The sequence below is a fragment of the Schistocerca nitens genome, chromosome 2, assembly GCF_023898315.1.
Source record: "Schistocerca nitens isolate TAMUIC-IGC-003100 chromosome 2, iqSchNite1.1, whole genome shotgun sequence".
Taxonomy (NCBI): Eukaryota; Metazoa; Arthropoda; class Insecta; order Orthoptera; family Acrididae; genus Schistocerca; species Schistocerca nitens.
Window position 1 is genome coordinate 413,714,095 of NC_064615.1, and position 144,179 is coordinate 413,858,273.

A 144,179-nucleotide genomic window follows, 5' to 3' on the forward strand; every position below is an offset into this window, starting at 1 on the left:
TCCAGGAGTGTATTTTAAGAAGCGGAGGACATTGACCATTGAACAACATTTACGGGAGAATGTAAATTATGAATGTAACCTAATTAATTGGAATGATAAAACATAATGTAAGTACTCGATTTCTGCCTTTCATTACTCAGATTATAGGCGTTTTATATTCTTGTAACAAATTGAATTAATTCTTCCAGTTTTAATAAGTGAAAGGGTTAAATTCAAATGGCTCTGAGCACTATGGGACTCAACATCTGTGGTCATAAGTCCCCTAGAACTTAGAACTACTTAAACCTAACTAACCTAAGGACATCACACACATCCATGCCCGAGGCAGGATTCGAACCTGCGACCGTAGCAGTCGCGCGGTTCCTGACTGAGCGCCTAGAACCGCTAGACCACCGCGGCCGGCGAAAGGGTTAAATGTAAGATAGTTTGCTGGTGACGCATGTAAGTTATTGTAAGTCGGTCACTCATTGCAATCACATGGGAACGATTGTATTTTAATTTTCAGAAAGAAGCGCAACATTACATCTAATTACCGTGTCGCTAACCTGGAAAGCCATTACACAACAGTATTTCACATTTCAGCACTTGGCGTAATGTTTTTTTCCTGTGCGGTTACGGCAACGAGTGAGTGTATAACTTGGATAATATTAATAAGACTTATTCAATCAACCTTTCGTATACAAATAGTAACTGTAGCCTCCCAGTGGATAACATGTGAAGTGAAGCAATGTTTCTTCAAGGAATTGGAAAACGTGTATTTATTTATACACACGAATTATAGCTTAGCACACTACAAAACCGCCAGTGCAATTGTGGAAACGAAATACCATATATCCACATAAATCGAAGCCTTAACGCCGGCCGCTGTGCCCGAGCGGTTCTCGGCGCTTCAGTCCGGAACCGCGTGACTGCCACGGTCACAGGTTCGAATCCCGCCTCGGGCATTGATGTATGTGATGCCCTTAGGTTAGTTAGGTTTAAGTAGTTCTAAGTTCTAGGGGACTGATGACCTCAGATGTTAAGTCCCATAGTGCCCAGAGCCATTTGAACCATTTGGTCTTAACTTTCTCTCACATTACTTAATAACAGCAAAACCTTTTTATTTACTTTGGATTCGGTTTGTGATCAGTATCCTGACGATCTAATTTGAATATACAATACTCAATACATTTCGTTCGCCTCACGGTCGAAGTCCGACATGCACGTTCATCTTGTGAACTAGCAGCCTCATAAAACACAACAACGCATTTACTTTGGCTCATCGGTTTCCGGTTGGCGCCTGCATCAGGCGGTTACAATATACCGTGAATTTGTTATTCGCAGCACGTCTTGCTCCCTGCCTCACACGGCCAGCTGTCTCAGCGCCGCTATCGCATTAGTGCTTGGCTAGTGAGCGCGGTCGGCGGGGTTTGCGGCTGCTGAGGGGGGCTACGCTTGGAGGTGCGCGCAGTGGAGCAGGAGATGCGGTGACAATGACCGGGGCTCCGCTGAAAGCCGTGTTACGTGCGGCTGACAAGTCGTGGCGAGGCGCCGGGCCAGTTTTGGGAGCTGCTAGCCCGCCTCGTCCTAAATCAGTGTAGCAGGCCGGAGCTGATGCGGTGGTCGCAGCTGCAGCTGCGGGGGCAAGAGGCGGACTACGGGAAGTCAGCTGACTCACGGCCGAGAGCGGGAAGCCTTCAAGCTAGTAGCCTACACCAAGGAGCTGTCTCCAGGGACGTGGCCGCTGTGAGGGTACAAACAACCCGGTGGGGTAGTTGGTGTCTCTTCCCCGACCAGAGGACGGCGGTTCTAGTGGCGGTGCAGAGAGCGGCTTCTGTATTTCAAGAAGAGCACTACCTGCTTGCTTTAGCAGCCGAAGCCTACATCTTAGTTGTCGAGTGATGCAATATAGTACAGTGTGCAATCGGCGCAGTGAGTGTATTGACTAACAAATAATATTACGCACAGGAGATTCGAGGTTATAGTGTTAGGTGTCGTGTTTGTTGTGTGATAGCTCACTGGAGTGTGAACGTTTTCTCGAAAGGCGAGAACTATTTTTTGTTTTTATTATTATGTTGTGAGCGTGGCTGATGTGGTTTATATCTTTTGTACAAAGAAACCTACCATATTATTTAACTCTGTGAGAGTGTTTCATTCTTATGTTTTATGCTACAGAAGATTGTATTGAGATACACGTGTGTGTAATCCTGTAGAAAGTTGACAGCAGCTTGTTGCAGTGACTACTTGTTGATGTGAGTAGTCCTAGACCAACGTTTACATGCATGCTGTGTGGGGGATCTGAAGTCTAGTATCCTAAGATTATTGCAGAAGCTATATTTGTCTTTCCCGACATGTGTCCAAGGGCTACATGTAGTAATTCTTACTGTTGCTTTCCAGTTCTGAGTCAAAGTTGATTTTAATTCTGTTTCCCTGAATGCTGTCCCATTGTGATGCAGCCGTTTTAAGTATTATTCTTTTGTTTGACCCCTGCTTACAAAACCTATTTTAGACTGAAAATTAAGGTCTCTTTAACTGTTAATGTTCTTTCTCAACAAGAATATTTTACAATCAATAAATTAGTTCTCCTACACAGCAATCAATGGCGTAAACTACCAACTAAGAGCTGTTTTTTTTCCCCTCTGATGTATATTTTGGAGATGTTCACGGCTGAGAGATCCCTGTCATTGATCCTCTGGATGCATCAAGCGATGTTTGCACCCCATACAATTATTGTGATCGTTATTCAGCATACTGCTGAAATCTCCGACAGTTCATTTAGGCCCAGCTCACACTTGTACTAAAGGACTTCCACTTAGGCTACGCACTTGTAGGTTACAACTTTAAAGATAAATGTATGTTGTGAACAGGATCTCCCGTTTGTCGCGACGGCACATGGCAATGATACAGCGTAACGGTACAACTTATTTGTGTTGCTGTGTGGTAAATATCTGAAGTGATGCGGGGCATTAATCCGAAGATTTCCCTCGTAGTATTCTTGAAAGTAATATCACCATCACATGGTGATTCTATGAAATTCGTGGTCGATACAACAATAAGTTACAGGCATGGATACAACAATTCGTTACAGGCATGAAATAAGACGAGTAACTTTCGTACTGCTTACAACTTCCGGCTTCAGCGCCCTTATTGTTGACAGATCATATGTTAGTGCCTCAAGATTGTAGCGAAAAAGCGATAATGGCCTTGTTGAAAGACGTTGAAAGAAAGAACTTAACATTCATCTGTAGCCGTTCAGGGAAACTGCCGGAAACTTAAGTCAGAACAACAGCACAGAATTTTGAAACAGACTCCTCTCGAAAGAAGTGAAGAAATTACATTTTAACATCTCGTCCGCGATAAAGTCAATGGAGACGGGATATGAGCACGACTTTCAGATGGATTGGGATGGATATAGACCATACCTTTTCCAAAGGAACCACCCCAGCATTTACTTGAAGTGGTTCAGGGAAACCACTGATAACCTAATGTATCTGCCTGGACGTACGAATATCTTATGCCTGCACTTCTATATCTCACTCATGTATTGAAAAATAGGACCACATCATTCAATCAGGGTTGCGAATGAAGCACTACTGCCTGCAGTACTTATAGAAGAAGATGAGAGTTGTGCATTGAACAATTCGTATCGACACATGTCGATATATAATTTCCTTCTTCTCGAACACAAAGAAGTATACGAAAAAAAAAACAACGTATTTGTTTCTGTGAAAGAAGAGCAAAAAGATCAAGATAAAAACATCTTTCTTCTGCAGAATGTTGTAAAATACAAAATTTGACAGAAATGTTCAGAGATTTACACGTGAGATATCTCATATAAAAGGAGCAGAACTGGAAATTTTATTCTTATACTGGCTCACAGTGAGTGTACTGGAGTGAAGTCCGGGTGTGGGGAAGGGGGGGGGGGGGTGGAGAGAGGCAGCAGCCAGGGATGAAGTTGGGGTTGATCTTCTAGCGGCTCATGGAGCACACGAGAGTGACCAGTGGGCTAGGAAGGGGGGGGGGGGGGGCAAGTAGAGGGAGCAGATGGTAGGCTGCTTGGGCCCAGGGAGTTTACTCAAGCGAAGGATGTGCTGGAAGGGTAGCTCCCATCTGCAAAGCTCAAAATAGCTGGTGGTGGTCAGGAGGATCCAGACGGCATGGGCTGAGAGACAGTCATTGAAATCTCTCATGTTGTGCCCTGCTGTATGTTGTGTAACAGTTTGACAATGGCCATTGAGGCTAGTTGACAGCTGGTTGGTTGTCATAGCAATGCAAAACGCTGTGCAGTGGTTGTGGCAGAGCTGGTATGTAACATGGCTACTTTCACAGGTGAGCCAGCATGTGATGGGGTAGGATATGCCTGTGATGGGACTGGAGTAGATGGTGCTTGGTGGGTGGATTGGGCAGGTCTAGCATCTGGGTCTTCGATAGGGGTCAGGAATTGGGTAAGGATGGACTAAGATGTTGTGGAGGTTGGGTTGCCAGCAGAACAACAATTTGGGAGGGGTTGGCAGTATTTTGGGTAGGATGTCCATCATTTCAGGGCATGATGATAGATAATCAAAGCACTGACAAAGGAAGTGGTTCAGTCAGTTCAGTCTGGGTTAGTATTGGATGACAAGGGGGCACTTCTTCGTGGTGGTCTTTGTGACATCTTCAGCATATTTGATGAGGGAGTTCTCATAACCGCAGATGCGTCTACCATGAGTGGCTATTCTGTATTGGAGGGATCTTTTGGTGTTGAAGAACACACACACACACACACACACACACACACACACACACACACACACACATACACACATGCACCAGTATAGTTGGTGATTGGTGGGTTTTATATGGAATGAGGTGTGGATGGAGCCATTTGAGAGGAGGAGATCGACATCTAAGAAGGTGGCACCAATAACCAACAGTAAATGCGCTGTGACAGCTGCCACCACTTCCACACCAAAAAACCCCTCCTATACAGCCTGTTCACCCATATTAGATGCATCTGCACTGATGAGAACTCACTCACCCAGTATGCTGAAAGTCTCACATAGGCCTTCACAGACAGGCAATACCCTCAATACCTAATTCACAAACAGAATTCCTGTGTCATATCCTCATACACACCTGATTCTCACATCCATCCCAAGAACCAATCACCGATAAGTGACCCTCTTATCATCCAGTACCACCTTAAACTGGAGCAACTGAACCACTGACGTAAATCCGTCGTCTTCCAGGGGAACAGCCCCTTGACACCTGTACTGCAGGGCAGTGACAAGCTGATGATGGCTCCATTATACTCTCGGCAAAATGCATGTGGGCATCCACAGGTCCAGTGGAGCTCGTGAAAGGTGTCATGACAGCCAATGAGTATCATAAACTGGTTGCGGACTTCATGCCGATCGTGTTTCCCAACAGCACTGGCATTTTTCAACAAGATAATGTGCCATGTCAAAAGACCAGGAGTGCTATGGAGTGGTTCGAGGAACACTGTGGCGAGTTCCAGTTGATGTACTGGCTCCCCTAATTCGCCAGATCTTACTTACTATGTACCTAAATGTTTAGTTTGACGTTGATACTACATCAGAATATTTTATGATCTGAAGATGGCAGTAGCCAAAACCGGTAATAATCACGTGTAAAAGTTTGTGTGATCAAGACGGACCTGTAAAATTAAGTGCCAAAATATGATCACGGACTCATCTTCAGACTTTGTGTCTTCAATTGACGAACACATCTGGGATGTGCTTGAAAGTTGTTTCAGTTCTCATCCTTCCTCTCCCTAGGGATTACGTAAATTAGGTGACGTGTGTGCAGATATGGTCACAGCTCCTTCCCGTCACCTACCAAGCCCTCACTGCTTCCATGCATTGCTGCTGTTATCCATGGCGAAGGTGGACGCACCGGCTATAATGAAGATGGTCATAATGTTCTGGCTGATGAGCGTATGTGTTAGAGGCTTCTGGTACTCAAGATTTTCTGGCGACATACCAGACGAACTTCAGGTATTGTCAGGAACCTCATTTGACAGTCATGCAATCTCGACTCCTTCACAGTGTGGGAAGTCTAGACAGCAGTTGCTGCATCAAGCGGTCTTAGATTCCAAAGTACTGCCCATGTTAGGCGAGTAGGTATCGTTTGCGTGTGAAACTGTTTACTGTTTGCCCAATTGCTCGAGAACAGTTTCATCATTATATCAGCAGAAGGTCGACTTCGTGGAATTAGATGTGTTATAAACAGGTCTACTGTGCACGAGTGTTTTATTTGCTACTTGGTAACATTTGGACTGAACTGTTCGTAGCACTATCATTAGTCACTGTTTCTGAATGTGCCAGTGGCTACTACTCGAATAGGAATGGTAAGTTAAAAATAGGTCGTAAAGTTCCAGTTGAGCGTATGATAAATGAAAGACGCCTTAAATTTATCTTTGTTTGAAGAAATAAATTTCGAAAAGATAGGGAAACGCAATGTGTTGTAAAGTGGAGTTTCATAGTAAAAACATATAAGTCACATATTTCCTTAAGCGATTCTTAAACCCTTAGTCTTTCGTTTGTTGCCTAACAAAACAACAGTTACGTACGAAAAGTATTAACTGAAATCGTAAATGCTTAAGACGATATGAAGATTAAGTTTCAACCATCAATCATTGTACCTGATTTCGTAATAACTTTAAGCTAAACAATTAGGTGTGGCCATTTTCATCAGTAGTAGGGTGTAGGCCTGGTGGAGAGAAATTCAGGCGGTAGGACTATCTTCCGAATGTAATTATAAAATCTCACAAAGGTATGTTGTTACGTTTGGTGTCTGGTTTGGTTTCTCTCCCTTATACGAAGTTTGGGAGTGCTTTTATTGAAATTTAATGAACGTTAAACCCGAAAGTAAAAATGTTCCGTGATCTGCTGATTACTTAAGAACGAACGTCATAGATTCAGAATGTGGGTTTCCGCACGAAATTTGGGCTTCCAGTACTATAAGTTCTGAAACAGCAATCAATGTTTATGAGGCATTTCACAAGGCTTTCGGCCTTAATTTTCAGAGTGCACGTCCACATAAAGTGTCGTTGTAATCAGACTTTCTCTACTTGAGCCAGGTACTGTATGGGTATCCACCTTTATTGGAATGATGTTCAGACTGTGCGCTGCAGGGTTTGCAGTGTTGGTAGTATTCACTAATAATGATTTGCCGTCAGGCGCCGGTGCTGGTAAGGCGACGTAGGGTTGTAACGCAAGCATCAGTGTGAATTATAGTTGCAGACGGCCAGTATGGGTCTGGACAAGGTGAGCAGAGATTTTACTCCTAAAGCTATTCTATCAAACCAACACCAATAGTGCTGTTGCTCTTCACAAGTATTGACGCATTAAAGGAATACCGAGAGGTCCTCTTCCCGCATCGAGGTTGAAGAACATGATGCGGAAGTTCAAATTAACCGGCGATTCGCGAATTGCTCCTGCGATAGGCCGAGGGCCAATTGCACCACAAATTGTTGAAGTTACTGTTGCCATGGTTGAGAATGCTGGACCCAATATGCGCTGTTCAAACAGTGCACGAGGTGTCATGGCAGCTGAAAATTCCCAGGTCCACCTTTCAAAAAGTGCTGTGAACATCTATGAAATGGTGTGTCTAATGTGGTTCCAGGCTGTCGTGAATGCAAATGAACGTTATAATGAGCAGTGTTTGTAACCTGCAACGTAAACATGGTACGAAATTAACAAATGTTACCCCTCTCCTGTGAAAATTAAATCGTGTTTCTTTCAATGGTTTATTCGTTATTTCTCTTCCATATGCTCTTAAAAATGTTTTCACAAAGTTTCATTGTCCTATGATCACTCGCTTTTCGTGGGAGGGGGGCTCAAGTAGCGGAAGTTTAATTATAACCATCCTGTGTATACCATTTTGTTGGCGCCAACGTTCAAACTCAGACAACCAAATACATTAAAATGTCTCACCGGTCTAACAGTAAAGATGAAAAACATGTTCAATACGTACAGGAATATATTTTAAAGTACATAAATGGAATTACGAAACGTATGAATTCTTTAAATAACGTTTCTTGTTACTATCGTAATGAATTGAAGTTATTTCGCATCTTATTAAATACCTTGACCAGTGCCCCATTATGGGCAAGAGCATTTTATGAAGCGTTTTTAACCATACCTATGATTTGTCCGACTTGGCAGTCGTAGAATGTCCTAAGTCTCTTTAAAGGGGAAGGAAAACGCTGTAGTTAGCCACTTAAAGTGTGTTCCTCTCGGCGCGTAGCTGACTCAAAAATTGACCGCCACGCGCAACTGACTTATTCCGGAAAGTGGCCGTGTTTGAAGGGCAGGTAAAATATTGGGTCTGCGCCCAACCAGGATCTCCTGTCTTATGGGACTTCAAACGTCATGTTTGGCAGGAAAAATGTCAAGTAACATGATATAATGTAAGCGGCTGTCAAAAGAAAGCCACATAGATGGAAAAAAATAAGTAATCGCCGTAACTGTTATTAAATTTATCCCATTGTGATATAAGACGGTTTATACCTTCATGGAAAAATGTTAGTGGTATTAACAGTTACGGCGATTACTTTTCAAATAAGTGATAGTTTACCTACTTCTTTTCCATCTGTCTCTGTTTCGTTTGACTGCCCCTTATAGGTCCCGACCCGACGCTCTGAATGATATGGTTCCAGTTAAGCCACAACTTATAATCGTGGGATTTTTCTCAAATTCACAGATAACGGGCAGGAGCGCTGTACAAGTGTTGCGCTTCACTCTGAAAGTTATGTGCTGTTTAAAGACTGACTGACAACTGAGGAAGGCCGCTACGTTCCCAGGACCCGACACACTTGTGAGATGAGCGGAGCTTATACGTTTTTCCGTTGCAGATTGACCTGCTATTAAGCTGCAGTCTTCTTGGCGACTCTGTAATGTAGAGAACTGCCATCTGAACATATTCACAATCGTTTCCTAAGAAAATCCAGCGTGTGGGTCGTTCGGGAACGGACATTTCTAATAATGGCAATTACACAAGTTGGAAAGAAAAACATAGGTACAAAGAAGGCAACTGCGAAGAAACCATGGGTAACAGAAGAAATACTTCAGCTGATCGATGAAAAAATGACGTACAAAAATATTCAGGAGGTTCAGGAATACAGAAATATGAGTCGCGAAGAAATGAAATAAATAGGAAGTGCAGCGAAGCTAAAACGAAATGGCTGCATGAAAAATGTGAAGGAAGCGAAAAAGAAATTATTGTCGGAAGAACTTACTCAGCCTATAGGAAAGTTAAAACAACCTTCGGTGAAATTAAAAGCAAGGTTGGTAACATTAAGAGCGTAACGGGAATTATACAGCTAAATGCAGAGGAGAGAGCCAATAGGTGGAAACGTTACATTGAAGGCCTCTATGAAGGGGAAGATTTGTTTGATGTGATAGAAGAAGCCCACCCATGAAATTGCCTCAGCGATACAGATGGCCGTACCGTAGGTGCAACCACAACGGAGGGATATCTGTTGAGAGGCCAGACAAATGTGTGATTCCTGGAGAGGGGCAGCAGCCTTTTCAGTAGTTGCAGGGCCAACAGTCTCGATGATTGACTGATCTGGCCTTGTAACACTAACCAAAACGGCCTTACTGTGCTGGTACTGCGAACGGCTGAAAGCAAGGGGAAACTAAGGTCGTAATTTTTCCCGAGGGCATGCAGCTTTACTGTATGGTTAAATGATGATGGCGTCCTCTTGGGTAAAATATTCCGGAGGTAAAATAGTCCCCCATTCGGATCTCCGGGCGGGGACTACTCAAGAGGACGTCGTTATCAGGAGAAAGAAAACTGGCGTTCTACGGATCGGAGCGTGGAATGTCAGATCCCTTAATCGGACAGGTAGGTTAGAAAATTTAAAAAGGGAAATGGATAGGTTAAAGTTAGATATACTGGGAATTAGTGAAGTTCGGTGGCAGGAGGAACAAGACTTTTGGTCAGGTGAATACAGGGTTATAAATACAAAATCAGATAGGGGTAATGCAGGAGTAGGTTTAATAATGAATAAAAAATAGAAGTGCGGGTAAACTACTACAAACAGCGTAGTGAATGCCTTATTGTGGCCAAGATAGACACGAAGCCCACGCCTACTACAGTAGCACAAGTTTATATGCCAACTAGCTCTGCAGATGATGAAGAAATTGATGAAATGTATGATGAGATAAAAGAAATTATTCAGATAGTGAAGGGAGACGAAAATTTAATAGTTATGGGTGACTGGAATTCGAGAGTAGGAAAAGGAAGAGAAGGAAACATAGTAGGTGAATATTGATTGGGGGTAAGAAATGAAAGAGGAAGCCATCTGGTAGAATTTTGCACACAGCATAACTTAATCATAGCTAACACTTGGTTCAAGAATCATAAAAGAAGGTTGTATACATGGAAGAATTCAGGAGATACTAGAAGGTATCAGATACATTATATAATGGTAAGACAGAGTTTTAGAAACCAGGTTTTAAATTGTAAGACATTTCCAGGGGCAGATGTGGACTCTGACCACAATCTATTGGTTATGAAATGTAGATTAAAACTGAAGAAACTGCAAAAAGGTGGGAATTTATGGAGATGGGACCTGGATAAACTGACTAAACCAGAGGTTGTACAGAGTTTCAGGGAGAGCATTAGGGAACAATTGACAGGAATGGGGGAAAGAAATACAGTAGAAGAAGAATGGGTAGCTCTAAGGGATGAAGTAGTGAAGGCAGCAGACGATCAAGTAGGTAGAAAGACGAGGGCTAATAGAAATCCTTGGGTAACAGAAGAAATATTGAATCTAATTGATGAAAGGAGAAAATATAAAAATGCAGTAAATGTAGCAGGCAAAAAGGAATACAATAGTCTCAAAAATGAGATCGACAGGAAGTGCAAAATGGCTGAGCAGGGATGGCTAGAGGACAAATGTAAGGATGTAGAGGCTTATCTCACTAGGGGTAAGATAGATACTGCCTACAGGAAAATTAAATAGACCTTTGGAGAAAAGAGAACAACTTGCATGAATATCAAGAGTTCAGATGGAAACCCAGTTCTAAGCAAAGAAGGGAAAGCAGAAAGGTGAAAGGAGTATATAGAGTGTAAATACAAGGGCGATGTACTTGAGGACAAAATTATGGAAATGGAATAGGATGTAGACGAAGATAAAATGGGAGACATTATACTGCGTGAAGAGTTTGACAGAGAACTGAAAGACCTGAGTCGAAACAAGGCCCCGAGAGTAGACAACATTCCATTAGAACTACTGACGGCCTTGGGAGAGCCATTCCTGACAAAACTCTACCATCTGGTGAGCAAGATATATGAGACAGGCGAAATACCCTCAGACTTCAAGAAGAATATAATAATTCCAATCCCAAAGAAAGCAGGTGTTGACAGATGTGAAAATTACCGAACTATCAGTTTAATAAGTCACAGCTGCAAAATTCTAACACGAATTCTTTACAGACGAATGGAAAAACTAGTAGAAGCCGACCTCGGGGAATATCAGTTTGGATTCCGAAGAAATATTGGAACACGTGAGGCAATACTGACCTTAAGACATATCTTAGAAGATAGATTAAGGAAAGGCAAACCTACGTTTCTAGCATTTGTAGACTTAGAGAAAGCTTTTGACAATGTTGACTGGAATACTCTCTTTCAAATTCTAAAGGTCGCAGGGGTAAAATACAGGGAGCGAAAGGCTATTTTCAATTTGTACAGAAACCAGATGGCAGTTATAAGAGTCGAGGGGCATGAAAAGGAAGCAGTGGTTGGGAAGGGAGTGAGACAGGGTTGTAGCCTCTCCCCGATGTTATTCAGTCTGTATATTGAGCAAGCAGTAAAGGAAACAAAAGAAAAATTCGGAGTAGGTATTATAATCCATGGATAAGAAATAAAAACTTTGAGGTTCGCCGATGACATTGTAATTCTGTCAGAGACAGCAAAGGACTTGGAAGAGCAGTTGAACGGAATGGACAGTGTCTTGAAAGGAGGATATAAGATGAACATCAACAAAAGAAAAACGAGGATAATGGAATGTAGTCGAATTAAGTCGGGTGATGCTGAGGGAATTAGATTAGGAAATGAGACACTTAAAGTAGTAAAGGAGTTTTGCTATTTGGGGAGCAAAATAACTGATGATGGTCGAAGTAGAGAGGATATAAAATGTAGACTGGCAATAGCAAGGAAAGCGTTTCTGAAGAAGAGAAATTTGTTGATATCGAGTATAGATTTAAGTGTCAGGAAGTCGTTTCTGAAAGTATTTGTATGAAGTGTAGCCATGTACGGAAGTGAAACATGGACGATAAATAGTTTGGACAAGAAGAGAATAGAATCTTTCGAAATGTGGTGCTACAGAAGAATGCTGAAGACTAGATGGGTAGGTCACGTAAATAATGAGGAGGTATTGAATAGAATTGGGGAGAAGAGGCGTTTGTGGCACAACTTGACAAGAAGAAGTGACCGGTTGGTACGACATGTTCTGAGGCGTCAAGGGATCACAAATTTAGCATTGGATGGCAGCGTGGAGGGTAAAAATCGTAGAAGACATGTTCATAGGATTTGTCGCCATGGAAAAGCGTTCGACTATGTAAAATGCTGCAAGATGTTCGAAATTCTGAGAAAAATAGAGTTAAGCTATAGGAAGAGACGTTTAATATGCAGTTCGTACAAGAGTCAAGTGGGAATAATAAGAGTGGGCGACCAAGAAGGAAGTACTCCGCTTACAAAGGGTGTAAGACAGGGATGTAGTCTTTTGCCCCTACTGTTCAATCTGTACATCGAAGAAGCAATGATGGAAATAAACGAAAGGTTCAGGAGTGGAATTGAAACTCAAGATGAAAAGATATCAATGATACGATTCGCTGATGACATTGCTATCCTGAGTGAAAGAGAAGAAGGATTATATGAGCTGCTGAGCGTAGTGGATAGGCTAATGAGTACAGAATATGGGTTGAAAGTAAATCTAAGAAAGATGAAAGTAATGAGAAGTAGTAGAAATGAGAACAGCGAGAAACTTAATCCCAGGATTGACGGTCACGAAGTAGATGAAGTTAAGGAATTCTGCAACAAAATAATCAGTGATGGTCGGAGGAAGGAAGATATGAAAAGCAGATTGGCACTGGCAAAAAGGACATTCCTGGCCAAGGGAAGTCTACTAGTATCAAACATACGCCTTAATTTGAAGAAGATATTTCTGAGAATGAACGTTTGAAGTAAAGCATTGTATGGTAGTGAGACATGGTCTGTGGGAAAATCGTAACAGAAGAGAATCGAAGCATTTGAGATGTGGTGTTACAGACGAATGTTGAAAATTAGGTGGACTGTTAAGGTAAGGAATGAGGAGGTTCTGCGCAGAATCGGAGAGGAAAGGAATGTGTGGAAAACACTGATAGGGAAACGGGACCGGATGGTAGGATATCTGTTAAGACACCAGGGAATGACTTCCACGGTATTAGAGGGAGCTGTGGACGGCAAAAGCTGTAGAGGAAGATAGAGACTGAAATACATCGAGCAGATAAGTGAGGACGTACGTTGCAAGTGCTACTCTGAGATAAAGAGGATGTCACAGGAGATGGATCCGTGGCAGGCTGCATCAAACCAGTCACAAGACTCATGACGCAAAAACAAAAACAAAAAAAAGCTTACGTCTGAACAAGGCTCTGCGGGCAGGTAGGTTCCCAGTCTTATAAACACAGTGATCTTGACGGGCCAGTGGCGACCAAAACATGAGGTCGAACTTGTACTAAATGCTGCCTCTAGAAGGTGTTCCTTAGATTTACTGATCCACTGCGAGACCAGTTACTGACTCGCGTCTATGTCCAGGCAATTTGCCACTGAAACATTTGTGTTTAAAATTTATACGTTACAAGCATACAATAAAAGTAATTATTTTTACACCCTTTCCCATATTTTAATATTTTATTTACCACATTTTGGGGACCCAGTGTAGCGCCATTTCATTCTCCTTGCATATTAATTTATTTGCTACATTCTGGCGCCCAACGTGCGGCCGTTTGAATCCATTCGCATACTCCATTACCTATTACAATGTCAACCCTTTTTTGAAACGTTGCAGGTACCACTGCTTCCATAGCCTGAAATCTCGCTTATCATGGCTTTTTGTGTAAGTATCTTGTCAATCGTTTGTTACAGTTCTGCAGCCATTAGTCTTGACAAATATTACTCTTGGCAGTTCCCAATCTTGTCTATGAGGTGTCCACCATTGCAACCCCAAAATATCTCATCCCCTATATTTATTTATTTTATTTATTAATCTTTTTGCTTCTTTCGAGAAATTTTGTTTAACAATAATCTGCAATCCACAGTTTAGCAAAAGAGGGCTATCAAATGTAGAATAATATAAAACCGAAAACGGAGGCATTTTCAGTCTTTTAACAAGTTGTTCTTTCACAGTTAGGTCCATTTGTTCGAGCCTACGTTGCACACTGTTGTTTGGAAGAGGTGGCTTGTCGATTTTTCGTTATCTTCTCCAAAAACAATTATTATTGCTTTAAGAATGAAAGATGTGATTAATGTCTCACCAATAGTATGAGGTTTTTTTTTTGCTTTTTACTATTCAGAGAGAAATTTCGTATGATACTTCAATAACTTCCTCATTTTCCTCCTGGTACAATTTCATGTGATTTAAATAATTTCTTTTTCCCGCAATAACTTCTTTCGGTTCATTTTTCATCGCTGTATGAGCTGTTGTCAAATGACGCACAGGGCACTCAACGTAATGATACAGAATGTACTGCGGCAGTTGTACATGGTCTTTTTCAACAAATGTGAGCTCTTACTTAATACTGCGTTCATTCTACAACCATGTTTTAGCAGATATTTTCACTCAAAGCACAAAACCAATAAAATTACTAATTACCTCTACAGAGCACAGAATGTTTAATGCTGAGTTAAAAATGCAGAACGTGTACTTAACAATTCATTGTGTCAGCAATAACATGTTGACGTGCGAGGAAAGGCTGAAACTTTACAAAAATTGAACGCGCTAACTGAAATAAGAATTTAAAATTTTTGGCTTGTCTGACAGTAAGTTTCTGCCTGTTTTCTTCTGAACGGCTTGCCCCCCTACCCACCCCCCACCTCCTGTAAATCTCTCACGACTCCCCCCCTCCTCCCCCCGCCTCAAAAGTTGGGAACCTCTGCATTATGGACGCGTTCCAAGAACATATTCAAGCTCTGGTAGCTTCTTCATATCATATTGAATCCCGAAAATGGAGACCGTAATGCGTTCTTTAATCCTTGTCATTTGCGTATCATGATACACCAAATCTGCTGTACACATGATGGAACGTGATAGTAAGGTGAGACTAGTGTGCGGGACATCGAATGGAGCAAAATTTTCCAGACAGCCATTATGGAGCTGCAGCTAATCAGCGACGAGTACACTGGAGTTTGTCCAGCAAGTGAACGCAGTTACGTGTATCTAGCAGAACGGTCTTGTCCATCTGAGCAACTGTTGTTTCATTAGCGACGTTGCTGCAGAAAATAATGTTTGAGAAAAAAGGAGCGTTTAATATTTTGTTTCTGTTTGCTTTTCCACCATTGTCTTAGTGAACACTTAGCGATCTACTGTATGTTAGAATAAAAGTTCATCGCATGCTCTCTGTACTTTAGCAAAAATTAAAGCATATCGCCCTTAAACTTCAACATTAACAGCATTGTACTTATATTATCACATCTCGAGCGTCGTACTGATTCTGCAGTACTGCTTTTATCTTAAAAAATCAGTCAGCGTACTCTACTTTTAGGGTAGCCGATTTAACAGTCGTGCTTTATCCAGTAAATATTACAGAACATTGGCTTCGAACGCAAACAACCGTGGATAGGAATTTAAGTTTGCTTAGCTTCGAGTTTTACTCAATTAGATATCCACCATCCTGTCCCGACATTATCAGGTGTTTTCCCTTCGCCCTGTATAGCTCAGTCCAGGAGTGTATCCTTTCCGGCATTTCACTTTTCACAAACGTTATTGTAATGTTTTAAAGCTCTTCATTGCTAGAAAGGGACAATGGTAATGAAACTTTGATTCCGGCGACCGCGCGAAGCAGTATTTTCAGTCGAGGTATCACTTTGGAATTACAAGTTTTGTAATATCAGCGCGCGGTTCTTATACAGCACGAAGTTTCGCCTGCAGTGAAGCGTCAGAAACGAGGGAGACAATATGAGGTTCTGGCGGGTTCTCTGGGGAAGGAACTGGCGCAGCAGTTTTGCCCCCTGACAGCCCCCTGTCGACAGCCCCTTAATCCGGCCGGGCAGCAGAGCGTCGGCCGGTTGCTTACACTCTTCCCTTTGTTCCAGGCACCTCCCTGTCTAGACGTCACTGGCTCTTGTGGTACAGCAATGACAACGTCAGACAAACAACTCATTTTTGCAGAAACAAAGTACGACGATATCTATCACCCGATAACGTTCCAAAAAGCCTATAGATTGAGCTGTAAATTTAAAATATTATTTAACAAGATATTTTCATCATACAATTCGATTTTTATTAAACCCTAATTACTTATTGTTCATATACAGCCCTAGAAGCTTGCCTTATTAAATTTTGCGTATACTGCTCCAGACCTCAAGTAATTCTGAGAGATGCTTTTTTATGTGTATATTCCATCAGACCTGGAACTGTAGTACATGACACAAACAGCTTACGAAAATAACCTCTCCACATTTAGTGCGTACAGAGAAAAACAACACTCGACAGTTTAAATTCTTCGAAGGGAAGGAGCGAGGAGCGGAGGGGGGGGGGGGGGGGGGGAAGACGTAGGTATGTGAAGTTCCTAGAGCACGTCGAGATCTACACGCATTCGACGAATTAATAAATTAACGGAACAAATAGAACTTCTACATAAAAAAATTGATGACATATACAAAATTTGTCTCAGTACATAAAAGAACAAAAGACACTAAATTTCACATTAAATAAAACACGATTTCATCAAAGATAGTGAAGTTTAATCATAGACAGTACCTCTGACATATAAAATGGACTGAGGATATTATGCTCACGCATTGCTTCGCTCGCGTGGGCTGCACGGGCTGCAGAGACTTTTTTGTTTTTATTTAATCGAATTTTTATGTTGTTCACAAACTGCAACACGTTATAAGCTATTCACGCTAATTAACGCCATATAAGTATGGTCTTTTCCGAGTGTACTCTTGACCAAAAAGCGATTCTGTTAGCCAGGGTCCAAAGTTTTTGTTAATCTTGCCTTTTCCGTTATTGTGTCGATACTTCCATAGCGACTTTAATCCCCTAACCAATATTTCTTTAGAAGAAGAGAAATGCCAATTTTCATAAATTTAGCTTTAAAATTTTTTAATATAAATAAATAATATCTTAAAAATTTTCATCCCCTATTGCAGTACCTTCGGGGTTGAATTTCCAAAAACACTGAAACATGTAATTTTTATTTCTAACCGAGAAGTCAAATACCACAACAGGACCTGGAGCCTTAGCCGAGCGGTCTAAGCCGCTGCGGTCATGGACTGTACGGCTGGTCCCGACGGAGGTTCGAGTCCTCTCTCGGGCATGGATGTGTGTGTTTGCCCTTAGGATAATTTAGGTTAAGTACTGTGTAAGCTTAGGGACTGATGACTTTAGCAGTTAAGTCCCATAAGATTTCACACACATTTGACGTTTTTTTTTTTTTTTTTTTTTGGGGGGGGGGGGGGGGTGGGTGGAAGTTACTACAGATGTGGACTCTGACCGAAATCTATTGGTTATGACCTGTAGATTAAAACTGAAGAAACTGCAAAAAGGTGGGAATTTAAGGAGATGGGACCTGGATAAACTGAAAGAACCAGAGCTTGTACAGAGTTTCAGGGAGAGCATAAGGAAACAATTGACAGGAATGGGGGAAAGAAATACAGTAGAAGAAGAATGGGTAGCTCTGAGGGATGAAGTAGTGAAGGCAGCAGAGGATCAAATAGGTAAAAAGACGAGGGCTAGTAGAAATCCTTGGGTAACAGAAGAAATATTGAATTTAATTGATGAAAGGAGAAAATATAAAAATGCAGTAAATGAAGCAGGCAAAAAGGAATACAAACGTCTCAAAAATGAGATCGACAGGAAGTGCAAAATGGCTAAGCAGGGATGGCTAGAGGACAAATGTAAGGATGTAGAGGCTTTTCTCACTAGGAGTAAGATAGATACTGCCTACAGGAAAATTAAATAGACCTTTGGAGATAAGAGAACCACTTGTATGAACATCAAGAGCTCAGATGGAAACCCAGTTCCAAGCAAAGAAGGGAAAGCAGAAAGGTGGAAGGAGTATATAGAGGGTCTATACAAGGGCGATGTACTTGAGGACAATATTATGGAAATGGAAGAGGATGTAGATGAAGATGAAATGGGAGATACGATACTGCGTGAAGAGTTTGCCAGAGCACTGAAAGACCTGAATCGAAACAAGGCCCCCGGAGTAGACAACATTCCATTGGAACTACTGACGGCCTTGGCAGAGCCAGTCCTGACAAAACTCTACCATCTGGTGAGCAAGATATATGAAACAGGTGAAATACCCTCAGACTTCAAGAAGAATATAATAATTCCAATCCCAAAGAAAGCAGGTGTTGACAGATGTGAAAATTACCGGACAATCAGTTTAATAAGCCACAGCTGCAAAATACTAACACGAATTCTTTACAGACGAATGGAAAAACTAGTAGAAGCCGGCCTCGGGGAAGATCAGTTTGGATTCCGTAGAAATACTGGAACACGTGAGGCAATACTGACCTTACGACTTACCTTAGAAGAAAGATTAAGGAAAGGCAAACCTACGTTTCTAGCATTTGTAGACTTAGAGAAAGCTTTTGACAATGTTGACTGGAATACTCTCTTTCAAATTCTAAAGGTGGCAGGGGTAAAATACAGGGAGCGAAAGGCTATTTACAATTTGTACAGAAACCAGATGGCAGTTATAAGAGTCGAGGGACATGAAAGGGAAGCAGCGGTTGGGAAGGGAGTGAGACAGGGTTGTAGCCTCTCCCCGATGTTATTCAATCTGTATATTGAGCAAGCAGTAAAGGAAACAAAAGAAAAATTCGGAGCAGGTATTAAAATCCATGGAGAAGAAATAAAAACTTTGAGGTTCGCCGATGACATTGTAATTCTGTCATAGACAGCAAAGGACTTGGAAGAGCAGTTGAACGGAATGGATGGTGTCTTGAAGGGAGGATATAAGATGAACATCAACAAAAGCAAAACGAGGATAATGGAATGTAGTCGAATTAAGTCGGGTGATGTTGAGGGTATTAGATTAGGAAATGAGACACTTAAAGTAGTAAAGGAGTTTTGCTATTTGGGGAGCAAAATAACCGATGATGGTCGAAGTAGAGAGGATATAAAATGTAGACTGGCAATGGCAAGGAAAGCGTTTCTGAAGAAGAGAAATTTGTTAACATCGAGTATAGATTTAAGTGTCAGGAAGTCGTTTCTGAAAGTATTTGTATGGAGTGTAGGCATGTATGGAAGTGAAACATGGACGGTAAATAGTTTGGACAAGAAGAGAATAGAATCTTTCGAAATGTGGTGCTACAGAAGAATGCTGAAGATTAGATGGGTAGATCACATAACTAATGAGGAGGTACTGAATAGGATTGGGGAGAAGAGGAGTTTGTGGCACAACTTGACCAGAAGAAGGGATCGGTTGGTAGGACATGTTCTGAGGCATCAAGGGATCACCAATTTAGTATTGGAGGGCATCGTGGAGGGTAAAAATCGTAGGGGGAGACCAAGAGATGAATACACTAAGCAGATTCAGAAGGATGTAGGTTGCAGTAGGTACTGGGAGATGAAGAAGCTTGCACAGGATAGAGTAGCATGGAGAGCTGCATCAAACCAGTCTCAGGACTGAAGACCACAACAACAACAACTACAACCGACCTGCTGCCGATTACACCGGACCCTGGCCATTGCCCTGTTACAGATGGTTTGAAGTGGTGCATCTGCCGTCACTTCCGCGTAATCAGTAGGGAGCAGGGACCAGCAGCATTTAAACTCGGACGAACCAGCCCGCCACCACCGAGCAGCTGGGCAATTACGTGACGTCGAGCCTGTGCTGCTCAGTGCCGTGGCAATGACGCGCCACACCTACCTGTGCCGGGATACGAATCCCCGCCAACGCCGAAGCATCGGGGCACCTTGGCCCGGTACTATTCCTCGGTCTCGGGAAATACAGTATAACGCGTGGAATCAGCCTCCCAGCCCTCGCCAAAGTATCAACAGAGGACCTCTGTGTTCCGGAAGTGGGAGCGTGACGCAGCCAGACGTCCCCACAGAAACAGCCATTGCCCGGCCGAGGAATATGAGAAATTTTGGAATTTGTGGTAAGGTCTTATGGGACCAAACTGCTGAGGTCATCGGTCCCTAAGCTTACACGCTATTTAATCTAACTTAAACTAACTTACGCTAAGGACGACACACACACCCATGCCCGTGGGAGGATTCGAACCTCGGACGGGAGGAAACGCGGGGACCGTGCAAGGCGCGCTAGACAGCGTGGCCGCAATGTGAGAATCATGTCACGCAGCAGTAGCAGTAGTGTCAGCAGGGGACATGGTCAGTAGCCGGACGCCGACGCACTGGGAAATGGCGTCGTATTCACCTCGCCCGTGACCATTACTTGCAGCTCTACACCAGTGATTGTAAAACAAGCCGCAGTAAAGACGCTATTGAAATCCTGATCGACCTTATTCGGATATGCCATCCTAGACAGCATATTATAATCTGGAGAATGAGTATATGTTGTTAATAATTCAGTTGCCATGGAGATCAACGAAGATTAAACGTACGGTACTGAAAACTAAAAATAGAGGAACTTTGCACTCAAAAAATATTTCATTGCGTTGTAAATCGCAAATTTGCTGCATGTTGTTACTCCAAATTCATGTTTTTTAAAGAACAATAACACTTTCGCTTGCTTGGTAGCTACTTCACAGTGCCACAGTAGTATAACTCATTAAAGGAGGAGAAGGAGGAGATTAGTGTTTAATGTCCCGTCGACATCAAGGTCGTTAGACACGGATAAAAAGTTTGGATTAGGGAAGGATGGAGAAGGAAAGAGGCCGAGCCCTTTCGAGGGAACTATCCTGGCATTTCCGTTAAGGGACTTCCGGAAATCAAGGAAAACTTAAATCTGGATGGCCTGGGAGCGGATTTGAACCGTCGTTCTCCTTATACTTTATTAAAAGAAAGCCGATCAAGAACAGAGCAAAACCTGTAAACAGCAGTAGCTATCTGTTCTTTCACTTAAAAATTACCCTTGCATTTATCACTTCGAAGTTTTATGTGAAGCTCTTTGCAGCTATCGAATGTAAATTAATAAGATAACCGAGAAATGCGTGCAGATAATCCGAGGTAACTTTGAACGAAATTTGTCTGTACTAGCGATGTAATAACATTCAAAATCTTCAGAAGGCTTACGGACGAAGTTACACCACATCACATTCACATAACTTTTGGATGCAATATACGTTGCCCACAAAAACTCTGTTTCGCGCATCTGAATGGCCGCTCTATAGATATTCCTAACAGTAGGAAGGTAAGGAGTATTGTACGACAGTTTCCTGCCATCTATGTCTGCGTCATGCGGGCCAGGGATAATCTGACGTCATCACTCTTACCAGTAACTTTATTGGTGTTATCAGTGAAGTCATCAAGCCACCACCATCTCCAGCCGAATTATTAAAATTATACGTAAAAATAATGACCAGTTACATTACTTCTGCGATATTTACGTAAAATTGCCTAGACAGACTTACCTCTGAAGTATTATCAAACTCATGTGTAAAAATGACTCCAAAATGAAAGACAAGCAGTATTTACGTAAAGATGTGTACACATACGAGGGACGTTCACAAAGTAATTCAACACTTTTTCTCGGCCAGTTTCGGTTGAAAAAAATGTGGAATTTGTTGTGGCACGTCGTGGAATATTTCCGCTTCAGCCCCTATAGTTACACGAAGTTCTGATAGGTGGCGGCGCTATACGTAGCCTTCAAAATGGCATCTGCGGCGGAGGTGCGTACCAAGCAGAGAGCTGTCACTGAGTTTGTTTTGGCTGAAAACCAGAGCATCGCAGGTATCCATAGGCGCTTGCAGAATGTGTACAGAGAGCTGACAGTGAGCAAAAGTGGTCTACAGTAAGTCGTTGGGTAAGGCGTCTTGTAACACCGAAAATGCAGATAAAATACCTTCTGACCATCCAAAAAATTTTTGCCGTTTAATGTCTGTTGATAACTTGTACTGTACCTCTGATTCTGAATATGTAAGCCTTAATACAGAAACTATGCTTAATAAATAATGCATGTAATAGTTTATTTTTGACTGTATATACTTTATTGTAATTATAACGTAAATATTGTAAACTGCTGGGTAAAAGCCAAGCGATAATGTATCGATAGCAACGACGAAATGGTGTAGTTGTCCCGATGTTCATTTTTTCGTAAGGAGAGTCCCTGTCGCGCTGCGAGCAGAGAGGAAGCAGAGCAGCTTGGGTGATGAAAGAGTGCGGATGTGTTTGTTGGGCGCTCCCGCAGATGTGATGTGCAACTATGATCGCGCCAGTGTATGCGCCAGTATTGAGAACACGGTCGGAGAGGACAGCCGGAGGAAGCTGAAATTCGAACTATGGCATGTCTCATAATTATCCGTGGCTCTGGAGACGATTCGGTGTTCTCATCCAGCTGCAGCAACAGCGGCAGTTCAGCATTGTCGTCGGCTACATTCTTCGTCGTCCGCATAGCTACAACACCGTAAGACTGTTAACTAACATTGTACAGGAATTACCCAGTGGCATTTCTTTCGCAAAGTTTAACTTTCTTGAATAATAACCTGCAATAATTAAAATTTTTAGGACACTTGTGTTGTCATTGCCCTTAGACATTATTAGCAGACAGGGTCTCTTAACTTTTCATGCAACGACCGAGTGTCGTAAAAATATGAAAATTGATTTGCTGCTTACTGCCAACTTTGTTTGTTTGCTAATGACCAGTTTCAATCTAAATTTTGCTGCCTCAGTAACTGTTCATTCTTGTGGTGCGTAACAGAGGGTTAACTAAATTGCAGTGTCGAGTATTAACTTCACTTAAAATAACGTAAAGTTTCTCTGAAGAAACTAATAACTAAAGATACAGCACAAATAAACAGTGTGCATTTTCATTTATTCTGTATTTATCTTAGAAAGTGACTTCTGCTGGCTTGGTATGGGCCTTATTGTTGTGTTAAAAGTAAGTCATTAGCTCATTTGCTTAAAGTAAATTCAATTCAATCTTCCAGTAGTTGTAAGTAAATTGCTTGTCTTTTCCAAATTATGTTATGATAAGGTTAATGAAAGACTTTTTTACGAGACAAGGTTTCAGTTACAGTCAGTCATTTATTTAACCAGCAACTTCACTGGACATTCTTCTCAAAAGATAGTATTTCATATTGAATTATTGCGAACTCAGTGCTTCCTGATTCATTTATTTCCTTGTGAGCTGTTGTGTAGTGGAAAAGGGTGGCAACCTTCAGCTTCCACGCAAGTGATCATTTGCTTCATTTTCTTTGCCATTACCTTTCTTAATATTCTGGATATTCATTGCCCTAGTGGGCTGGCGACCGTTTAATTATCCCTCTTTTGCTAATCATTATTTTTTGTATTATCAGTATTTATTGTATTAAAATATTACGTGGTAGTGTTTTCCCCCTGTGTGGTTCGTGAGCGATTGCACTAATTTCGCGCATTTCAAAATTATCAGTATTTAGAATAGATATGTCCTTGGGAAGGGTCTGTTGTACAGTTTCCTCCTCCCAACCCGTATTATTTTCCGTCGGTAACGATAGCCGTACTCATTGAAAAATTTCACTAGGCATACGCGATCACGGTCAATTATATCGCAATCTAGTAGGCCGATTAATGGCAACAAGGTCGCTCAAACCTGTCCGATCTGCCACGTGCCGGCGGGCCACACACAGCTGTGACTTTTGAAATGCTGGAATATGTGGACATTTTCATTCTAGGTGATAAACACCTCGCTGTACAACTGGAGGTCTCTGTTCGTAGTGCTGACACACTCGTCCACCAGTCTCGGTACTCACAGGTGTGTTCCTCGCCGCCTGGCACAAGACCATAAAGCGCAACGAAGGACCATCTGTGCGGAATTGCTTGCGCGTTACGAGGCTCATCGTGAAAACTTGATGCAGCAAGACGTTGGCTTCGACGTCGAGCAGCAGACTGGCACCATACGCGCGTACAGGCCCTCCCATGAAGGTGGCGTAAGGCCGTCGCTCTGCAAGGAAATTGTTTTGAAAAATGGGGTCTTGTAGCCAAAAGAGTGGAGAATAATATTGTGTATTGGAATCCGGAATAAAACCAACCTACTTTCAGAAACAAAATGTGTTGCATTCGCCGGCCGGGGTCGCCGAGCGGTTCTAGGCGCTACAGTCTGGAACCGCGCGACCGCTACGGTCGCAGGTTCGAATCGTGCCTCGGGCATGGATGTGTGTGACGTCCTTAGGTTAGTTAGGTTTAAGTAGTTCTAAGTTCTAGGGGACTGATGACCTTAGAAGTTAAGTCCCATACTGCTCAGAGCCATTTGAACCATTTTTTGTGTCGCATTGCTTACTGAACGCCCCTCATACTTACTTCTGGCGTAACAATAAAATGATGCATTAAAAGGCACCAAGTTGCATTGCTTCACTTGAAATTGATAGATATTATCGTACCTCTACACTGAATTAGCATGACATTAAAACTAATATTTGCATAAAACAGAGTTCACACACGGATTCAGAGACTAGATATCAGAGCCTCGAAATTTATAGATATTCGTAAGATGGGTTGGAGAAATCCGTTTCCGCTTTTCTTAATAATGCGAAAAATCCATCTAAAACACGTAACAATAAATAAGGCAAGAAAAGCAATAACGAGAATCTCTTCTGATGTGATAGGCAATGACGGTATCTGTATAACCATGATTAAGAATGTTGCCGATATGTTAGTACCTGTCTTAACTGACATCTCTAATTTTTCCCTCGCGAACGGAATATACACCAGTGCATGGAAAAGAAGCATAATTCTACCCATCTCTAAGATCGAAAACCCGCAACTGCCTAGTGATTACCGATCAATTAGCATACTGCCTACTGTTTCCAAAGCACTTGAATGTTTTGTTCATGATCAAATCACTGAACACCTGCATGAATTCAGCCTATACGACAAATTTCAATCCGGTTTCCGTAAACATCACAGCACAAACACTTATCTAATTAAAGTAACTGATGACCTGAAATATGCCATCGACAGCTGAAAGGTAACAATATTGACGCTACTGGACTTCAGCAAAGCTTTTGACACTGTTTGCTTTGACATACTGCTCAGAAAAATGCAACAGCTTAATTTCTCAGATAGTGCAATGAGATGGTTTGAAAGCTACTTAAAAGACAGACAGCAATGTGTTGACTGTGCAAATGAAAAATCTTCTTGGAAACATGGCTCCTCGGGAGTGCCACAAGGATCAGTCTTAGGACCACTTATGTTTTCTCTATATGTCAACGATATTTCGTCGGTTCTGTCCTCCTGTAAATATCATTTCCATGCCGACGACCTCCAGCTCTACCTAAGCGTCAGACCAGAAGATGTAAACACTGCAATCGCTCAGATGAATGATGATCTGTCTTCAGTAGTGACAATGGCGAAAAACCTGCAGCTTAAACTAAATGCAAAAAAGACACAAGTAATCGTAATAGCCCATCAGAAAGTAATAAGTTCAGATTTCTGCGAACGGCTGTCTCGTACTCTACTCGATGGTATTCCAATACCATATCAGAAAACAGTTAAGAACTTGGGTGTAACTTTGGATGAGCATCTCAGCTGGGCGGAGAATACAGTCGCAGCGTGCCGGAAGACGTCCGCTTGTCTCTATGCTCTCAAAAAGTTGCGGAACGTATTTCCACAGGACTTGAAACGCCAGCTCGTGCAAGCACTCGTTCTACCGAACCTCCACTACTGTGATGTAATTCAACAAGGCATGAGTAGTGAAAAAAAAAGACGGCTAGAACTAACCATGAATGCCTGTGTGCGTTACACCTACAACATTCGCCGATATTATCATGTTAGTGCTTCATACTCCCCGCTAGGGCGGCTGCGGCCGGACAAATTGCGTGACTACCACACTTTATATCTACTTCACCGACTCCTCGTCGCGCAAGCATCCCAGTATCTTGTTTCAGATATTAAACACCTTTCATGCCATCATAATCGAAACACGAGGTCACCCTTATTTGGTATCCTAACTGTGCCCATTCACAACACAAAAACTTTTGCAAACTCCTTCTCAGTTGCCGCTGTCCGCCTCTGGAACAAATTGCCCCTTACCTTGCGCAAAATTCAATCCCCTGCTGCTTTTAAGAAGAAGTTGAAGCATTTCCTACTATCATCCTCATAACGTTTTCCACAAAATTAATGTACAAGGCCAATCCTTTCCCCTGTCAAATAGCAAAGCTAATGTCTGCTATCTTGCTCCTTTCTCTTCTTCCTCTTCATCTATCTCTATTAGCCACGCAATCTTCTTTTCCTTTATATTTCCTTAACTATGTTTCACCATGTCTCTATTCTTCTCCTCCCTTCACCATCAGTCTCCCTCATACTCCCTGCTGCTAGCACTCCTATCTAAAATCTCTTTCATAATGTCTAATTATAACAGTACTTATCATCTACGAAAAAACTCTATATTTATGTATTATTCCCAGTTTTTACTTTGTAATTGTTTGCTTCGCTTTTTGTACTAGATGTAGTTTAACATGACTACTAAAACATATGAATGTAAAATAAGTAGAATGCCTGGTTAGATGTAAGAAAGGGCCTGATGGACCTAATCTTGCCAGAAATAAATAAAAGCACGTCGGTAGTGTTACATACGTGACTGAGGTCCTTCGAACACACACGAACTAGATACGTGAAATATACCACCTTTTAGACATTTATAAAACACTGTGCAGGTGTGCATCACATAGCAGGTATTAAACTAACTTTCATTCCATCCGCACGTCCGTCTTCAACATGAGTATGGACTGTGGTTCCCATGGTCACGAATACACTCTGGTGTTTGTTATGGCATGGAAGTAAACTGCCCTCGAATATCATGTTGAGGACTGATTGTCATACCTGAAAAGCATTCTGTGTCAGCTCATCAAGACTGGTGACTTGAGGCTGATGTGGAGGTGAACGTTTTCCCATTGCATCCTACACATGCTGTATGGCTGGCAAATAGGAGGGCTAGGACAGGCCAGTCAACAATCCACACAGTGCCCCAGATGGCTTTCGACCTATATTCTGTTATGGCAAAGCGTCAACGGTAAAAGACTCATGGCAACTTAAGAACTCAACCCAGCTTCTTGTAACTTTTTGCAACCCTCACTGTAATATATGTCCCGACATCATCTGTTACCATCTATCTGTTCGTCAGAGCTAGGCCACATTCCTACGTTCTCCTCATGTAGTCCTGGAATTTCCACTGTTGTCATGAATCCATCTCGTGACCACACATACTCCAGCCATTGAACTACAGCCAACTGGTGCGACGGAGGGTAAAAATTATATTGTTTGATTATTTAGTTTATAATCTGAACTCGAGTAGTGCATCCGTGGTCTAGGAATTCGTAAAGAGATAGACAGCGTTTTTGATTACTAATCAACTGTCCTCGGTTCCGGATTATAATCCGTCCTGCTTAAATTTTGGATAAAAATCATCAGCAATGGCATCTAAGGACTTCAGCATAAGAAGTCACCCTCATTCATCCAGCGGCCTTGTCAAACAGAGTGGAGGAGAGAAGACATATTCAGGGTACACTAGCATTGGAGTGGGAAACTGCCTCTAAAGGCGAAAAAATCACAAATGATCAACAGCAGAGGGATGCAGAAGGCAATGGAAACCACTGCATAAAAGACACATAATGTGTATCCACAGGACATGTGGCTTGTAATTAAAAAATTTCATGATGATCTCTCAACTGGCAAGTGTTTCCAGACTACACCCCCATTTGTATCTCAGGGAGGGGACTGCCAAAGATTGAACAACCAACGGAAAGATAAAGTTCTTGTCTACTGCAATAAATTGTTAGTACCGAATACTCTGTTCAAGAACCACGAGAGGAGGGGATATACCTGGAAAAGGCCAGCCGGCCGCGGTGGTCTTGCGGTTCTAGGCGCTACAGTCCGGAAACGCGGGACTCCTACGGTCGCAGGTTCGAATCCTGCCGGGGGCATGGATGTGTGTGATGTCCTTAGGTTAGTTAGGTTTAAGTAGTTCTAAGTTCTAGGGGACTGATGACCTAAGATGTTAAGTCCCATAGTGCTCAGAGCCATTTGAACCATTTGGAAAAGGCCGGGTGATACTGGAAGATTTCAGTTAGATTACATCATGGTCATGCAGAGATTCCAAATCAGATACTGGATTGTATGGCATACCCAGGAGCAGATATAGATGCAGATCACGATGAAGTAATGAGGAAGAATAGGCTGAAGTTTAAAAGACTAGTCAGGGAGAATCAATGCGGAAAGAAGTGGGATACAGGAATAGTAAGGGATGAGGAGAAATTCTCAGAAGCTATAAATACTGCGATAAGGAATAGCTCCGTCCGCAGTTCAGTTGAAGCGAAATGGACATTTCGAAATAGGGCAGTCACAGAAGTTGGAAAGAAAACCGTAGATAAAAAGTAGGTAACTGTGAAGAAACGATGGGTAACGAAAGAAATACATCAGTTGATCGATGGAAGAGGGAAGTACAAAAACGTTCAGGGAAATTCGGCAACACAGAAACACAAGTCACTTAGGAGTGAAATAAATAGAAAATGCAAGGGAGCTAAGATGAAATGGCTGACTGAATAATGAAAACAAACAGAAAAAGTAATTATTGCCCGAAGAACAGACTCATCATACAGAAAAATCAAAACAGCCTTTGGTGAATAAAGAGCAATGGTGGTAACATTAAGAGCACAATGGGGACACCACTGTTAAACGCAGAGGAGAGCGAATAGATGGAAATATTGCCTTGAGTGCCCCTACCAGGAGGAAGACTCGTTTGATGACGTGATAGAAGAAGAAACAGGAGTGGATTTAGAAGAGATAGGGTATCAACATTAGAATCAGACTTTAAGAGAGCATTGGAGGATTTAAGATCAAATTAAGACAGAAGGGATAGATAACGTTCTATCAGAATTTTCGAAAATCATCGGGGGAAGTGGTAACAAAACGACTATTTACGTTGGTGTGTAGAATGTATGAGTTTGGCGACATACCGTCTGACTTTCGGAAAAATATCATCCACACAATTCCGAAGACTGCAAGAGCTGACAAGTGCGAGAATTATCGCACAATCAGCTTAACAACTCGTGCATCAAAGTTGCTGACAAGAATAATATAGAGAAGAATGCGAAAGAAAATTGAAGGTGTATTAAATGACGATAAGTTTGGGCAAGGTATCAGAGAGGCAATTCTGACGTTTAGGTTGAAAATGGAACCAAGACTGCAGAAACATCATGACACGTTTATAGGATTTGTAGAAAAATATGGAAAACTCTGAGGAGGGAAATAACGGTAGAAAACAGCATCCGATAATGTAAAATGATGCAAGATGTTCGAATGCAAGTGGAAGACCAAGAACGAAGTGCTCAGATTAAAAAGGTTGTAAAACAGGGACGTAGATTTTTCGCCCATACTGTTCAATTTATACATCGAAGAAGCACTGATGCAAATAAAAGAAAGTTTTAAGTGTGGAATTAAAATTTAAGGTGAAAAGGTACGTATCTATAATGAGATCCGTTGATGGCATTGCTATCGTAAGTTGATGAAGAGGTTGGCATAGAAGAGGCATTCGAAAGTGGAAAACAATTGCGGGATCTGCCGAATGGAATGAACAGTCTAGTGAGTCCAGAATATGGATTGAGAGTAAACGGTGGAAAGACGAAGGTAATGAGAAGTAGCAGAAATGAGTACAGCGAGAAGCTTAACATCAGGTGTGGTCATCACGAAGTAGAAGAAGTTAAGAAACTCTGCTTCCCAGGCAGCAAAATAACTCATAATGGGCGGAGCAAGGTGGACATCAAAAGCAGACTAGCACTGGAGAAAATAAGATTGGTGGCCGTGAGAAGTTTGCAAGTATCAAACATAAGCCTTAATCTGAGGAAGAAATTTCTGAAAATGTACATTTGGAGCTCATCATTGTATAGTAGAGAATCATGGACCGTGGGAAAACCAGAAAAGAAGAGATTAGTAGTAGCGGTATTTGAGACGTGGTGCTACAGAAGAATATTGAAAATTAGGTGGACTGGTAAAGTAAAGTATAAGGAGATTCTCCAGAGACTCGACGAGGAAATACATGGAAAACTCTGAGAAGGAGGGAAATAACGGTAGAACATCTGTTAAGACATCAGGAAGTGACTTCCATGTTACCAGAGGGGGCTGTAGAGGGTAAAAACGAGGAAAACAGAGATTGGAATACATCCAGTAGATAATTGAGGACGTAAGTTGCAAGTGGTACTCTGAGATGAAGAGGTTGGCACAGGAGAGGCATTCGAGGTGGGCCACATCACACTAGCGTGAAGAATGATGACTCAAAAAAAAAAAAAAAAAAAAAAAAAAAAAAAAAAAAAAAAAGTTGAAATTTCTGGTAGTATTGTGCTTTTTTTGAATAGCATAGCATTTTACGGGGGCCTGAAGACTATTACCGTGAACAGCCAGAAAGTGGTGCAGAACTTGCTTTTCAATCATCTTCAGTCCACACGTCCATAATTCAACTCACCGGAACTGAAATAGAATGTTCTAACACTAAAATTATGCGGAGGAAGTAGGAATCACAACGAAAAGGCTTCTGTCGTTTAACGGATCAGTATATTCTGGTAGTTCACATGCACAGTTAATAAGTATTAAAAATATTAAAGCTTGTCCTGTCGTTCTCAACACTCAAAACAGTTCAGAGGCTATTTATATTCTTTATTTCTAATTACTTGGCACGCGGTTTTTTATTAATAGCGGGCGGCACCCGAAACAGAATGCCGAGAACAAAACAAGGGCTTCACAGCTAAATTCTTAATCCAAGTAAGTTCACTTTTGCACAGTTTGACAAGATAGTCGCGATATATCATTCGGCCGAAGTACAGTAATGCCAGTCATCTTTAACGCCATCCAAAGCCTAAACAACTACTTTCGCGACGACATGACGGCACATGCTCTAGTAGAGCGTAGCACGTTTCGTGTGACTTACCCCCGTGGTGCATACACCTCGTTCTTTATATACGCTCGTTGCGGTTGGGAAAGGAAACACTTGCTGCAAAATCGCTTCCAGCTTAGGCAGCAGCGCCCAGTGAGCACACCGTATGCCTACAAAATTATTAATATCGTTCTCAGTTGAAGACATCAACAATCCTAATTTTTCTCTACGTAAATCTGTATTCTGTTTATATTGTATGAAATTCTCGGGCCGATATGTCTTAAATTTTCAATTCCTGGATTTTTTATACGTTAGCGAGGAAAGATGGTTGCCTCTGAAGTGACTCTGGTACAATTTTTGTAGCTTTGTAAAATTGTAATGTCATCTTGACACCTGATAGAGCTTCATTATATTTATAATAAATATAGCGCTGTCAACTTGAGTCTGTAGCTTAATAACAAAGATTAGTTAATATAACTCGCTTTACAGAATTTGGGTATGAAAATTTGTTTGTTCTTAATAATTCAAACTGAACATAATTCCAGAAGTAGAACTCCGTAACTTTCACATTACTTTCTTCTAAAATTTCCAAAAAATTGGAATAATTCAAAAAGTAAAGCTTCTACCATGTGTTTTTATGATAAAATGCATCTACTTTCAAAAGTAGAACATTGTAGGTTTAACATTACGCGCCTCTTAGAATTTTACAAAGAATTAATTTTTGAAGTGAGATTCCCAATATTTAACCTATTCACTCTCTTTAATAACCTGACCAAGTTACGAAGCAATATTTAAACATTTAACTTTGTGTAAGTATATGGTACAATCTCTTTGTTAGCGGCTCAAGGCGTATTCCAGGCTCTGTTGTCTCGATCATGGGCGAGTGAAGAGGAAAAGTCAGTTCTTCATGTACCTCTCAGCGCTTACTTGGTTCCCCATATCACCCGCTGTTTTATTTTGTGGCAAGACTTTTTTGTTCCAAAAAAATCAAATATTAGGAGCGAGAACATGCTAGGATGCACATATATCTACTACAGTCTGTTACTAGCAATTTCCTTACTTAATAGGAGACATTAGAAAACAAATTCATATCAAAACATGAATCAACATATTACACTTGCGAGAAAATTTTAGATATTTCCAGTTTAGTTGTTCTGTACACTCGAATATATTGGTTTTGAAAAGGTTTTAGTTCTTCATCAAATGTAATTTAAAGAAAAGAAACAATACACACTGCACACACACAACTTTGGTACTCATTTAAGCCTTTTATAGGTCGTAGTCACTCACTTGGTTTGGGTAGGTGGCGGAGGAGAGTCACAATGAAGAGTGCTGTTCTCTCCTCTCTATTTCTGTACCATGGAAAGGGGCCGGGAGGTTTCCTCGTCGCACTCTCCATCCATCTCGCAGTCTGCAGTTACATTATGCATCCACACGCTGAGAAACAGATAACATATTCTCAGTTTCTGTTCTCTTTTTATGCTAGGGGAAGACAAAATATATTCTAAATCTTTTTTTCTTTTTCTTCTTCACTTAAATAATCGTAATAGAAGTAAACAGAATTTTTCCGTTTGAAGTAAATATCTTTTTTCAAGATTATTATTAGAGCACATTGCCTTTAAAATACGTGGAACTATTAATAAAATCTCCCTTTCTCCTTCATTGAAGATATCAGTTCACGAAGTCTTCTCTTTACAAAAGTATTTACTTTTTTTACATATATCGATATTTAAATTGCCATATTTTGGCTAGTTTTCATTAGTTTATTCTTACAATAGTTGTCCCATTATTTCGTAAAGTTGTGTAATCTCAGAGAGCTGGGTTAGCATATGGATTATCCTACTACGAAAGTTATTTCTTTGGCGACAGCCACTTTGCTCTTTCGTTTCCTTCATTAAAAGCGGTATCTGTTTCATTTACATTTCTCAATAATCTGCATCTCATAACCATTTTATCTGCCTATATTATTGTCTGTGTTGGTCAATATTTACATTTGAACCGACTCTCGCCTTACAGAAAGCATAAGAGTTTTGAAAACACTTCTTGAGTTGTGAGGGAAATGAATAACACTCCCCTCCATTTCCATTTTTCCACTATTTATGAAAGCCTACATAACTCATTACGTCTCATTTCTCTATTGAACAAGTCATCCTAATGACCTTATTTCCTTCTTTCGTACGGGTACCTGCTGATCCGCATACAAACGACGATAAATTTGTGGCACATAAATTTCTTCCTCACACCTCTTCCAGACAATAGCAAAAAACGCTTTTGTTTGTCTCTACGTGGAATAAGCTTATTAAATTCTCTGAATTACTGACAACATATTAAACAACATAACTATAATTTTATGCAGATTCCATTTCTTATATTTCAGAAACTTCAGATTTCTCTACGGTATTCATGCAAATTATTTATATATACTTCCTGCTAATCGTTATTGTCAGATTTTACGGCCCATACACTTCATACTCATACTACTCTTTGCTCTGCTCTTGTTTAACTCACCATATTTCAACGAAAATCTTAAAATCTCCAATGTAAACTCTCCTGTCATGTTAGATATTCTCAACTGTGGTATGTCGAAATCAGTAATTATACTTAAACTAGGAAAATTATAACTCACTGTTAGATTATTTACAAATATCGATTTTTTCTAAGGTCGGAGAGAAGAATAAATGAAACCAGAAACTTGAAATAAGGTTTCATCCACCTTGCCAAATTCTGGCACATTCCCTACATACTCTATTTACTACTGTATACAAATCCCTCCAGATCCACAATGTTTGAGACTCAACTGCTTATTTCTTTTAAGATACTCAGGTCTGAAAGTATCTGCACGTGGCTTACCTATTATTCTATAGGGCCCATGGTACAAATGCGTAAAAATTCGGAGTTTCTTTATCAAACATACCACACTCTTAATTACTCTTATGGTAGCCCTGTTTCTTTTTCACTAACAACATGCTTTCCAATGAAAGGCACAGAATTACATCAGGATTTGCCAAAGTTAAGACGATTTTGCTCTGATCCTTGATACTTTGATAAGAGATCAGTGCCAACGAACACGTGCACTCTGAAATCTAACACAGTTAAACAGCGGGAATCAAAGCCTCTTGCTTGATTATTCTGGATATTGTTCTAGCAGCAGATATTAAACTTAAACCAGATACTCTCATTACAGTTAACTTATTCCTGTAAGGAACAGAATTAAAGAAAGTTTGAGTCAATGCACTTGCTTAACTGTAACTGCCTAGAAGACAGTGCACTATTATTCCTGAAATGTTTAATTCTATAATAGGGTGGCGTGATCTACTTTTTTCACGTGCCTCATGAAATTCGTCAAGTAAAACTTTTTAAATCTGCCTCCAGTTAAAATAATCTCCTTCAGTTACAGTTACATTTACTCTTAGATTCATGGGCTCATCAACAATCACATTGTCATTTGGCTTTACTATCCAGTCCACCAATTTCAAATCAAAAGCGTCTGACGACCTCTCCTACTTTTGATTACTGCATATCATTTCAATTTTTTAAGCGAGCACATTTCTTCGTATCATTGCTATACAGATTATCGCCTACTTCTACTTCTTTTGACAGATATCACAGCTCATGAGTTCCTCAACATTATCACAATTACTAGCCCCTACACCTATTAAATGCTCCACTTCAAAACGATAGTCGGATGGACGTCTCGGCCACTAACTGTACCACGTGCCGAAGCACACTATTTACATCTGAGGGCCCAGAGTTTGTACCATTCAGTACAGAAGAAAAAGCACTCAGTCTCCAGGCCACAAATGGCCCATCGGGACCATCCGACCGCCATGTCAGCCTCAGATGAGAATGCAGATAGAAGGGGCGTGTGGTCAGCACACTGTTCTCCTGGTCGTTATAATGGTTTTCTTTGACCGGAGCCGCTACTATTTGGTCAAGTAGCTCATCAACTGGCATCACGAGCCTGAGTGCACCCCGAAAAATGGTAAAAGCGCATGGCGGCCCGGATGGTCACCCACGCCCGACAACGCTTAACTTCGGTGATCTGACGGGAACTGGTGTACCCACTGCGGCAAGGCCGTTGCCCAGTACAGAACAGAGCAGCTTTAAATTCGATGGTACACAGTGCAAAAACCGTTTCTTACGAATACCATTTGGATTCCAATATCAATCATTAGACATATGCGCCCCGGAAGAACGGCTATGGGCCAGGTGATGTCAAGTCAGCATTCACGATGAAAAGGAAACGTGAAAATGTTGAACATTCATGTGATGGGACACCGATTGCTTTCCTTGCCTTCTGCGGTGCTACATCCGGAAAAATAGGCAGAGAGTCCTGGGAAGACGAGGCATCAGATCTGTTTCCTGACATCCTAAGAAGATAAAGCAGATGCTACGCCCTGTTAAGGGCAATTTAGGCCTCAGGATTCCTGGAATTTACAACATCCCATGTTAATGCGGAAGCAATTACGTCGCTCAGTCCATTCGCACCGTTTCCGACGGCTGTGCAGAACATCTACAACATATCACTAATCGTGAGCTAAGAAATCCGCAGTTTCTGTGCACAGCCTCGCAATCAAACATTTAATACTGAATGAGATTTTCACTCTGCAGTGGAGTGTGCGCTGATAGAGAACTTACTCGCAGATTAAAACTGTGTGCCGGACCGAGACTCGAACTCGGTACTGTTTGACGAAATAAAAGTTTTGTCCCAGGCTCCCACACACTGGAACTTCATAATTAAAGAGGCTGTAGAAATAAGAATGTTTGAGAAAACCTTCAACCGTGACGCCGAATATAATCTTAGCGGTGCATGGAAGCGAGGTCTCGATGTAGAGAAGAGCTATAGATGTTCGTCGCAATGTTTAAGTTGCGAGGGTATCAGTGGATCCAGACGTTGACACGATATGCGATAGCATGACGTAACTACCGACCGAACAGAAGCCGCCTTAGCGCTATATAAGGCCACCAGAACAGCGATTTTGACAGTCAGTTGTTCCTGATGATGACGATGGTGGAAATTGTCGAAAGCTCGAGATTTTACCCTGAGTGGCGCGGCAAGAAGTTCGAGAATGTTTTATAGTATAGTGGCAGCGTGAAAGACATCGTTCTCAGAAGATGGGTTCGTTTGAGCCAAAGGTAGCTCTTCGTTCTGTGATGACAGTATTTATTTTTGATAGGGTTTGGGCTATTTGTCTTATATCAAAATTTGTTCTTCTTTTTGCCTGAGAGCGGTACTTTAAACACCGCATTTGCATTCTTACTGAGGAAAGAACCTCAGCAGGGTTTATTGTCAATGTATTATATCCTCAATTAATCTACTTGTTCATTTTGATCCAATATCGTCCCTGTTGGAGACACGACATTCCTTACATGTGCGCAGTGCGGACGGGGAAGGAAACAAGTGTTTTAAAATCGCTTGAAATTCCCAGTGACGTCGCCGGGCGAGGTAACTGGGCGACACAGAAGGCGCTGCAGCCCTCACCTTGGCCGAGGCGGAAGGATACGCGCCAGCCGTGCAGTGCTCTTCCGAAGGAGTTCGATTGGACAGGAAGTACCCAACACGCCGACGTGTGACACGGGGCGCGCGTGGCTGAGTTGGTGCGAGAGCCGCTGACTGATCTCAGGCCGCGGACTTCGATGTGTCGGGGATGTGGCCAAGGAGTGCTGGGCTCCCCCCGTGACAGTAACATGTTTTTGCGTCGGTTGTTTGCAACACTACCCTATCCGTCATCTGTTCTTTACATACGACACTTTTTTCCTCATTCTTTTGAATGAAACTTGTAAAGTAGTTACTTAAAATTATTTATAATTTCTGTATGAACTTCTGTAACGATTAATGTACATATACTATACCATGCACATGGCTTACAGGTACTCTGTACTAAAAGTAAAGTAACGTTAGTGAAAGAAAACCAGAGGTAAGTCACCGTGCTGTAGGTCGGTACGCCAAGCTGGTACAGTCAGTCACATCGAGTGCTACTTATCTACCAGTAAAAACTGTATTGTTAGCTGTTGGTCCGTAAAGTCTCCAGTGACATGTTCCGTCAGATGTTATCTGTTAATAGTAAAAGATATATCTTTGGAGCTGCAAAGTTATAGCAGAGCCTCAATTGGATGTTGATGTTTGTCTGTTGGAAGAATAATACCCGCTGCTACGTTCTATGGTACGATGCAAGACGTTCCACTATAAAGGAAAGTGATTTTTTATGCAATGAAAGTTCCATGTGGAAGCAGTCAATGTATTAAAACCATTGTGCATTTCACCACTTTCAGGCAAACTAGCAGATAGACTTGTATTTGCATGGATAAAACTTACGTTTACAATAGAACATTATTATTTTAAATTGTTCAAGCGTTGACAATTTCAGATCACTTTAGCTTATATAGATTCCTAGTCCACACCCTTTGATTTAAACCTCAGGATCACAGCAATAAACTTTTCAAAAAAGCAAACGACTGATAATTAAAGTGGCGTATTAAAATTTTGCGAATAAAATAAAAAGATTTACTATTCAAATTAAATGATTTTGGGTACTTGAGTAGTATTAGTAAGAGAAACTTGCTATTTATTCATATATCGAATATTGCTTTAATATTTATAGGGAAACTAATTAAAAATCACATTTGAAAGCTTTACATTATCTTAATGTGTACTTTATGTGATGTAATTCTTTCATTGTACCCACTGTGTTCTGAACAGCATTGTTAATGTCATTGTTTCCAGCGTTACCTTCCACTAGCGTTCTGTGTAGAACTATAAATTGTGTCAATTAAAGCAACAAGAAGCCAAAGAATGAATATGAGAAGGTGAATTTTAGTTCCAAGTTTAATGGAGTTGCTAAATTATTTCACAGTCGTTTCCTGTGGAATAATTGCTTCACTTTAATTACTTCAATGAAATAATCAAAGTATCTTAACTGTAACCGTTAGTTATTGCATTTAACAGATACTATTGAGGAAAGGAATGACAAATGTATGTAAATGTCCTAATAGGACTGGCGCCTGTTTTTTAACTGCCACAAGTTAAGTAAAGGGTTTATTTCTCGGGAACAGCTTTACAATGTTAAACCTTCGGAATTACAATTTAAAGATTGTGAATGTGAGATGGTAGTAGTAATTGTTTGCTTCATTAATGAAGCTGAAGTCCGATTTTTCATTTCCATCCCTACAGCTCATAGAAGCGATAGATATAGTCATAAAATTATATATTATGTTCAGTTTTACGTTCATTTTTCAATCAAAATATAAAGAAAAATAATAATCCGCACTGACAGACAAACTGACATTACACTATGGAGAATATAGAATACAAAGGAGGATTATAGATTGTATGAAGTTATCTAATTAAGTAAATACCATTGTATCACTACAGTCGCTAGTTACAGTGCAATGTTAAACAAAAGTTCGTCTCATTTCTATCCTGTTGGTGAAAGTTTGTTTACATCTTTGCTGATATTTCTACAGCATCTATAATTAGATAGTTTCCCTAGCTTATCTTGTGCTTTACGTTATTTGAGGTCATGAAAGGCAAGCCGTCATCTGTAAGGTAAAGATGCAATTCTTTTTCTCTATTTTGCGTTTTAATTCTTGCACAGTTGTTTATTTTTTAAAATTGTTTTAATGTCATTGGATCTAGTTTAATTAAATAGAATTTATAATTTTCTCAGGGTTACATATTTTGATTTGTTTAAACATTTAAATCACAATTGTGTCAGATAATACTGACCAGCATAAATATTTTTACTGTAAGTTATAGAGTTAAAAGTTTAATAAATCGTCTATGAATTATTGTAAAATGTATTGCGTGCAATCAGCCCATGTCTTCCATTCCTCTTCTGCTTGTTATCAATATCGACGAATGGACTGTAAGTTTCTTGGCACAGCTCCACCATGCCACCACTCGATCATGTAACTGTGTGGTGTCACCATACGCATTCCAGTAACGTTCAGTCTACTGGCTCACATTCCATGCTAATAAAATACTCTAGCCTTAACCAGTGTGACCCACCCCTGGAGTCTGACCTCAGCTGCAAACCACCCATACATCAACTTCCATTATGGCACGACCTCAACATACTCAAACGTATAAACAGTACCACTATATAGAATATCTTGATCCGTTTTCAATTGGAATATTACTTGGATAGTATTTTTTGTCTTCAAAGTTATATTACAAATTTCTGTATCATGCAATTTGTTAAGACTGAAAAGCCGACTATTTTATGGCTGACATTTCGCTCGAACTCATGTGAAGTGAAGTAATTCAAACAACAGTAAGAATAAAAGCTAATAAAGAAGTTAGTTGCGAATTTTCACACTCCAAGTCTAGTTACCGTCCCAGTTGCTCTGCCCATCGAAGACAGCTGACGTTACAGAGAAGTCTACATCGAATTATTCTCTCTACGGACTGATAATAATCTACACCACAGCTGTGAGGTGCGAATGCCCTCTGTAATGCAATCAAGTCAATAATGTGATAAGAGACGTACGTTACCAGTTAATATCGATTTTCTGCAGGTGGATATAAGTATTCGTATATACAAGTTGTTTCATATTGAAATATCGTATTATACATATCTGAATAAATGTTTCAATACATTATTTAAATTTATGTAAATTCATTTTTATTAATTGTTTCAAAGATATACCAGTGATTATTATCGACAAAGTAATCAACTCTTTGATTTTATGTTATATCTATGTTCTTCTTCGTTGTGCACTGCCTTGGTGGGAGAGCAGTTGTAAATGGACAGTCTTGGCAGGAATATGATGTGAAATGAACAGTATTGGCGGAGGAGCTATGGTAAATGCAGCTAATATGTATTGTAATACGGCTAAAGTCACAATGTACTGTGTTAATATTTCAGGGTGTGCAAATATTAGTAAATGTAATCGTTTCAAAGTTCAGTAACCTTTATTTCATTCAGTAATCTTCGGAAGCCGCATGAATAACACAATCCTTTCACCAGTTACTGTTTCTTCATATCAGAAATAGGATATGAGCCCAGTATCTTTACCGAGCGAGGTGGCGCAGTGGTTAGGCACTGGACTCGCATTCGGGAGGACGACGGTTCAATCCCGCGTCCGGCCATCCTGATTTAGGTTTTCTGTGATTTCCCTAAATCGCTCCAGGCAAATGCCGGGATGGTTCCTTTCAAAGGGCACGGCCGACTTCCTTCCCCGTCCTTCCCTAATCCGATGAGACCGATGACCTCGCTGTCTGGTCTCCCTCCCCAAACCAACCAACCAACCAACCCAGTATCTTATCCCACAGAAGACAATGAGGCCACCACCGAAATAACAAGATAATACACATTCATTCTGGAAACAAGATAATGTTTTATAACTATAAATGTGAATGAAGAATTCGATGCAACTTACTTGAAATAAGTGATCAAACTTGTTTCGGTGACTGATCATTAAACATTAACCGTTGAAGACCCAATTACAATATCGCACGCCATTTGCATCTGTTCTTGTTTCACTTCTAGGTAGCGCAGCGGAAACAGCAAGTAAGCTACTGTATGGTTTTCTCTTTTACATGCACTTATTGCCTGGGTTACAATTTCTCTAGACCTCACCCACATAGACTGCCACCCCACGGCGGATATGTAGAGGTTTATGTTTATCTACAGCAGCATTACATCGTCGCTATATTCAAGACTTTGTCATATTACATAAAAGCGTTTCGTAGTATTCTCTGTGGAATGTCGTAACTAATTTTAATCAATAGCTGCAATTCGTTTTTAGCAAACAACTTTTGCCGGACTTGTTCCACAATTCTAAAAACATTAATTTCATTTGTAGATGTTAATGATTGTTCGTCATTTAAATACTCCACTGTACGTGGTATATTGCAGTAAAGGTTCCTTTTCTAAACATTCACTCGTATTTCACTGTTACGCAGGTTCTCGTGTCACTAATTTACACGGTACAAATTTGTATCTTGCTACTTTACGGACCAGTAATGCTGACAGATATCTAATGCGCCCTGGTGACTTCTTCTGCTTATACTGTGGCGTCGAAATTGCAGTTTGGTTCACATTTTGTTGTTGTAAAGGACAGGCGTTTGTCAGGGGTAAAAGCACTACGGTGGAATCAGGAAGGCTGAGGACTGCATAGGAAGATTTGAAACAGTTGCATCATTGGGTGGGGGAGGGGGAGGGAGGTAAGAATGAGCAAGACTTGGGTAACAACTGATTCCTCTCTTATTTGCGAATAAAGACGTGTAGGTCGATCAATACATTTCTTTATTTACAATAAAGATTCCGCTACAGCGAACATCAGGTCAAATCTTAGAACTTGTAAATAAAACGTCAGTGTCAGTTGCAAGAAGACGTGTGCCTAAGCTGCGGGTCAGCTTGAGTTATAAATAAAGGAGTACATTAATTGATTTAGACAGCTGTATTCATGATGACCGGAGATAGTTCTAAGAAATTTATTTGCTTTATTAATATATTTCTGTGCCTCTCTCTCTCTCTCTCTCTCTCTCTCTGTGTGTGTGTGTGTGTGTGTGTGTGTGTGTGTGTGTGTGTGTGTGGTATTTTAAGCTTGTACGGATTACGACGTGTTAACAACCCTCAAATTTTACAGTAGGCTATATTTTTTTTTCTTCGATGTTGAACATAAACATCAAGGTGACCATGTGAACCGCGAGACATTGTCCTGTTGTATATTTGACACAGAATGAGTAGTAATCTGTAGTCCTCAGCACAGATCGTTGTCATAGTTTTGATATAGTGTAACAGTCCGAAGAGACAATAACGGGCACAAGAATCAATGCAAAGTCTGTAAACCACATGTGCGACCATCGAGGGCCATTACGCATCATAAAATTCGAGATAACAATGAAATAAAGTTTCTCTACCACGGACAGTGTTACCTCCAGTCACAGGATATACGTTTCTGCCACGTCAGGCGGATGTCGCGAAAATACCCGACTAGCCACGGTCTCTGTGGAGCCCATACTGCAGCGGCCGCCCGCCTCTGGTACTGGCTCCATATCTCTCCCGACCAGGATACTAAATAATACGTTGCCCCCGCAGTTGGCGCGTAGAGCGGGTAGTGGCCGGTCCGATAGTAAACGTACCTCGGGAGAGTCATGGGCGCGCGACGCATTTCGCCCCTCGCCTTGCTATACATTATCGAGATCCTCCGAAAGGTCCCTCCTGTGGAGGTTTGCAGGACCTGCAGCAGTATGGGGGTCTTACCTCCTGGAGATGGAGACTGGATTATTTATTCACTGCTGCTGTACACAATTCTGGTACCTACAAACAAGACACAGTCTTTATTGTTTATTATAAATATTATACAGGGTGAAACAGAACTCAAATGATATTCTTTGAGTATTGTGGTATGAGGAACCAGTCGTCTTCGGAAGCTCGTTACAGAGTAATCATCTTTCGTTTGATTTTTATGCCCAATACTTATCTCTGTATCTGTATTGTACTGAAAGTATCCGCGCAACAAAGGAAATATCAGCGGTACGTGCTGTGAGTCAGTTTCGAAATAGTTGTTCCAATTACTAACGGCACTTCCTGCTGACAGCAGTAATGCCCTGTTCACCGTTAGCTCTCAAACTGGCATTCAGTGGTATCCGCTTCTGTCTCGGGTTTGTTTCTTTTCTGGCTGTGTTGGTTGTTCGTTAGCGGTGATACACAGCACAGCATATATATTTACTAATGAATATTTGGCCGATATGCTCCGAGTGTATGGGTTCCTGAATCCAATGGAAGAACGGCATTACGAGACTATGCTGAGCCGGCCGGGGTGGCCGAGCAGTTCTAGGCGCTACAGTCTGGAACCGCGCGATCGCTACGGTCGCAGACTCGAATCCTGCCTCGGGCATCGATGTGTGTGATGTCCTTAGGTTTGTTAGGTTTAAGTAGTTCTAAGTTCTAGGCGACTGATGACCTCAGTAGTTAAGTCCCATAGTGCTCAGAGCCATTTGAACCATTTGACTATGCTGAGATGTTCTTGCAGCAACACAGTATTTTTGCATTTGCCCATCGGAACACTTTGAGCTGTACATTTTGATGGTTACATATCCCAGGCTTTTTTTCTGTTCCGAAGTCATTTTCTCAGGAACAAAGGTAAATGGAATAACAAACAGAATAAATAGTAGTTACATTATTACTCTGTTACGAGCCATCAGAAGGCACGTACCCCTGATACCAAAACACTCAGAAAATGTCGCTGAACAACCCTCCGAACCTCCACCAGTTGAGTTCGGGTTCACCCTGAATAACTGTGTTCAGTAACTATTTCTAGAAAAAATAGCATTTTTCAGTTAATTCGTAGGTACTACAATAACACTGCTTACTAATTAAAGTTTCCAGATACTGAGTCAACTACTTATATAAGATTATGGTCCTTTTCCGTAAGTCTTACACGGCTACAAGGCTAAGCATGTTAACAATAATAATAATAATAAAATTCATAATTGTTGCCGCTTGCATTACTCATTTGAAAGCTACAACCGCATTCTGTTTACCGTTTGTTTGCGTTCAAAGTCCTGCAATATGTTAGAAACGATATTTCCCGCCTGAAATGAATGGAAACGATTTTGTAGAAATTATATGAAGCGGCACGTTCTTATTTCATAGAGATGACATAAATTTGTTTGTTTTGATAGACATGAAATAATAATAACATGAAATAATAATAACCTTAGACACGTCGGCATCCTCATAATAGTAAAAATATGTATTGGCGCGTGTAGGGTTATCACTTGAAAATAGCACCCACACCGAAATCATGGTTCTCAGAAGAACACATTCAGTAACGTTCCAGATGGGAAATGTTGTTTCTGAAATACTTCGAAAGAGATACCGCCAGGTTTGTGGCCTGCGAAACTAGAATACTGTTTCTGGAATTCTAATGGCTGATCTTCCCAAACACCGTAGTTTATACATTTTCTCACATGTTTTCACTGATCTGCACAAGTTTACATTTTTCTTTGCTTTCTCGTAATTGCGTTTTGTACTGCCATCAGCCCCCTGTGTTCTCTGGCACTCGAATTGCTTCCGTGGTGCCAGCGAGGATGAGCACTGTGTTCGGCGAACCTCCAATCTTCTTCTCGTGTCCACTGGTTATAATACTGTAACTTGTTGCGGAGGACAACCAGTGATACACAGAAGTTGTCACTCCTGGCCCTCCCCAACGAACATCTACGCGCCTCATTTAGCTCGACACACGTCTACGCCGTGATCTTCATTACAAGCTGACGGAAATAGAAAGTGTTACACCAAATGCTAACGAAATGGCACTACAATAGTTTCAAGCCTATAGAGTATGTTGATTAAAAACTCATCTTTATGCAAGTTTTTTTTGTTTTTCATTGCAGAAGAAAAGTCGTTTCTACTGATGATGAATGGTGTGATTACTCGATGTTTTTGAGAGGAGATTGCAACACGGCATGCCAATAGGAGGTGCAAGCGCAGCTTATCGTCATGTTTCACATTTTGAGAATAGTCGCGTCAGTTGTATGAAGGACATGGCTGCACTGTGCCGACAGATCGCACGGACGGTTGGCTGCTGTGCAATGAGGTTCCTTCCATTATGTTACGTGAAGATCGCAAGGCTGTTCTACTCGCTCTGACGAAGAGACGGATGATAACAGATGAAAATTGTGTGGAGATTACAGGCAAAGTGCCAACACGAACATCCATTGCAATTCACACGACAAACACCTTAAGGAATGTATGGGGTCTTGACAGGGCTGGACGGTCCCCTGATTTTTGGCTCACATAGCGTGTCTGGGGTTTGATAAGAAGACATATATTTTCGTACCAGATTTCAGCCACCAATATTTGTGAAACGCCGCCGCATATCTTTCACGCAGCGAAAGAAATTACTCAACATGACATTCGAACTCTGTCTGTCTATTGTATTTGAGCCCATGGAGGGTGCACATCATATTGATGTTGATGTGGATATCAGCTCTGAATTAAACGAAAGTTTAATCATTTAAAGTCCGTCATCTGTTGAACATTTCCTCAAAGTGTGATAAACATCGGATTCTTCTTTCTTGGTGTAACACTTTCCATTTGTGTCACTGTATCATTAATTCTTTTCGGTGACTGAGACATTCTCTTCTCTTCTATTGGAAGGTGAATCTCCAGTTCTCTCCTGGACGCTTTTTTGGCTACTTTGTTTAACTTTTACCTTATTGGTTCACCTCTTGGAAGACTGTGAACTGTAATACTGTAATCTGTTACATTTACTGTGTCAACTAAGGACCCTGATCAATTCTGGGAACGATGCTGCAAATGGTGATCTGCTTGTACCTCGCTCGTGAGGCGAGCAATCTTCACCACTTCTGCCAGCCTCCCATATGACCTGAGGTTGGCCTCAGAACCCAAGTGCAGGCGTCCATGGTGCCAACGTGAACCATGACTTGCAGACGACTGTACCCTGCACACCCAATAACTATAGGCAGGACCTCCTCCACATATTGGATGAGGCCCCCCTGGCAGACACACTGACTGCGCGTTCGATTCCTTTCCGGCCCTGGCAGATATTTCCCTGAGGGACTCCACACCACACCTAACTTCGGAGTTTTCGACAACTAGTAGTAAATTCGGGAATTTTGTTAAAGTACTTCGACAACTTACTTGTAACATTTTGACCGTCGAAGTGTCTTTAGTTTGTACGCATCCCGGTCCACTCACAGGGTGAATGGGCGAGGCCAGATGGTCAGTCTCCGCGCTGACCCTCTAACTACGCACACGCATTACCACCCGCCAGTCCCCCTGCAGTGAGTATGGATCCACCGTATCGGGTTTAGTGCAAGGTGCCTCGACAGCAGAGCCAGTAGGCGTAACAGGTGACACGTCAGGTGTCCCATGAAACGAGCCACATTCTCTTCCTCCGGTACACCCCGACGCATCAGCCGAAAGAGCTTAACCGTGGCCAAAAGCTTCTTCAGCTGTTCACGATCTGTGCCCAGCTCGCCTTGTGCCCGTACACAGCATGCACACATCCTATTCATCCTACAACTAAGAATTAATTATAAAAGCCCACAGAGAAAGCTTATAACGTATCTGCCTACCCTCCTCATGTTTCACGTCAGAGGCTCACGCCTTCTGAGCTGTGTAGCTGACCATTCAAAAGAAGTAATAATTGTGTTATAGACTGTGCGAAACTACACCTTACAATTATTAAAAAGTGAGCTTTCATCATTTAAACATAACAACACGCACAGAATAATTAAACTACGCAAAAACACAGCTGTTCTACTGGTCCGCTACAGGCGGCAGCTGCAAACGAACTAGGGCAATGACCAGCCTTCAGGAAGTTGCGACGGTATTTAAGTAAGTGGCAGTACTACATGTCTTCCACATTAAAAGATCCACTTTGGCTGTAAACATTCCCTGGGCCAGGCAAGCAGCTGCGCTATGCATCGAGACCCGCCATGCGTCAGCCTCTGCTGCAGGGTCAATGGCGGTCTCCGGACACAGCTGTCATCGACGCAACTGACTGCGGCCTCATGGCCTGCTTGATGGAGTTCATTAAGTCGTAGAACATGGAGAGCTTTCATAGTTCCCCGGTCATTATATCTAGCAATGCGACCATAGCAATACTAACATGGGCTCATTCCCTTTGTAAATAATAACCTTATTTTCCATGACATAATGATAAGGCGATAAGGCATATAGATACGTTCGTGTAGGCCTAGAAGGGCCTGTTTTGGTCTTCAGTGCTAGATGATAGCCTAGTATTGAAGGGTTTCTATATGAGCCTCTTCATCATTTTGCTTAGCATTTAACTTAATGTACCCACCTCTGGCACCTCAATTCTGGGTACAAATTGTAAACTACATAAAAAAAAACTTAGCAGCTGAGTATGTCTATAGTGGCCATAACATATATTATATTTATTTCACTTCACATTTTACTAAGGTTTTTGGCAATTACCGGAGCCCCACACGAACATTCAGTACCTCTATGTGCAATAAGTCAGTATACAGGGTGTTACAAGAACGTACGGCCAAACTTTCAGGAAACATTCCTGACACACAAAGAAAGAAAATATGTTATATGGACATGTGTCCAGAAACGCTTACTTTCCATGTTAGAGCTCATTTTATTACTTCTCTTCAAATCTCATTAATCATGGAATGGAAACACAGCAACAGAACGTACCAGCGTGACTTCAAATACTTTGTTACAGGAAATGTTCAAAATGTCCTCCGTTAGCGAGGATACATGCATCCACCCTCCGTCGCATGGAATCCCTGATGCGCTGATGCAGCACGAAGAGTCTCTGCATTTGGTACTGGGGTTGCGTAGACAAGAGCTTTCAAATGCCCCCATAAATGAAAGTCAAGAGGGTTGAGCTCAGGAGAGCGTGGAGGCCATGGAAATGGTCCGTCTCTACCAATCCATCGGTCACCGAATCTGTTGTTCAGAAGCGTGCGAACACTTCGACTGAAATGTGCAGGAGCTCCATCGTGCATGAACCACATGTTGTGTCGTACTTGTAAAGGCACATGTTCTAGCAGCACAGGTAGAGTATCCCGTATGAAATCATGATAACGTGCTCCACTGTCCGTAGGTGGAAGAACATACTGACGAAAGTAAAATGAGCTCTAACATGGAAATTAAGCGTTTCCGGACACATGTCCACATAACATCTTTTCTTTATTTGTGTGTGAGGAATGTTTCCTGAAAGTTTGGCCGTACCTTTTTGTAGCACCCTGTATACATCCTTTCCTCCTCTCACCTGATGATGTAAAGCATGAATGAGAGTGTACAAGATATATTTCAGTGTCTAGATCTATGAGAGTAAACGTAGTCTGCTACTGTGGCAGAACAGCCAACCCTATAAGCACGTACCAGGTAAAAAAGAGGTTTCTATTCGCCTTGGATGAAGCTCTTGTACACGTTGGCGCCATATAATAGGGAGCTTTCTACGCACTTCCGAAGGAATGGGACGTGTTGGTTCCAAAAGTGTTCGCTCGGCAGTCTTTGGGGAGAAGCGAGACGGGTGAATCTTATTTTTGTAGATTTCATCTCCAGCCAAAATTAACATCTTGCTCTCATCGCTCTTTGCTCGTTGAGTGGTATACGGAATTTTTCTGGTTAATTTCGGAACACTACAACAAGTTGCACTTGGCCATGTGTACAAGCCATTGTCCTGCTCTACCTCTGTTCAAACGTTTTGGACTCGTGATGTAGCTTCTCAGTTCAGTCTGATCTATTTGTTGGTGATCTCATGAGTATACTATAATTGAACAGATTTCTGAAACGTCGCTAATTTCAATTTCAATTCGGAATCTAGTTTCCACGTGTCTTTCTTGTCTCAGCATGTGTTAAGTACGGATCTTAGGCCTTAAGTTCGCAGATCGTGATTCACAGTAATGTATCCTATCCAATTTGATCAGCTATTCTGAATTTTATCACTCTTTGTATGCAGAATTTTTGTTTGTGACGACTACGTGATCGCGAATTATGAGAATCGTTATATGTCACAGTTACTGATTCTCAGGATAAAACTTCCAAATTAGTTTCAGAATTTCTTCTATGCTGCAACTATTAACAGCTTATTCTTATCGATGATTTTTTGTTCACTTACTTCGTGCACTCAATTCAAGGGAACGACCGTTTGCCAACGACGGGCGTAGTGGTGAGGTTTTTCTTTATTCTTATATTTTTCCTGAATGTCTATTATATGTGTATATGTGCGTGACTGATAAATGATAAATCGTGCTGGGGTCTGCATAACGCAGTTGTAAATGTAATTTTGTAACTCAGCCGAGAGTGTTATAAAGAACAGCAGTCATCACCCACTTATTAGTTGTTAAGATTATTAGTCTTTCAGCTGTTCTTGTATAAACGTGATATTTTTACTAGAGCACATGCTTACGTATTCCCTCGCAAACTTCCATTTTACATCCTCCTGCTATCCGTTGCGCAACACATAAATTTGGCCAAGTTATTTATTTAATATTTATTTAACTAACATAAATGTGCAGATCCGGCGACTCATTTCATCTGACCACCAAAATTTTTTTCTGTCATGTATATGCACATAGCGTCTCCCCACCTTCCATGTTAATAGATACGTCATTTTTATGGACACCTTCATCATGAGCACTGATCCCTAACCAAATCCTTCACCGACAGGTTGGTTCAAATGGCACTGAGCACTATGGGACTTAACTTCTGAGGTCATCAGTCCCCTAGAACTTACAACTACTTAAACCTAACTAACCTAAGGACATCACAAAAATCCATGCCCGAGGCAGGATTCAAACCTGCAACCGTAGCGGTCGCGCTGTTCCAGACTGTAGCGCCTAGAACCGCTCAGCCACCCCGGCCGGCCACCGACAGGTATCCTTCCGTACTGTTTACCTACGGTAACACAGGGTGTGGCCCTACAGGATGTACATGTTAATCATTCCTTCCTATTAATTACTTGAAGTCAGTACTGGCGAGGAAGATACAACAAAAGAGGGTAAGTTTAGTAGGTTACGGTGATAGGATGACTCTCCGATCCTCATCCTTCTTCATATGAGATGGAACGATAGCTGCTCACGGAACTAAAAAGAGAGAATTGAAGCAAGGTACTGTAGAACAGGACCTGAAACACGGTGTCTGTGACTCACAGGAGTGAGACAGTGAATGTGTTTAAAATATTGGAAGAAAAAAAAAGTGTAGATTAGTCAAGAGTGATTTCTGCACACTCGAGTGGGAGAATGTAGGGTGTAACACAGTTGTAGATACATTAGAGCTTACGTTAGAGCGAGCTTCTGATGCAAGAATTTAGTGAGGGAGAAGATGTAACAGTATGGCCTCCGACAGGAACCAGGTGCCGCATTCTAGGCGTGAGACACAGATGCAGCGTTTCGCCATACCAGCAGCTTTATCAACAGCGACCCAGTTCTCTGGCCAATAGCGAACCTTTAGGATGTTTCGACGCCATTGAAGTATGCGGCAGTACATGTCTTCCCCTACTTCGGTTGTATATATACCCCCAGTCCAGCCAAGCAGGTGATTGACATGGGTGGGCTATGTAACAACGCCCGCCATATGTCGGTCTCCACCCCAGTCCAGCCAAGCAGGTGATCGACACAAGTGGGCTATGTAACGACGCCCGTCGTAAGACGGTCTCCGCTCGGGGGCACACAACATTCTTACGATAAAGTTATCATTATCGCAGCGAGGCTTTGAACAAATCAGCGTTGTCTGAGAGCCTACACCTCACTCTGCCGCCATCTCCATGAATCCACATGCTGAGAATCTTGTCCCACCTCATTCTCCGAGTATAGACTGAGATCCTCGCAGTTCCGCAGAGCTGGGGTTCGACGCCTCCAGACGCAGTGCTGCAGCCTTTGGTCCAAGGCTCATCTCCCGAACGTGACCACCATCTTCCGCTAGGTTTGCCACCGGCCTGTTTCGCTCACCTGAACTGGGACGCTGTTACGCCAGCAACAGCTGGAAAAAACCGTTCACTTGGAATCTGATGGTACCAAGGCCTCTCACCACCAGCTGCCTCTTCGAGAAACGCTTATAATGGCGCGCCTACACCAGCACGTCTGTGTTAAGGGTTCAAAGCCTGTCATGTGCTTACTGCAGGCACGCTTCGATACTTCTGTTTCTGGTTAACAATGAGGAACTTTGACAATATTTGGCTGTCTTCATTGTCTACACTTCACCTACCTCGAGCGTGGGACCACTCCCCCACTCCATTCTCCACGAGGCGCCAAATCAATGTCCTCAGTATATTAATCCCATATTTCAGCTCCCCTTACTTAGTACCGGACTGTCATCTTACCTCTTAACATTCATTCATTCGAGCCATTTCCGCTTCGCCATTTCGCATTTCCTATCACTCTCAATTTTTAGATGTGTGTATTCCTCTTTGCTTGTTTCATTTGCTGTGTTTTTGTACTTTCTCCTTTCATCAGTTAAATTCAGCATCTCATGTGTTATCTAGGGATGTACAGTAAGCCTTGTCTTATTACTTATTGTATCCCCTGTTCCCCTCACTATATCTCTCAAAGCCACCCATTTGTCTTGCACTGTGTTTATTTCCCCTGTTCCAGTCAGTCGTTGCCTAATGCTCTCTTTAAAACTTTCAAGAACCTCTGGCTTTTACAAGTTACCTAGTTTACATTTCCTTTATTTCCTAACTGCCTGCCATATTTTCAGTTTTAATCTGCAGTTCACAGCCAAAAAAATATGACTGAGTCCCCATTTGCCTCCGCAAATGTTTTGCAGGTTAAAATCTGCTGTCGAATGTCAAGGAGAGCAAATTTAGTAATGTAGTCTGACTCGAAAATTAAATAGAAAATAGTCGCACGAAACTTTCATAAATTCAAAGAAATGAAAAGAAATGGGGGCCTGTATTTCTAACATTAGTAAGCAGCAAGTTAGAGTACTGCCGCACTTTGTGGCCGAGCGGTTCTAGGCGCTTCAGTCCGGAACCGCGCGACTGCTACGGTCGCAGGTTCGAATCCTGCCTCGGGCATCGATGTGTGTGATGTCCTTAGGTTAGTTAGGTTTAAGTAGTTCTAAGTTCTAGGGGACTGATGACCTCAGATATTAAGTCCCATAGTGCTCAGACCCATTTGAACCATTTTGTTAGAGTACTGATTCGTGAGTGCAACAGGTTACTTTAACATGTGACAGCCTACCACTTATAGCGACCGGCGCTACATTGACGTAGTCTCCTCTTTCATTGGTGTGCGCATTAATTCGCAATCTAGAAAACAGTTAATTAGTGGAAAGATCATACAAAAATCCTCACTCTCTTCGTACACAGCAGATACTAGAGAAGTGAGGTTATGCAACATTTTTCATGGCAGCAGAGAACGACTTACTTTTTCTCAGCACCTCATACCTAATTATCATGCAGATACTTTCTATTCATTGCCATTATTTTTCGGTCACAGCCTCATAGACGACTGTCTGTTTATCGAAATCGTTGACGCCTGTGGTTAGTTTACATAAGGTTACAAAATAGTTGCTATTCAATGTGGTACCTTCAGTTAGATTAAACACAATGGGTGATATGGTTCTCGGTAAAATGAAGTCGGGAGAAGTGAACTTAACAAGCAGTATAATACCAATGAACACAAAAGAAAACTTTACAACTCTGTAGGGATATTTCAGCTGACAACTTCAAGATTTTACCTTATCAAACAATGTGTTTTCAGGAGGCGGTGCCCCACAGCTCGTAAATGTTTGAAAAATGTCATTTTACCACCTCAAGCTGCTGATAAAGTTCGTTATTTAAACGACCAGTTTCGGCGATTGACATCATTAGGTTCTTGTAAACCAATTAAAATAATACATAAGTAGTATTAAAGTATTAAACTGTCATGAATCTGTTAAATAATGTAAATGTTAACGACAACACAGAAGTAAGAAAATGTCACATATTCATGGCAAACTATTCACAGCAGCATGTGAGGTGAAATATAAAATCATTAACGTCAGATGAAAAACCATCAATTAGACACTGAAAGCAAAAGTACAGCATAAAACAGTGATGTGATTCATTAAGAACAACACAATCAAAATGGCTCTGAGCACTATGGGACTTAACTTCTGAGGTCATAAGTGCCCTAGAACTTAGAACTACTTAAACCTAACTAACCTAAGGACATCACACACATTCATGCCCGAGGCAGGATTCGGACCTGCCACTGTAGTGGTCGCGCGGTTCCAAACTGTAGCGCCTAGAACCACTCGGCCACTCTTCAACACAATCACAAAAACGTAAATGAGAGATACCTGTTGGGATCGTAATATAAATTACATCGTCAGCCTATAAAACTGTCACATAGTGCACTCATTCATTTTATAACTGCAATCGGTTTAAAACTGTGAACAAATTGAGAGAGGACAAGTTACTCTCTCGCCTATTTTTCGTATACGGAAAATTATTAAAGATTTTATTACAACCTGGCACACCTTGAGCGAGACTCGAGAAAGTTAACAGCCTGAGCAGACGTTGATGGAGCCTGGTAGGGCGCTAGAAGCATGAGGCATTTTTATGATTCTTAACTTGTAGAAACAGCATTTTGGGAATTGGAAGCAATTGGTGGCGAGCACATCCCTCAGTAAATCTTGCTGGACAGGCCCAGAACCATATAGGGCAGACATAGCAGCCCATTGTTGAGACAGGTCTCCAGCAGAACAATGCTACTATACCTGCATTGGCGCCAGGCAAAGGCTGGGCTGGGGGCGACTGACTGAAGGGATGCGTCTACACAGTGGAGCTGTAAACTGGACATTGTGTGCAGGGTCAAGCGTAGTAAAAATTCACAAGTTTTCGTGTTCGCCGATACTGCAAATAGGCCTGTGACCCACTTCCATTGTCTGCCTCGGTTGTAGAAGAAACTCCGGCGTCTGCAAAATGTTTAGAGATAGAATCTTTACTACACCTCATAGCTAGGACTAACAAGCTCCAAGGCACGGGCGATTTAGATAAAGATCGTTAAGATTGTATCTGTTTGCTTGTTGCGATGTGACTTCAGAGAAAAACATTTTACCCCTCCGCGAAAACTTTAAAAAAGCGAGTAATTGGCGGTTTCTTCTTTTTCCAGAGATGCAGGTTTCTTAACTCTTGCCCTGGTTCGACAGCTGTTTGTTCTGTCGTGTGGGAGGGGGGATTTAGTGCCTCTAGTGCACTGTGATTGGCTAAGACGGCGTGAAGGCTGTGTCGTTCTTGGACTTTGCGGGAAAACTGATTTTTTTCTGAAGAGGTGCGAGGCACTTGGGTGCCGGACTTTGGTCTGGTAAGAGAGAACTTCTCGTCAATGCTCTGGCATGTGTGGTTGGTGCTTGTGACCTATCCTGAGACTGACTTCACTTGTGAGTAGTTTAGACTGGGGAGCCTGTGGTGAAGTTCTTACTGTACCGACAGTGTGACTTCAAACGTCTTGGACTACTCGTTTGCTGAGGGCACACTTATTCATTTTTGGTTTATCAGTATTGACGTTTGGTATCCTTGTGTGCTCTGTCATATAAGTGAGCCAAATTCGTCCTTGGTACGACCAGTGAATCGGTGTGTCACACACTGAAATCTACCATGATTTCCGGGCTCCAGTAGAGATTAAATTGCGATCCATCTGCCTTATCGCTAGACCGTGGAATTTTTGGATTTCTTTCGTGGCCGTGATCAATTCACAGTGCCGCCTCATGGGCTCGCCTCCACCACACACATTTCGCCAGCTGTAAGTTACATCGACACACGAAGGAAACAGGGTAATATACTGCCGCTCTGGCCTCTTCAGAGCATACAGATCTCAATCGTCACTTGCTCTCAGCTGTACTTATATTGAGAAACTTCTGAAGATTATCAAAGTCTGCTCAGTGTCAGATCAATTCAGATTGCGTTATCCACATTTTTAGGGATAGAGTACTTGACTCACTTCTGCCACCCTGGATCCTTGTCCACTGCAGTTTTAAACCAGCTGTTAGTTGTTTACGGTATACAATAAAAACTTGTTTAGCATAATTTATGTCTGTCTTTGTTTTGGGAAAATAAATGTTGTTAGTAAACTAAATTTTTCATACATTCTCAATCATTTTTATATAGTCCAAACAGTGTTTACCTTTCAAGATATTTACCACACAGGGCTGACTGCACCGATGATCATTATATAGTGGCAGAACCAAAGGTGGTCATAGAGGTCTTCATACATCGATAATGGCTAGTATCTTATATCAACAAGCTGTGTGCTGTCTGCTACGATAAGTGCACATGACATTCGTAATAGATTTTCTGTATGTTACAACTAATAGTAACTTACACGTATTATAATCACAGTTGCAGTGAGGGAAAACAAAATACATAGAAGTAACGGCTTACATGCACTCATAAGCACTAGTGTGAAACAAATTACAACCACATTCGTATGTGCACTGCTTCCATCGTATAATAACTTTTGTGAGTCAGGCCGTACACATCCAATTCTGTGGAAAATCTTGGTAATGCTTAACACACAACTATCGCTTTAGCTTGTTATGTGTGGTATTGATACAATTAATTATGTATGAATTCGAGCGTGTTACATCTGTTACATTGTAACACAATTAGAGAATTTGGGTAGGCATAGATTATATATATCTGTACGGCTCGTCTCATAAATGTTAGTGAACAACGGAAGCAGTGCATATATGAATGTGGCTGTAGATTGTTTCACACTAGCACCTGTGAGTGCCTGTATGCCGTTACTTCTATATATTTCGTTTTTTGCCAACGCAACTGTCATTTTAATACGAGTAAGTTGCTATCAGAACATACAGAACATCTGTTACGACTGTCACATGTACATATCACAGTACACGACACACCGCTTGCTGATATAAGATAATGGTCACTATCGATATATGAAGTCTTCTATGACCATCTATGGTTCTGCCAGTAAACAGTGATCAGCGGTGCAGTCAGCCCTATGTTGTATGAATTTCTTCACAGTGTCGACCCCGGCTGCAGTTATAACATGAATAAGTGCAGTACGTAACAGTTTTTATAGAGTAACGATTTAATTTATATTACAATACGATTACAAGTAACTCTGCACACAAACGCGATGCATATACGTTTTTATGGTATGTCTTGTTCGTAATGAGATAAGTCACTGTTTTATGGCATACGTTTGTTTACTTTCCGTGTCAAATTCATAGTTTTATCATGTGTCGTTAATGATTTTAAATTTCGCCTAACATAATGCCGCGAATACTCTTCTGAACCTGATGGTGGTCAGTAATCCCAAACTGGTTGTAAAAATAAAGAATTTTATCACCAACTCAAGACGGTAACATAATATTTTACAGTCTCTTTTTCATACCAAATAATATTGAAATAAGCGATTCTGATTCCCTGAAAAATCTAATATGAGCATTTCAGGAGAGGGTAACGTATTTGCTGCGCAGTGAGTGTATTTGACGGGGTGAAAACAGCACGAATGCTATGACTCGCGATTACCTCGAGTATTCGTATTCTAATAGCCCCACTGCCTGCCTCACTTCCGCGCTGTGCGTTGAGAGCTGAGTGGGAAATGCTCTCGCAGAGATTCTCCGTTTCTAACAGCAGCTCAGCCTCCGGGACGGCGTCTCATTCCCCCAGGAAATCAAGTGAGGACGCCGCTCGTCGCCAGAAAGCCTCCCAGCTGCCAGCTGCAGCCTCCATCCACTCCCAGCAGCCAATTCTTCTCTGGGAGTCGTAACTGAGTGTCGCAGAGAACGAAGGCAGTCTCATCCACATCCACATGTACAGCTACGCTACCTCTACATATACATTTATATTTGTACTTCACAAGCCACCTTATGTTATATGCCGAACGATGCTTCGTGTACGGCTGTTACATTCTTTTTCTAGTAGCGAACTATACGTGGCTGTTGGTAAGCCTCCGTATGAGTTCGAATATCTCTGATTTTACTTCGTGGTCATTTCGTAAGATATAGGTTCGGGGAAGAAAATAAAGATTCTTGAAGATTTCTTAATAGACGCAGCATGTTGTCTTGGATGGAGATCCATCAGCCGGCCGGGGTGGCCGAGCGGTTCTAGGCGCTACAGTCTGCTACGGTCGCAGGTTCGAATCCTGCTTCGGGTATGGATGTGTGTGATGTCCTTAGGTTAGTTAGGTTTAAGTAGTTCTGAGTTCTAGGGGACTGATGAACTTAGCAGTGAAGTCCCATAGTGCTCAGAGCCATGGAGAGACATCGACAGGTGTAGAATTAAGTTCAGGAGCTCCCCTCAGAGAAATGTGTTAGGACCCTTGTTGTTCACGTTATATATTAATGACAATATTAATAGTAACCTGACACTTCTACAGATAAAGCAATTGTCAACAAAGATCAACAAAAGTTTTCCATCACCCCTTTATTTCGAAATTCATGGTACAGGAAACAAATATTGGCGTATATACGAGTATTCTTGCGCACTGTGTCCATATCATCAAATCAGAAATATAAATTTTTGTGTAAGGCAAAATCGTCCGTTTAACAGGGGGAAGGGGTGGCGAGAAGGCGGGGGGGGAGGTGTTCACAGCAAGCATAACCAATATCAGTATGTGATTCATTCAGGCTTGAATCCATCGTGGCATACCGCCAATGAGATCACCTGGTCCAAATTTTTCCACTCTTCAGTGGCGATTCTACGTAAGTTGCGCATAGTACGTGGTCGTAGTCGAAGTCGAAAACAGCTCATTTCAGTCGATCCCAAAAGTGTTCGATTGGGTTCATGACTGGGGAATAGGCAGGCCACTTCATTCTGAAGGAATGTGTTGACGAGAACAGTACGATGAGCACGCGTGTTGTCGCCCATCAAGATGAAATTGACACTAAAATGGTGGCGATATGGTCCCACTATTGATCACTTACTGTAGGGCAGTGATATTTCCCTAATCAACCACGAAAGGTGTAGGGTGGTCCTATGTAATAGCAACGCCGAATGTAACTCCACCACAACCCTGTACCTCATATGGGACACAGTGTTGGAACCATTCGATATTACTGGAATGCACCCAAACACGTGTTCTTCGATTGTGCGGGTATAGTCCGTAAACAACACCTGACGCCAATCGCCCGTTCTACACGATTTCTTTGCTCATCTGTAACGGAACCTACGGTGTTCTGGTGTACGGCGTGGTGCTCTCCTGGTAGTGGGGAATGGAGATTCATATTATGCAATTGTCTGCTAACGGTTTCATGCAGTACATAGCGTCCAGTAGCCACTTAAAATCCCAAATTCAGTTTTGGAGCAGACAACCTATGGTTCCTTCAACTCAGACGTCATAGATAACGATCATCCTGTCCTCAACACTACCTGTCAATTGGATTTCTTGACCACAGCACATCACTTTCAGCCTTTGAGCACTTACAGATATTGTACATGGTTACGCTCTTTGACTGTTTACCAGCAACAGCTACGAGGGTGGTGACCCAGAGGGCGTGCACGGTGAGTTCTGGTCCTTTCTTACAGGCGTACCGAACTCGCGTGTAGTAGTCTCTGCCTGGCAGTCAAGAAGGAAGGTTCCTGCTGCCAAAAAGAGCGCCGTCTCCATTCCAAGTAGACAAGACTGGCGGATTCTTCAGAGCAGTGTGTGGCCGAGTGCGTCGGGACCAATGAGAGCCTGAGGACTGGAGGCAAAGTGGGCAGCTGCACATCGTGTGGAGGAATCGTCGGATTGCGGAGAGCCGCCACATGAAGATTAGCAACTTAGTGAGCATATTTCAGAATATTGCCCACTGCTGTGAACCTGTACCGTCGAGCTGATCTCAGCATACTGTCCAGTCTGTTTAGTGTTAACTGCCCACTGAGTTGCAATCGGTTATTTTTACTTGATGTTTGTTATTCAATAGGAGTGGATTATTTATTGTTTCGTATTAAATGGCTTCCGTCCATTAATTTTTTTGTTATCGCAGGTCGGAATGAAATGTTTTTGTGTCTTAATGTTTGAATTGCTCATTTATTAGATTGAGTACCAAGATGAATGGGTAGAGTAGATTGGAGTGGTACAGCTGGTCTTCTCTTGCTCAATGATTGCGTCTGGTTTTATGATTTTTATGATCTGAATTACTGTAGCTCGTTATAGCTGATGTGGTACCTTTGCTTCATTCTATTTGATCAGCCTTCTGTCATCAGCACTGTTTCTTGCAAGTTTCAACGTAGTTGCATTACGCTTGTACTAGGTTTATTAGGAGTTCGTTTATTACGAAAGATTATTTTAAATATATTTCTGGAGGGTGGGCACTGCAGTGTGACAGTCCGTGAATATTATTTTCTAAGAAACTTTTTCTGTTTTGGATAAGATAATTGCTAGCATAGAAAGCACCAGGTTTGGTGATGAATGACATGATAACAGAATTCAATCGGGTGCAGTCGAGCGCGCGACGCAGGAGTGCATAAACCTAATGAGACTGCTAGGTCGGCCAGAGGAGATTGTTACCGCTGCGGTGGGTCCGGGCATTTTGCAAGTGACTGCCGTTCAGGACGAAATATATACATAAAAAGAAAAACGTTCAAATGGCTCTGAGCACTATGGGACTTAACATCTGAGGTCATCAGTCCCCTAGAACTTAGAACTATTTAAACCTAACTAACCTAAGGAAATCACACACATCCATGCCCGAGACAGGATTCGAATCTGCGACCGTAGCAGTCGCGCGGTTCCGGACTGAAGCGACTAGAACCGCTCGGGCACCGCGGTCGGCAGGGCGTCGTCAATCTGGAGTCCTACCGAGAGGCCATAATAAGGCGAAGGTGGTGACAAGACACAGATTTCCCTTTGTGTGTGCGGTGCTCAACCGAGAACCTATTTGTGCCTGTTTGGAGTCTGGTAGCAGCGTCTCTATTTTCGATCATACCTAGTATTTAAGAAATCGTGACGTATGCAGGTTTCTGTTTTCGTGCAAGTTGTCAACCAGGATTGTCGCACCGTGAATGGTCAGTTACTAGCGTCAGTTGAGTGCTTACGAGCCTATTGTAAAATTGATGGTCTGTCGTGGCCAGTAAGCTTATTCTTGGCTAGGGAACTGGATACATAATTGTTACTGGGCTGTGACTTTATTCAGGGCACAGTAATGGTTTTAGAATAAGTTGTGTGAACATAGTGATATTCAAGACTTGTATAAAGTGTCCAGAAAGGCTACCGAATATGAACCTGGTCATTTATAACTCGGTAAGACGCAGCTATATTCTAGGTGCTCGTGGAGTTTCCCAATGTTTTTCTGAAAAGTTAGGGATAACGGACAAAATAAAGTATTGGATAAAGCTGTCAGAACAGACAAGGGCGCGCCAATCCGTTTATCGGCTGTCAACGCCAAAAATCGATATCCTGCGCCGGTCGACCGACCAGATGTTACGTGACGGAGTGATTAGTCTATCGATCTTGCATTATGCATCATCAGTGCGCCTGGTTCGCAAGGCTAGTCGCGCAGGTTATAGTGCAGGTGGGGATTATAGGATCCGAAATCAAAAGTCATTTTGGAATCGGTGCCCTTGCCCTGTCTCCTCGAGTGATTAGCGTGATTCGCCAGGTACTTTACCATTTCTAACAATACCACCACTTGCAAATTAGGTTAGAAATCAGATTAATAATGTTGCTCACGCAGCATTTGTTCGCTTGATCGGGCAAAAACAAAGTTATTGGCTGTGGATGGTATCGTCAGAATGGAAATAATGAAGTCACTGTAAAAAAGTCATTAATTTTGGCACTTATCTTGAATGGATTCCCACGTAGATTTCGTCGAAGTTGTTATGGCTCATCTTGTTGATTCTAGGGTGATTCCACTTTGACTGCTAGAAGGTCCTGATCTGTATTTTAGCAATATTTGAAGACCTAAAAAATGCGTTTTTCAGGAAATTCTTAATGATCAAACAATCCCAGATCAGAACAATGGTATGGCAGAAATAATTTTTGCCTTGGTGTTCACGATCGACATTTTTATTAAACTTCTTGTAAATTTACATATACTTCTTTTTAATCGTCACATCATCAAGAAAACAGTTTTATATCAATCTTCATATATTTAATTTCCACTTTAACCAAACACAAGACTTGACTGTTCTTTTACAAAGCGAAATAACAACTTAACTTCTGCAAAGTGAAACAAAGACTGAACTGTGCGCATTCGCGCCAAAACGGTTACAAGTAAGTCAAAGATTATGACAGTCTCACAGAAATGAATACTCACAAGAACCATATCACTGTAATATATCAATACATCGGAGTACCTGTACATTAACAAAACCAAATGTGAATATTGTCACAAAAATAAGTCTGTTACTTCGCAGAAAAGTAGTACGATATTACTGGTATCGAGAAATGAGGTTGGAGTGCCGTTATGGTCACGTAAATAAAGAACCATTACACTTTCTAAATGAATCCTTTGAATATAACGTCAATGAGTTGAAATTGGAATCAGTCAACTAAGTGTGGCGTGTATTGCGACACATCCCACCACTGGAGAAGCGTTTTCGAATTCCTCGTTCAGATGCGAACTACGCAAGAGGTCACCAGCGGGCCGCAGGAAGCGCAGTGACCGCCTCAGTGGCCGGTGTCAGGAGGCTGAGCAGAGCGGGCGCGCAGCTTTGTTGACGGCAGACCCTGGGGAAGCGCAGCGCCGAGGAGCAGACGGCAGCGTGGAGGCAGCAGGCGCGGACAGCAGCGGGCACCGTGGAGCGTGGCCAGCTGTAACACGGACATTCTCGAGCTGTGGCAGCAGACAGTGTCTTCTCGCTGGCGTCCAGAAAGAGATGACAGGTCACAGACAGGAAAAGGCAGTGGAGAGTTTCGATTACGGCAATACAGTGCAAAGCATAAAGTCACGGGCGCTTTTGCGTTTACCGTGTCAGAGTTTTGACTAACCAAAATACAACGTGTGGGTGTACGCCGGGATCGCTGAAGTCGTCCTGATATTGTTTGTTGTTGTAACATAGCATGGCGAGGCCATGAGGAATTTTATTGTGCCATAAATGTATTCAACTGTATTGTCACGGCGTGACCGTGTTACTAACTGAGTGAACTGTTATTGTTTTGAATTTGAAAATAAAGCAATGCCGTTGTGAGACCACTTTGTATTAGTGATATTTCAGCTTTGGCTCATTTATGAAGCCGGCCGGGGTGGTCTAGCGGTTCTAGGCGCTCAGTCCGGAACCGCACGACTGCTACGGTCGCAGGTTAGAATCCTGCCTCGGGCATGGATGTGTGTGATGTCCTTAGGTTAGTTAGGTTTAAGTAGTTCTAAGTTCTAGGGGACTGATGACCACAGCTGTTAAGTCCCATAGTGCTCAGAGCCATTTGAACCATCATTTATGAATTTTCCTTGAAGATTCTTTAGTCGGCTGTATACCCGTGCAAATTGCGTTGTCCTCTCTGAGATATGGTGGAGGTGTTGTTAGTGGATTGTAGATCATCCTAATGATCCGTTCCACTTGCTGCTATTTTATTTTGTTGCACTCTTATAACCTCATTTACTGATAGAAACTGCATTCTTTTATCTACAAAATATTTGCTTGTAACTTAGGATAAGTTTTGACTGCATTTCGTTGTTGCCCACTTCGCAGATCAGATTATTTTATTACTGAGAGGCGAATAAACTTTTTTATATTTCTCTTTTACTATCTGTACTTAATTATTGCAAGTAGTGGAACGCAAGGGGTTGCCGTACTCGTATGCAGACTGGTATTTTAAATTCTTGTTTAATGACATGATCACTGATTAAAAGCGCACGCTTGCACAACCGCCGCCAACCAAATCCTGCGCCACAATACAAATATCATTGGTTGTAGTAATCGGAAGGGATATGAAATTGAACGATCACGTAGATCCAGTCGTAGGTAAGACAGGTGGTACATTTCGGTTCATTGCCAAGATACTACGAAAATGCGCCTTAGGCTACAAAGGAGACTGCCGACGAATCACTTGTGCGTTCAGTTTGAGTACATGGCTCAAAAATGTGAGGTTCATATCACGTAGGACTGTCCGGGTATATTGAATGTATACAAACTATAGCAGCACGAATGCCCACACGGTTGTCCTATTCGTAGAACAACGCCGTGGAAGCGCTGAAAAACCTGAATTAGCGAAACTTTGATGATAGATTCCAATTATATACAGTGAAACCCCTAAGAAACTTCTATAGACGGGCGTATTGAAATGCAGACATATGTAAACAGGCAGAACACGGCGCTACGGTCGGCAACGCCTATGTAAGGCAACAAGTGTCTGGTGCAGTTTTCAGACCGATTATTGCCGCTTCAGTGGCAGGTTATCAAGATTTAAGTGAGTTTTAAAGTGGTGTTATAGTCGGTGCACGAGCGATAGAACACCATCTCCGAGGTAGCAATGATGTGGGGATTTTCCCTACAACCATTTCACGGGTGTATCGTGAATATCACGAAGCCGGTAAAACATCAAATCTCGGACATCGTTGCGGCCGGAAAAAGATCCCGCAACAACGGGATCAATGACAACTGAAGAGAATCGTTCAACGTGACAGAAATGCAGACCTTCCGCAAATAGCTGCAGATTTGAGCCCTGGACCATCACCAAGTGTCAGCGTGGGAACCATTCAACGAAACATCATCGATATGGACTTTCGTAGCCGAAGGCCCACTCGTGTACCCTTGATGACTGCAAGACACAAAGCTTTACTCCTCGCCTGGGCTCGTTAACACCGACATTGGACTGTTAATGACTCGAAACATGTTGCCTGGTCGGACGAGTCTCGTTTCAAATTTCATTGAGCGAATGGACGTGTACAGTTATGGAGACAACCTTATGAATCCATGGACCCTGCTGGTGGAATCCTTGTAATGGCGTGGGGCGTGTGCAGCTGGAGTGATAGCGGACCCCTAATACGTCTAGCTACGACTCTGGCAAGTGACACATCCTGTCTGATCGCCTGCATACACTCACCTCTATTGCGCATTCCGACGGACTTGGACTAATCTAGCAGTACAATGCGACACCCCGCACGTCCTGAATTTCTACATAGTGGCTCCAGGAACACTCTTCTGAGTTTAAACACATCCGCTGGCCGCCAGACTCGCCAGACATGAGCATTATTGAGCACATCTGGGATGCCTTGCAACTTGCTGTTCAGAAGTGATCTCCACCCTCTCGAACCCTTACAGATGTATTGACAGCCCTGCAGGATTAATGGTGTCATTTCCCTCCAGCACTACTTGAGACATTAGTCGAGTCCATCCCACATCGTGTTGCGGCACTTCGGCGTGCTCGCTGGGGCCCTGCACGATACTAGGCAGGTGTACCAGTTTATTTGGCTCTTCAGTTTACGTTAAATGCTTGCGCCGCCGCTTGCATCTGGCTTAGCGACAGGTTGCACTGAGCCCCGGTTGCTGTACTTTGTACCTACGCTTCGATACTTTGTTTGGCTTGGGTTTAATCCCTCGTGACTGACTGGCTCGACCGACACATCTCCATGATTTTGTAATTATTTGGTAGCACCTGATAATCGGGCTCGAAGCTTCCGAGACCGGTCGAGCAATAACTTACAAGAGATGCGAATTTTTGTTTCGTTAATACGTTCATATGCGGACAAAGTTCCAAGAACCCTTATGAAGTAAAGGCTATAGAGCCACTCTTCAGCCCTCTACGTATTGCTCTCCTATTGATCGTAACGCCGAGATTAGACCAATTAATAGCACGCTAACTGCATTTAAGTAGGCATTCTCCCGGCTATCCTTACGTGATTGGTATGAGTTCAACATTTGGTACCACTCCAGTTACTCTCCGCCATGCACTTCACAGTGGTTTGTAGAGTGCATATGTAGATATACGAGGTGCGGCTAGAAAAAAACCGGACTGATGCTGGAAAAAACATTTATTTACAATTATTTACAATTTCATGTTATCTCCTTCAATGTACCCTCCTCCTCGGTCTCTACACCGCTCCATACGAATTTTCCACTGTTCATAGCAATGCTGCAGATCATTTTCGGTAAGTCCATACATTACTTCCATCGCTTTTTCTTTTACTGCTTCAACAGTCTCAAATCTAGTTCCTTTCAAAGCTGACTTGACTTTAGGGAAAAGAAAAAAGTCACAGGGGGCCAAATCAGGTGAGTAGGGTGGATGATCTAAGATGGGAATGTTGTGTTTCGCCAAAAACGTCTTCACTGACAACGCACTGTGAGCTGGGGCATTGTCTTGGTGAAGGATCCATGACTTTTTTCTCCACAAATCGTTCCGTTTTCTCCGTACTCGCTCACGTAGGGTAGCCAGGACGCTAATGTAGTAATGCTGATTCACTGTTTGTCCCTCTGGTACCCAATCAATGTGCACAATCCCTTTGATGTCAAAATGGTCTGCCAGTGCGAGTGTCATCACTGGTGTCTTTGCGGCCATCTTTAAATCGTTTAAACCACTCAAACACTTGTGTTCGCGATAAACAATCATCGCCGTACACTTGTTGTAACATTACAAACGTTTCACTTGCAGATTTTCCTAGTTTGAAACAAAATTTGATGTTAACACGCTGTTCTTTCTGTACACTCAACATTTTCCGACGCACAGACAAAACGTCAACTACTTAAAACAGACGCCACGGGCAGACTGAGTGCAGGAGGCAGATGAAACTCGAGCAGTAGGCGGAGAGAGAGTCACGTGACAGGCCACGCGACTTTCAGCCTTATTGCATTCGTTTTATTGTTTCACCAGTACTAGTCCGGTTTTTTCTAGCCACACCTCGTAGTACTTGCAGATGCAGAACATACGCTCTCGCAATTTTATCACTTAACGAGTTCATCAGACAACGGCTGGCTTGTAGCGTCAGCAACTGGTGTTGAACGACCACCTCTGACGCTTTTGCGATTATTAAAGAGGTTATTAGACCCCTGTCTAGAGGACCGTCTTTGACTAGTAACCAAAACGTCCTGGGTCCCGGGTTCGAAACCACCCATTGATGAAATTTTGAATAAAAATGATCTGCAATGGCGGCCGAAGACTTCCGGTATAAAACGGTACCCTCACTCTGCCAACAACCCTGACAAAGAGGGCGGAGGAGCGGATAGAGGTTCAGGGCACTCTGTAGCCCTTGGCGTGGGAAACTGTCCCAAAACGCGGAAGTGTCAACAGAGATCACCGGCATGAAGATGCAGAAGCAATGGGAACGACTGCATTAAAGACACATAATGTGTATACACACGATATGTGGCCTATAACTGAGAAATTCTCATGATAATGTCTCCACTGGCAAAAGATTCCAGATTAATTCCCCATTCGGAATTCCGGGAGGGAACTGCCAGAAAAAGACTGAATACACAACGACTCGATAACATTCTGTGATTTCGAGCATCAAATGTAGGAATTTTGAAGATAATAGGCAAGCTAGAAAAGCTGAAAAGGGAAATTCAGAGGCTCAGTCTAGGTATACTAGGGGTCTGTGAAGTGAAATGGAAAGAAGATAAGGATTTCTGGTTAGACGAATACAAGGTCGTATCAACAGTACCAGCAAATGATATAAGGGGAACAAGATTCGTTACGAAAAGGACAGTGAAGCACAGAGTAAGCTACTGTGAACAGTTCAGTGATAGGTTTGTTCTCATCAGGTTCGACAGCAAACGAACGCCGATAACGATAGTTCAGGTATACACGCCGACATCACAAGCAGTATATGAAGAGATAGAGGAAGGATATGAGGATATGGAAGAGTAATTCAATAGGTGGTGTGTCGTTAGGGAACGAATAGAAGAAAGGGTTACAAGGGAATATGGGCTAGGCGTAGGAATGAGAGAAAAGAAAGACTGATTGAGTTCTGCTATAAATGACAGTTGGTAATGGTGAATACTGTGTCCAAGAATCATAAGTGTACGAGGTATACTTGGAAAAGATACGGAGGCACGGGAAGATTCCAGCTGTACTACATCATGGTCACATAGACGTTCCGAAATCAGATATTTGATTGTAAGGCGTACCCAGGAGCAGATACAAATTCACATCACTATTTAGTAGTGATGAAGAGCGGACTGAAGCTTAAGATAATCGTACGGAAGAACCAGTTTGGAAGGAAGTGGGGTACTGAAGTCCTGAGGAATGATGAGACGTGTTTGAAGTTCTCTAAGGATGCAGGTATTACGGTAAGTAATATCACAGCAGGCAGTTTAAATGAAAAGGAGTAGATATCTCTAAAAAGGGCAGTCGCAGATGTTTGACAGTCAGACATACGTACAAGGAAGGGAACTCCGAAGAAACTTCGGGTATCCGAAGAAATACAATTGATCGATGAAAGGAGGCAGTACAAAAACGTTCACGGAAAGACATTGAAATGGACGGGAAGTGTAGGGCAGCCAGTGCGAAATAGTTGCTGGAAAGACGTGAATAATTCGAAAATGAAATCATCATCACGAGGACTGGTGCTGAATAAAGAAAATTGAAAAGTCAAAATAATCTTCAGTGAAATTAGAAGCAAGGATGGTAAAATCAAGAGTGGAAGGGGAAATCCACTGTTAAACGAAGAGGAAAGAGTACAATGGTGTCATCTATGAGGGGGAGGACTTGTCTTATGACATGGGAAAAGGAAAAATTAGAGTCGATATCGAATTTGTCGATGCCGTCACTGTAGAATGTTTTACTTTGCTGACGGAATCACAACATCATCGGTGCTTGCAACGCTTCATCGTTTTCAAATTGCAGTCCCCGAAAGCGTTTTTTTAAGTTTTGGAAACAGCTAAAAATAGGATGGGCCCACGTCGGTATTCTATAGAGGATGATCGATGGCAGTGAACCCAAGGCATCGGATTGTTGCAGACAGTGCAGGCCTCGTGCTTGGTCTGGTGTTATGATGCTGAAGGAGACGGTGCTACGTGTGTGGAGGAATCTTCGAAGCCGAAAGTCGATCACAGCACGCTGTTTCTCACTCATCGACATAGTTACCTATCACACCGCCATGTTATACGTTAAAATTCGGAGCCGTCTAGAGGCAAGGGCCGCAAATGTGTAGACATGAGGAATAAAGATGTAGAACGTTGATAACATTTGTTTCATTTAAAAAGCTTTAAGGATTTTCGCATAAAAAATTCGGAGCTTTTACTTTTCAGCTCGCCCTCGCAATCTGCAGGACACTAATCAGCAGCCAACTAATTACGGTTTTGGCATTAGTTTGCACAACGGATTGCTGAAGATATGTAGATCAAAGGCTGCATTTTATTCACTGATGAGGCAAGATACACAGGATTCATACCGAGAGAAAATCAAGTTACGCCCCTTTGACTTTATGTCCTACTTCATCACTTATTTCAGCTCGTTCGGACTGGAAGAGGTCTATTAAAACAACACATTACCGAAAAATACGGTCCGTGGTTCCAGTTTCTAAGGAGTGAGAGTCACTATACAGATTCATTGGCTAAGGTCCATGTTCTGTAAGAAAATGCATAATATCCCTCGAATGTAGACAGTACATCATTTGAAGTCTGTTCCTTACGATCGGAAACTCACACTGTTGTTCCTACATCGCAGTCATCCTGCCATTCTAGCATTGTGCATGAAGTGATTTTCTGTTCGGTGTTTGCTCTTTTGTCTTTTGTCTGCGTTACTTCGGGCTCCCTTCTTTCTGATTACAATGTTTAGGGGAAATCTCCCTAAATTATACAAAAAGAGCTTCCGTAAATGTATTCTGTATGCATTTGTAAATCTCAGTAATATTCTTCTCTGTACTATGAGGATAGCTACTTTAGATTTAGCGGTAATATACGTGCAGTGTAAACTCCTATAGAAGCAAGTATAACATTGTGATACACTCTGATCAGGTATAGAGGCAGCTGTAACTTACATTGACCAATGACCACAATGTAATTAAACAGATTTTCAGCTCTTTGGTGTACAATTTATGAGGTGTAATCAAATAAAAATACAACAGCCGCCACAACGGAACCATGGAACGGTTCAGAAGTGATCACCACACACTTTAAGACATTTATCCCTCTGGGAGCCGAGACGATCAATTCCTGTTTCGTAGAACACGGTCGATCACTGACTGATCCACAAAAGCACCCTCTCTTGCTGTTCCTCATCCTACTGAAACCATGCCTTTATTCAGGTTACCAAAGATGTGAAAATCGCCCGATGAAGGATTCGAGCTATATGGAGGATGTTGCTGTGCTCCCCAACCAATTCGCCGAAGCGTGGCCTTCGTCCAGCTGGCAGTGTGGGGATGGGCTTTATCGTGCAACAGGATGATTCCACCTGACAGCATTCCGATATCCTGAGGTCAAACGATAAAGCCACATATCCTCTACCAAAGAATTCCGAAGCTGTTCACAAAAGTTCCGGTAAGGGCATGATGACCTTCTTCTTCGACTTCAGGGGTCCTCTGCTTGTTGAGTTCCCGAAAATGGAACCACAGTCAATGCGCCGTGCTATGAAGACACTTTGCTGAAACTGTGAAGCGTCATAAAGCCAGAACACCCAGGATTGCTGTTGGATGGAATCATCCTATTGCTCTCATCGGACAAAGGCTACGCTTCAGCTATTTAGTTGGGAAACACTGCAAAATCCTCCGTATAGCCCGGATCCTTCACCGGATGATTTTTCACATCTTTGTTGACCTGAAGAAAGAATTACGTGGACGTCAGTTTCAGCCGGACGAGGAAGTGCAGGAGTGGGTGCGGTTGTGAATCCGTCAGCGCCCGACCGCGTTCTACAAAACAGAAATTGACTGTCTCGTCTCCTTGTGCGATTAATGTCTTAACGTGTTTGATGATTACTTTTCAATAGACCAACTTCATGTTCCCTTTGTGGCGGTGGTCGGTTCTTATTTTCCTGCCCTTTACGCTTGCGATTGTCAAAATTTTAATTTTCGTCAACATGCAACTCCAAGTAACTTTCTGCATGTTTATGCTTATAGCAAACTCTTCTCGAATGGCATCAATGACCTGCGTGCTTAACGTCCGCATGTGATGGACCTATAAACACCAAAAGCGTCACATGCCCTTACTTCATGAGACACTGCAGAGAATTTTGAAATTTAATCCAAGACATTGGAAAATGTTTGGATTGTTACCCCAGGGATATCGTGAAGAGAGTCATCCTTGTCTGTGCAATGGCCCCGGCGCTTTATTGACGACAACGCGGAAGACTAGACGAGCATCCAACCAGTGGCCCGTGACGTGCTGCAGGCAGCAGCTTGTGTGGCTTCCGGCAGAAATCCTATATAGAAAATCGCAATTAGGCCGGCCAGCAGTGCGAGCCAGCGTCGCGTGAGGGTGGCCAGTCTTAGCCCGCTGCCAGCTTTGCGTGTCGCCACAGCCGTAGCAGGAGCCCCAGCGCAGTTAGCCGAGCGCCTTCCTCAGCGACAGCACAGCGCGCAGTACAGTGCAGCGGGTAGCCGAACGCTCAGTGTAAACAGGCGCAGCGTCTTAACACTCTCGTAACCGCGGGCGCCTTGCACTACAAGGGCTCGCGAACCAACACCGGTCGGTAAGTAGCTTCTGCTCTCGTTACAGTGTGTGCTCTATATGCTGCAGAATTCTCAAATTTCAGTTCCCTATCAGTTCGTACGATGACATTTGTCATCGTGTGTTTCACTCGCTGCGTGTGCTCATATAGTGAGTGGCAAGAACTCGGATTACCAACACCCCGAGGTTTTCCGTCGCTCACGCGCGACTGTGAGAAAGTGTGTGTCATGAGTTTTGTGTTTTTCGCGACCTTACTCGAATAAGCTCCTCTTTGGTCCCTGACAAACTGTTTTGCAACTGTACCTACATCTGTACTCGTACTCAGAAGGCCGCTGTGACCGAGCGGTTCTAGTCGCTTTAGTCCGGAACCGCGCTGCTGCTACGGTCGCAGGTTCGAATCCTGCCTCGGGCATGGATGTGTGTGATGTTCTTAGGTTAGGTTTAAGTAGTTCTAAGTCTAGGGGACTGTTGACTTCAGATGTTAAGTCCCATAGTGCTTAGAGCCATTTGAACCATTTGTACTCAGCAGTCCACTGCTTCGGTTGAGGGAAAAGCCCAAAATTTGCGCCTTCATTGTCGTCGCACGAAGTTCAGGCAGTAATGTGTTTATTGACTCTTCTTTAAACACGTGGCCTTAGAATTAAAACAGTAATTCCAGCCCACAAAACACTGCATCTAATGCCTTTCAGATCAATTTATTGAATATTTAGTATCAAAGAAAACTGGACTGTTTCCGGATCCACTATTTGTAACCACTCAATCTTCACTAGAGCGACTGCTGTCCAGAGCATAGTAGTTCATTGTCCTCCATACATACAAATGCAGTATGAGCGTTTGCTCTGGTACAACAATAGCTGCATCACATGAATACTTCGTCTGATAAATTCCACTTTAACACTCCTGGAGCATGTAGAGACCTCACGGATAAAAAAAATAGAAATAAATTATTTCTAGTATACGTGAATAACCAATGTCCTCGATACGTAAACTGTTTTCCTTAAGAACAGAGAACGGCAACTGTCACTGTATTGTAGGTGAAATATTCATCTATGTTCCAATGTCAGCATCTTTGTAATGGACCTTTAAGGTCGGGTTCCTCAACAATCTGTAGCACGAGCTGCGGAGCCAAGTATGTCGTAACGTCTCTTGTCAAATTTTTTCACTGTACGTACTTCCGGAGCTTACAGCGTCATTCCCTTACACTCCCACACGTCGCATGTCGACGAACCTGTGACGAGGTATATTTCTCATTGGCACTTCATTACACTGCACGTGCCCTGCTCCGCCTCAAACTGAAAAGCATCCTTACTTTCTAAACAAGACAGTGCATAGTGTGCGACTAGGTTCCTAGAGCCACTGAAAGCGAACACCTGACAGCGATTAACGCTACAGCGGAAAGAATGCGACCGCAAGGTTTTGTCGGCGCACCTGGCACGGCGCAGCCGAGCAGAAAGGCGGTAGGGTTCGGGCTGACACCGCATCTGCTTTCGTGATCGCAGTCGTTGTATCGATCGGCGGCGCTTGGCGCCACGTGCAGCAGGCATCGGCTTGTCCATGGCGCGCGCTGCCTGCCGTCTTGGAATCGGCGGCCACTTAAAGGCGTAACCACTACCCGCTGCGAGAAATGTCTTGTTATTACTAGTCGATCAAAGTCATCTCGAAACATTGTGCCTGGTGACAGGGATGAAATGGCTACATTCGAGAACGAGGACCTCTTAGGCCATTCTGTTTATAGAGTAGGCTTTACATAATTGAGAAGAGGTGTAAGAGGAATGCTTTCCCGTTACTTCTCTTTCAATTTTTTATTTTTTGTTTTGTTTTTTAGAGTTCCGCACCTCAGCTGGTAGAAATGGAACCCTTGTAAGATTTATTTAACATACTAAGGTCTACGGTTCCCTGGCACTGTAAATAATTTGAATTTCTAAGGGTACGGTCATATATGTCACGTACTTTCACACTCGCAAACTGACACACAACCTGTATGTTCACTATCATAGAGAGTAAAGAACAAATGGCGCATCTGGCGTCGGCATACGATTCCTCATCTCAATTCAAGACAAAAGTGTATCTAGCAAACCCTAGTTCCGCCAGTAGGTTTAACAGAAATGCGATTTAAAAAATGAGGCTCTGTCAGCGTTATTAACTACATGCAGCGTGGCCAAGAACAGGTAGCACGAAGTCTGCGCTGTGCCGGAGCTGTCCCACGAGCTCAGTGCGGCGAAGAAGTATTGTAACGGATATGCGGCCCGCCCGGTTAGCCGATCTGTCTAACGAACGGCTTTCCGGACTGGGAAGGAGCGCCTGGTCCCCGGCATGAATCCACCCGGCGGACTTGTGTCGAGGTCCGGTGAGCCGGCCAGTCTGTGGATGGTTTTCAGGCGGTTTTCCATCTGCCTCGGCGAATGCGGGCTGGTACCCCTTATTCCGCCTCTGCTATATTATGTCGGCGATTGCTGCGCAAATTACTCTACCACGCAAACATAGGGGTTACACTAGTCTGGTGTGAGACGTTCCCTGTGGGGTCCACCGGGGACCGAACCGCACGATAACCCTGGGTTCGGTGTGGGGCGGCGGAGGGGTGAAGTGGACTGCGGTAGTCGTTCTAGGGTTGTGGACCATTGCGGCTGCGGGGTGGACGGAGCCTCTCCGTCGTTTCTGGGTCCCCGGTTAACGTGCAACATACAACATACAATGTATCTGCAGACTCGCCGATGTTCGAGTCGCGTCCGCGCCAAACTTTTTTTCCAGTTAAACAAAAAAATTGTGTTCTGTTAATACCTCCAAAATGCGGTATCTTGTATATTTCTTCCTGTTGCTGTTATGTTTATTTAAACATTAAGACATATCATGAACTTCATACGATCGTAAAGAACCACTCTGTTTCGTTCACAACACGAAGAAGGGCAATATAAAATAATATTGGATAGAGTAACATCGACTGTATCCAATAAGGTACAAGAAACACAACAGGTACGCTGCAGTAGATTACACGTTATTAGTTCCGTTTCAGCCGCGCTAGCGAGTGGACGTTGTTTACTGTTGCGCTGCACTTCCGTGTTTACATCACTGTACTTGTGCTTCGCCGAGTGCTGTCCGTCCGTTAATCTCCGTGTTCGATCATATTCCTTGTGATCTGATGGCTCCTTCTAGTCGTGCTGCTGCTTATCGGAATTTCGGTTGTTTAACCGAAATTTCGTCGCTGGATTAATCATGCTACAAACCTCTGGTATTTGCTTTTGACAAGGCGTGGTAGCTCAGCGTGTTCGGTCAGATCGTTAGCTGCTTTCTGTAATAAAGAAACTGAGTGAATGGACCATCGATAGACTTGAACAGGTGTCATGGGACGTCCGCACCGAACAAATGCAACGAACAGAATAAGAAATTAGATTCAAAAAGAAAAAGAGACGGTAGAGCACTTCCCTGCGATAGGAAAAAGTCTCGAGTTCGAGTCTCTGTCCGACATACAGTTTTTTCCGCTTCCGTTGGGCGTAGCGCAGCGGTAGCGTTACCGCCTGCCACGCAGGGGGGCCGGGTTCGATTCCCGGCAGGGGACTGGGTGTTGTGTGTCCATCATCATTGGTTATTCGCCATGCCCAGCGCTGCTCACATTAATCGAAGATTTTCATCTAATGGACGTTTGGGAGAAAATTCATGGCAGTAGCCCCGGTTTTACCCATTATCCAGCACATTCTGCGAGCAGACTGGACCGGTTTTACGTCTCTGCCCACCTTGGCAACGAAGTCTCCCAAGCAGAACGATGGCCCCTTGCATTTTCGGACCACTGCGCCGTCATTTAGTCCCTGGCTTTACCACCTCAGTCAGTATGGCGCAGCAGAGGTTACTGGAAGCTTAATACCTCTCTCCTTAATGATCCACACTGCCGACAATGTATTGCCACTACATGGGCGTCTTGCGAAAGACGCCTCCCGCAGTACACATCCACGTTCCATTGGTGGCTCAAATGTGCCAAACCTACGATCAAAAAGGTCTTCATGCTTTGTGGCAAGGAAGCAGCGGCATGGCATCGAGACACCACAAATTTTCACTACACCGTCATCCGTGATCTCGATGCGCTCCCTCCATCACCTGTAACCCATAGGGAACGACAGCGTACTAAATCTCGCCTTCCCTCACTCCAACGTGCACGAGTGTATGGTGTCGTGGTGCCTTCCCGACGACAGGACCTCCTCCACAACGAAACGCCATTCACAATCCATGCCGCATCCGACCATCGTCGTCAACGTCGACTTTTCGTCCCCAACATCACGACCTCCGACGGTGTTCACCACACAACACAGGCGGCAGTGGTGTCTGCCTTTGCTGAACATTATCGCCGATTTTATGACGACAAATCGATGGCAACGCCAATTCCTAATGATCTCCATCATTTCCCTAATCAGACCCTCGCCGTAGCGGAGTCAACATCCATGATCTCTGCAATCACCGCAGCCGGCCGAAGTGGCCGTGCGGTTAAAGGCGCTGCAGTCTGGAACCGCAAGACCGCTACGGTCGCAGGTTCGAATCCTGCCTCGGGCATGGATGTTTGTGATGTCCTTAGGTTAGTTAGGTTTAACTAGTTCTAAGTTCTAGGGGACTAATGACCTCAGCAGTTGAGTCCCATAGTGCTCAGAGCCATTTGAACCATTTTGCAATCACCGCAGAAGAGGTGGTAGATGCGATCAACAAGGGGGATAAGAACAAATCACCAGGACCAGATGGTCTCCCTGTGGAGTTTTACCGGGCGTTCACCACGTTAATGCTTCCTCTCTGGACGGAAATCATTCAGGATCTCTTTACTCCGACCTTCCCAATTCCACCTGAATTCGTCACTGGCATTCTTCTACCTGTGCCTAAGACGAAGGGAGGGTGTCATGTCTCTGCATATCGCCCCCTTACATTAATGAATGCGTACTATAAAATCTATGCACGCCTCTTAGCAGAGAGCATACGCACCGTCTTACCTACGGTCTTTTCACCGGAGCAGACTGCACGTGGTTGTGGGGCCACCTTACAAACAACCCTAGGAGAATGCGGTGACCTCATCGCGCTGGCGGTAGTTTGTCGCCTTCGTGCAGCACTGGTATCCATCGATGGCTCTGAGCACTATGCGACTTAACTTCTGAGGTCATCAGTCACCTAGAACTTAGAAGGAATTAAACCTAACTTACCTAAGGACATCACACACATCCATGCCCGAGGCAGGATTCGAACCTGCGACCGTAGCGGTCGCTCGGCTACAGACTGTAGCGCCTAGAACCGCACAGCCACGCTGGCCGGCTATCCACCGATTTCACGAGTGTCTTTGATCGCGTTTGACACCCATTCCTCCTCACGGTGGCGACACGTATGGGGTTCCCATTACTCTTTGTCGATGCCATTAGCCGGTTACTAGTTCCCGCGGTGTCGCTGGTACAAGTCAATGGGAGGCTTGTAGGACCGATTCCTAAACGCCGCGCTGTGCGTCAAGGATGCCCTATGTCTACTTTACTATATGCCATTGCACTTGAGCCCCTCATCACTGGTCTTACCTCTAGACTGCAGGGTCTCCCTTTACGTGACTGCACGTTTCACTGCAGGGCTTATGAGGACGACCTCCTCTTTCTCACCTGCTTCTCCACGGAACTCAATGACGGCATCCAATGGTTCCACCAGTATGGACGTCTTTCTGGTAGCATTCTTAATGTCCGTAAATCGAGTATGATGCACGTTGGGCGCGGCCTCCCGGTTACGGTGCCGACCCCACTCCCAGTCAGTACCACCCTTCGTTACTTGGGTATCGAATTTACGAGCTCCACATACTGCACAGTGGTCCTCGCTTGCCAGCGGCTTTTGCAGTCGATTCGGCAGTCCGCGGTCAAGTGCACCGAAACTTAAACCAACTTCGTGTGTCCTGTGTCAACATGTATGTCACCCCTAAACTTTTACACGTCGCCCAGATGCTCCCAATGCCGTTACTTCTTTGCCGCCGCATCCAATCAGCCTTTGGATATTTCATGTCAGCAGGGGCACTTTTCAAAGTCCGCTACAACACTCTTAACACTGCCTCCTCGGACTCGTCAACGTGCGAGCACGATCTTCTGCATTCTTTGTCCATACTATGTTGCGGTACTGGCGGGTGCCGGTCCCGTCCTTAACAAGCAGTCTCTTGGATATCATCCGACCAGCTTCTCTCGATCCACCTATCAATGTGGGACCTATTTCTCCATTATTGTACCATGTCGCCAATTGTTTCATAGAACTCAGCTACGTTCGGACCGATCTTCCAGTCACCCGTCCTCCTCGTACAAAAAGTATCGTTTATTTATGCTGTCCAACCCTTGAGACCCCATGGTGCTACGGCACCCTGACATTAAGTGGCGAACGTTTTGGGGATGTGTGCAGGCACCCTTTTTACCATCGTCAGTGTCTGCACTCTGGTATGTTTTAGCCTGAGGCAAATTCCTGACCAATAGTCGACTTTATCGCATAGGACTGGCCACCTCCCCACTCTGCCCTGACTGTCAGCTCGAAGACATCGACGAGCACCGTCGTACGTGCCCTATAAAACGAAACGTTTGGCTCCTCATCCAATGAATCGTGGGCATTTACCTCCGTGCCCCGCCAACGACGGTAGCCCCAGATTTCTTGTTGTTGCCCCAGACATTTCACTACTCTCTTGCTAAGCACCATACACTCATCTGGTTTCGAGGACAGGCTTTAGAATATCTCTTTCAAGGTGGTCCGCATACAGTCCTCGACTTCTGGTACAAAGTTGTAACCGCGCATACCACCCTCACCAGAAAACCATCTTACCGACAAACTTCTGCTGGTTATCTCCGCAGCGTCTTCCTTGACCCCCTCAAAGTTGGAGTGTGCCACATGATGCAACACCCTTATCCTTGTTCTCGTGCATCGGGAAAAAAAGGAAGAAGGCAGAATGTATTATATTTTGTTGTATTTAATGTTTTTCTAACATTTTTGTCAAACTAGCAATCATTTGTATATGTTTAAATTGTACCTTGAAGAACTGTTGCATTGTGTATACAGGGTGAGTCACCTAACATTACCGCTGGATATATTTCGTAAACCACATCAAATACTGACGAATCCATTCCACAGACCGAACGTGAGGAGAGGGGCTAGTGTAATTGGTTAATACAAACCATAAAAAAATGCACGGAAGTATGTTTTTTTACACAAACCTACGTTTTTTTTAAATGGAACCCCGTTAGTTTTGTTAGCACATCTGAACATATAAACAAATACGTAATCAGTGCCGTTTGTCGCACTGTAAAATGTTAATTACTTCCGGAGATATTGTAACCTAAAGTTGACGCTTGAGTACCACTCCTCCGCTGTTCGATGGTGTGTATCGGAGAGCACCGAATTACGTAGGGCTCCAAAGGGAACGGTGATGGACCTTAGGTACAGAAGAGACTGGAAAAGCACATTACGTCCACATGCTAACACCTTTTTATTGGTCTTTTTCACTGACGCACATGTACATTACCATGAGGGGTGAGGTACACGTACACACGTGGTTTCCGTTTTCAATTACGGAGTGGAATAGAGTGTGTCCCGACATGTCAGGCCAATAGATGTTCACTGTGTTGACCGTCATTTGCTGCACACAATTGCAATCTCTGGCGTAATGAATGTCGTACACGCCGCAGTACATCTGGTGTAATGTCGCCGCAGGCTGCCACAATACGTTGTTTCATATCCTCTGGGGTTGTAGGCACATCACGGTACACATTCTCCTTTAACGTACCCCACAGAAAGAAGTCCAGAGGTGTAAGATCAGGAGAACGGGCTGGCCGATTTATGCGTCCTCCACGTCCTATGAAACGCCCGTCGAACATCCTGTCAAGGGTCAGCCTAGTGATAATTGCGGAATGTGCAGGTGCACCATCACGCTGATACCACATACGTCGACGCGTTTCCAGTGGGACATTTTCGAGCTACGTTGGCACATCATTCTGTAGAAACGCGATGTATGTTGCAGCTGTTTGGGCCCCTGCAATGAAGTGAGGACCAATGAGGTGGTCGCCAATGATTCCGCACCATACATTTACAGTCCACGGTCGCTGTCGCTCTACCTGTCTGAGCCAGCGAGGATTGTCCACGGACCGGTGATGCATGTTCCGTAGATTCACTGCCCCGTGGTTTGAAAAACTCGCTTCATCGGTAAACAGGTAGAACTGCAACGCATTCTCTGTTAATGCCCATTGACAGAATTGCACTCGATTATTAAAGTCATCACCACGTAATTGCAGATGTAGCGACACATGAAACGGGTGAAAGCGGTGACGATGCAGTATGCGCATGACACTACTTTGACTCAGTCCACCGGCTCTCGCAATGTCCCGTGTACTCATGTGTGGGTTCATGGCAACAGCAGCTAACACACCAACTGCACCCGCTTCTCCTGTGACGGGCCTGTTACGGACCCGTTTGCGTGCTACGACCATACCTGTTGCATACAGTTGGCTGTAGATGTTCTGCAATGTGCGGCACGTTGGATGCTCTGTCCGGGTACCGTTCTGCATACACCCTGCAGGCTTCAGCTGCATTTCGTCGACACTCGCCATAGATGAGTATCATCTCCGCCTTTTCAGAGTTCGAATACACCATGGTCACAGTTCCTATAACACTACACTATCACAGACGTCTGGTAACACGGTGTACTACAGTTGGTCTGCGTGCGGAGACGAATGCAGAATAACAATAGCAGCAACCGCTACATGCGGACACTGCGACAGCTAGACCAAACCACAACAGTGCACTACAGCCACACTCGTAAACACGGTCGTCATCGTAAACATGTCCCTGCAGATGCTGCTCGCCGACCATGGCCCGTGTTTGTTACAACACGCAACTGAACGTCGGAGGTTTCAAGCGTCAACTTTAGGTAACAATATCTCCGGATGTGATTAACATTTTACAATGCAACAAACGGCACTGATTACGTATTTGTTTATCTGTTCAGATACGCTAACAAAACTAACGGGGTTCCATTTAAAAAAAACGTATGTTTGTGTTAAAAAACATACTTCCGTGCGTTTTTGTATGGTTTGTATTAAACAATTACACTAGCCCCTCTCCTCACGTTCGGTCTGTGTAATCGGTTCGTCAGTATTTGATGTGGTTTACGAAATATATCCAGCGGTAACGTTAGGTGACTCACCCTGTATATATGTACTGTCAGTTTCTTCAATAAAGATTATTGCATCTAAATAAAAATAATAAAGTGGTCACGTTGTCAGAATATAATGCGGACGAGCCGGGTTCGAAATTCTATCGTGCCATTTGTTTCTATTTTTTTTTAAATTGTCAGCGTAAGAAAAAAAAAGAAGTGCGGCGAAGCAGTACTGTGGGTAACGGATATGCGGACTCGCCGATATTCGAGTCGCGTCCACGCCAAACTTTTTTTCTAGTTAAACAAAAAAATTGTGTCCAGTTAATACCTCCAAAATGTGGTATCTTGGATATTTCTTTCTGTTACGTTTATTTGAACATTAAGAAATAACACGAACTTCTTACGGACGTAAACAAGCTCTCTGCTTTGTTCACGACACGAATAAGGGCAATAGAAAATAATAGTGGATAGAGTAACATCGTCTGTATACAACAAGGTACAAAAAACACAACAGGTCGGCTGCACTAGATTGCGCGTTATTAGTACGGTTTCAGCCGCGCTAGCGAGTGGACGTTGAGTGGACGTTGTTTACTGTTGCGCTGCAATTCCGTGTTTACATCGCTGTACTTGTGCTTCGCCGAGTGCTGTCCGTCCGTTAATCTCCGTGTTCGATCATATTCCTTGTGATCTGATGGCTCCTTCTAGTCGTGCTGCTGTTTATCGGAATTTCGGTTGTTTAACCGAAATTTCGTCGCTGGATTAACCATATCAACAAACCTCTGGTATTTGCTTTCGACAAGGATTCCCGTCCTGTTCAGCCGACATTCCTGGAAATAGATGACTGGATTACACAGTTAATTGGTCTCAATTCTGAAACCGTCCGTACCTTGCAACTTGCTCAGGAAAAATATTGTGTTTTTGTAAAGTTATTCAGTGCTGCGACAGTGTTTCGAAAGTGGGGCTATGAAGTAGATTTTGTGCACAGAAATGGATATAAAAGTAAGGTTTCCATCTATAGAGCTGATATTGATTAAAAAACCGTTGGTGTCTTGAATCTTCCCATTGAAATTGAAACTGACAAGATTAAGGAAGCTCTCTCAAACTACGGGGACGTTAAATCAATATCAAATGAAAGATGGTCGTCTCGCTTTAAACTGAAATATTTCAAGGGGGTCCGCTGTGTAGCGAAGGACGTTGAGACGAATATTCCGTCTCACATAACTGTTTGTTGGTATTAGGCACAAATTGTTTATACAGGTCAGGAAGCTACTTGTCATATATGTAACGAAACCGGCCACTTCAGACAGGAATGTACGCGGCGAACTCTTGTTCTTAAAAGTAATTTGATACAGCGTCAGAAACTTACCTAAAATGATCTGTTACCAAAGAATAGCCCGGATCAACTGGTTGAGGATGTTAATGCAGTGGGCCAAGCTGTTGTCCCCCTTCACGATAACAGTCAATTCCCCCCGTTAACAACAAAGGGAAATGCTATTCCCACTACTTGTGAAACTGAAATGCAATCGAGAAAACGACCTCTGGAGACAACTGATAGCTGTTCAGAGGACGAGCTGTCCTGTAAAACCCCCTCAGTTCGCAAGCAAAAACAGGGCGATGAGGAGGCAGAGGAACCGGAAGGCAGAATGCGAAGGTAAACTGATGAACAGAAAGATAATAAACATACGGTACCCGAAAATGAAGGGGGTGCAGTCAGTACTAATTTGCAACAAACAGCGGGTGAATTAGCTGATTGCAAAGATCAGCAGCTATCTGTTAATAAACAAATTCAGGGAGAGGTTGCAAAACTGCAGTCTCCATTTGTTTCCCTCGATCAGAAAGTGAGTGAAATTAATAAAGAATGGGGAAGTGGTGGCCAAACCGAAATTGCTAAAGCGTCTGCTGCTGCTCCAGATAAGCCGCGAAGTAAAATACCGACGCAACCAAATGAGAATGTAGCTCGTAACCAAGTGAAGGGGATATCCGGTACGGGCGACTCAAGCCCAAAGAATGTTCAGTCCGAAACGGTCGTACACGAATCACTGGAGGAAAAATCAGAAAGTTTGCCAGGAAATCAGTCTGCTTGCGGTACAAGAGAAAACATCAGAAGCAGAAAAAAACGGGACAGTAACTAATAAACTGATTGAAGTGTTATTCCATGTTCAGCCTTCCGAGAAAACTGTTAATAGTTTAACTGAGCCACAGGAAACTAAATTAGTTCATCAAAACAACTACATAGTGACAGCGCAATGACGCAATCTTATTCTGCCACCACTATAAACATAAATAAAATTACGTCCGGTTTGAAACTATCGGCACTTAAGAAATTTTTGTAGGAATCCGCAACTGATACTGCCTTGTTACAAGAAGTTCTAATGCCGGATTTAGTAATGCCCAGTTATGTCAGTTACATAAATGTGTCTCACGAAACAAGTGCTGGGACAGCTGTTTTGATGAGGGAAGGGATTCTAGTAAATGAGGTGGAACGACTGGAATCCGGAAGGGGAATAGGACTTCACTTGTGTCACGGCAACATCTCGTAGCACGATTGATAGATTATATATTTCTAAAAACCTTGTAACTTCCGTGACAAAAGTAGAAACCATTCCTATGTACTTTTCAGACCATCCAAGTGTCTTAACCTGCACAAATCTAACAAGTCAGCCAGTTCGCCGATTCAAGAATCAGTGGAATCTGAACATTTCCTTGGTAGTAAACCATGACATAGAAGACCTGATTAAAGAGGTATTGGCAATATGCCTGCGTGCTCGTAGTAGATATGCCACTGCTATCCACTGGTGGATTAAAATGGCGAAGCTAGAGATGAGGAATGTTCTCATTCAATACAGTGCCCAGAGCGCAAGAAAAATGAAATGCACTATAGAGTATTACTATTCCGTTTTAAGGGATCTATATGAACAGGTCTCCGCAGTTTTCTCACTTCGGAAATGGCTCTGAGCACTATGGGACTCAACTGCTGAGGTCATTAGTCCCCTAGAACTTAGAACTAGTTAAACCTAAATAGCCTAAGGACATCACAAACATCCATGCCCGAGGCAGGATTCGAACCTGCGACCGTAGCGGTCTTGCGGTTCCAGACTGCAGCGCCTTTAACCGCACGGCCACTTCGGCCGGCTCACTTCGGATAGCAGACATCAAAAAAGTCAAAGCCAAGTTACTTAATATCAAGAGAAATCAAATGGAATGGTTACAAATAAAATCAAAGGCAAATTCTGTGTCAGATGACGAAACTACCTCCTTGTATCATTTAGAGAAGCGTACGAAAAACAGAAGGACTTTTATTAATGAAATGGTACGATTCTCAGAACCGAGCAGGATATCATGGACGAGATTTATCGCTATTATTGCGAGGTATATTTTGTAAGTCAAAATAGTGATGTATCCTTGGAAGAATTCCTTGACATCCTAGCCCCACAGCTGACAGAAGATGATAACGAAAATTTTCTCGAGGTAGTCAGTGAAGAGGACGTGTATGAGACTCTGTGCGCCTCACCACCAAAAAGTCCACAGGACCGGATGGTCTGCCAGCAGTGTTTTACATCCGTCACTGGCCAATAGTGGGTGTGAAAATCATGGACATTGTAAATTAGGTTATTCAGGGTAAAATGATTCTGGCTGAGTTTAAGGAAAGTAAAATTGTTCTTGTGCCAAAAAATAATGGAAACAAGGATCTAAATAATTTTCGTCCAATTCTACTGCTGAATTCTGATTATAAATTAATAGCTATAATAGTAAACAAGAGAATTTCATGCCTTACAGATAAAATTATTAGTAAACATCAGAACCGAGCGCAAGGCAGAACCATTCTTGAAAATCTAGCTGAATTCAGGGATATCATTGCAATAACTTCTGTAACAAACATAAAATGTGCTTTATTTCTTTTCAGATTTTTATAAAGCCTTCGATGTAGTAAATCATGAATATCTTCTACAGATGTTGAAGAAAATAGGTTTCGACGATAGGGTCATACAGTTGGTGAGGAACATAGCAACGTGAATAAATGCAAAACTATCGGTGAATTTCCAACAATCCAAGGCGATACAAATAAAACAAGGTGTTCCTCAAGGAAGTCCTCTGTCCATGTCGCTCTCCGCCATTTCACTGGAACATTTTCTCAGACATGTCCATGCTAGATTAAAAGGCTAACATTATCAGGAAATAAAACAGTTATAAGAGCCTAAGCCGACGATACAGGGGCCATTATAAGGAATAATGAAGAGGTAACCACGCTAGCAACAGTGACTGTACTGTAGAGCATCTGGAGCCAATGGAAACGAAATAAAAGTAAAATGTTAAATCTCAGAAGTTTTGATAATATCAACGTCGAGTGGGTAAAATTAGTCCGACAACATAAAACACTTGGGATCACCCTGGCAGAATTCCCCATGAAAATGCTGGCTTTAAATTGGAAAGTTGCAGCAGATAAAGTGCAAGGAGCCATTATAGAGAATTAAGCTCGATATATGAACCAAGTTCAAAGAACAAAGTATATCAACTCATGCATCCTTGCTAAAGCTTATTATACTGCCTAGCTGTTTCCAGTACCGAAAATGATAGCGAGGAGAATAATGTCCCAAATCACAAACTTTTTGTGGAAAGGTGAAGTGTTCAGAGTACCTGCTAAAGTAGCCACTTCAGATCCTAAAAATGGTGGACTAGGATTAACTGATACAACGGATAAAGCCTCTGCACTTACTATCAAAAGGCAAGTTAATTTAATAAGAGACTCGCGAGAACAGCCAACTTTTCGAGATCATTAAACCTCGAAGCCTGCTTCCCCGATTAACGTACAGAATATCAACAGTCGTTTACAGCATGTGAGGGTTTTTTATGTTGACTTCAGTTATGTAAGTGCCGAAATCAAACAGTCACGACACTTAACTTCAAGTGCCAGGAACGAAAGAAAGGCGAAGGAAGGAACAAAAGAGAACGGCATTTTCCAAACACTGATTGCACTGAGATTTGGAAAAACATTAGTTCTAATTTGCTCACGTCAAATATAAAAACGTCATGGTACAAGACAGTTAACAACATAGTTAGCACCAATGAAAGACTGTACGCAGTTGGACTCTGCGAAACAAATTTATGTCAACAATACCATCTAGTTGACACAATATTTCTTAGATATACTTGCAGCGGTCACATGAATAGTTGGAAGTGGAATTGCTCTGATTAAAAGGACATCCCCTGAGAGTATATCGCTGTCATTGATACACAGGACTGAAGCACGCTATTTCGCAGAGGCAAAAAATAACTCTGTGTACTGGTTGCTGGGAAATTTTGTTAATTACGTCATTAACAATGTAGGGTCCGACAGCACCATAGAGTTCAAGGTACACATGCTGTGTGAATACCAAAAAATTAGAAGGTATCCGAATCACAAGAAAAAGTTCAGTAATATATTAAAAATTATATTTGAAAGAATGGGAATTGGTTAATATAAAAAGGACAGTGATTTACTGTAGTTACCTTAAGGATATTATTTCAGTTTTTACTGTTAATTTTTGGTGTGTGCTTTTTATACTTCAGAAAGTAGTTTTTGAAATTTTATAAGCTAATGTACAGAACTTATGTGATAGTCAGATTGTGTGATTAATAGTACCATAACACAAAACATTAAAGCCGCGTTATTGGTTTATAGTATAAATATGAAAACTGACAGTTCTTATGGAAATGTCTTTATCGATTGGATAAAACCATAAGATTGTACCTGATATAATGTAATGTTCAATGGCTGTCAAATTGCCCTGTTCGTTTTTGCATTGTGATGTGTAAGTCAGTTTTCCAGTGAAAGATCTATTATATAGGTCTGATAACTTCAGATAATTAACATTCCATTAATGTCCAAAAAGTGTAGTTGGAAGGCTAGTCAACTTTATAACGTCTCTTTTCCTCGATTCTCAAATATTTAAGAGATTGTCTAATATGATTATTAAACTGTTTTTATGTGCGACAGGCACTGAGCTGAAAAGGTTAAAGATCAGTTTCTTCTCTTCTGACTCTCACGGAGACGATTTCCTTGTGTACATTAATATATTAAAAATTATCCCAAAAACTTGCTGATATCCTTCATAAAGTGCTATTTATGATTCTGTATTGATTGAAGCACATGTAATTCAAAGTACAGTTTTTTATTTATTCATGTTTGAGGAAGTTTAAATGTCTTTAAAAAACTTTTCTTGATGTTCAAATTAATTCTTTCTAGTAGTTTAATCAGTAACACAATCTTCTGTGGTATTTCTTTAACATCAGCATAATTGCAATAATCAAACTGTTTTTTTAATCATTTCATGTATAATATGTGTGCATGGTTAATACATACACTTAGTTTGTATTTGGAATGCGTAAAATTGTTCTTTAAATAAATATTTTTTTAAAAAAAGTGAGACGAAGCAGTACTGTGGGTAACGGATATGCTGACTCGCCGATGTTCGAGTCGCATCCGTGCCAAACTTTTTTTTTTCCAGTTAAATAATCAAATTGTGTCCAGTTAATACCTCCAAAATGTGGTATCTTGTGTAATTCTTTCTGTTACTGTTACGTTTATTTAAACATTAAGACAAAACATGAACTTCTTACAGACGTAAACAACCACTCTGTTTCGTTTACGACACGAATAAGGGAAATAGAAAATAATAGTGGATACAGTAACATCGACTGTATCCAATAAGGTACAAAAAACACAATAGGTAGGCTGCACTAGATTGCACGTTGTGCTAAACACAGTAATTCCATTCTGTATGTCTGACATGCAGTCTTACCTTCAGAGAGCGACCGACCACCGCGCATTTACAAAGACTTCGCCACTCGCTGGATCATATTTTGCTGGAGCCTATGCAACTCAGCTGCATCGGCCTTTGACGAAGCGGCTTGCACGCGATCTGTTAGGTCTTATACATCCACGGGAGGAGTACTACAAACCTGTTCTAAGTGTCTCCTCAAATAAAAATCTAGTGGATCAAAACGTGGAGACCAGGACACTGCATCTCCACGACCAATCCATTTCCCTGGAAAAGATTCATTTAAATAGTTACGCACATTCATTCCAAAGTATGGCGGTGCATAATGCTGAAAGCATAGCTGCCGCCGAACACGAAGTGGAACGATTTCTAATACGTCAGGCAAATTATGACGACGAAACGTACGATACAGGGACGCATTCAACTTTTCCTGCAATAGGTAAGGGCCCAAAAGCACTCCTCCCATGTTTGCAGCTTACAGGTTTATGTCACAGCCTACCTGAAAGCCACGTTCACGGGTGATCCGACCAATAGTACATTCACATGCGCTGCACGATGTAACAGTGTTGTCATCTCCTCGTTTTCATACATGTGTTTTCAAAATACACCCGATCTGGTTTTGCTAGATGAAATTTTGTCTTGAATCTGGATGAGAAATAGCATGCCGACTTACAAGGGTGGCATTTTTTTCTTCGCCCTGCATAAATATGGCGCCTGAAAGTCTAGCTGTAAAGCGCGTGCATAGAAACCGAGAGGTCGAGGCATGGAATCTGTGTTAGCACAGGGATTTTTCAGTCTTCGTTTTAACCTAGCCTTCACGCCTAACGACGCGAAGGCTCTCCAGGAACGACACAGGATTGGATTTCCTGGTTGGATAACTCAGGTAGGTTAGGGACACTCAAGTCACTGAAGTGGCATTCAGTAGTAAGACTTGCACTAGGCCATTGAGCCACACGAAATTATTAGTTTTTACGGAATCCTCAGAACGCAAGTCCTACTGGCACTTGCCCCTCCTTTGTCTCTCTCTCTCTCTCTCTCTCTCTCTCTCTCTCTCTCTGACTTGATGTCAATTCCCTCTCCTGTGCTAATCTTTGCATTTCACAATAGGCCACACACAACGTTTCAGTGACTCGTTGCATATACATTGGTTTCTGTCTTCTTTCGTCCCTTATTTTTCCGTTCGAAGATCGTACAGCCCAGAACCGGTATGCCAATCAGGCAAAATGCCGTGAGCATGGAGGCAATCATCCCTTCGACACACCGGGTCGAAGATACCCGTTGGTAACATACGGTGTCCTTCTGCGTGAAGAACTCCGTAACTACCTGCTGCTCATCGTCGTCCGGCCGGAAACGTTGACCCTCAAGGCCTTTTTTAAGGGACCGAAGGCGTGGTAACCACTTGGGGAGAGGTCTGGGTTGCAGGGCGGTGCTCGAGTATCTTCCACTTGAGTTGGCGTAGCTCCTGCGTTACGATATGTAATACCTCTGATACGTGGTACTTACTGGAATTAAGAAAGACGTGGAAGGGGGGACCCACCAATATAACTTTCTTTTCACACAACCTGTTTATTTTACAATACATAAACTGTGTTTTAAAGGTAATCGAAGCGTTTAACCATAAAATTTTCTTTAACAAAATGAGCAGATTTGCAAAATTCTTTTGACCTTAAAACTTAAGTTGAATAAGCTTTTAATATTTGCAAAATAAATCTGAAGTGCTCTATTGCAAAACAGCAAACAATATGACAATGATCACAAGACGGCCGGACCTGCAGCCCGCCTGTTATCGGGTGAAGTAGCAGTGTTCACTACCGCCCTGGACACAGTCTGTCTTATTACATGCCCCTCTGCAACACATGAAACTATATAAGCACCGCTGGGCGCTGTGGCCGAGCGGTTCTAGGCTCTTCAGTCTGGAACCACGCGGCTGCTATGGTCGCAGGTTCGAATCCTGCCTCGGGCATGGATTTGTGTGATGTCCTTAGGTTAGTTAGGTTTAAGTAGCTCTAAGTCTAGGGGACTGATGTCCTCAGATGTTGAGTTTCATAGTGCTTAGAGCCATTTTTAATTCTATATAAGCACCACTGTTGACAAGAGTGATTCAATTACTCAAAATAGATGACTTAACTTTTAATTTGAAACCTGTATGTTGAAGGTTCTGGGTTAAGATGCGCTCCTGTGCGTAAAGGTTAAACAGATTAGCAAACAATATGACAATGATAAGGCTTACTTCAAAGCAACCAACCTCTTAATTTCAATCGGCAACCAAGGTGCGACTGTATCCCAACCCGTCCCTTCTGACAATTTTATTTTGACTAAATCCCTGGTGACAGTTGGCAGTTAATATTTTCAAAGTTAAACTGATTGTCAGTTATTAAGGCCGCTCTGGAATAACGTCCTAAAACATTACTTGTGAACATTTATTACAAGAGAACTCACCCGGCGGAACCACAAGATCCAGCTAAAATACACCAATACTGATCCGGTCTTTCAAACACAGAAACGAACAGCTTAGTACAATAGGTTATTCAGATTATAACTAATGACTGAGAAAGCATTTACGATCAAAGAACTGAACCGATTAACAGCTATATCTAATCACAAGCTCCCTCTTTTGTTTAACGGATACTTGTGCCTTAGTACAATGGTTCCGGCTGTATTTACCAGCAAGATCCGATCAGTTGGAACTTTGATTATCAGGTACAAATCAGAAAGGAAATGCAATATAATAGCGGGACAAATTTTCAAACGACAATTAGTGTCTTAGTAAAATACTACTACCTATATTTGCGACCAAAGAGCCGACCGAGTAAAAATATGAGGGTCGGGGCCGCGCGGGATTAGGCGAGCGGTCTTAGGCGCTGCAGTCATGGACTGTACGGCTGGTCCCGGCGGAGGTTCGCGTCCTCCCTCGGGCATGGGTGTGTGTGTTTGTCCTTAGGATAAGTTAGGTTAAGTGGTGTGTAAGCTTAGGGACTGATGACCTTAACAGTTAAGTCCCATAAGAATTCACACACATTCTTTCATTCTGAGGGTCGGGTACAAACCAGAAAATAATAAGGAGGGCAGGTAGACAATGAAACAAATAACCACGAGGATTACAGATAGTGACTCCTCTTTATCAGCGAGCAGTTCCATGGATCCACCGTGCGTCGCAGCGGTTACTGAGTGGTGCCGATGAAAGCCAGGTAGAAGGGGGCAGCCAGGTCACTAGCAGTCGTCCGACACGAATGTAGCCAACCAACCGACGGGATGTCGGCCTGCTGCTTGTAGTCGACGCTGTCTCCGGTGAAGTTCTCCGGTATCTTCACCCTGCCAGGCCCTCCTTGCGCAGCTCGTTGCTTCGGCCGCTCGGACCTCGTCACCAGCTCTTGTCGCGACCCTATTGCCAGTCCCGAAACTTCGTGCTTCCCTCTCGGGCGAGCAAACCCCGTATATACAGGGTCAGTCACCTAACATTACCGCTGGATATATTTCGTAAACCACATCAAATACTGACGAATCCATTTCACAGACCGAACGTGAGGAGAGGGGCTAGTGTAATTGGTTGATACAAACCATAAAAAAATGCACGGAAGTATGTTTTTTTACACAAACCTACGTTTTTTAAATGGAACCCCGTTAGTTTTGTTAGCACATCTGAACATATAAACAAATACGTAATCAGTGCCGTTTGTTGCATTGTAAAATGTTACTTACATCCGGAGATATTGTAACCTAAAGTTGACGCTTGAGTACCACTCCTCCACTGTTCGATAGTGTGTATCGGAGAGCACCGAATTATGTAGGGATCCAAAGGGAACGGTGATGCACCTTAGGCAGAAGAGACTGGAACAGCACATTACGTCCACATGCTAACACCTTTTTATTGGTCTTTTTCACTGACGCACATGTACATTACCATGAGGGGTGAGGTACACGTACACACGTGGTTTCCGTTTTCAATTACGGAGTGGTATAGAGTGTGTCCCGACATGTCAGGCCAATAGATGTTCAATGTGGTGGCCATCATTTGCTGCACACAATTGCAATCTCTGGCGTAATGAATGTCGTACACGCCGCAGTACATCTGGTGTAATGTCGCCGCAGGCTGCCACAATACGTTGTTTCATCTCCTCTGGGGTTGTAGGCACATCGCGGTACACATTCTCCTTTAACGTACCACACAGAAAGAAGTCCAGAAGTGTCCGATTTATGCGTCCTCCACGTCCAATGAAACGCCCGTCGAACATCCTGTCAAGGGTCAGCCTAGTGTTAATTGCGGAATGTGCAGGTGCACCATCATGCTGATACCACATACGTCGACGCGTTTCCAGTGGGACATTTTCGAGCTACGTTGGCACATCATTCTGTAGAAACGCGATGTATGTTGCAGCTGTTTGGGCCCCTGCAATGAAGTGAGGACCAATGAGGTGGTCGCCAATGATTCCGCACCATACATTTACAGTCCACGGTCGCTGTCGCTCTACCTGTCTGAGCCAGCGAGGATTGTCCACGGACCAGTAATGCATGTTCCGTAGATTCACTGCCCCGTGGTTTGTAAAACACGCTTCATCGGTAAACAGGTAGAACTGCAACGCATTCTCTGTTAATGCCCATTGACAGAATTGCACTCGATTATTAAAGTCATCACCATGTAATTGCAGATGTAGCGACACATGAAATGGGGGAAAGCGGTGACGCATGACACTACTTTGACTCAGTCCACCGGCTCTCGCAATGTCCCGTGTACTCATGTGTGGGTTCATGGCAACAGCAGCTAACACACCAACTGCATCCGCTTCTCCTGTGACGGGCCTGTTACGGACCCGTTTGCGTGCTACGACCATACCTGTTGCATACAGTTGGCGGTGGATGTTTTGCAATGTGGGGCACGTTGGATGCTCTCTGTCCGGGTACCGTTCTGCATACACCCTGCAGGCTTCAGCTGCATTTCGTCGACACTCGCCATAGATGAGTATCATCCCCGCCTTTTCAGAGTTCGAATACACCATGGTCACAGTTCCTACAACACTACACTATCACAGACATCTGGTAACACGGTGTACTACAGTTGGTCTGCGTGCGGAGACAAATGCAGAATAACAATAGCAGAAAGCGCTATGTGCGGACACTGCGACAGCTAGACCAAACCACAACGGTGCACACTACAGCCACACTCGTAAACACGGTCGTCATCGTAAACATGTCCCTGCAGATGCTGCTCGCCGACCATGGCCCGTGTTTGTTACAACACACAACTGAACGTCGGAGGTTTCAAGCGTCAACTTTAGGTTACAATATCTCCGGATGTAATTAACATTTTACAATGCAACAAACGGCACTGATTACGTATTTGTTTATATGTTCAGATGTGATAACAAAACTAACGGGGTTCCATTTAAAAAAACGTATGTTTGTGTTAAAAAACATACTTCCGTGCATTTTTGTATGGTTTGTATTAAACAGTTACACTAGCCCCTCTCCTCACGTTCGGTCTGTGTAATCGGTTCGTCAGTATTGGATGTGGTTTACGAAATATATCCAGCGGTAACGTTAGGTGACTCACCCTATATATATCGGCAAGCAAAGAACTTCTACGGACACAGCCCGTAGTTGCCAACTCTTCCTCATAGATACTGCAATGGGGCCGCAAGAGGGATGGTCGATACTACATCTGAGCCAGTGGCACCAGGCAGAACAGTCTACCAATTCAATGGCGCCACGGCTCAACCTCAACCGGCATTGAGAACACAACAAAAAATTCCGAGACATTACTTTTTCAGCACTTCCTCGTAATTGTTTATTTTCATAAACTAGTTTTCGAGAGACTTCAGGATCATTTTTGTAGCGTAATGTGGGGATGTGCGTTATGTTGAAGCAGCAGCACCCCTTGTTGTAGTTTTCCCTCACGTGGTTGTCGACAACCATGTTGCCACATACACATTCTTCATTCTCCGATGGTTGTTTAGTGTTTGTCCTTCTGCAGCGAAGAACAGAATAACCGCACATTGGTCCTGCTTGGAAGCGCTTGGTAATAACTTCGCAATAGTTCCTGTTTCCGCGTTTATTACACACACGTCGGGAAGACACGAATGCCACATTAATTCCTTACCTAGATACCGGTGTTTATATACTTTCGTCGGAGTCACGCTACGTTGCATATACACTGCAGCAACGGAAATTTACTGATAGGCCATTGTAACTCCGAAGGGCAGACTATCAATAGAGTGAGTATTCAGTTACAATTACTGCCGTAACACGTGTCCTGTCACCATGTACCTTTTTCTTGTTGCTGTTTTTCCATCTATACCTTTCTTCGCCTGTGGAGAAGTTTTGCATTTCTTATGAGCTCACTTAATCTTCAACATTCTTTTATAGCATCACATCTCAAGCATTTTGATTCTCTTGTCTGCAGTCAATGAGTCACTCACATACAGTACTGTACTCCAGACGTATGTTCTGAGAAAGTTCTTTCTCAAATTGAGAACATCTCGAAGACTTGCAGTTAAAAAAAATTAAAAAAACAATAAAACTGGAATTTCTAAAATCTCTGGGGGAAGTGGCAACCATACGAATGTATTTGTTTGAAATGCGAACACATTCGGTAGGCTTAGCCGTGATTGTTATTGGTATCGAATGAAAGACGTTTACTCTTACCAGTCACTATTTATTTCCATGATGCAATTCGGAGCTTTAAAGCTATATCATCACGTAGATTTATGTGGATTAATATGACGTGTGGATGTTGTGTTACGCTTCTGGTGTAACCTGTGCCACTGTCTTCGGTGGTCACACGCTCCCTTTCTTGCTGTGTTACATCATGTACACCATCACATTTTTAAACACAATGTTAACTAAGTATGGTGGTGCGTATGATTTAACACGACAGGAGAAGGAGCCTGTGACTACTGGAGGCAATGCCACATGTTACTCCAAAGTCGTAACACAACACATACGTGCCATATTAATCCACACTGATCCACCTGACGGTGGAGCTTTGAACCTCCGAATCGCGTCGTGGAAATAAATAGTTATTGACTGGTAACGGTAAACTTCTTGTTTCACTCGATTATATTAATGTTTATATTACATGTGACTGGAGGTATATCATCGGTTTTTCGGAAGAATAATACCCACACAATTGCGAAGACGTCAAAGACAGAACTGTTTCACAATTAGCTTAACATCCCGTTCATCGAATTTGCTGACCACAGTGACGTACAGAAGAATGTACAAGAGAACTGAGGAAGTAGCTGGTCTGCTTGGCTTCTTCCATCATGCGCTGTTTTTCTTTCGACGTAGCAGAGTCCTTTACGTCGCCCAGTGCTTCTTCCGCTGTTTTGATGTAAAGCTTATCGCTAGTCTAATTGCTTCTACTCCTCATTACTTGCATATTTCTTTAGTTCACTCACAATCCATATTCTGTGATCATCCCATTGAACTATGTATTATAATAGTAATAAAAAATATAATTACACGGAAAGAATGTGATGTAATTGATTCGTAATCGTCCTTTCGCTTGCTGTGAAAAGAGAATATTAGACAATTGCTTTATTATGAAATGTTCTGCGTCTACAAAATTGTGCTATTGGTCATTCACTTTACCTTCCGTCGTTTCTTTTTCTGGGTCCATGACTATATGTATTTTAATTGTATTTGTCGTGTTCTGAAAGCTTCTTCATCTGTTAATTTTACGAAAATATGACCGTGGTCTTCTTTTCCTCCATATCCATTGTAGATGCAGGCAACCGACTCCAGGGAACACCAGTGCCTCTCAAGACGATATAAAATATGAAGGACTTCTTCTTAACTTGGTTCCATTTCACATTCATAAAAATACTTAATACTGATATCAAGTCTTCTCTTATTCAGAAACACATATGATACAAAACACTCGTAGCCCGTCAGGTTACGTGGGGTAACCACAAGAGTGCTGCTTCCGTCATACCAAATCGTACCACAGACCATAACTCCAGGTGTAGGTCCAACATCCCTGGCAAGCAGACAAGATGGTTGCAAACCCTCAACTGGCCTCCTCCTAACCGACATACGGACATCACTGACAGCGTAGCAGAAAACGCAACAACTTCCACCCTGTCCTCCAATGAAGTCTCACTTAACACCACTGAAATCGCAAATGGCAGTGGTTTGAGGTCAGCGGAATGCACAACACTACAGGGCGTCTGGCTCGGGGCTGTCCTTGAAGTAACCGATCTGTAACAGTTCGTTGTGTCATTGTGGTGACAAATGATGCTCAAATTGTTGCTGCAGGTGCAGCACGATGCGGAGATGTATGCCGCACACGATGGTCTTTCCTTTCGGAAGGCCCATGTGGGCGTCCGGAGCCGTCTTCTCGCGACCGTATATTTATGTGGTCCGTCACTGCCAACAATCATGTACAGTGGCTGGCTACATTCCTGCCAAGTCTTTCTGCAATATCGCCGAAGCTTCTCGTAGGCCTGTTATATGACCTCGTTCAAACTTAGCGAGGTGTTGATAATGGTTTGTCATCTTAAAGATATTCTTGACTAACATTAACTCACCATGGGCAATTTCAAAGGTAGCTAACGGTCACGACCGTTACAGGGTGTATTTAAAGCAACCCTGATTTGCCCCCTCATAGTGGCACTACTAGCTCCAATCTTATGCTACTGAAGCGAAATTTGAATAGGCATCATCTTTCAGAAGTAGAAACAAGCCAATCAAGTTTAATTTATGTCACACGACACTTTCTTGGTGTTGCAATTTTCTTCTGTCAGTGCATTAGCAGAAATTAAACCTCCTCGTATAAAAACAGTCAGACACTCTCAAAGGACAAGCACGAGAAGAAGCCCAAATTACCATTGGGATTGCCGTCTCTGTACTGTTTGGAAGAATGCATTTATAACTGGCAAGAGATGGTTTTAGATTCAATCCGGTCTTACTGATCAAAGTTTTCCGTCGGCTCCATAAATCAAGGCAAATTCCGCGATGATTCCTCAAGCTTCTCGCAGCAGCTTCCTTCTCCAAACGAGATACTGGTTCTCAAATGACAAGACATTAAACTTAAACTTTTCTTTGTGTATCCAGTATGCGATCTGGTGACTTCGCCTTTTCAGAATCCCCAGAATTCCGCTCGAACACTCTCGGAGGCTCCGACGTCGGTTTACGTTGGCAAGCAACGGTCGTTTCCTTCAGACGGCTTGTAATACTGAGCAAATCACCCATCCCTGATGATTTCCTTTTGAGTGAAAAGCAAAAAAGGAAAAGTTTGCTGCTGTTCGGAACAAATTAATGTTCAAAGCACTTTAAAATCGATAGCATAATTTTCGTAAATTACTGTTACGTTACTGAATACGTATTTCATATTCATTCCGAATTCATAAAGAACAGAATTGTATTATAATAGAGTGCTTGGACATAAAAAGGTTCTACATTGTGATTCACTCTAATACCGTCTGTTCAATTAATTTTGTAGTACGTATTTCTTTCATGTGGTATGGGGGACTAATAATATACTGCAATATTGTAATCAGAGACTCACATAAGGATTAATGCACATTAACGCTCTAATGACATTACGGATGCCTTAGATTACGTTTATTCGCAGTTAGCAGGAAATGTCATGACATTACGAACTGCGAAATGTTAAATGTTGCGGTCATCCCCAAGACTGGCGCGTCACGTGCCTACGTGGAGGTCTCTCCGACATAGGGTACGAGGGTTCTGTTTCGCGCCCGTTATGGATATTGCGCAAAACGTGAACGTATATATACAGGGGGGGGGTCCAAAAAAATGTATCAATTGTTTAAAAGTCCATAACTTACAAAGTAATTGACGGAGTTGTCTCATTTATGGTGAAAGTGTAGCTTAAAGTCTGACTTAAAGATCTCGCTGTAGGTGTTCGAAATGGTCACCATTAACATCCACACACAAACGATGCCGCCGAACTGCAGCACGAACTGCTGACTGGAACGTGTTCAGTTCGATATTTGCACATGAATATACACTCCTGGAAATTGAAATAAGAACACCGTGAATTCATTGTCCCAGGAAGGGGAAACTTTATTGACACATTCCTGGGGTCAGATACATCACATGATCACACTGACAGAACCACAGGCACATAGACACAGGCAACAGAGCATGCACAATGTCGGCACTAGTACAGTGTAATCCACCTTTCGCAGCAATGCAGGCTGCTATTCTCCCATGGAGACGATCGTAGAGATGCTGGATGTAGTCCTGTGGAACGGCTTGCCATGCCATTTCCACCTGGCGCCTCAGTTGGACCAGCGTTCGTGCTGGACGTGCAGACCGCGTGAGACGACGCTTCATCCAGTCCCAAACATGCTCAATGGGGGACAGATCCGGAGATCTTGCTGGCCAGGGTAGTTGACTTACACCTTCTAGAGCACGTTGGGTGGCACGGGATACATGCGGACGTGCATTGTCCTGTTGGAACAGCAAGTTCCCTTGCCGGTCTAGGAATGGTAAAACGATGGGTTCGATGACGGTTTGGATGTACCGTGCACTATTCAGTGTTCCCTCGACGATCACCAGTGGTGTACGGCCAGTGTAGGAGATCGCTCCCCACACCATGATGCCGGGTGTTGGCCCTGTGTGCCTCGGTCGTATGCAGTCCTGATTGTGGCGCTCACCTGCACGGCGCCAAACACGCATACGACCATCATTGGCACCAAGGCAGAAGCGACTCTCATCGCTGAAGATGACACGTCTCCATTCGTCCCTCCATTCACGCCTGTCGCGACACCACTGGAGGCGGGCTGCACGATGTTGGGGCGTGAGCGGAAGACGGCCTAACGGTGTGCGGGACCGTAGCCCAGCTTCATGGAGACGGTTGCGAATGGTCCTCGCCGATACCCCAGGAGCAACAGTCTCCCTAATTGGCTGGGAAGTGGCGGTGCGGTCCCCTACGGCACTGCGTAGGATCCTACGGTCTTGGCGTGCATCCGTGCGTCGCTGCGGTCCGGTCCCAGGTCGACGGGCACGTGCACCTTCCGCCGACCACTGGCGACAACATCGATGTACTGTGGAGACCTCACGCCCCACGTGTTGAGCAATTCGGCGGTACGTCCACCCGGCCTCCCGCATGCCCACTATACGCCCTCGCTCAAAGTCCGTCAACTGCACATACGGTTCACGTCCACGCTGTCGCGGCATGCTACCAGTGTTAAAGACTGCGATGGAGCTCCGTATGCCACGGCAAACTGGCTGACACTGACGGCGGCGGTGCACAAATGCTGCGCAGCTAGCGCCATTCGACGGCCAACACCGCGGTTCCTGGTGTGTCCGCTGTGCCGTGCGTGTGATCATTGCTTGTACAGCCCTCTCGCAGTGTCCGGAGCAAGTATGGTGGGTCTGACACACCGGTGTCAATGTATTCTTTTTTCCATTTCCAGGAGTGTACGATGGTGTCTCGAAGTTCATCCAATGTGCGTGGCTTTTGTCGATAAACGACATCCTTTAGTGTTTTGAAGACAGCAAAGAGGAAGTGCTACATCCCACGATTGCTACACGGAATGAACGAGGACGACCCAGATCGTAGAATGGAGTACTGCGAGTGGTTTACTAAAATGGTGCGCAACGATGAAGAGTTTGCAGAGATGATTGTGTGGTCTGATGAGGCACAGTTCAAACTCAATGGTACAGTAAATCTCCACGATTGCATCTACTGGGCCGCCGAAAATCCGAACGTCCATGTAGACAAAGCCGTGAATTTTCCAGGAGTAAATGTGTGGTGTGCGTTGTCTTACCGGGGCTCGATTGGGCCATTCTTCTTTGACGGCACAGTTACCGATGAGGTGTTCCTTCAGAAGCTTCAGGCATCCATTTTACCTGCCATCCGAGACTTGTATGGAGACGGAAGAGTTTACTTTCAACAAGCTGGTGCCCCAGCCCACTACCAAAATCGTGTTAGGACGTATCTCGACGAAAATCTACCAGGAAGATGGATAGGTCGTAGAGGTGCTGTGGAGTGTCCACTACGTTCTCCAGACCTAACTCCTCTGGACTTTTACCTGTGGGGAACACTAAAGGACGTCGTTTATCGACAAAAGCCACGCACATTGGATGAACTTCGAGAATACATCGTACATTCATGTGCAAATATCCAACTGAACACGTTGCAATCAGTAGTTGGTACTGCAGTTCGGCGGCATCCTTTGTGTGTGGATGTCAATGGTGACCATTTCGAACACCTACAGTGATATCTTTAAGTTGGACTTTAACTTATACTTTCACCAAAAATGAGACAACTCCGTCAATTAGTTTGCAAGTTAGGGAATTTTAAACAGTGGATACATTTTCTTGGACCCCTCTGTATATTCAAATAACTGAGGTCAGTCACTTTTAAAATACGAAGGCGGGCTGAAAAGTTGTGCCTCCGAATATTTTATGTGAAACGTCTTAAATCTTTTAAAATGAAACAAACTTTATTGACATTCTACATCTTTATTCTTCATGCCTACATATTAATTTCTCAGCTTAGTCAGCTGGGCCACGCATACATTTCTCCCAACGACAGACCAGTCACTGTAGAATGTTTGGCGTTATTGGCGGAGCCACATCGTCACGCCTGCTTGCACCGCTTCATCGTTATCAAAGTGGCGTCCTCGAAGGCGTTCTTTGAGTTCAGGAAAGAGATGAAAACAGGATGAAGCTAAGTCGGGACTATATGGAGGATGGTCGACGACAGTGAAGCCGAGGACTCGGATTGTTGAAGACGTCACAGCGCTCGTGTGTGGTGTGGTGTTGTCATGCTGAAGGCGCCGCTGCTCCATGTGTGGACGTACTCTTCGAATTCGTGCTTTCAGTTTTCTGAGGGTCTCTCACGCACTGACATCGTTACACTACACACTGCCACGTTACACGCTACAATTCGAAGTTCTCTGGCGGCAGGAGTTGCAATTACCGTCGACCGAGCAATATGCGTGACATGTAATACCTTAACCGATACTGAGGACACAATAAAAAATTCAGAGGCATTGCTTTTCAGCTCGCCCACGTATTTGTTTATCTTCATAAACTAGTATTCGAGCATTTTCAGAATCATTTTTGTAGCGTAATGCTGGGTATCTCCTCTGTGATGTGAAAACAGGATACCCTGCAACACAAAGCGAAAATATATATGTACTCTGTGCATGCTCCATCTGAAAATCAGACTGAAAAGGATCAAAAACTAGTTTATGGAAATAAACTAACATATCGTGTCTGATTGGTGGCAGTTATTTTTACTTATTTTCAAATAATACGGGTAGAATGACGAAAATAATAAGATTGTGGTCAGTCGTAGTTTATCCTTACCTACACTGAAATTTAACCTCATCTGTAGAAAGATTGTCATCCTTCGTTGTTATGCTCTTATAATTCTTTCTGTTTGATAGACTACTTAAAACATCCAAAATAGTTAGGTATTTGCTAGCAAATCATTTCAGAACTCAGCAATTCAAGACAAAGAAGTGAACGGCACCATATGAAATTCAGTTCGTTCCAGAAGTGCTAGTGTAGCATGTGTACTCGAAAACTTTCATGAAATTTGGGGTATAGGAGGAACGTAATGGCAGCAGTGAAGCTGTGGGAGTGGTTCATTGGACTGGCGTTGCCCGAGAAAGGCAATTTTTCGGGTTACAGTCGCGGCCCAGCACACGATTTTAGGCTAGCAAGACGTCTCAAAACAATGTGCTGTCCTCAACAGAGTGACAGATTCATTCTAGAGCACAGCAGGCGTTTGCATTACGGCTGGCGCATCAGATCTCAGTTACAGCAGAAACGTTTGTTAGTTGACTGTATAAGCAGCTTCATGTTTGACTAATTTGGATGTTGTTTTACGTTAGTTAGTATGGCAGAAACATGTCAGGACTGCAGTTTGGTGTTTCTTTGGGATAACTGCAGCAGAGGGCCAGTAAAGTATCAGATGCAGCTCTCCCATGGAATTTCAGATTAATCAGTCGAGACCTGAAAATCGTGGAACGAAGCAGAAAGATTTGTGCTCTCGATGTACAATAAGAAATTAAAATAACGTATCTTTAATTAGATAGGTTGAAGAGGAAAAGAGAGATCGCGAACCGGAAACATATAAAGAGTAATAAGCAAAAACAGAAAACTTCAGAAATCACATTTCAAGTTCCGGTTAGCGATCATTTTGACTTCTTATCTGAAAGAGATCAGTATAGGTTAACAGATGAGTATAGGGTAATATCAACAGCAACAGGAAATGGTATAACGAGAGTGGGAGTGATTATGAATAGGAAGGTTGGGCAGAAAGTCAGTTACTGTGAACAGTTCAGTGGTAGAGTTGCTCTTATCAGAATCGACAGCAAACCAAAACCGACAACAATATTTCACTTGTACATGCCGACGTCGCAAGCTGAAATGGAGAGATAGAGAAAGTATATGAGGATACTGAAAGAGTAATACAGTACGTAAAGGGAGATGAAAATCCAATAGTCATGAGGGACTGGAATGCAGTTGCAGCAGAAGGAGTAGAATAAAATGTTACAGGAGAATATAGGCTTGGGACAAGGAATGAGAGAGGAGAAGAACTAACTGTATTCTGTAATAAACTTCAGCTACTAATAGCGAAATATCAAGAGTTCAGATAGAAACCCAGTTCCAAGCAAAGAAGGGAAAGCTGAAAGGTGGAAGGAGAATATAGAGGGACTATAGAAAGGCGATGTACTTGAGGACAATATTATGGAAATGGAAGAGGATGTAGATGAAGATGAAATGGGAGATACGATACTGCGTGAAGAGTTTGACGGAGCACTGAAAGACCTGACTCGAAACAAGGCCCCGGGGGTAGACAACATTTCACTAGAACTACTGACGGCGTTAGGAGAGCCAGTCCTGACAAAACTCTACCATCTGGGGAGCAAGATATATGAGACAGGCGAAATACCTTCAGACTTCAAGAAGAATATAATAATTCCAATACCAAAGAAAGCAGGTGTTGTCAGATGTGAAAATTACCGAACTGTCAGTTTAATAAGTCACAGCTGCAAAATAGTAACGCGAATTCTTTACAGACGAATGGAAAAGCTGGTAGAAGCCGACCTCGAAGATCAGTTTGGATTCCGCAGAAATATTGGAACACGTGAGGCAATACTGACTCTACGACTTATCTTAGAAGAAAGATTAAGGAAAGGCAAACCTACATTTATAGCATTTGTAGACTTAGAGAAAGTTTTTGACAATGTTGACTGCAATACTCTCTTTCAAATTCTAAAGGTGGCAGGGGTAAAATACAGAGATCGAAAGGCTATTTACAATTTGTACAGAAACCAGATGACAGTTATAAGAGTCGAGGAGCATGAAAGGGAAGCAGTGGTTGGGAAGGGAGTGAGACAGGGTTGTAGCCTCTCCCCGATGTTATTCAATCTCTATATTGAGCAAGCACTAAAGGAAACAAAAGAAAAATTCGGAGTAGGTATTAAAATCCATGGAGAAGAAATAAAAACTTTGAGGTTCGCCGATGACATTGTAATTCTATCAGAGACAGCAAAGGACTTGGAAAAGCAGTTGAACGGAATGGACAGTGTCTTGAAAGGCGGATATAAGATGAACATCAACAAAAGCAAAACTAGGATAATGGAATGTAGTCTAATTAAGTCGGGTGATGCTGAGGGAATTAGATTAGGAAATGAGACACTTAAAGCAGTATAGGTGTTTTGCTATTTGGGGAGCAAAATAACTGATGATAACTGAAGAAGAGAAGTTTGTTAACATCGAGTATAGATTTAAGTGTCAGTAAGTCGTTTCTGAAAGTATTTGTATGGAGTGTAGCCATATATGGAAGTGAAATATGGATGATAAATAGTTTGGACAAGAAGAGAATAGAAGCTTTCGAAATGTGGTGCTACAGAAGAATGCTGAAGATTAGATGGGTAGATCACATAACTAATGAGGAGGTATTGAATAGAATTGGGGAGAAGAGGAGTTTGTGGCATAACTTGACTCGAAGAAGGGATCGGGTGGTAGGACATGTTCTGAGGCATCAAGGGATCACAAATGTAGCATTGGAGGGCAGCGTGGAGGGTAAAAATCGTAGAGGGACACCCAGAGATGAATACACTAAGCAGATTCAGAAGGATGTAGGTTGCAGTAAGTACTGGGAGATGAAGAAGCTTGCACAGGATAGAGTGGCATGGAGAGCTGCATCAGACCAGTCTCAGGACTGAAGGCCACAACAACAACAACTAATAGCGAATACTCTGTTAAAGAATCACAAGAGGAGGAGGTATACTTGGAAAATAATAGATATCATTTTAGTTTCCGACGAAGGGAAGACTCATTTTGAGATATATGCCGCAAAGCATATTCTTTATTTCCTAAAAGCAGCGGCAGGTATGAGTCTGTGCTAAGCGAGGTACCACCATACTTGCGACCATGAAATCTGTCACCAGTTTTCTTCCTCCTTTCTCTTAATGACGTAGCAAAAACAGCTTTGTCAGATGCGTGTAACCTGCCTGGACGATGCAACGCCATTTGGATGAAATGAACAAAAGACTATTCTCTTTGACTTGGCAGTCAGACTAAGACCTGTCTGCTGACGGGTCAGTGTATCAAGGAAGAGAGTAATATCGAAAACCGCGGTGGCCTCTAAAGAAAAACGAAAAAGGGGAAGCGGAAGATAAGCACATCAGTAGCGAGCATCCGGCGGCGAGCACGTGGAATTATCCGCTATAAAGCGGGATTTACGAGCGGCGCTCGCTGCGAGCACTGTAAACGCAATTTACGGTCTGGCTGGAAGCTGACTACGCACAGCCCGCAAATCGCGCCGGCCGGCAGTCCGCTCACGCGCCGATCCCCTCCCTCGCCGCTGTTGTGAACCGGCGGTACGTGCGCCAGGCAGTGCCACGGTTCACGACTTAACCGTTAGCCGCATCCTCGTTACATCTAGTTCTTTTGACGTCTATGTTAACCACTTCTTATGTGATACAGACAGTGGTCGTCAAACGTTTTTGCTTAAGAGCCAATACCGACATTCTGGGGCGACACTTTGGGCCGCCTGTATCGATTTCATCATTAACTGGTAACTTACACAAATAAACATGCCACACTATGTGATCAAAAGTATCCTGACACCTGGCTAAAAATTACCTAGAAATTCGTAGCGCTCTCCATCGGTATTCAGTATGGTGTTGGCCCAACCTTAGCCTTGATGACAACTTCCACTCTCGCAGGCATACGTTCAGTCACTTGCTGGAAGGTTTCTTGGGGAATGGCAGCCCATTCTTCACGGAGTGCTGCACTGAGGAGAGGTATCGACGTCGGTCGGTGTGGCCTGGCACGAAGTGGGCGTTCCAAAACATCCAAAGGGCGTTCTATAGGATTCAGGTCAGGACTCTGTGTAGGCCAGTCCATTACAGGGATGTTATTGTCGTGTAACCACTCCACCACGGGCCGTGTATTATGAACAGGTGCTCGATCGTGTTGAAAGATGCCGTCTCCATCCTCAAATTTCTCTTCAACAGTGGGAAGCAAGGTGCTTAAAACATCAGTGTGGGCCTGTACTGTGATAATTCCACGCAAAACAACAAGGAGTGAAAGCCCCCTCCATGAAAAACACGACCACACCACAACACCACCACCTTCGAATTTTACTGTTGGCACCACACACGCTGGCAGATGACGTTCACCGAGCATTCGCCATGCCCACACCCTGCCATCGGATCACCACACTGTGTACCGTGACTCGCCACTCCACACAACGTTTTTCCACTGTTCAATCCTCCAATGTTTACGCTCCTTACACCAAGCGAGGCGTCGTTTGGCATTTACCGGCGTAGCGTGTGGCTTATGAGCAGCCGCTCAGCCATGAAACGCAGGTTTTCTCACCTCACGCCTAACTGTTATAGTACTTGCAGCGGATCCTGATACGATTTGGAATTCCTGTGTGATGGTCTGCCTATTACAGATTACGAGCCTCTTTCAACTATCGGCGATGTCTGTCAGTCAATAGACGAGGTTGGCTCTAAGCACTATGGAACTTAACATCTGAGGTCATCAGTCCCCTAGACTTAGAACTACTTAAACCTAACTAACCTAAGGACATCGCACACATCCATGCCCGAGGCAGGATTCGTTCCTAAGACCGTAGCAGCAGCGAGGTTCCGGACGGAAGCGCGTAGAACCGCTCGGTCACAGCGGCCCGTCTTACGAGGTCGGCCTGTACGCTTTTTGTGCTGTACGTGTCCCTTCACGTTTCCACTTCATATCACATCTGAAACAGTGGACCTAGGGATGTTTAGGAGTGTGGAAATCTCGCGTACAGACGTATGACACAAGTGACACCCAATGACTCGACCACGTTCGATGTCCGTGAGTTCCGCGGAGCGCCCCATTCTGCTCTCTCACGATGTCTAATGACTACTGAGGTCGCTGATATGGAGTACCTGCCAGCAGGTGGCAGCTCAATGCACCTAATATGAAAAATGTATGTTTTTAGGTGTGTCCGGATACTTTTGATCACATAATGTATGAGCTCCCAACAGATTAGCGATAAATTGTCCGCCACCCCCCAAGTAGTCATCGTTACAAGTCGACATCATTCGGATCACTTCACATCGCGTGTTCTCTGATTCATATTGCTACCATCCTCAGCGACCCTGAACCTGTGACACTGCACTTGCCTGACGGTGTGGTGTTGTGTTGCCTGTGTGAGCGGATGATCAACCGATTACTCACAGTAACTGCACTTGTATTTAAATGCCTTATGAAATATGTGACAGGAACAGAAATGTTCATTAAATCTCTTGAATATAATTTTCTTCGGCTCATTGCGTTCTACACTGAGGCGACAAAAGTTATAGTATACCTTCTAATACAGTGGTGGGCCTTTTTTCTCCCGGCGTTGTGCACCAACTCGACTCAAAAAGGCGTTGAAGGTCCCGTGCAGAAATATTGAGCCATTTTGCCTCCAAAGCCCTCGATAATTGCGAAAGTGTCACCAGTGCAGGATTTTGTACACAAACTGACCTCTCGATTACGTCCCATTAATGTTCGGTTGGTTGCCAAATCATTCCCTCGGACTGTCCAGAATATTCCTCAGAACAATCGCGCACAATTGTGACCCCGTGACATGGGGCATTATCATCCGTAGATATTTCCGTTGTTGTTTGGGAACATGAAGTCCATGAATGGCTGACAATTTTCACCAAGTAGCCGAAAATAATCATTTCTAGTCAATGTTGGCTTCAGTCGCACCAGAGAATCCAGTCCATTCCATGAAAACATAAACCTCACCGTTATGGGCCACCATCAGCATGCACAGAGTGCCTTGTTGACAACTTGAGTCGCCGGCCGCGGTGGTCTCGCGGTTCTCGGCGCGCAGTCTGGAACCGTGCGACTACTACGGTCGCAGGTTCGAATCCTGCCTCGGGCATGGATGTGTGTGATGTCCTTAGGTTAGTTAGGTTTAAGTAGTTCTAAGTTCTAGGGGACTAATGACCACAGCAGTTGAGTCCCATAGTGCTCAGAGCCATTTGAACCATTTGAACCAACTTGAGTCCTGGGTCCATGGATTCGTAGTGTCTGCGCCACACTCGAACCCTACCATCAGCTCTTACCATCTGAAATGGGATCCAACCTATATGGTCACAGTCCAGGAGAGGCGCTGGTATCAATGGCATTCGCGTCGGTTGTCTCCTGACATAGCTCATAAACGCCAAAGTTCGCCGCACTGTCCGAACTGATACGTTCGTCGTGCCTTCCACACTGACAATGAGTTTCACAGTTATTTCAAGATGTGTTGCTTGTCTGTTAGCACTGACAACTCTACGCTAACGCCGCTGTTCTCGGTTGTTAGGTGAAGGCCGTCAGCCACTGCGATGTCTGTGGTGAGAAGTAATGCGTAAAAATTGGTATTCGTCACGCTCTTGATAATATTACTCTCGTAATACTAAAATCCCAAACTATTTGCGACGTGCTTTGTCCCATTCGTACCGAGCGAGGTGGCGCAGTGGTTAGCACACTGGACTCGCATTCGGGAGGACGACGGTTCAATCCCGTGTCCGGCCATCCTGATTTAGGTTTTCCGTGATTTCCCTAGATCACTCCAGGGAAATGCCGGGATGGTTCCTTTGAAAGGGCACGGCCGACTTCCTTCCCCATCCTTCCCTAATCCGAGCTTGTGCTCCGTCTCTAATGACCTCGTTGTCGACGGGACGTTAAACACCAATATCCTCCTCCTCCTCCTCCTGTCCCATTCGTCTAGTTCCAGTTACCATTCTATCTGTAAATGTAGAAAACTGTAAGTTAATACAGGTGAATAGGAAAAGCACACCTGTAATGTTCGGATACAGCATTAGTAGTGTCCTGCTTGACACAGTCACGTAGTTAAATATCTGGGCGTAACTTTGCAAAGCGATATGAAATGGAACGAGCATGTGAGGATTGTAGTTGGAAAGGCGAACGGTCGACTTCGGTTTATTGGGAGAATTCTAGGAAAGTGTGGTTCATCTGTAAAGGAGACCGCATATAGGACGCTAGTATTGAGTTCTGTTCGTGAGTAGTGCTCGAGTGTTTGGGATCCGTACGAGATCAGATTAAAAGAGGACATCGACGCAATTCAGAGGTGAGCTGCTAGATTTGTTACTGGCAGGTTCGAATAACACGAGTGTGTTGCGAAGATGCTTCTGGAACTCAAACGGGAATGCGTAGAGGAAAGACGACGTTCTTTCCGAGGAAAATTACGGAGACAATTTAAAAAACGGACACTTGAAGCTGACTGCAGTACGATTCTGTTGCCTCCAACATACATTTCGCGTAAGGATCACACAGATAAGAGACGATAAATTAGGGCTCATATGGAGGCATACGGGCAATCGTTTTTCCCTCGTTCTATTTGCGAGTGGAACAAGAAAGGAAGTGCCGGCCGGAGTGGCCGAGCGGTTCTAGGCGCTTCAGTCTGGAACCGCGCGACCGCTACGGTCGCGGGATCGAATCCTGCCTCGGGCATGGATGTGTGTGATGTCCTTAGGCTAGTTAGGTTTAAGTAGTTCTAAGTTCTAGGGGACTGATGACCTCAGAAGTTAAGTCCCATAGTGCTTAGAGCCTTTTTTTTCTTTCTTTTTTTTTTTTTTCAAAAGTCGCCCGCGGTAACTCTGTTTTGGCAGTGCTTCTAGACGTTAACTTTCGCTTTCTGAATGTAATAAGAACAAGCCTAGTAGTATTGTGAGCAGCGATAACGACGGAAATGTTATTGTGAACCTAAATATGCTGTCAAGACTTTTGAAGAGTGCTGTGGAATGTAAGTAATGCAATTGTGAAGATAGTATTGATGCTTCTGAGGACATTTCAGCAAAGAAGGGTCTTTCAAGTCAGAAATATTGAGCCATTTTGCCTCCAAAGCCCTCGATAATTGCGAAAGTGTTGCCAGTGCAGGATTTTGTACACACACTGACCTCTCGATTACGTCCCATCAATGTTCGGTTGGTTGCCAAATCATTCCCTCGGACTGTCCCTCGTTTAAGATGCACAATGATACTATGACGTCACCAGTAACTGATAGTCGACATTACAGTGTAAATATTCAGTTTGCTTATGCAATGCGATGTATTGGAAGGGGAAAGAGAGCTGCCCAGACTTTTTGTGCAGTGATGGATTTGCCTCCACCTCCACTGAGGTTTGACAGATACAATAAATTAACACATAATGCTTTATGTGGTGTAAGTGAACATTCAATGGAAAGAGCAGCAGAAGAATCAGTAGCCTTGTCTGAGTATACAGACACTGTAGCAGCATTTGATGGATTTTAGCAGAAGAGAGGTCATACTTTTCTGAATGGGGTTGTAACTGCCGTATTTATTGAAACAGGTAAGATACCAGATTATGAATGTCTAACAAAGCACTGCCAGGGTTGTTCAAGTTAATTTATTGGCACCCATGTTCGTGTAAAGAGCTTTGATGGTCCAAGTGGAAACATGGAAACGAAAGGAGTTCTAAAGCCGCGCGGACTGTCCGCGTGGTTTGAGGCGTCATGTCACGGACTGCGCGGTCCCTGCCGGTGGAGGTTCGAGTTCTCCCTCGGGCATGGTTGTGTGTGTTGCTCTTAGCATTAGTTTAAGTAGTGTGTAAGTCTAGGGACCGATGACCTAAGCAGTTCGGTCCCTTAGGAATTTACAGATATTTGAACATTCTTTTTTAGAAGACCAGAGGTTAGTCGTGGGGATGGAGACTGTAAAGGACACACTACTGTTGTTAATGAAGGACCATGTGGGGACACTCTGATAGAAAAGCCTGAATGTGCTGGGCATGTACAAAAAAGAATGGGAGCTCAGCTGAGAAAATAAGGTAAGACTTCTGTGGGAAAAAAACTGTCAGACGGAAAACAGATGGCTCTGACCATTATAGGACTTAACATCTGAGGTCATCAGTCCCCTAGACTTAGAACTACTTAAACCTAACTAACCTAAGGACATCACACACATCCATGCCCGAGGCAGGATTGGAACCTGCGACCGTAGCAACCGCGCGATTCCGGACTGAAGCGCCTAGAACCGCTCGACCACCGCAGCCGGCTAGACGGAAAACACATAGGTCGTCCAGGTCGTCTTGCAAAAAGTGATATTGATTCTTTTACTCAGTATTGTGGACTGGCAATAAGGAGAAATGTAGGAGATTTGGAGAACACGAGACGAGCTGTTTGGGCAACGTGGTTTCACAGAGTGTCAACAGATGAAATCCCACAGCATGGTTTGTGTCCAAAAGGGGAATATTCGTGGTGCAAGTACTGGTTGAGCAATGCTACGGGCACAAGCATTCCTTACCACTTGCTGTAATGGAGGCAATTTTGCCTATATGTAGGGATCTGGCAAATAAAAATCTAATTAAGCAATGTATGCATGGACTCTCTCAGAATGCAAATGAAAGCTTCAACAGCTGTACATGGGAGAGAATACCCAAAACTGTATTTGTTGGGCTGACAGTGCCGAAGTATGGTCTAATGGATGCAATAATAACATTCAATGATGGTGCAATTTCAAGAATCAATGTTATGAAGAAATTGAACATCCAGACAGGAAGGAATATGGCTCCAGCTCTAACTGCTATTGACAAGCGGCGGGTAACCGACACAGAGACAGCTGCAGAAGCTGCTACCAAGGAGTCAAGGATAAAGAAAAGAGCCGCGCGGGATTAGCCGTGCGGTCTAGGCGCTGCAGTCATGGACTGTGCGGCTGGTCCCGGCGGAGGTTCGAGTCCTCCCTCGGGCATGGGTGTGTGTGTTAGCAGTTAAGTCCCATAAGATTTCACACACATTTGAACATTTGAACATAAAGAAAAGAGTGAAGATAAAGAGTATAGATGATAAGGAAACAGGAGGACAACTGGAGTATGTAGATGGAATGTTCTAAACGAGTATAGTGGTAAGTTAAAAAATCTGTTAACATTTTTTGCGATTTACTGAAAACTTGAATTTTCATCATTCAGGTACACTTTTCTCTTAAAAGACTGGAGTTAAACTCACAAAAATTGGTACAGATATTTAGAATGACCTTCTCTACCTCCCTTGCCTACTATTTCCTGAAAAATTTATAACATGATGCTGATGTCGGTGATATTTGAGCTACTTTTTAAATATTTTTGTTGTAGTAAAATAAATTACCAGTCTTTTTCACAGATCAGCATCAGGGAAGGAAATTGGAGGCATAAAACACTTACGTGATTGTTGTCTGTACTCTGACTCTTTTTCCAAGCTGTGTAGTCAGTGGTTCCAAAGAAAATGTACCACAGTGAAATAGTGTTCCGTTTTTTATACTGTTATACATATTGTTGTCAGTACCAAATTATAATAAATATCTCAATGATTTTTTGGGAAACGCTTTGACTAATGTCCCTAATTGTGTATAAGAATTTTGAGCTATCTTGTAAATCAGTTGCACTATGAGGGTGAAGATAATGCTAAAAATGCAGCCCATTCAGGAGCATGTCCCCTTAATATAATTTCACATTCCTCGCTACAAATACGTCAGTCAACAGGAGTAACCTGATGATGGTGGCACGTTACGCCGTCGAAAATTCGTTCTACAACGACCAGTCAACCCGGCTGCATGCCCGAGAGACCTTCAAGCATCTCATCCGCCGGGAAAATCTACGAACACACATACCCCTCCCCTCCCCAAAACACACGTTTTCTTTTTCGTTTTAATTTAAGAACGAATTTTTTTTAACTGCGCTGAGCAGTCCCGTGTTGCCCTCGGTAGCCAGTTTGTTTACGGAGCACTTCGAGGAAAAGGCGCTGGACAAACAGAAGCCCAAAATATTTTGGAGAGACGTTGTCGACACGTTTGTAGTATGGCCCCTAGTGAGGATAAAATAAATGATTTAAAAAAACAACAACAACTTAGTTCCATCCAAGGAAATAGTATATTTACAGTGGAAAATGAATGACGACGATACCTTCCGTTCGTGGATGTTCTGGTTCAACGCAAAGACGAGAGAACCCTTGGACAAGAATTTTACCCGAAACCTACTCATAAGTACTTGTATTCACTTGCAAATGGCTGCCCTTCCCAGAAGATCAGTGTTGCCAGAAATACGGTTTACAGAGCACAAGGAATCGCTAACGTGAGCAGTCTGCAGAATGAGCTATTGCACCTAAGGGGCAGTTTACACCACAGGTACGTGAGGGGCTTCGGATAAAACCGAAGGTGAACTTAAGGAATGATGAAGCTGACACAGATAGATCAAATCTGTGTCTTTTCTGGCATGAGTGGGAAGCCTGTCGTCAAAAATGTGTCGAATCCTCACCAAGCACAAAGTGACAGTGATCTTTCGCCCTACACGGAAGAGAGCAGCCATATGGATTCTGTCAAATGTGTCATGATGCTCCGCAAGGCTGGGGTTTACAAGATTCCCAAAGAGTGTGGCCACTGTGTGGTCCATGAAAGATGAAGGGAACACCCAAGGTACGCTAGGCTCTTACAGCCCAATAAATCAGCTTTGGCGAAGCATTGCATAGGCACTGGTCTTTTTATGTGGTTTGAACGTATCGGAAATCTAGCGTCGTCCTGGTCTGTTTGGGACTCGGTGGTGACGGAAGCAGCAGAAATCCTTGTGGTGAAGACTTTAACTAACAGAAGTAGCGGTTTCATCATGGTTGTAGCATAGAATCCGGTGCCTTCTTGAATAAACTCTCAAAGACGTCGCTACAGTGCAGCAACTAATGATACGTCCATGTCTCAACATCGATCGACTTGCTAACCACAAATCCATTTTATGCATACTCAGCATCGGCGTTTACTGATTATCATAACTGTTTTTGTTATTCACATGCTACTGTCACACCTGCGTTCGCCGTCCATTTCTCCGTCCGCTGTCAGCCGTCAGAGTTCTCACCTTTGTGAATCCTTGTCCACTGAAGTTCTGCGGGCACAGTGTGTGAGATCTATTAAGTTCTCTCCTGCTTCATTTGAAATGCAAGGCTTTTTAGAGTCGTAAGAGAGTGGATATGTTTAACTGGCTGTATTTTTTGAGACAGAAAAAGAAATAATTAAGCCACTTTTCTACAAGCTTCCTACTGCAATTGAAGTGTTTGACATTGGGAGGAATTAACTTTTGTAGTCGTGTCGTAATTCCTGTATATGGACAGCGTTACGAGATTCTCATAGTTATTCCTAAAAGCTCCAAACACGCAAGAGACACCTACATTCAGACGTATCCAATATTCTCAAAAATGTATTGCAGCCGCAACCGGCCTTCGAAATCAGTGGGGCTAATCCAAATGGAGTGTGCAACACTAAAATCATATTGTCGGCTGGTTCGGTCATGATACGAGAGAAACAGTTCTCGAATATGTAGTGGCAACTGAAAATTTTTGTCAGATCGGCACTCGAGCAGTTTGCAGCGATTTTATTTCATATCATTCATCTTCACTGATATCACTCCCATTGATCGTTCATTTCATTTCAGGACATTTAATTCATTTAATAAGTAGTAGTTGTCGTTGTTGTTCACACTTTTTTTTGTAGTGACAACGTCAACCCTTTTTTTAAATACGAAAGACATGACGTTCTAATATCTTTACTAAATATTGACAATCACCACCAACGTGTGAAAACTGGCTACCAGCTGAATTTACGAACGTGAATGGAACAGTTATGCTATAGGTTATCTTTTGCCATCACAGTGACAACGAGAAGGGAACTGGCACATTCCCTCATAGCATTCCGCCATCTTCATGTGGACGCCATAAGCGTTTCGTGTCTGTACCTCTTCGAAACGGCTACTGGCTGGGAATTTAATCGGGTGTAAATAAAATATGAAATATGTGGGAGAGAAGCTTAAAACTTCAGGATGAACCGTCAAAGATCTTGCATTGCAGGTCCAACAGCAAAAAAGTGCTGAACCGTAAGTTTGAAATCCACTGTCATGAATCAGTGAAACACTTGCACTCAACCCTACACCACCTGTCAAAAAAAGACCATCGTAATTGCTGTATGTGTTTGGCGGGAAAGAACAGTATTCTCCTCCGTGGAGAAATACAATGTTAGTTGACATTCTAGGATTCGGATGTTATTATCCATGTTATTACAAAGTAAGGATGACAACCACTGGCCACACGAATACTTGATTCGGGCCCCGCGCGGCCCACGGCCGTAGCTTAACGACCACTGGTATAGACAGTTTCTGACATTTCACATCCTGTCTTATCCTACCCCTCCCCTCCTCCAAACGCGCGGTCATCGGTCCCATAGGATTAGGGAAGGATGAGGAGGGAAGTCGGCCGTGCCGCTTCGAAGGAACCATCCCATCATTTACCTGAAGCGATTTAGGGAAATCTTGGAAAACCTAAATGTGGATGGCCAGACGGGGGATTCAACTATCGTTCTCACGAATGCGAGCGCAGTGTGCTAACCACTTCGCCACCTCGCTCGATGCAGTTTCTGTTCCGTCTACATCAGATTCCTTGGCTAGTTAATCCACGTCACGTTTGTCTAGCGTGGATGTTTACACTGACGCCAGCGCGGCGATTTGTGGTTGAGTTCCGGTATCAAGCGAACAATTCATGTTGCATCGCCTGTGATAACGCTGACTGCACTCGTCGCCGTAATCATGATACAGCGGGAATGGTAGCCCATTCTTCAGGGAGTGCTACACTGAGAAGAGGTATCAACGTCAGTCGATGACGCCTGCCACGAAGTGGGCGTTCCAAAACAACCCAAAGGTGTTCTATGGGATTCAGGTCAGGACTCTGTGTAGGCCAGTCCATTACAGGGATGTTATTGTCGTGTAACCACTCCGCTACAGGCCGTGCATTATGAACAGGTGCTCGATCGTGTTGAAAGATGCAATCGCTATCCCCGAATTGCTCTTCAACAGTGGGAAGCAAGAAAGTGCTTAAAAAATAAATGTATACATGTGCTGTGTTAGTACCACGCAAAACAACAAGGGATGCAAGCTCCCTCCATGAAAAACTCGACCACACCCGAACACCACCGCCTTCGAATTTTACTATTAGCACTACACACGCTGGCAGATGACGTTCACCGGGCATTCGCCATACCCACACCCTGCCATAGGATCGCCACACAGTGTACCGTGATTCGCCATTCCACACAATGTTTTTCCACAGTTCAATAGTCCAATGTTTACGCTACTTATACCAAGCGAGGCGTCGTTTGGCATTTACCGGCGTGGTGTGTGGCTTATGAGCAGCCGCTCAACCATGAAATCCAAGTTTTCTCACCTCACGCCTAATTGTCATAGTATTGCAGTGAATCCTGATACAGTTTGGAAAACCTGTGTGATGGTCTGGTTAGATGTATGCCTATTACACATTACGCCCCTCTTCAACTGTGTCGCTCTCTGTCAGTCAACAGACAGGTCGTCCTGTACGCTTTTGTGTTGTACGTGTCCCTTCACGTTTTCACTTCACTATCACATTGGGAACAGTGGACCTAGGGATGTTTAGGAGTGTGGAAATCTCGCTTACAGACGTATGACACAAGTGACACCCAATCACCTGACAACGTTCGAAGTCCGTGAACTACACGGAGCGCCCCATTCTGCTCTCTCACGATGTCTAATGACCATTGTGGTCACTTATGTGGAGTACTTGGCAGCAGTAGGTGGCAGCACAATGCACCTAACATCTGCGATAGTGATTGAAGCAGAAGAATGGTTCAAAATGGTTCAAAAATGGTTCAAATGGCTCTGAGCACTATGGGACTCAACTGCTGAGGTCATTAGTCCCCTAGAACTTAGAACTAGTTAAACCTAACTAACCTAAGGACATCACAAACAACCATGCCCGAGGCAGGATTCGAACCTGCGACCGTAGCGGTCTTGCGGTTCCAGACTGCAGCGCCTTTAACCGCACGGCCACTTCGGCCGGCTTCAAAATGGTGCAAATGGCTCTGAGCACTATGGGACTTAACTTCTGAGGTTATCTGTCCCCTAGAACTTAGAACTACTTAAACCTAACTAACCTAAGGACATCACACACATCCATGCCCGAGGCAGGATTCAGGATTGGAACCTGCGACCGTAGCGGTAACGCGGTTCCAGACTGTAGCGCCTAGAACTGCTCGGCCACTCCGGCCGGCGAAGCAGAAGAAATGGATTAAAATATGTGCTGCGACCAGGACTCGACCCCCTGTATCTTGCTTGCTACGCAGAAACGCTAACCATTACACCACCACAGCACTACGGCTAACGTTGCTGCACGAAGTACCCGAGTTGAGTGCCCCCCCCCCCCCCCCCCAACACAAACTTCAATTCATATCTGCTGCTTACGTGAAATATGAAAAACGTATGTTTTTGGGGGTGTCCGGATACTTTTGATCACATAGTGTATGTAAACAGGTAGAATATGGCGCTGCAGTCGGAAACGCCTATATAAGACCACAGTTTCTGGTGCAGTTGTTAGATTGTTTATTGCTGCTACAATGGCAGGTTATCAATATTTAAGTGAGTTTCAAATGGCTCTGAGCACTATGGGACTCCCAACTGCTGTGGTCATAAGTCCCCTAGAACTTAGAACTACTTAAACCTAACTAACCTAAGGACAGCACACAACACCCAGCCATCACGAGGCAGAGAAAATCCCTGATCCCGCCGGGAATCGAACCCGGGAACCCGGGCGTGGGAAGTTAAGTGAGTTTGAGCGTGATGTCGTAGTCGGCGCTCGAGCGATGGGACAGAGCATTTCCGAGGTAACGATGAAGTGGGGATTATCCCGTACGACCATTTCATGAATGTACCGTGAAGATCAAAAATCCGATAACACATCGAATCTCCGACATCGCTGCTGCCGGAAAAAGATCCTGCAAGAACAGAACCAACGACGACTGAAGAGGATCGTTCAATGTGACGGAAGTGCAACCCTTCCGCAAATTGCTGCAGATTTCAGTGCTGGCCCATCAACAAGTGTCAGCGTGCGAACCATTCAACGAAACAACATCGATATGGGCTTTCGGAGCCGAAGACCCACTCGTGTACTCTTGATGACTGCACGACACAAAGCTTTACGCCTCGGCTGTGACCGTCCACACAGACATTGTAATGTTGATGACTGGAAACACGTTGCCAGGTCCGACGAGTCTAGTTTCAAATTGTATCGAGAGGATGGACATGTGGAGACAACCTCATGAATCCATGGACCCTGCATGTCAGAATGGGACTGTTCAACCTGGTGAAGGCTCTGTAATGGTGTCGGGCGTGTGCAGTTGCAGTGATATGGAACCCCTGATACGTCTACATACGACTCTGACAAGTGACACGTACGTAAGCATCCTATCTGATCACCTGCATCCATACATGTCAATTATCCATTCAAACGGACGTGGGCAAACTCCAGCAGAACAACGTGACACCCCACACGTCCAGAATTGCTACGGAGTGGCTCCAGGAACACTCTTCTGAATTTAAAAACTTCCTCTGACCACCAGATCCCCAGACATGACCGTTATTAAACATATCTGGGACGCCTTGCAACGTGCTGTTCAGACGAAATCTCCACCCCCTCGTACTCTTTCTGATATGGGGAGCCCTGCAGGATTCATGGCGTCAATTCACTCCATCACTACTTCAGACATTAGTCGAGTCCATGCCACGTCGTGTTGCGACACTTCTGCTTGCTAGTGGGGGATTTACACGATATTAGACAAGTGTATCAGTTTGTTTGGCTCTTCAGTGTGTTTCGATGCATACGTGTGAGGGGAACGCTTACTGTCATCCGAAAATGGCAGTGAGACCGTTCTCTATATTGTGCTGCCGTTTCTGCTTCACTAGGTCGTTATTGTTGAGAACTAGCAGATTGCGCTCTACGTCATGGTCATTTGGGAAACTTTCAGAAAATTGCATGATCTAATAACTCACTGTATGATTGCATATATCTTCTGGTGTATACGCTAGACAGTGTTAAGATGAATTTCAGTCGACATTTTGTGCACTGTAAACTTTGTCGGTGATCTACCATCGCAGTTGGTGGGACGAGGTACCTACGCCAGGGTACAGGCTCCTCCCCATGTCGCTCCTTGATAAACTGCTATCGCAATGTTGGAAAGCCACGGCAACACTGCTGCGAGTTTAGAAGTGTAATAGAATGGGCTGAAGCGTGAGTTTGTATCGGGTGAAGCAGACGTACTAGGGTAATCCGTGTGGCGCTGGTAACCGCAAAGTCAGTGTGGCGTAACAGCTAGCATCAGCCAAGCAAACAAGAGACCTGGGTTCGCAAATTTTAATTCATTGCTTCGGCCTACATCATTATCGTTTATCATATTACAAGCGCTAAGTACAAACTATAGCTTCTGATAGCCATTTCGTCAATTTTTCTAGGCGTGTCCTGCCGTCTTTTGGCGTTGGGAGAAACTTGCTTTATAGACAAGCACAGTATTTATCATTATGGTATGGGCTGTAGCAGATAGCGTTGTTTACCTCTCGGTATATGATCCAAGTTCGTTATTTTTCTAATTTTTGTCGGTTAACGAGTTTCTTAACAGTACAAACTCATTTGCTGACATCATTATTTGCTATTGTGTCTTCCAGATTATTTGATAAATGTCTGAATTACATCTACAGATTGTTATCGCTCAGAAACGAGCTCGTATTGCGGACGAAGCCTCTGACATCTCGGTACTCCGTTTCGTATCTCTCCATGTTTAAAATTTCGTTATCATACTTCCAAGTACTTAATTAGGGTTCTATTGTCTACTCGTATGTTTCTTTTGTTCAAAAACAAAGTGATATAATCGTGATTATTAGTTGAAACAAAAAGAACATGACTGCCGAGAAGCTGTACCATGATTTGATTTAATCAAAGACTAGTTTCGATAACGCTGTTTTATGGTCAACGTAATCAGATCGTACTGACTTGCTACGAAAAGCCATTTCGTCATATACCGGCAAATCAGTATTAGTCAATTATGTCAACCAGAAGATAATAGTACTTTCGTAAAGTTTAGTAAAATGTTGAATTTCCTGTCTTGTTTTTCCAGGAATGTAGTATCTGTGGACCATAGGCTCTTCGATTTCGGTTCAATGCCTCTAGAGACACTTGATACAATTAATACTCTCCGTAATTAACATTTTTCAAAACGAATATCTGTCATAATTTACATCTGTCAAAAGTAGCTTCTAATAGAAAACACAAAATATTCGTACGTTGGCAACATTTCTCTCTTTGGAAAGCTGCAAAATCTTGCATATGACAGCCGAATGTCAGTCTCTTTTCCTATAGATTGAGTCAGGGACCATGTTTATTGAACTGTAGAGCTGATATACTAAATGGCTAAAGAATACTCGTCACCACATGAAATTACAGATAACGTTTGAAAGCTAGCCCGTGTCAAGCCCCGCCTTCTGGAAATGAGTATAACACAAAATTGACCTTCATAGCAGTTTCCACTTCGCACTCACAAATTTACACTCACTCACGCAGAGAAATGTATTCCAGAGGATTATGGTCGATTGATCGTTACGAGCTGCAATTTTAGCAGAAATCGTTGCGGATAAATGCGTTACAAGCGTTTCAAAATATCGCAAGGATATTCAATCGGGATCACACCAGTATTCAGAACAAATAACTCCATAACGAAGCCTGTTTGTGTCGAGCAGAAACAACTATGTACTCGCGTCATATTGATACACAAAATGCTATTTAGCGAACTGCTCATCTACGACAAACAGTAAATGAACCGCCGGCCGTGGTGGCCAAGCGGTTAAAGGCGCTACAGTCTGGAACCGCGCGGCCGCTACGGTCGCAGGTTCGAATCCTGCCTCGGGCATGGATGTGTGTGATGTCCTTAGGTTAGTTAGGTTTAATTAGTTCTAAGTTCTAGGCGACTCATGACCGCAGAAGTTAAGTCGCATAGTGCTCAGAGCCATTTGAACCAGTAAATGAACCTTCAGAATTCGTTGTAGTTCTTTTTCGTAATTTTGAGACGTAGAGCAACAAGAATTGAAAAATATCTTCGGAAAATACGGCAGTGTCTACTTAAATATCCACATATTCGTTGTAGGCATTATGCAAGCATGTAGACGTTGAACGTCAGGCCTCAACAGGAACATCACATTGCGTACGGATAGTTCCCTTCGTGTGACACGTCTTCTCGTTGTTCCACAATGCTGTGCTGCCTCTCAGTATATGAAGCGAAGTTATGTCTAACACTTATTCGTGATGCCACTTTTTACGCAACTGAAATCAACAGTCGTAGTGAAAGAAACGGATATGGATGAGGGAAGCAGTTCTTGTGATTCTGTTAACTGACACGAAGTATCTTCTGAGGCATACAATTGTCTACAACATGTTTTAGCCAAAAGAGCAGATTCTATTATGTTACACGGGGACTGTTCAACAAATGGTCGGACGCCTCACAATGGGTAGTATTGTCTGTGTATGTTCTGGATCACTTTGCTTACATTTGTGACTAAGCCACACCCTCTGCGACGCCATCCCGTGATAAGCTCCTCCTCTGCAACCAAGTGCAGCGAAGTATTAAAAGTCGACAGACCAATCAAAATGTAGTTTCAATAAATAAATTGAATAAATTAAAAAAAAAACAGCCCAGTTGTGCTCTGCACGACTCCCCGTCTCCAACCAATCTTAATTCAGTGTTTACATGAGGTAATCAATTGCGTAAAAGTGTTATCAAGTTGTAGCATTTACGAAGAAAATTACAGAAGCTTCCCTTGAAATAGTCTCATGTTCAAAGATATTTACGTAAGATGACATTATTGTCAAAGATATTTGCCTCCGAATTAGGTGCACGCTAAAACACTGCCGGCTACTGTTAAACTAGCAATACACCGATAATGTTACTCCTATGAAAGGATTTTTGTTTTGTGACCGTGAATGTGTATAATGGAAAGGTATCTGACCATTTTTTCGTCTTAAGAAAACAATATCAAAACAAACGGGAATCAAACCAAGGTTTTATTACTAATCAAGTAAAGTGTAATTACGTGAAAGGAAAAGGTCGCCAGCCTAATTCGGCAAAGTTGTACCAAGTATTAGCATGGTTCGTAAAGAAAGTTAATTATTGGGACTGACTTTACTTGATACTGAAAGTCTGTTTTGCTTATAAAATACGAAGCAGTAGCACAAATTAGCAAGTAATTAATGTACCAGAGGTTTGGCATGAATAGGCGGAGAAAGTATCCATGGCTCTTGCTGTGAAACTAGCTTTGAAACTAGCTCTGAAAATCCTCTTCTTAGGGTCGGAATTTCGTAGTACAGAGCCAGCCAAAGTATGACACGAATATTAAAATTGTGTCAACGTCAGAGTCTATATTCTTATATGTAATCTTGCAGTTCTTCTCGCGTCATTCCGTTTCCAAGATGCGCACACTTTGCTGGTCGTCACAGACTGCTTCATGCCACAAAGGAGTTTTGCAGTTCGACCGCCAGATCCCCCTTTCTTGTTCCCGCCAAGCTTGTTTCGTTGCAGAGGAGCTTCCCTCCATGTTTTACATCGTTACAAACATACTTTCCCTGTGCGTGAACCAGTATTACAGGTAAAATTTTAATATTTTCACTGTAGTACAATATATTTCTTTCGAAATTACGTTCATAGATTAATTACCATTACATAAATGGTCATAATTAATGAATAAAACATTTACTTTTGCACAGACGTTACATCAAAGAGCTTGATGATACAGAAGTTACTTTAAGTAAAAACAGATAAAGAAGTTAGATAAGACAATTATAGGTAATGTCGTTAATACTGTTACAGCACGTATTCCATACGTGAAATTCTGCACATGTTATCTCTCTCCTGTAATTCTGTGAGAAAGTCCAGTGCGTAAGTTATCTCCCCTCGTCTCAGGTGTCTGATAACACAAACACACACACACACACACACACACACACACACACACTTACAGCACAGAGACACGACGCATGTCAGCTCGCTAATGCTATGTCACATGAAGCGTAAACAGAGGGGATGGGAAGGAAAAATCTCAAACAAAAAGTATTATAGATATGAAATTTATTACAATTTTACTAAGAACAATTTTTTTTACATTCATTATTTTACATATAAGATTTTATTGTATTCAATGTTTTTACATTTCAGCAACTCTAAAAACATAAATTCCATGTTACAGACATCGTTTTCACATTTTAGCATTGCATTCTAGGCACATTCAGAGTTCAAATGGTACAATATTATCTCGTTACCTGAGTAATTACGATTTCTAACTAAATTACTACCGGAAAAGTCTAACCGAAGATAACGAGTTAGGAGTATGTGAAGCTACATCCGTTACAATTACAATATATAATTTACAAATTTTTAGATATTTACGTTACGATATTTATATTTTTCAGGTATTTACAATAAAATCAATCATCTTTCTTCAGGCGGTATTGGCACCAAACAACAGTGCTCATTTATCGCTAAGTATGAAACGCTAATCATCGTTTGCCAATAGTGCTAATTTACATTGTTTTAGGGCCGAAACTGCGTGCAGCCTAGAACTAATTATATACTGCACAACAGACGCTTCATTATTATTTAACACACATTCGCGATATTCATCAATGCTAAGTTCTTTTGCTGATGAGCGTTTTAAACTTTTCGCTTCACGCATTACACATTACGCCTCAGTCTCGGGAAAGCACATATTTTCTCAGTCCTATGGATTCAGTAATGATCTTTCCTGCCAATTCATCTTTCATTAGGCCTACACCCACTTGCTTTTTATTGCCACGTGGGACGGTATAAAAGTAATCATCAGGGTAAGACGAAGTGTCAGACCGCCTATGCATATCGTTTTTAATACCGCCATAAATATTTGCGGTGCTTACGTGTTGTATTCGGCTATCCGTGTAGGTGCAACAAGTTTTTAAGTTTTTTGACCCAAATATTTTCAACATATAGTCATACTGAAAATCTGCTAGCTGTTTGTTGGAAATATCCTAAATAGCCATTCGCGCTGTATTGCCTTATCAAACACTAGATTAAATTTTTTTAGTTCAATTTCAACTAAATTGTCATTAAATACAAAACTGCATTTAAAATTAGGCCTTGCAATCAGGGCAGCATCTCATATCTACCTTCCTATCTCGTTACCACTTTCACATCACTCATTTTTGGCGCATTTTGTGTGTTTTTGCTGAAAATGTTATAATTCATGAGATGGAAGAAATTTTTTTCGAAATGTTTATTCGCATATGTACGTTTCTCAGCATTAATATCCAACCAGGCTACCTGACGGAATAACAGTGTCCTGTGAAGGTGATGTAGAATAAGATTATTCATAAGAAATTGCTTTAAACTTCTATAGCGACTCTCCTAGTTTTCTTATCGTATAACATGGAAAAGACTTTCTTTGGAACTCCCAGCTTGTAAATGCTACGTGGTGTAATTCCTTCTGGAGATAATGGTAGATCAAAGAGAGCTTCATCTAAATTTTCTGGGTACTCAAGATCCACTTCTAAAATATACCTACGTTTGAATCATCAAGTATGCTCATTACAGCAAAACTTTCGACAAACATCCAGGCAGAATTAGAGACAAGATAGTGTTGCGTCGTTGCCCAACTGTGCAGACTGTTAACATCAAGGTATGTGATGTAAGACTCATCTTTATTTTCTTCGTAGTCAGTCTTGTAGCTATTCTTTACAACTGCATGTGTATTTGAGCAGTGAATAATACCATTCTTGATGCTATGCTCAACAATTTGTAATTTCTCAGTATCGGTTAATAAGTTTCAATCTCACTTTAGTAACTTTTAGCAGAGCACACCACACCAAGCCAGGCGAAGTACTGTAATGAGCAGTATTCAATTAATATGTCTTAAGACAACGACCACGCAAGTTTTCGAATACATCTGGAAGGAGCATTACTTCACTTTTCAATTGTGTATCAGAATGATCTACCAAGCGTTTTTCATTTGAATTCTTTCTATGCACTACAAACTCTATGGTACTCAGCTTCTGATATCATCTCACCTATTAGCAAACTTTTAAACTATTCGACTCATGACAGGCGATCTTCCAGTAAAATTAATTCGTTGTTCCGATTAACTAGATTAAGCTCTCTATCATCAGGAGAATGTTTCATCATAATCTTGAGTTCATTGGATGTCTGGTACGATGCACTCTTTCAGGGGAGCATGTCAAGGATATTAGCGAATCGATAAATCTGAAATTTATATTGAAGTACTGGTCTGGGTGCCATACTGCAGAACTTTTCGTAAAAGATTTATATTTATCAATATTCTACACCAGAATAGAAATATGATCTGGATTTATTTTTAACTCTTTCGTCGCCATGTGAAGTCTTCTGTTCGCCAATGGTCATGATCAAGAGACGCCCACCATAATTGCTAAGGTTGTGGAATACGACGAGCACCGTACTGCTACTGTTATCAGAATAAATTAGAAACGTTAGTTTCAGTTTGTTGCTGAACTTGCCAAATTTTACACACTCATTCTTACCACTGGGTATTCCTTGAGTGAAATTAGCAGTGATAACGTTCCCGTACTTTGATGGATCTACAATGAACAGTAGTACTATTCCGCGCTCACAAAATTTTTTGCAATGGAAGTAACCTATATCTGTATTATCAAACTGCAACTTGAATTAGTTCACGTGTTTTCGCGACTATTTTTGCAATATGCAGAGCTACAACTCAGAATTCTTTGTCCTTTCTGTCGTCTTCCTCAATAATCCATTCATAATGTGAGTAGTGGATGCCGCAGATGTCTACAGAGACGTCTTTGTCTTTTTTCGAAAATGAGAACATTTTTCACTTCTGCAGGAAACGGTATGTTGGCAACGTTTGATTTCTCTACATGTGGCCAATATTAAAACTTACGGTATCCTTGCTGATTTGCAGAATATAAATTTGCTAGGATTGACCACTTAAAAAATATTATCCTTCTATTTAGCATTTGCCTGTGCGTTCATTAGGCAGTTGCGTGTATAGTCCCGCCTCAAACACTTTACTGTTATTCACATTGATACATAGCTGCAGTGCAGTTGAACTATTTCCTCCTACGTCCAGCTAGAAACTATCTCTTGAAAAGTTTCAAATTTCTTTAAGACCTTATTAATAGCATTAGTCGAGTACGAATCATCACGAATTTCGGGTGGCACTGAAAACGTTTTCTTTGTACTGAGGTACATTTGTTTCATTTTACCTGACTGTAGCAAGAGAAAGCTCTACAATACCAAAAACTGATTTTAAGAGGTTGGTTAATTTGATAAACTCTGTTTTCGACAACATGAAAACATGCTTCCAAGAAATGCCTAGGCCCTTTAAACTCAAACCTATTAGCTATCAAAACCGTACATATTCGATTACTAAATAGAGACTCGCCAGCCATTCAAGGCATCATAATTTAATGCGTTTTGGTGCATATTCACCCAATATTGCTGATACAATAATGTCTCAAAGTCAGCATCGATTTTCAACCTAACGAGAGACTTCCCCATAGCTGGTCTTCTTCTTTGCTGATCTCGTAATACACTCCTACAAATTCTCCACTGTTCAACATTCGATCAACTGTATTTCCGTGTGTTACTACTGCTTGCAGATTCTACAGCCCTGAGCGAGTAAAAACGCATACTTTAGGAAAGACAACGTAGGTGTTCTGATAGATCTGCCAAGGTCTGAATTGTGTATAACGGGACAAAAGAGAAGGCTGGGAGAAGCTTTGTGAACGATCTGCATCAGCAGAAACGTTTCAGAAAGAAAACCAATCACTTTTGGACAGTTCCCGACAATCACGGATCTCTCACGTCCCAGCACCTTTGCAGATTCTGCAACAGTGAATGAGGAAAAGCATGGTGAACTACGACAAGTAATGAGTAGGTGAAAAGATATAAGATTGATGGTAGTAATATACGTGTCTGATGTACATTTTTTTGGAGAGATGCTTGTGTGTTCCAAGAAGAAGAAAAACGATATTGTCTGCTTCAATGTTACATCAATGACTTCCTCAAATGGTTGCTCCCATTTGTACAGTGCCTTCCAACTGAGTCAGCAGTTGCTGACGTCTGTAGATGAGGATTAATGCAATTTTATACACTACTGGCCGTTAAAATTGTTACACCACGAAGATGAGGTGCTATAGACGCGAAATTTAACCGACAGGAAGAAGATGGTGTGATATGCAAATGATTAGCTTTTCAGAGCATTCAACAAGGTTGGCGCCGGTGGCGACACCTACAACGTGCTGACATGAGTAAAGTTTCCAACCGATTTTTCATACACAAAAAGCAGTTGACCGGCGTTGCCTGGTGAAACGTTGTTGTGATGCCTCGTGTAAGGAGGAGAAATGTGTACCATCAGCTTTCCGACTTTGATAAAGGTCGGAATGTAGCCTATCGCGATTGCGGTTTATCGTATCGTGACATTGCTGCTTGCGTTGGTCGATATCCAATGACTGTTAGCAGAATATGGAATCGGTGGGTGCAGGAGGGTAATACGGAATGCCGTGCTGGATCCCAGCGGCCTCGTATCACTAGCAGTCGAGATGACAAGCATCTTATCTGCATGGCTGTAACGGATCGTGCAGCCACGTGTCGATCCCTGAGTCAACAGATGGCGACGTTTGCAAGACAACAACTATCTGCACGAACAGTTCGACGACGTTTGCAGCAGCATGGACTATCAGCTCGGAGACCATGGCTGCGGTTACCCTTGACGCTGCATCACAGGCAGGAGCGCCTGCGATGGTGTACTCAACGACGAACCTGGGTGCAAGAATGGCAAAACGTCATTTTTTCGGATGAATCCAGGTTCTGTTTACAGCATCATGATGGTCGCATCCGTGTTTGGCGACATCGCGGTGACCGAACATTGGAAGCGTGTATTCGTCATCGCCATACTGGCGTATCACCCGGCGTGATGGTATGAGGTGCCACTGGTTACACGTCTCGGTCACCTCTTGTTCGCACTGACGGCACTTTCAACGGTGGACGTTACATTTCAGATGTGTTACGACCCGTGGCTCTACCCTTCATTCGATCCCTCCGAAACCCTACTTTTCAATAGGATAATGGACGACGGCGTGTTGCAGTTCCTGTACGGGCCTTTCTGGATACAGAAAATGTTCGACTGCTGCGCTGGTCAGCACATTCTCCAGATCTCTCGCCAATGGAAAACGTCTTGTCAATGGTGGCCGAGCAACTGGCTCGTCACAATATGCCAGTCACTACTCTTGATGAACTGTGGTATCGTGTTAAAGCTGCATGGGCAGCTGTACCAGTACACGCCATCCAAGCTCTGTTTGACTCAATGCCCAGGCGAATCAAGGCCGTTATTACGGCCAGAGGTGGTTGTTCAGGGTACTGATTTCTCAGGATCTATGCACCCAAATTGCGTGAAAATGTAATCAAGTTGCTCTGAGCACTATGGGACTCAACAGCTGAGGTCATAAGTCCCCTAGAACTTAGAACTACTTAAACCTAACTAACCTAAGGACATCACACACATTCATGCCCGAGGCAGGATTCGAACCTGCGACTGTAGCAGTCGCGCGGTTCTGGACTGAAGCGCCTAGAACCGCTCGGCCACCGTGGCCGGCAAAATGTAATCACTTGTCAGTTCTAGTATAATATATGTGTCCAGTGAGTACTCGTTTATCATCTGCGTTTCTTCTTGGTGTCGCAATTTTTATGGCCAGTAGTGTATTTCACCGCCTCTACAAGTTCTGACATGGTTCGTCATGCAAAATGCACAGTCTGCGAATTCAGGCTTGCTAATGCATCTGTCTCAGATTTCACTGACTCGAGACAAACTGGGGCTAGCGGAACATCAGTCACCATGTTCAGTTTTGCTGTTGCCTAATCGACATGTTTGTGTCATATTACGTCAGATCGAGAGTCAGATATAGTGACAGAATAGTAAACCACATAACAAAATGAATCGGTTTATAGAAACACAAATCACTATTTTCGTCAAGCATCAGTTATATAAATACCCTACATCCATATTATGATAAATAAATGATCAAAATTTTGAGGTAGTAAATGCATGGGTATTTCGCTTGTTTGTGGTATTACAGCTCAGATGTAGCTTATACGATGAGAAAAGCTAATTATCCGTGTGCTGTACTAGGCTTAATTGTATTCTCTAGTCTCCATACCAATAAAGTTTGCAGTAGTGATTTTGCACAACGGCTTTCTAGTATGTGAAAAGTGAAAGTAACACATTTTATTGCAGAGACGAAATTTAGTAAGAAGTATAGTCTTTGTATCACATTGTCAATTAACCATCATTGTCTCCCACCCTGTAAACTATTTTTAAGCAGTTTTGATAAATAATTTATCTATAATTTTCTTTCTCTATTTTACATTCTAAGGAAGAGCTCGCCCAGCAGCTACGTCTCGTTACCACAAAAGATGTGCCGCCACTCTATCCGTTCTGCGATGCAATTCAGAACTTTTCAGTTACATAATGAATTGTCTCAGTACCAAAGAAAGATATGCTGCATTCGTTCTGCGAGAATTTTCGATCGAAAATTAGTCTTCTTGTGACGAGACAGAATCGCTGGCACTGAGTTGAGCTCATTTCTGAAGCGAGAAGTTACTGTGGTACTAAACTGTAGACATCAAATATTACTTTTTTGAGAATGTAGACAGATATCAATTTGCAACTACTATTAGATTTTTTTAAAATATTCGCAGTTATATCGAGTAATTTCAGTTGAGACTTACTCGTTCACGATTGAAAGCTGCTGATGTCGTCGACATGTAACCAAGCCTACATTTTAAGTGGTGGAGCAGATACAGTTTATCAATGGCATAGAGTGTGTAAGATTAGAACAAAAAGAAACGCAGTGTATGTGCGTCGCGGTGACAGTCTACAAGTAGGTAGTTATCCATTAGTTCGCAAGATATTGCTTGGTATTTATCATTGTAGGTGTTACGCAGTAGTAGAGTGTTTCTCAACAAGTCTTCAAATCCGTTGTTGAAATTTATAGTGTAGCTTTGTGAGGCGTTAGAGTACGTACTTTTCACGTGTGGACTTGATCAATAATTGTATCTTCTTGGTCCTTGTGCATGGAGAGTAACTTCGATGTATTTCAATGGTCGTTATTTCTGTTACCAATGAAATTTCATAGTTTAGCTCTTAATACAACAAACAGCGTTGTACAAAGGTATGTGACAATCCTAGTTCAATGTCGGTGGCATGTGCAGTATACTAAGCCCGCGCGATTGGTAATCCTAGTGGACACTATTACAGCCGGCCGAAGTGGCCGTGCGGTTAAAGGCGCTGCAGTCTGGAACCGCAAGACCGCTACGGTCGCAGGTTCGAATCCTGCCTCGGGCATGGATGTTTGTGATGTCCTTAGGTTAGTTAGGTTTAACTAGTTCTAAGTTCTAGGGGACTAATGACCTCAGCAGTTGAGTCCCATAGTGCTCAGAGCCATTTGACACTATTACATCTGTGTAATTGCATTACTTATTTAGGAATTAATTATTCTGTCTCTTCCCATCTCCTCCCTCCCTCCCCCCCCCCCCCCCCAGATAGTACATCATCACAAAACCTAACAAACCGTGCAACTGTTTAACCCCATTCGTTGCTTGCTGTTTGCCGTTTGCCCATTGAGATACAATAGCTTATACCCCCAGCAACTCACATCCCCAGTAACTCACATCCCATAGCTCGTGCTAGTAATTTGTACGAAGTTTGCAGAATGTCTCTGATGTTTAAAATTTCTGTATAATATCCAGTTCAAAGAGAGTAGTTCCCACTGTTTGGTTGCATGATTTAGGAGACAAGCATTTCCACTGTGTGACAACAAGATTTAGCATTATCAGCAGACTATAGCAAATGTTTTGTACTGTAAGATAAAGTTACTATCCTAGCATGGAGTTGCTGACATAAACATTAAGTATAAGAACAAGAGAGTGATAAAATGCATAGTGGAGAGAACCCGTGCTGAATTTGACGCATGGAATACTGTAGGTGAGCTCGAAATTGAGAAGCAAATATCTTTGAAAGTGATGTCGTTTTACGTAAATATCTTCGAACATGAGGTCAGTTCAAGGTAATTTTGCGTGTTTTTTTCTGAAATACTGCAACTTTACACCATTTTTACGCAGTTAACTACGTCATTTTAATACTACAATGAAACTGGCTGGAGCGGGGGAGGAGTACAAAGTGCGTCTGGGCTAGCTGGGTTTTTTGAAATTTATTTTATTTATTTGTTGACACTACATTCTGATTGGGCTACTTCAGCGTAGTCCTATTTTGGAATTACATTTAGTACTTCAGTAACATTTTCTTGGGTGTTCTTAATTGCGTCGGAACGGTGTCCTTTAGTTGTCAGCTTCAATTTTGGGAATAAGCAGAAGTCGGCTGAGACCAAAACCGGTGTATACGGATGGTGACCCAAGACTGCGATCCCTTTGCTAGCCAGAAGTTCGTGCACGATCTTCACTCTATGCCCTGGAGTGATGTCGTGGAAGACAACCAGGAACCTTCTAACATTCTGCGTGGTTTCTGTTTGTTCTATATCGTGTCTCCCTACCACTTTCGCGCAACGACGCTCTGAGCGTGTTTTTTAGGGAATTGACTAGTTTGAACCTGAGACCTGTTGCTGGTAAGGAGACGTCAGACCACACATGACAAGTAGAGTTCAGAAGAGTTCAGTGAGACTAGCGATGATATAAGCAAGAATCTTAATACTAATTAAATTTAGTGGAAGGGGTTCAAGGCTTTCCTATTTTTAGTTAGCTGGTAAAATAACGTCGAAAAAGCAGTTAAGTTAACCATTGGAAATTTTATTCTACACAAAACATTGTTTATAAATTGCACTATTAATAAAAGGAAATGTTTTAATACAGGATGGTAAAAACCAACTGCGTTCAACAAAAATGTGAACGAATATTCCCTGAATGGGTTTCCAAGTTCTACAATGGATCGAAGGATGACTTATGCCATATCACATCTATAATCTAGGTTTAAATTAAGTTTCACAAAAGAGAAAACTATCGAAATGGTCTACAGTGACCCTCCATTATCTTTAATTACTTATCTAACTTGTCGTAAATAACAGTGGCTGATGTGACTTCTCAATAATTATATAACAGAAAAATCATCGCGTTTCAGATTTTAACTTACGTAGGAAATGTAAATACCATGAGCTTTAATTGACGTTCGACACTAGTATTACGCAAAACGGGCATGTAACAGATGAGACTTCTGCAGTTCTGAGTGAAGCCTTATGCGCTGTTATGCGGCATCGCGTGCGTTCATTACCTTGTCGGTGTTCGTCAGGGGGCGGCGAGCAGCACAGCTCCGCTCACCTCGCCGTCTCGGAAGCAACTCTCTCCTAACTTCTCCTTACTACAATTTACCGAAGTTGGTTTAAAAAAACTATCTGGCTGTGTTTTCATCTGACCAATCAGGGTCTCAATGTTAACCTTAAGCTCCGCCTACAAAAATTCTGTCTATCCAATGAGAAATGTTATACTTTTCGTGGTGGGGCAATGTTTTTAAAGTTTGCAACGTAACAGAGACGCGAAAAAGTCTCGCGCTAAAACTTGCAACTGGTGTGGTCCTTTTAGTGTTATCGTAAAATCTATACTGTTCTTCTGGAGGGCTCTAGCTTTTAACATGGGCTGGGGGTGGTCCTAGCGGTTAGCTGGCAACGTGGGTGTCCGTCCCTTATCGTAGGGTCTTCTAGCTTAACACGGTTCTGCTCTCGGCTTCTGTTCTCGTTTCTCCCCTCGGAACTGCGTCTGTCTCACGGTGGGAAGGTATGACATGCATTTAGGCATTCTTGTGTTAGTCTGTGGTATTCCATTTGCTCACTCGTTACTCGTATTACTTTGGTTAATTTAATGTCACGATTTATTCGGAGCTATGTGACATACTACTGGATTTGCTTATCATGTCAGGGTATTCATGGAAGGTGTTTGATTTGCCTGACACCTAACAACCTGCCTCTCGGTATTTCGGATAAATTAGATGAATTCTCGCCCGAAATCACAAAAACTTAATATAAAACTTGATGTCGCTTATCTGCTACAGCGCTATTTTCCGAAAAATGACAGACACGTAATTAAATATTCACGACCAGGGCGTCTGCTGCAGCGACCTCCCGTACAGTTGCTGTTGAAACTTCAAGGATCGAAACGCCAACAACGAGATAGGATACAGTCTGGAATTTCAAGCGAGCAGTTCTAACGGAAGTGGGATTCACTGTATATAGATAGTCGTTTTGGCCTCGCTCTATTTGCAAGTGGAACAGGCACTTGAATGACTTGGAATTGAAGAAGGTACCTCTCTCATGTACCGTATGGTAGCTTGCGAAGTACGTACGTAGATGTTTCCTGCGCACTCCGGGTGTGATTCGACCGCCGCCACTTCCGCGTGTTTCCAGAAGGCGCAGGCTGTGATACACGTGCGGTCGTATCGAGCTCCTCGGCGCCGCAGCCAAATTGTAGTTTACTGACCGAGAGGTTCCTCCCACGTAGCCGGCGTGGGAGCAATGTACTCGCCAGGCCACAGCAACCAACGCTCAGAGCAGGTTTATTACACTTCTGGCCATTAAAATTGCTACACCACGAAGATGACGTGCTACAGACGCGAAATTTAACCGACAGGAAGAAGATGCTGTGATATGCAAATGATTAGCTTTTCAGAGCATTCACACAAGGTTGGCGCCGGTGGCGACACCTACACCGTGCTGACATGAGGAAAGTTTCCAACCAATTTCTCATACACAAACAGCAGTTGACAGGCATTGCCTGGTTGAACGTTGTTGTGATGCCTCGTGTAAGGAGGAGAAATGCGTACCATCACGTTTCCGACTTTGATAAAGTTGGATTGTACCCTATCGCGATTGCTGTTTATCGTATCGCCACACTGCTGCTCGCGTTGCTCGAGATCCAATGACTGTTAGCAGAATATGGAATCGGTGGGTTCAGGAGGGTAATACGGAACGCCGTGCTGGATCCCAACGACCTCGTATCACTAGCAGTCGAGATAAGAGGCATCTTATCCGCATGGCTGTAACGGATCGTGCAGCCACGTGTCGATCCCTGAGTCAACAGATGGGGATGTTTGCAAGACAACAATCATCTGTACGAACAGTTCGACAGCGTTTCCAGCAGCATGGAGCTTGGAGACCATGGCTGCGGTTACCCTTGACGCTGCATCACAGACAGGAGCGCTTGCGATGTTGTACTCAACGACGAAACGGAGTGCACGAATGGCAAAACGTTATTTTTTCGGATGAATCCAGGTTCTGTTTACAGCATCATGAAGGTCGCATCCGTGTTTGGCGACATCGCGGTGAACGCACATTGGAAGCGTGAATTCGTCAGCGCCATACTGGCGTATCACCCGGCGTGATGGTATGGGGTGCCACTGGTTACACGTCTCGGTCACCTCTTGTTCGCATTGCCGGCACTCTGAACAGTGGAGGTTACATTTCAGATGTGTTACGACCCGTGGCTCTACCCTTCATTCGATCCCTGCGAAACCCTACTTTTCAGTAGGATAATGGACGACGGCGTGTTGCAGTTCCTGTACGGGCCTTTCTGGATACAGAAAATGTTCGACTGCTGCGCTGGTCAGCACATTCTCCAGATCTCTCACCAATGGAAAACGTCTTGTCAATGGTGGCCGAGCAACTGGCTCGTCACAATACGCCAGTCACTACTCTTGATGAACTGTGGCATCGCGATGAAGCTGCATGGGCAGCTGTACCTGTACACGCCTTCCAAGCTCTGTTTGACTCAATACACAGGCGTATCAAGGCCGTTATTACGGCCAGAGGTGATTGTTCTGGGTCCTGATTTCTCAGGATCTATGCACCCAAATTGCGTGAAATAGTAATCACATATCAGTTGTAGTATAATTTATTTGTCCAAGAATACCGGTTTATCATTTGCATTTCTTCTTACTGTAGCAGTTTTAATGGCCAGTTGTGTTAGTCATGTTATGCACGATACGAACAGAATGGCCGCGCGGAGTGGCCGAGCGGTTAGAGGCGCCATGTCACTAATCGTGAACCCCCTCCCGGCGGAGGTTCGAGTCCTCCCTCGGGCATGGATGTAAGTGTTGTCATTAGCGTTAAGTTAGTTTAAGTAGTGTGTAAATCTAGGGACCGTTGACCTCAGCAGTTTGGTCCCTTAGGAATTAACACACATTTGAACATTCGAACAGATTGGACAATAGCATAATATGCAGATTTAGATTCATATCTAATGTTGCTTGGTGCCAAAAAAAAATATTAGTATTTTCTATCCGTTAAATGTAACAAGTGAAGTTACAACTGGATTTTTCAGAACTAAAATAGGCTTCAGCAGCTTGTGATACGAAAGTCTGAAAACAAGAGTAATGATAAGGAAGAAAACTGGAACGTCTCAAAGTGTCTTGTTTAAACTGAAAGTAATTTCCTCCCAAGCTGCAAAGTAATTATCGTCTCAATGAAGAGAAGTGCACTTACTAGACAGAAGCAGGCTATCATATCCAAAATGATTACAGAGATAGTCTTCAACAGTTACAGTAACTGTTCTCTAATATTTCACTGTTAATCATTAATGGTCAAAATAAGGAACCCGTTCGTTGTATCTAAGTCAAATGGGATGTGTCGCCTATGTGGCTAACAGTACTACACTGTGGACGACACCGGTGCAATGTGAGCATGAGGCCACTTAACAATTTTGATCACCAATTATATATCTCCTCCTTTATGGTGAGAAGCTAGTGGGCGATCGTGTCTGTTTTTTACAACTCGGTTCTTTATTTGGGGGTTTCAAAACTTTAATCAAGTTGAGACTAGTTGCAGTACGGTTTATAAGCTATTATTTTATTTGCCTCCCTTTTATATTCCCCCAAATACAATCCAGCTCTTAATTTTCATATCTCCTGAAACTACTGCTGTTGTTTCATCGGAGTTAACCTCTCCACTGTGGTATATCCGACCCATCTTACGACGGCGACAACCATTTTCCGAAGTGATTCTCCTGAAAGTGTCATCTTTCCCGGCAACAGGCTGTTGTTTGACGGTAGCCTTTGTATAACGTTCTCAACTTGCGTTTTCGATTCTTAACCATTTTCTAGTTTGGCCACGGCAGGCTGTGGTTTGCTCACAGAACATCTGAAATTCAAAGTATGGAGTTGAGACTGACTGACGAGACGGTGAATTATACGTATGTGGAGAAAATCAGAGGATTATAACGGATAACTTTTAACCCTATACCCGAGAATTGATTCAAGAAACTTTTTTAATGTAGTTTCAGTTTATAAGGAGAGTTTTTTGTTATATTAGCCATGGTATATGGAGAAATCTGCGACACTTCCAAACTGGGAGAAACACTGCGATCATTCGCTATTTCATCGAAGAAGACGTAATTTAATTCTAGACAAATTTCAAACAACAAGATACGTCATTTACGTGCACCACATGCTGTTCGCGCTAGAAGTACAAGAGAGTGAAGCGACCGAAGATTAACTTTCACGCAGGGCCGAAATCAATTACGACTAAATAAATGCTTCATTAGACCAAATAAAACAGAGTTTCACGTCAGTAACAAAGTACACGGCGCCGGCCGGAATGGCCGAGCGGTTCTAGGCGCTACAGTCTGGAACCGCGCGGCCGCTACGGTCGCAGGTTCGAATCCTGCCTCGGGCATGGATGTGTGTGATGTCCTTAGTTAGGTTTAAGTAGTTCTAAGTTCTAGGGGATTGATGACCTCAGAAGTTAAGTCCCATAGTGCTCAGAGCCATTTGAACCATTTTTGAAAGTACACGGCACATGTTGAGCATGTCACCGTCTTTACTCTGTGTACACCCAAACCAATACACTTTCACACAGACTAGACATTAAATTTTTGTCTGGTAAATAATTTCCTAGAATTAAACTACTAATAGGACTCACGTCGCGGTCCTGGTCAAGGTTTTCGGAACGCTTCGCTTTTTATAAGGTAAATGACGTAACTGGAACCCTCTGCCACATAATCTGATCGAAAGTGTCCACACACCTCTTTTTTCGACATTATTATGGAGTGTGTCCACCTTTTTGACGAGTTGACCTCTGCTGAAGACGCTTCCAGTGGCGGGTCTGCATGTCTGTGGACCAATGGCAGCCTATTCTGCCACAAGAGCGAAACCAGAAAAGGTAGTGATGGCCGACGCGGGTCCGGAAAGAAGTCGACGTTCAACTCATCCCAAAGCTGTTTAGGTCGGGACACTGAGTAGGTCAGGCAATTTAAAGAATGTTACTGTCCACAACCCATTGCTTCGCAGACACTGCTTCATGATAGAGTGCCTCGTCATGCAGAGGCAAGCACCGTCTCCGAACTTTTCCTCCGCTGTACGCAGTACCCAACGCTGTAAAACATGTTCGTATCCTTCGCTATTTAGCGTTTTCTTAAGCGCAATAAGGGGAACACGCCCGAACCACGAAATACAACCCAATACTGTAACACCACCTCCTCCTCTCCTCACTGTTGGCACTAAGCATGATGGCAGGTAACCTTCTCCAGGCGTTCGGCAGACTCAAACCCTTCCGTCCTACTGCCACAAGATCTAGTGTGAGTTCTCACGCCACAGCATTCGTTTCCAGTCATCCACCGACCAGTGCGTTGCTCTTTACACTACATCAATAATTGCTTAGCATTGACTACAGATATACAGTGAAGGCTACATGTAGCTCTGCCACTTATGGGAACTTCAAGAAACTATGGGGGCTGAAGCTCGAATATTCTACGATGCCCCAATGCCCCACAAAAAATTTCGCATTTTTTCAACCGAAACTGGTCTTGAAAGAAAGTCTTGCTTTACTTTTTGCACTCCTCTCGTATGTGCGAACGTTTCTTTCTTGTTGTGAAATTGACGAAGTCCCACCAACTTTTGGATTCAACAGATTTCAATCTGTCTAGCTCCACGTGTTTGACTGTATAACGAACCATAGTTCCATATACACTGAAGCGCCAAAGAAACTGGTATAGGCATGCATATTTTAATACAGATATATGGAAACAGGCAGAAGACTGCGCTGCTGTCGCCAACGCCTACATAACAAAACACTTGTCTGGTGTAGTTGTTAGATCGGTTACAGCTGCTACAATGGCAGTTATCAAGATTTAAGTGAGTTTGAATGTGGTGTTATGTCGGCGCACGAGCGATGGGACACCACATCTCCGAGGTAGCGATGAAATGGGCATTTTCCAGTACGAACATTTCACAAGTATACCGTGAATATCAGGAATCAGATAAAACATCAAATCTCCGACATCGCTACTGCCGGAAAAAGATCCTGCAAGAACGGGACCAACGACAACTGAAGAGAATCGTTCTACGTGACAAGAGTGCAAACCTCCCGCCAATTGTTGCAGATTTCAATGCTGGGCCATCAACAAGTATCAGCGTGCGAGCCATTCAACGAAACATCATCGATATGGGCTGTCGGAGCCGAAGACTCACTCGTGTACCCTTCATGACTGCAGGACACAAAGCTTTACGCCTCGCCTGAGCCCGTCAACACCGACATTGGACTGTTGGTGACTGGAAACATGTTCCATAAAATTTCGGACGTGCAGCCGCATAAATTTCAGTGAAGAAGTGAAATTTATGCGGCTTCACGCTCGAAATTTTATGGAACAGTCAGTGAGCCGCACAACTGAAAACACGTTGCCTGCTCAGACGAGTGTCGTTTCAAATTGTATCGAGCTGACGGAGGTGTACGGGTATGGAGACAATCTCATGAATTCATGGACTCTGCATGTCAGCAGGGGACTGTTCAAGCTGGTGGAGGGTCTGTGTTGGTGTGGGGCGAGTGCAGTTGGAGTGATATGGGACCCCTAATACGTCTAGATGCGACTCTGGCAGGTGATATATATGTATACATTCTGTCTAATCACCTACATCCATTCATGCTCATTCTGCATTCCGACGGACTTGGGCATTTATAGCAGTACAATGCAACACCCCGCACATCCAGAATTGTTACAGAGTGGCTCCAGGAACACTCTCCTGAGTTTAAATACTTCCGCTCGCCACCAGACTCACCAGACATGAACATTATTGAGCATATCTGGGATGCCTCGCAACGTGCTGTTCAGAAGAGATCTCCACCCTTTTGTACTCGTACGGATTTATGGACAGCCCTGCAGGATTCATGGTGTCAGTTCCTCCAGCAGTACTTCAGACAGTATTCGAGTCCACGCTACCTCGTGTTGCAGCACTTCTGCGTGCTCCCGGGTATCCTACACGACATTAGGCAGGTGTACCAGTTTCTTCGGGTCTTGAGTGTATGTGACTTATAACAACCAGCTCGTGCGAGGATAGAGAATTTTTGCGGAACTAAATTTGGGATGTTTTGCTTAAGACTCGGAGGTGTGAAGTTTCCTCGCCGAGCGGAGTGGCCGCGTGGTTTGAGGCGCCATGCGACGGATTGCGCGGCCCCTCCGGCCGGAGGTTCGAGTCCTCCCTCAGGCATGGGTGTGTGTGTTGTTCTTAGCATAAGTTCGTTTAAGTAGTGTGTAAGTCTAGGGACCGATGACCTCTGCAGTTTGGTCGCTTAGGAATTCACACACATCTGAACATCTGAAGTTTCCTCTACCCACGTCGACCATAAATGAGTGAAGATGTTGTTAATTAATTTTATGTTAAAAATTACATCTTTCAGATAATGCGTTGGCGTAAATCTTTATGCATATGTAATTGTGCGTGTGTGTATGTCTGTGTATTGAACCGGGGACCTAGAAACGACGGAGAGGCTTCGTCCCCGCCGTAGCCCTCAGTGGTTCATACATCTACATCTACATCTACATCTATACTCCGCGAGCCACCTTACGGTGTGTGGCGGAGGGTACTTATTGTACCACTATCTGATCCCCCCTTCCCTGTTCCATTCACGAATTGTGCGTGGGAAGAACGACTGCTTGTAAGTCTCCGTATTTGCTCTAATTTCTCGGATCTTTTCGTTGTGATCATTACGCGAGATATATGTGGGCGGTAGTAATATGTTGCCCATCTCTTCCCGGAATGTGCTCTCTCGTAATTTCGATAATAAACCTCTCCGTATTGCGTAACGCCTTTCTTGAAGTGTCCGCCACTGGAGCTTGTTCAGCATCTCCGTAACGCTCTCGCGCTGACTAAATGTCCCCATGACGAATCGCGCTGCTTTTCGCTGGATCATGTCTATCTCTTCTATTAATCCAACCTGGTAAGGGTCCCATACTGATGAGCAATACTCAAGAATCGGACGAACAAGCGTTTTGTAAGCTACTTCTTTCGTCGATGAGTCACATTTTCTTAGAATTCTTCCTATGAATCTCAACCTGGCGCCTGCTTTTCCCACTATTTGTTTTATGTGATCATTCCACTTCAGATCGCTCCGGATAGTAACTCCTAAGTATTTTACGGTCGTTACCGCTTCCAATGATTTACCACCTATGGCATAATCGTACTGGAATGGATTTCTGCCCCTATGTATGCGCATTATATTACATTTATCTACGTTTAGGGAAAGCTGCCAGCTGTCGCACCATTCATTAATCCTCTGCAGGTCTTCCTGGAGTACGTACGAGTCTTCTGATGTTGCTACTTTCTTGTAGACAACCGTGTCATCTGCAAATAGCCTCACGGAGCTACCGATGTTGTCAACTAAGTCATTTATGTATATTGTAAACAATAAAGGTCCTATCACGCTTCCTTGCGGTACTCCCGAAATTACCTCTACATCTGCAGATTTTGAACCGTTAAGAATGACATGTTGTGTTCTTTCTTCTAGGAAATCGTGAATCCAATCACAAACCTGGTCCGATATTCCGTAAGCACGTATTTTTTTTCACTAAACGTAAGTGCGGAACCGTATCAAATGCCTTCCTGAAGTCCAGGAATACGGCATCAATCTGCTCGCCAGTGTCTACGGCACTGTGAATTTCTTGGGCAAATAGGGCGAGCTGGGTTTCACATGATCTCTGTTTGCGGAATCCATGTTGGTTATGATGAAGGAGATTTGTATTATCTAAGAACGTCATAATACGAGAACACAAAACATGTTCCATTATTCTACAACAGATTGACGTAAGTGAAATAGGCCTATAATTATTCGCATCTGATTTATGACCCTTCTTGAAAATGGGAACGACCTGTGCTTTCTTCCAGTCGCTAGGTACTTTACGTTCTTCCAGAGATCTACGATAAATTGCTGATAGAAAGGGGGCAAGTTCTTTAGCATAATCACTGTAGAATCTTACGGGTATCTCGTCTGGTCCGGATGCTTTTCCGCTACTAAGTGATAGTAGTTGTTTTTCAATTCCGATATCGTTTATTTCAATATTTTCCATTTTGGCGTCCGTGCGACGGCTGAAGTCAGGGACCGTGTTACGATTTTCCGCAGTGAAACAGTTTCGGAACACTGAATTCAGTATTTCTGCCTTTCTTCGGTCGTCCTCTGTTTCGGTGCCATCGTGGTCAACGAGTGACTGAATAGGGGATTTAGATCCGCTTACCGATTTTACATATGACCAAAACTTTTTAGGGTTCTTGTTTAGATTGTTTGCCAATGTTTTATGTTCGAATTCGTTGAATGCTTCTCTCATTGCTCTCTTTACGCTCTTTTTCGCTTCGTTCAGCTTTTCCTTATCAGCTATGATTCGACTACTCTTAAACCTATGATGAAGCTTTCTTTGTTTCCGTAGTACCTTTCGTACATGATTGTTATACCACGGTGGATCTTTCCCCTCGCTTTGGACCTTAGTCGGTACGAACTTATCTAAGGCGTACTGGACGATGTTTCTGAATTTTTTCCATTTTTGTTCCACATCCTCTTCCTCAGAAATGAACGTTTGATGGTGGTCACTCAGATATTCTGCGATTTGTGCCCTATCACTCTTGTTAAGCAAATAGATTTTCCTTCCTTTCTTGGCATTTCTTATTACACTTGTAGTCATTGATGCAACCACTGACTTATGATCACTGATACCCTCTTCTACATTCACGGAGTCGAAAAGTTCCGGTCTATTTGTTGCTATGAGGTCTAAAACATTAGCTTCACGAGTTGGTTCTCTAACTATCTGCTCGAAGTAATTCTCGGACAAGGCAGTCAGGATAATGTCACAAGAGTCTCTGTCCCTGGCTCCAGTTCTGATTGTGTGACTATCCCATTCTATACCTGGTAGATTGAAGTCTCCCCCTATTACAATAGTATGATCACGAAACTTCTTCACGACGTTATGCAGGTTCTCTCTGAGGCGCTCAACTACTACGGTTGCTGATGCAGGTGGCCTATAGAAGCATCCGACTATCATATCTGACCCACCTTTGATACTTAACTTAACCCAGATTATTTCACATTCGCATTCGCTAATAACTTCACTGGATATTATTGAATTCTTTACTGCTATAAATACTCCTCCACCATTGGCGTTTATCCTATCCTTGCGGTATATATTCCATTCTGTGTCTAGGATTTCGTTACTGTTCACTTCCGGTTTTAACCAACTTTCCGTTCCTAATACTATATGCGCACTATTTCCTTCAATAATAGATACTAATTCAGGAACCTTGCCCTGGATACTCCTGCAGTTTACCAATATTACGTTAACTTTTCCTGTTTTTGGTCTCTGAGGACGGACGTTCTTTATCAACGATGATAATGTTCTCTCTGGTAAGCCGTCAGGTATTTTATCGTTTCGCCCAAGGGGGGGTCCCTCTAACCTAAAAAACCCCCGTGTGCACGCCACACGTACTCTGCTACCCTAGTAGCTGCTTCCGGTGTGTAGTGCACGCCTGACCTGTCTAGGGGGGCCCTACAGTTCTCCACCCAATAACGGAGGTCGATGAATTTGCAACCATTATAGTCGCAGAGTCGTCTGAGCCTCTGGTTTAGACCCTCCACACGGCTCCAAACCAGAGGACCGCGATCGACTCTGGGCACTATGCTGCAGATATTAAGCTCAGCTTGCACTCCGCGTGCGATGCTGGTTGTCTTCACTAAATCAGCCAGCCGCCGGAAGGAACCAAGGATGGCCTCAGAACCCAAGCGGCAGGCGTCATTCGTTCCGACATGTGCTACTATCTGCAGCCGGTCACACCCAGTGCGTTCAATAGCTGCCGGAAGGGCCTCCTCCACATTACGGACGAGACCCCCCGGCAAGCACACCGAGTGCACACTGGCATTTTTCCCCGACCTACCCGCTATTTTCCTGAGGGGCTCCATAACCCGCCTAACGTTGGAGCTCCCTATAACTAATAGGCCCGCCCTCTGTGACTGTCGGGACCTTGCCGGAGAATCGGCCACTGGCCCAACAGGCGAGGCATCCTGTGGTGGCTCGGAAACGATGTCATCACCACTAGGAAGCACCCCGTACCTGTTGGAAAGGGGTAAGGCAGCCGCCACGCGGCCAGATCCCACCTTCGCCTTTCGGCCAGGCACGCGCGAGCCCACCACTGTCCGCCATTCACCCTGGAGTGATGGCTGACCGGTAAGATGCTCACTGCCGGAAGACGCAGCGACATCAGGGGTTCCATGTGATTCCAAGGCCACCGAAGTAGGCATAGGTCTCACCACAGTTGCCCCAACGCCACTACGAGCCGACGCCTGCGCCTCGAGCTCGATGAGCCTAACAGACAAAGCCTCCACCTGTCCCCGAAGAGTGGCCAATTCTCCTTGCGTCCGCTCACAACAACCACAGTCCCTACACATGACTATGTTTACCCTACTCTATACGGTGACAAATTCCCAAGATAATCTTCTGATGAGCTACTCTGATAATCAAGAAACACTCACTGAAATACGAGACGCGAAAACTACGCTAGGTTTTCCCAGAAAAACTATTTAAAAGCAATCCACTCACCCCTCCGCTAGGGAATGTAATTATGTGCTGGTGCAAATATTTGTGTTGCGTTGTATTATCATTCGTTTGAGGTACCTCTTGCGTGGCGGGCGGCGGCTGGTGTTCGCCAACAGAAACGTTTATGTCACAACAAGTATGCCACGGAGCTTCCGACACCGCACACACTGCTGAGAAGAACGTTGGGGTAGGCGATGTTAACACACCTCAATAAAGAACATTCGTCAGCAATGAAGTCGTCACCTTTCTGGTAAAATTGTAGAATATTTGCATGTCAATACGAGTATGTAGCCAGTTGCTGGTCATATATTGAATGTTCATGGTTATACAATCCAGCGGAAATTTATTTAAAGTGTACAGAGGAATTGTACATGACTAATACAATGAAATCAAATCTCTTGTATCAAGACTGTTTTACAAGTTTGTCAGCCTCTAACTCGGCCAGTGTATTCCATTTTTTTAAGTCCCTACGCGCAATATTTGCCCTATTTGGACCGTTGGTAAGACTTCACAACTGACGAGGGTTCCTTCCACTGCTTTCATGCAATTTTTTTCACAACCGCCCTCGGCAATGGTCGACGATCTATGAGGTCTATCTGGATTGGTTTAGCTGTGGTTATTCCTTCCCGTATTCATTGCACAATTACATCATCAACAGTCGACTTGGGCAGCTTCAGGAAGACTGAATGTCCCTGATGGCTTTGTTAGTCAGGTGACATCCTATGACTTCCCTATGTTCGAAGTGAACGATTTACTGAGAACACAATACTGTCTAATTCTTGTGACGTCTAGTTAGCAATTTCTCATTACATACGAGTGTCCGGATACCGATTGGGACTCCTTGCGTCCCAGTACCAGCTCGCCCGGTGATTGGCCGAAAAGTACCTGATTATACAACGGATCATTTACTCGAACAGCCGTTCCCTTAACATAAGGAAAAGTATAAATTCAAAGTATTCCTATCCTCTTGGAATAGCGTAGGAGAGCAGATGTTGGAATCCCGCACTGCCGCTCAAGGCAAGGTCCAAGTGGAGGTGATTTTCCATTACCTTCCTCCGACCTGTTATGAAGTGTGAAGTGTGTACGTGTGATCGGTGCAGGGACAGTATAGTGTTGGGCTTGCGTTATTATGAATGAAGAGAAGAAAGAGGTTGACTTCCGCTGCCGGCACATAGCCTACTTCTCTCGAATAGCACTAAGGGGCGGCCAAGCTTAACGTCCCCATCCAACAGACGGATCACCATAAACAGTGTTACATGCACTCGTTCCAGGAGACTTCAGAGATGTATGGAATTTGATCCACGATATTGACGCAAAGACTGATGATCTGGAACTTTACGCCACCACCTCTCCTCTCCTTGCCTGACAAAGTTTGGCAACATACACTGAAGAGCCAAAGAAACTGTACACCTGCCTAATATCGTGTAGGACTCCGCGAGCACGCAGAAGTGCCGCAACATGACGTGGCATGGACTCGAGCAATATCTGCAGTAGTGCTGGAGGGAATTGACACCATGAGTCCTGTAGGGCCGTCCATAAATCCGTGAGAGTACGAGGGGCTAGAGATCTCTGCTGAACAGCACGTGGCAAAGCATCCCAGATATGTTCAATAATGTTCATAACTGGGAAGTCTGGTGGCCAGATTACAAATGTTTGCCGAAACAACACAGAAAATGAGCCTGAAGACTCTTAGGGGAGGATACACTGTATACGTGTATGATTGCCAAACAGTCTGTTGTGCCACTGCCTTTGCTTTTATAAAACAAATCACATCCGCAAAACCGCCAGCCCAAACCGCAATCCACCCAAAACCTGCCCTTCGGCATGAAATTTAGCCTGCGTGCAAACCTTATAGATTCCTTGTGTGTAGCTCTTTGAGCATATTTTATTCTTATATTATTCCTGTTTCTTAGTACCATGTTCCTGTCTTGTTTATAAGACAGTATCAGTTGAGTAATGACAATGTTACATAGATATCTACATATAGTTGCACCCCCACAACCCCCAGACACTTCCACTTCCCAACCTATGCTGTCCCTTTCCCAATATGCTGTTAAAAAGACTGGGGAGGATTCGCGCGGAAGCGTCGCAACGTGTAGGAAATAATGCGTCATGACATCGGAAATGTCTTCCTTACTCGTCAAGACACTACCATTCCTTACTGCGGCGTAAATACGGCACCACACACTTTTCCCTAAATTCCTCCTAATAACTACCAATACGGACGTTGGTTTAATTTTTAACTGAGTTATGGAACTATTATGATGATCTCATTTTCCTATCTGTAACTAGCTTACCTTAGCAGACTGAAGGTCTGCGAAGTTCTCCGCCGTTGGTTTGCACTTGAACGACTGTAAACAGGCGCTCGCCGCCCGCAGAGAGCCAGGCTGTCTTCGTGGTTGCCCTAGTCTTTGAAATAGGTGCACCAGTGGCGTGGTGAGTCATGCTGCTGGTATGAGCCATCTCTCCCTGGACGCTGCTCCTGCGTTCAGTCAATTATTCGAATGGCGACCACTTTGCCTTGCTGAGCGTCCATCTGGATGGCTTTATTTTGGTCTCTACTGTGTCTTGTAAGTGTTCCCATAGGGGACTGGTCACAGCAGTGACAATCATTAACCACTTGCCTATGATGATGATGATGTTTGGTTTGTGGGGCGCTCAACTGCGCGGTTATCAGCGTCTGTACAAATTCCCAACCTTTGCTCAGCCCAAGAAGCCCGGTAACATATGACAAGGGAACACCAACAGAGGGATAATGGGCCGAGGAGCAGGGTGATGGCGTTGTCTACGGCAGGTTTAGGGGGCAGTCATACTCGTTTGCTGCTACGGTTGCTGATTAAGGGATTGAAGAGACTGGACATCTAAGCCCATCAGTCACCATTACACTGTATAGAAGATCGCGGGTCAATCTAACATTATATAAAGCACTTACAGCTATTTAGATGAGGCGTATATGCAGGCTGAACTGTCAGCCATAGATGAAGAATCCTGCCCTCTCTACCAGACAATGAACTGCAAGTAGTATGCCCACATTTAGAGTTAAACA